This window comes from Amblyomma mixtum, chromosome 6 (assembly GCF_055824585.1).
Source record: "Amblyomma mixtum isolate Tamu chromosome 6, ASM5582458v1, whole genome shotgun sequence".
Lineage (NCBI taxonomy): Eukaryota > Metazoa > Arthropoda > Arachnida > Ixodida > Ixodidae > Amblyomma > Amblyomma mixtum.
In genome coordinates, this window is record NC_143017.1 from 8,889,075 (window position 1) to 9,033,253 (window position 144,179).

Here is a 144,179-nt window from a genome sequence, read left to right on the forward strand (position 1 = left end):
ATACTCGGAAGTGGCCCGTCCGGCCAGGTGGATTCCATATCTTGTTTCAAGGAAACGCCAAGGGCGAAAACCTGCAGCGGCGTCACCCGCGCAGTTGACAAGAGCCAGGCGCGGTTGAATGGGAGACGCTCGTCTCCGCACGTGACAGCAGGCGTTGAGTCATGTCACCCTCACGGCTGTACACACAAGGTCGCAGTTTCAATACTGCTGGGTTGGATGCCGTTTACGGGGAACTCGGCGAAAACACGTCGTGGCAGTTAGGCAGAAGTGGTGGTACGTGGAATCCAGGAGTCGTATCTGTCCCATCGTGTCTGGTTCCACCTTTCAGGAGGTCGCATGGGAGCGCGTGCATGAAGTAAGATCACTTTCGCAGAACCACACACTGCCTCTGGGAATGGCCTATGTGGATACAGGTGTGACGGGGACACACAAAGAGAGTTAGTGGGGGGGGGGAGGGGTAGAGACACAACAGCACGTCCGCCACCCGAATAGGTCTCGCAGTGGTTGCAGCCAACGCTACTGCGCGCAGATACCTGGAGTTGTGTCGTTTTGGTCACAGCTGGGCCCAATGGTTTTTTTCGCTTCATTTACAGCTGTAACCGTCTCAACCAGAAAAGTCCGAAGCCCAACAAGCAGAAAGCGCCAAATGACTTTAAGAACTGCCAAGCTGTTTTCGGTCAACAAAGCCTCTGTCGAGTAAATGAGCTTTCGCGTGAAATTTACCTCCTCCTCCGAAAGTTTCCAAGTTCGACCAAACCAGAATACTGCTACGGACGCTGGGAGGACGACGAAGTGGTTTTGTTACGAAGACGACGCTGAGGTGCGAGCTTGTGTGCTGTGAGACTACTCCAAGCCGACGGTCCCTTGCGTAGCAGATTACCTCTGCTGTTTCTATTGCTGCTTCTAGCCGCCACGTATCATTTGGTGGAGGTTCGGGGTAAGACAGCGGGGTAACAGCGGGCGTCCTCGCCTTGTGCCGTAAAGTGGATAAAGACATGTCCGAGGCAGATCGAGTTGGCCACATACTGAAAGGCATTGCCGATGATGCCTTCAACCTGCTTCTATGCAAAGACTGTTCCACGGTCGCCTCTGCTCTTGAGGTGTGCCGGCGTTTCGAGCAAGCCAAACACCGGCGCATTTCTCACTGTTTTGACCGGCTGCCGAACGCTGCTGCTAGCTCCTCCTGTGAAGATCTGCCAACATTGCGGCAGCCTTCCGACTCGGCTAACTTAACCCGTATCGTGCGCCGCGAACTGGAGGCGATGACGCCCGCTGTTTCATCCTTGCCACTGCCGGACAACACCTTGGCCCTCATCCAAGCCGTCGTTCTACAGGAGGTTGCGAACATGGCCGTTCCTTCTCCTCGCGTCGTGGACAACGCTCATGCCAGCCCCGACCCTCCAGTGATCGCAGCTGCCACTTACAGTCGCAGCTTCTCGCCTCGGTACCGATATCGCAATCCTGCCGAATGGCGGACCTCTGATGACAGGCCGATCTGTTTTACCTGCTCTCGCGTCGGACACATCTCCCGTCACTGCCGCAGCCGTTCGTCCCCGCCACCTCACCCCTACTCCTTCGTCGACCGCCGCAACGACTACGGCCCGCGCCGCTTCACCCCACGTCCCGATCCGCTCCGTGACGAGCCCGCTCCGCACGCTCGTGGGTCCAGCCGCTCACCTTCCCCATTAGGCCGCCGCTCCCGTTCTCCTACCACACGCCGCAGCCCTTCTCCTTCGACCTCTCGCCACTTCTCGGAAAACAAGCCGATGCAGCCCCCGGAGGTGACGCTGCATCATTGACCCGGCCTGAAAATCCTCTCTTGACCCCCGCTGCCCAACGTAATCTCTTGAATGTTCTCGTGGATGGTGTCCCGGTTTTTGCCCTCATTAATACTGGCGCCCAAGTGTCTGTCCTGAGCTCTTCTTTGCGCCGCCGTCTGAAGAAAGTTTTAACGTCTGCCGCCATGTCCACGGTTCGCGTCGCCGATGGCAGCCCCGCTGCCGTGATTGGAATGTGCACTGCGAGAATCAGCATTGCCGGACGTCATATACCCGTTCTGTTCACCGTCCTGACCAGGTGCCCTCAGGACATAATCCTTGGCCTTGACTTTTTAACCGCCCATTCAGCTCTTATTGACTGTTCCTCAGGCCTTCTCCGATTGGCTCTGCCGCTGTTCAATGACGACTCCACCAGCTCACCTCGCCTTCAATCCACCGAGTTTGCTCGTCTCCCGCCACAAGCTGCTGTCTACATCCCTATGTCGCCTTCTCCTCCCGTCCCTGATGGAGACTACGTCGCCTGCCCTATCACCGCTGTGATTCTGAACCGTACCCTCACCAACATGATTTCCATGTACGTCTCCGACCATCACCGCGACTGGGATATTAGCCTCCCATTTGTTACATTCGCCTACAATTCTACGCGTCACGATACAGCCGGTTTCTCCCATTTTTATCTTCTCTTTGGCCGCGATCCTTTGCTGCCCTTCGACAGTGTGCTGCCCGCCACCGCCTCCACGAGTCCTTACGCTCGGAACGCCATCGCTCGCGCCGACGCTGCCCGTCTTGTCGCCCGCCAGCGGCTGTCAGCCTCCCAAGTCAATCAGAAACGACGTCATGACTGTCGCCGTCGTGAAGTCACCTACTCTCCTGGCTCTCTTGTTTTACTCTGGGTCCCTTCCCACCATGTGGGCCTTTGTGAAAAAGTGCTCCCCCGATATACAGGCCCTTATCGGGTCGTACGTCCGGTGACCGCGGTGACTTACGAGATCACCCCGCTACATCCGCCATCCCCGCCCGCTGCACCCCGCACCGACATCGTCCATGTGTCCCGGCTCAAACCTTACAACTCGCCGTCTAGCTGGCCTGCGTAGTGCGCACCGGGACGGTGCTTTTGCCGCGAGGGGGGTCATGCTACGGACGCTGGGAGGACGACGAAGTGGTTTTGTTACGAAGACGACGCTGAGGTGCGAGCTTGTGTGCTGTGAGACTACTCCAAGCCGTCGGTCCCTTGCGTAGCAGATTACCTCTGCTGTTTCTTTTGCTGCTTCTAGCCGCCACGTGTCAATACACAGAGCTTGTTTAGCCAAAAGGGAAAAAAATTCCTAAGATTTTTTTTTTTGGGGGGGGGGTTGCCATAGCACGGTTTATGTCACAGAAAGCCACCTCCCGTGAGAGCATAAAGGGAAGGTGCAGCTGCTCAACACACATACAAAACTGACAAAAAAATAACTCCCGCTAAAGGGAAAAAAATAAAATACAAATTTGCATAGCGGATTAACGTCTTGGGAGTCAGGAAAGGGCATTGCACGGGAAAGCTTCGGCTGAGGCCATCAGCGTTGCCATTACCTCGCAATTTTCTGCAACGCATGTAATCTGAGTCCCGCAATCCCAAGCTCCAAAATTTCGCTCTGAGTTAAATGAATAAAAGACAAAACGCATTAAACTCAAGATGGGATTGTTCCTCGAATCCGCCCACAAACAGCGTTGCGACTCAAGGAATTTACTGGTTCCTATTCTTCAGCCGGCCCCTGCGCGGTCGCGGTCCGATAGCTGCTCTAGCAGATGCAAAATGACACAAGACTAGGAACTTCACCTTGGGACCCTGAACTGTTCCTCGTCCAAATCTCGCGGTTCTGAAGTTTAGCTGACGCTCAGAAAGCTGAAAGCGAGAAGGGAGCGAACGAGTGCTAGGGCAGTGCCAGCGTATCCGCCTCTCTCGGATTGGGTTCGCGCGGTGCCTCCCTTAGCTTGTGTTCCCTTCATGCGGCGCGTGCGAACTCTTGAGCGGTGAGGTGCCAAATTGGGGCGGTTACGGCTTCTCGGTTTTTCGTGCAGTAGTCAACATCAGCCGCATTTTCCCCTTCATTAACATTCCCCGTTTGGCCACCTCTATACGCTGCCGCCCTGAGGAAACCCTCGCTGTTGGTTTGCGTGGCGCGTCACTGGCTAACCTGGAAACGTCACAGGTTAAGTCGCTGGCGTCCGCCTCATTGTCAGTTTGTGATCCAGCCTGCTCTGGCTCACCACTGTGAGAGTTTATCAGGCTTACAGAGCTTACAGGTAGAGTTTGGTCTTTCTCTTGCTCAGCGGTGAACGTTTCTCTGTCCACACGAAGGAGTTCGAGGAAGCCATCCGAGTGGGGCAACACAACGTTGCTATTCAATTCCTCTCCTAGCCACCCCAGGCGGTCGAAATTTCCGGAGCCCTTCACTACGGCGTCCCTCATAGCCTTAGTCGCTTTGGGATGTTAAACCCCATAAACCAACCAACCAACCTCTCCTAGCCCCAGCTCATCACTTGCGCCTGATTCGGAAGACTCACTATAGCCTGCACTACTATCGGTACTCTTTACCCCTGTGCTAGAAGTGAGTAAGTCCTGGGCTGGCGCGTCATTAGGTAACGCGGAGCCGTCACGGGTTAAGTCGCCGACGCTTCCCTCATCGTCAGTTTTTGATGGAGCCTGCTCAAGCTCACCGCCGTGAGAGTTTATCAGGCTTACAGGGCCACGTTTGCCCTCTTCACCAGCGTGCTCTGCTGGCACTGCAAATTCTCGAGCCTTCGAACTGGTGAGGACCTGCGCAGAATTATCTTCAAAACTAACGCCTTTTTTTTGAGCAGCACATCTGAGCGATTAGAGAAAATTGAGGGAGAGTGCTTAGGCAGGTTTTGAGAGACGGCTGCCTCGGTCAGAAGCACCTCGAGCGGGCTCGCGATCGCGACGCGGGCAGTTGGCAAAGACACGCTGGTTTCATTTACTATTTCCCTTATACAGGCATACTTCATCATCATCATCATCATTTATTTACCTTTAAGGGCCCTTGGCTTAGGGCATTACATAAGGAGGGGGGGAAGGTCGTTTCATTAATCAGTGGTCAGTAAAATCAACAAGAAATACAAAGTACAGGAAACATGGTCAACATCAATATTATCAAAATATTAACATGAGAAAGACACAGCAGCTCAAGAACAACTTTAGATAAGAAAAAAAAAACACATGCACACACTCAAAAACACGACAAAATAACTCAGCCCTTGAAATGTGATGAAAATAACTGCCTGAATTTAATCAGTTCTGTTTCATTAACTATGAAATCGCGTAAGTCATTCCACAGTGTAATGGAGCTAGGTAAAAAAGATTTATTAAATGAGTCTGTGGAGCCGTGTATGCGCTGCAGACTTAAAGAGTTGAAAAGTCGTCGTGAGGTGCGAGGCGGCGGGTGCAATACAGAGTTTCTTAGCTGTGGGAAGGTGTAGTACAATTTGTGAAACAAACAGAGCTGTGAAATTTTACGCCGGAGTGCCAGGGGTTGCAGATCAAGGGATGCCTTGATAAGAATTACACTGTGTTGTCTGCCGTACTGCGATGTGATAAAGCGGGCCGCGCGATTTTGGATGGCTTCAAGCTGATCGATTAGATATTTTTGATGGGGATTCCAGATCGCCGAGGCATATTCGAGTTTGGAACGGATGAATGTTACGTAGGCGAGTTGTCGGACAGAATGGGATGAAAAAGCAAGGGATCGTCTGATAAACATTTTGGAAGCGTCTGTGCAAAATTTTGCAATGTGCTCAGACCAGGTTAGTTTGTTGTTTATGATGATTCCAAGATACCTGTATGATTCTGTTTCGGAGAGTGGTGTGGAACTTAATGAATACTGATAGCTGAGGTTATTTCGCTTTCTCGATACATGCATGAACTTGCATTTCGAAATGTTCAGTTGCATGAGCCATGATGTACACCAGGTTTCTATGAGGTTTAAGTCGCTTTGAAGCAGAGTCTGATCATCGGGAGTAGATATCCGGCGGTAGAGGACACAATCGTCTGCGAAGAGACGGATACGAGATGATACGGCATTGGGAAGATCATTTATAAATATGAGAAAAAGGAGTGGTCCTAGCACCGATCCCTGATGGACACCAGAGAGGACTGTGGTATTTGACGATCTATGGTTGCCTATTACTGTATATTGTGAGCGGTCGCGGAGAAAGCAGTCGATCCATGACAGGATTAAAGGGTCGATGTGGCGGCAGGAGAGTTTTGTCATTAAACGCCGGTGTGGAACGCGATCGAAGGCTTTGGAGAAATCCAGGTAAATGACGTCGGTTTGAAAAGAAGAATCTAAGTTTAAGTGAAGGTCTGTAGTGAATTCAAAGAGCTGGGACTCGCAAGAATGGCGTGACCTAAAACCGTGCTGTTTTTCATAAAAGAAAGCGTTATTGTCGAGGTGTGATGCGATCTGCGAATATAATATGTGCTCCAGTAGCTTGCACTTGCCTATTAAATCTTCAGGCTTCATATTTGCACAGTCGACAACGTCGATGGTGGCAGCTGAGTCGCGCAGAACATTGCGCAGTTTACCGGCTACTGTTAATTCCCGGAGGGAAGACTGCAAGATTTGAAAGTTATGGTCTCATTGTCTGGCATTGCAAAGGCAACCCTTGGCTTACGGCAGCCGATCGCAAGGTGTCCGGGCTCTCGGCACCGGGAACAGGCGATCGGCTTTATAGGTTTAAAAGCCTTTTCCTTTGTAGCCTTTTCGTTTGTGCTGCTAGAACCTTCCTTTTTGACTGAGGGAGGGCTTCCTTAATAGCCTCAATCATTCCTTAATAGCCTCAATCAGCTGCGACTTTCTGTGACTTTTCCTGACCTCAATACCCAGCTCTTCACACAGCAAAATCAAATCTGCCTTCTTTAGTTTGCTCAAATCCATGGCAACTCTCGAACGAGGACTTTCAAAAATAAGCTGCTGCGTGAAATGCTTTAGCGAGTACGTGAAGAAGATTAATCTACAGGTACTGATAAAATTTCCAGAGTTATCAGCCTGGCAGATTCTCAAACAAAGTCAAGGGCTCACCACTGCTGAAGCCAGGACCAAGCGTGGACGATCCCGCCGCTGCCAACCAGTTGATATGTTTTGCCGGGCTAGTAGCGTGTTCCACCAGGCATTCGGTCCAGGAGCACCGCCGCAGTGCCGACGGAGGCAGGAACGTGGGCCGGAGACACGGAGTAGGAGAAGAAAAGGAAAAACTGTATTCACAAAATTACATGATTATTTACAAAAAGAGACAAACAGGGTGAAAGCTGGGAAGTCTCAGGGAATTGCTGAAGGAACCGCTCAGGTAATCGCTCTCGATGAACGTGCCGAGCGCTTTAAATAGACCCTCCCGAGATCTTCCCGCCTTTTGCGACCAATCGTAGGGACGTCGTCCGGGTGCTCCAAGGTTGTTCTCCGGTTCGTCGTCTTCATCGGCTGAGGCACTTGGATACTCGGAAGTGGCCCGTCCGCCCAGGTGGATTCTATATCTTGTTTCAAAGAAACGCCAAGAGCGAACACCTGCAGCGATGTCACCCGCGCAGTTGACAAGAGCCAGGCGCGGTTGAATGGCAGACGCTCGTCTCCGCACGTGACAACAGGCGTTGAGTCATGTCACCCTGACGGTTGTACACACAAGGTCACAGGGTCAATACTGCTGTGTTGAGTGACGTTTACGGGGAACTCTTGGAAAACACGTCGTGGCAGTTAGGCAGAAGTGGTGGTACGTGGAATCCAGGAGTCGTATCTGTCCCATCGTGTCTCGTTCCACCTTTCAGGAGGTCGCATGGGAGCGCGTGCATGAAGAAAGACCACTTTCGCAGAAGCACACACTGCCTCTGGGAATGGCCTATGTGACGGGGACACACAAAGAGAGTTAGGGGGGGGATAGAGACACAACACCAGTGAGAAGTACAACTATCCTTCATCTCGCAGTTGACATCAGACATCCAACACATAATAGAGAATTACAACTATCCTTCATCTCGCAGTTCAGAAGACATCCAACACGTCAGTTTGAACTAAAACTATGCTTCATCTCGCAGTTCACAACAGACATCGAACAAATCAATGAGAAGTACAACTGTCCTTCTTCTCGCAGTTTTACAACAGGCATCCAACGCAACACTGAGAAGTACAACTATCCTTCATCTCGCAGTTGAGAACAATAATCCAACACCCCAGTGAGAAGTACAACTATTCTTCATCTCGCAGTTCAGAAGACATCCAAAACATCAGTTTGAAGTACAACTATGCTTCATCTCGCAGTTCACAACAGACATCCCTCACATCACTGAGAAGTACAACTATCCATCTCGCAGTTGAGAACAGACATCCAACACCCCAGTGAGAAGTTCAACTATCCTTCATCTCGCAGTTCAGAAGACATCCAAGACATCAGTTTGAAGTACAACTATCCTTCATCTCGCAGTTCAGAAGACATCCAACACATCAGTTTGAAGTACAACTATGCTTCATCTCGCAGTTCACAACAGACATCGAACAAATCAATGAGAAGTACAACTGTCCTTCATCACGCAGTTCAGAAGACATCGAACACATCAGTTTGAAGTACAACTATCCTTCATCTCGCAGTTCAGAAGACATCCAACACATTAGTTTGAAGTACAACTATCCTTCATCTCGCAGTTGAGAAGACATCCTACACATCAGTTTGAAGTACAACTATGCTTCATCTCGCAGTTCACAACAGACATCGAACAAATCAATGAGAAGTACAACTATGCTCCATCTCGCAGTTGAGAACAGACATCCAACACCCCAGTGAGAAGTACAACTATCCTTCATCTCGCAGTTCAGAAGATATCCAACACATCAGTTTGAAGTACAACTGTCCTTCATCTCGCAGTTCACAACAGGCATCCATCACATCAGTTTGAAGTACAACTATCATTCATCTCGCAGTTCAGAAGACATCCAACACATCAGTTTGAAAGTACAACTATGCTTCATCTCGCAGTTCACAACAGACATCGAACAAATCAATGAGAAGTACAACTGTCCTTCATCTCGCAGTTGACAACAGACATCCAACACATCACTGAGAAGTACAACTATCCTTCATCTCGCAGTTGAGAACAGACATCCAACACACCAGTGAGAAGTACAACTATCCTTCATCTCGCAGTTCAGAAGACATCCAACACATCAGTTTCAAGTAAAACTATGCTTCATCTCGCAGTTCACAACAGACATCGAACCAATCAATGAGAAGTACAACTGTCCTTCATCTCGCAGTTCACAACAGGCATCCAACACAACACTGAGAAGTACAACTATCCTTCATGTCGCAGTTGACAACATACATCCAACACATCAGTGAGAAGTATAACTATCCTTCATCTCGCAGTTGACAACAGACATCCAACACATCACTGAGAAGTACAACTATCCTTCATCTCGCAGTTGAGAACAGATATCCAACACCCCAGTGAGAAGTACAACTATCCTTCATCTCGCACTTCAGAAGACATCCAACACATCAGTTTGAAGTACAACTATGCTTCGTCTCGCAGTTCACAACAGACATCGAGCAAATCAATTAGAAGTAAATCTGTCCTTCATCTCGCAGTTCACAACAGGCATCCATCACATCACTGAGAAGTGCAACTATCCTTCATCTCGCAGTTCATAATAGACATTGTCACAAAGTGCGTGCATGCCTTTTCTTTCTTTTTTCTTTTCCGACCTAGGCGGCCAAGGTACGCCACGGGGCCGGTTGTTTGCGGGAATGTCGCGACGCAGCGGCGATGATTTTGCCTCCCCCCCCCCCCCCCCCGCGTGGGCGGTTGACCCCTCGCGACGCTGGGGGTTCAAGGCTACGCTGCTCCTCCCCGAGATTATGGTCGGGAAGCGAGCGATTCTATGAGTGGGGGACGGGAAGCGGCCGGTGAATGCCCTAGCACCCGTCCCAACCTTGGGAAGTTAACATCGCTCCTCGTTAGGACCATACGTTTCCTTCACGTCCCCTTCAGTTCATGTTTCTTCTCCCCCCTTCTCAACATCTGTAAATCGTTGGCGCACGGGGCCGAGAGGATTCGTTTGCTTTTATTTGTTTTTTTTTGTGGTTTGTCACGGGAACGCGGTGGCGGGAAAATCACGACCGAGTTAGTTGGTTTAGAGATTTCGGTGCGTGCCGACGTGGGTGGGGTCAGCCAGGGCAGGGGTCGGCAAGCGAGCCTAGGCGGTGTCTGACGCGTAGAGCGCGGCGACGGCGGCCACGAAAGACGCGTGGAAGACGCGTAACCCGTGGCCCAAGTTCGCCTGTATCCGCACCCTCCCATCGGCACCGCGCGCTTCCGCAGCCCGACGCTCCCTGCGACCGGACCTTAGCACTACGCAGCTAAGCCACCGTTTCTCACCACTCGCTCCACTCTTTTCTTTGTTCTGTCGCTGTTCTCGTCCTATTCTTTAATCGTGTAACCTTGTTGTATAGTTCTCGCCCTGTTGTTTTCCTTCTTCTTGTTAATAGTTTGTGTTTGTGTTCTGATTTTGTGCTTGTTGTTCGCATCGCGCCTGTGCATTACCGCTATTTTGCTTGGCTTGTTTCGTAACCGTTGTTCTTGTTCTTACCCGAGTAAAAGGGTTGCTATGAAACTTGCCTATACGCCTCATCCCTCCGGTCAACGGCTAATCAGGCGTGGCCCCTATCGCCGGTCAGCAGTCTAACCTCATCTTCCGCACGCGGGGTGAAGTTTGTCGCTCCACCCGCTCCTAACTTACGGAGAGTGCAGTGGTGGGCAGGTTGGCCCGATTAATTATAACTTCGGCGTCAATCAAACATCTAGCCGCCCACCATATCGTGACAACTGGCGTCCGCGGACAGGACATGCTGACCACGATTGGCCTTGACCGCGAGGCATAGCGTTGAAGTGAGGTAGCTCGCGCTGTCCCAGCTAAGAGTATGTGTACGCTGGATGACTTAGCATCATCAATTGAGGAAAGGCTCTGGGCCTCGAGGGACCTAGCCTCCGTGAATTTTTCTTCAAGGAGCAGAAGGCGCAAGATGAGCGTATACGCGAACGTCGTCGCTATGAGGACGAGCGCCGTCGTCAGGAGGATGAGCTAGACAAAGCGCGCTCGCCGCGCAGGATGCTGGAGCTGCGGAGAGAAATTGAGGCTCTCCGAGCAAGGAGCAAGCTTAGCAGAAGCGAAGGCTCTGATTACGCTTCAAACGGAAGCGAAGTTCCAGGTGAGGCAGCACGGAAGATGCTTGAGGCCGGAGAACGAGATTACCGGCAAGGCGACTGCAGGGCGGTTGCAGAAATGGCACCGGCAGCGGTTCAGGTGCATTTACCGACACCTCCCGAGCATGGGGAGCTCACGTTCAAAGGGGTGAACTTTGTATCGTCAAAGGACGAAGTGGTGAGCTCGGCCATGCAATCGGGGTAGAGGGGAGTTCGGAAACGCCTGAAGCGAACACGCTGGAAGAGCGGTTCAGCCGAGTGCCGGCACCACCCTCAGACGTCACATTGGGGGCAACAGTGTCGCCTGACCTGGAGGACGGGACACTGGGGCACACTTTCGGGAAAAGAGATCCCGGCGAAGTCGCGGCTCCCGAGCGGCTGACCGGGCAACAAGCTATCGTGGAATGCCCCGGCCCTCATGATGTTGAGGAAAGTAAGGCCGATCTCGAAGGAGCGGTCAGAGTCGAGGAGCATTGCTCGGACGCGTCGGCTGTAGAGCCGGACCGGGAGACCGGAGCACAGTTGTGCCCCGTAGGGGAATCAGCGCATCATCGTGATGCCGCAGTTCCCGCGCGGCTAGAACCACGACAAAACCGAAACAGGGTCGGTTACTGTGACAGATGACCCGTTTTCGGAGCAGCGGCCAGGTGTGCAGATGGATGTACAGTCATGCGTGGGGGTAGGGCGAGCCGGTCGCTGCGAGACTGCCGTTTCCGCACAGCCAAGCGCACAACCTGCAAATGGCGTACAGTCAGTAACCTCTCGCCAGGGTGGCTATTCCCATGAGCGGTCAGGTTGCAATACTCTGGCCGTGTGCTGCTCGCCGAAGGAGACGAACAAGCCTAGCAGTAAAGGACAGTGCCCGCTTCCTTTCATTGCATGGCAGGGAGGAGGAGAAACCTATGAAGGGTTTCTCAAAGGCGACAGAGAAAAGGCGCGAAACGATCGCATGTGTCTTACAAAGCTATCCCAAAAGCTAGACGACCAGAGACGCGCTCGCGTTAGAGCACTACGGTGGAAGCGTCATATCGCCGACGCTCGAGCGATGTTTCTCGATAACTGCCGCACAGTCGAAGTAGGCGGAGGAAAATTTCTGTGTAGAATGTTCCGCACCAAGAGGTACGGAGAAGTCCCTCTAAATGCCATACTAAAGGAAGGCACGCAACAGTCCGGCGCTGGTTACATTCATCAGAACCTAGGAGATCACGAGTTCCGAAGCTCCTTTCCGCCTAGGTGGTCATTCCTTTTCTTTGTCTTTATATCTTGTGGCTTTTTTTTGTGCTTGGAATGTTTGGCAACGCAAAATGTGCGTATGTGGTGTCAGTGACGAACTGTTTCGATACAATGTGAACCGTTTCCGTTGAAAATACAGTGTGGAACAGCCTACAGTGACTGTGACGTGACTGCGTGAGCTATGCAGTGCGCGATCCGGCGAGCCGTCGGGGAAAACTGACGAGGCGACGAGATGGTGCCCGCTAGTGTCTGTGAAGTGCGCGTCATGCGTCTGTGTTTCCCTGTCCGGCAAGACAGTTCCTGCATGCACGACATTTGTGTATTGGTTTTTGAAATGTTATTGAGAATAACATTCTTTTCGTGGGGGTTATGTCACAAAGTGCGTGCATTACTTTTCTTTCTTTTTTTCTTTTCCGACCAAGGCGGCCACGGCTGGTTACGGGGCCGGTTGTTTGCGGGAATGTCGCGACGCAGCGGCGATGATTTTGCCTCCCCCCGCGTGGGCGGTTGACCCCTCGCGACGCTGGGGGTTCAAGGCTACGCCGCCCCTCCCCGGGATTATGGTCGGGAAGCGAGTGATTGTACGAGTAGGGGACGGGAAGCGGCCGGTGAATGCCCTAGCACCCGTCCCAACCTTGGGAAGTTAACATCGCTCCTCGTTAGGACCATACCTTTCCTTCGCGTCCCCTTCAGTTTCTTCATGTTTCTTCTCCCCCCTTCTCAACATCTGTAAATCGTTGGCGCACGGGGCCGAGAGGATTCGTTTGCTTTTATTTCTTTTTTTGTGGTTTGTCACGGGAACGCGCTGGCGGGAAAATCACGACCGAGTTTGTTGGTTTAGAGATTTCGGTGCGTGCCGACGTGGGGGGGGGGTCAGCCAGGGCAGTGGTCGGCAAGCGAGCCTAGGCGGTGTCTGACGCTAAGAGCGCGGCGACGGCGGCCACGAAAAACGCGTGGAAGACGCGTAACCCGTGGCCCAAGTTCGCCCGTATCCGCACCCTCCCATCAGCACCGCGCGCTTCCGCAGCCCGACGCTCCCTGCGACCGGACCTTGCCACTACGCAGCTAAGCCACCGTTTCTCACCACTCGCTACACTCTTTTCTTTGTTCTGTCGCTGTTCTCGTCCTATTCTTTAATCGTGTAACCTTGTTGTATAGTTCTCGCCCTGTTGTTTTCCTTCTTGTTAATAGTTTGTGTTTGTGTTCTGATTTTGTGCTTGTTGTTCGCATCGCGCCTGTGCATTACCGCTATTTTGCTTGGCTTGTTTCGTAACCGTTGTTCTTGTTCTTACCCGAGTAAAAGGGTTGCTAAGAAACTTGCCTATACGCCTCATCCCTCCGGTCAACGGCTAATAAGGCGTGGCCCCTATCGCCGGTCAGCAGTCTAACTTCATCTTCCGCACGCGGGGTGGAGAAGTTTGTCGCTCCACCCCCTCCTAACTTACGGAGAGTGCAGTGACAACTGGCGTCCGCGACAGGACAAAGAAAAGAGTGGATCGAGTGGTGAGAAACGGTGGCTTAGCTGCGTAGTGGCAAGGTCCGGTCGCAGGGAGCGTCGGGCTGCGGAAGCGCGCGGTGCTGATGGGAGGGTGCGGATACGGGCGAACTTGGGCCACGGGTTACGCGTCTTGCACGCGTCTTTCGTGGCCGCCGTCGCCGCGCTCTACGCGTCAGACACGCCTAGGCTCGCTTGCCGACCACTGCCCTGGCTGACCCCACCCACGTCGGCACGCACCGAAATCTCTAAACCAACTAACTCGGTCGTGATTTTCCCGCCACCGCGTTCCCGTGACAAACCACAAAAAAACAAATAAAAGCAAACGAATCCTCTCGGCCCCATGCGCCAACGATTTACAGATGTTGAGAAGGGGGGAGAAGAAACATGAAGAAACTGAAGGGGACGTGAAGGAAAGGTATGGTCCTAACGAGGAGCGATGTTAACTTCCCAAGGTTGGGACGGGTGCTAGGGCATTCACCGGCCGCTTCCCGTCCCCCACTCGTACAATCGCTCGCTTCCCGACCATAATCCCGGGGAGGGGCGGCGTAGCCTTGAACCCCCAGCGTCGCGAGGAGTCAACCGCCCACGCGGGGGGGGGGGGGGGGGGCAAAATCATCTCCGCTGCGTCGCGACATTCCCGCAAACAACCGGCCCCGTGGCCAGCCGTGGCCGCCTCGGTCGGAAAAGAAAAAAAGAAAGAAAACGCATGCACGCACTTTGTGACAGACATGCAACATGCCAATGACGTTAACACCATCGCTGACGCCCTCAGTCATGCCGATACCGTCAAGCGCAGTTACTCGAAAACATCAGCTTCGTTTTCATTTTCATTACAGATGCTAGAACTGTCAATAGCGCAAGCAAACTACTCGAGGCTCGATCGTGGAGCACGTGCATTCAAATATCTGTGAAGCTCCGGCCAGTCCAGACTAGAGATATTTCGTATTGCCTGAATCAGAAAGGAAAAAAATCGTCATAGCAATTGGCAGCCTTTCAGCTGACAAGGTGGCGGGTCCTGATGCAAGGACTGTTACACTGATAAAAAAAATATAGATATACAAGAATCCATCTACTACATATCTTGAGCGACCTGCGAAGCTACAGACCGTAATCAGTGTTAAATGCTATAAATGCCGTTTTGAAAAGATGCTTTTCAAGCGTATACAGATTTTTAAATAAATATAACATTCTTTGCGACCACAAGCACGGCTTCAGACCCCAAAGGTCAACTGAAACAGCAGTTCTTGTTGTTACACAACTCATAAATACTGCACTGCATAATAACAACTTAGCCATAATAGTATAATTAGACATACTCGGCCGCGGCGGTGGAATTTCTTTGGAGGGGAAGTTCTAGAGGCCCGTGTACTGTGCGATGTCAGTGCACGTTAAAGAACCCCAGGTGGTCGAAATTTCCCGAGCCCTCCAATACGGCGTCTCTCATAGCCTTAGTCGCTTTGTGACGTTAAACCTCATAAACCAAACCGAACCTATATTTAGACATATCAAAAGCTTTCAATACGGTTAATCAACAAATACTGCAACAGAAGATGGAAACCTATGGTCTAAGGGAGAAAATTCATGATCTTTTTAAGAAATATTTTTCTGAGTGAAAAAAATACGTTTTTGTAAACAATTTAAACCCACCACCCCAAATCATTAGTTTGGGTGTTCCGCAGGGTTTCGTGCTTGGGCCAGCTTTTTTCCCCTGTATAATAGGGATTTCCCATCTACGCTGAAATATTCCAAAGCTATAATCTATCCTGCTAACAATAAAATTATTTCTTGCGAAACCAACACTACGCTAGGTGTGAGCGATTTCGCGGAGCCCGGTTAGCCCCCACAGCGCATACGCGAAGAGCGAGTGACGTCAGAGTAGCGCGGAGCCGCCGCCGGCTCGTCGGCTTCGCGGGTGACTCAGAGTTGCCGTCGCCGCTGCGCCAGCAGTGCTTTCTCCAAGAGGAGTGACGTCACACGGCGCACAGCTGCGGCGCTGGGGCCACCATCCATTCCTCGGCTACCACTGTCGACGCGAGGAAGCCACCCCACACTGGTGTACACGACTCCAGACCTAAATACAGTGACATGTTTTCATGCGTTACGTTCCTGTTCGCGGTTCCCTCCAGCCACATTTTCTGCGCTCCTTCTGAATCCTTGAACGCTTCCCTCTACTTCCGCCAACGTCTTCAACGCAACTCGAGACGGAATAGTGCTCGACCGGCTGAAGCCAGCGTACAGCCACGCCCAGGTTCCTTTTGTTTCAGTCTCTCCTGGATCTACACTCGCGGCGCTCACACACCTTGCTGGTCAACGCCAAACACCCCTCCAAGTCGCTGCGTACACTGCTACTCCAGCTGCTCGCAGCACGCTAAAGAACCCCAGGTGTTCGAAATTTTCGATCACTACGGCGTCCCTCATAACCTGAATTGCTGTGGGACGCTAAACCCCCATAAACCATCCAGCTGCTCGCAGAACTAATCGTTCTTCGCCTTGCCTTCTAGTCTCGGGGAGTGTAGTCGCGCAATAGCGCCCGCACAAGAAAAAATATTTTGTGTGTGAGCTGTTTACGCGGGAAAGCCCCGTACATGATCGCGCAGCGTTCCTTACGCTTTCTGAACCTCTCCGCGGCGATGGCAGTTCGAGCGCTGTACCGCAGCAGTCCACTGCCCGAGTAGAGAATAAGCATTCTTAGAGCAGAGACGTCTCGCCCCGGAATACTTCTATTGCATGCGTACCACAGTTGTTATATATATGCATGGCAGAACAAATGTGTCCTAGTACTATCTGTGCTCGCTCTTGTGTACAGCAACACTGCTTTTGCTTCAAGGGCATCACCGCTGATGCTGAAGACCTGCCCTAGGACCGTGCCTGATGGCGTAGAGCAGGGTCGTGTTGAACAAAAAGACCCCAATAGCAATGATACTTGAAGCCGTCGTCCGATTTTAGTTCCGGCGTCGTTCTGGTGGTAGACGCGCGGCTCTTGTGCCGCAGATCCTTCATCATTGCCCGCACGTGGCTTTCCGAAGAGAAAAGAAATCTTCGTCTTGAGCTTCAGCTACTTGCTCCTTTCACTACCGCCGCCGGCACAGTAGCTTGCCCTTTCATTACCTCCTCCATCGCCAAGTGCTTGTTGTCCGCACTTCGCAAATCATAATTCTCTCCTTTTTCTTAGCGGCGGGCATAAAATTTGCTTAAATAAAATCTTTACAAGAAGCTAGCGCACAAACTCGAATTTCGAGGCCACATTTCTAAGCGCTTACGTCCTGTGTTTTAGTATCATTTATTTATTTATTTATTTATTTATTTATTTATTTATTTATTTATTTATTTATTTATTTATTTATTTATTTATTTATTTATTTATTTATTTATTTATTTATTTATTTATTTATTTATTTACAGGATATCGTGCACCATCGAAGCAGTCAACCGCGAAAGGCGGTAAAAATAACGCTGCTTACAATACAAGCACACAGACAATTCATGACACGGTGACTGTATCTATGCATTCGCTAGTTCGTAAAGTTTTATCCAAACAATTTAGCTCACGCAGTGCAAATATAAGCCTAATCGTGGAAAAAATTCATATGTTGTGATAAGCCAGTGCCGTCAGCTGTGTCTGCATCCTCTGGTAACCTTTTCATTCAGCTAGTTTTTATGAAAAAGTAACTTTTATTTTTTCTGATATTTAATTTCTCTGATGGTCTGTGATCTCTCCTACTTGAGATCGGGTGGCGAGTCCAGCTGTATATTAAGTGAATGTTTGTGTATAGGTAGTTATTAGAAATTGCATGCATTAGATTAACAGTTTTTCATGTCTTTTTTGTGTAGATCTCTAATTGAAACGCTGGCCTTCGTTTGTGTGACACTAACTCCTCGAGAATATGGCTTTAATATAAACCTCTACGCAGAGATCGGTGCCTTCAGTTTCATCCATAAGGAGATTTGAAGGGGGTGCCACACGCTGGACGTGTATTTCAAGCACGGCCCTACTAATGACAGATGGGCCACCGATTTCGGTACCTAAGCAGCTGCCCGAAGATATCGGCTGATGAAGCTGCCCGTACCGGCTGTTTTTTTTTTCATTGTAATATTACGAATCCAAATTATTCTAGCAGATACATGCCCAGAAACTTTTCTTCCGGGAATTTTCGCGCTAAATAATCACTCTGCACATCGTGTTCACAATGCACTTCGCTTTGCTGAATTAGTCATGATAACGTTTATCTCTACTGAAGGCCCATTTCTTTCACAAACACCTAATGGTGTTAGCCAAGATGTTTATGGTGTGATTGCATGTCACTATCTGCTCTGAATAGCTCTATATTATGCAATCATCCGCTTATAATCTAAACGTAGAAGAAATAATAGGCGCTTATTTGATGAAAACTAAGACTAATAAGTCGCCAATACGGAGCATTGTGCAAACCCTGAGGTTGCCTCCGTAAGTAAATTCTCTTTTGCCCAAAGATGGCACATTGACTTTTCGTATGAAAGTATTTGTCGTCAATCAAGTCCAAAGTATGTTGTACAATGCATAGAGCAGTCATTTGTTCTGTAGTAATGCATTTGAATCGGAGTCAAACGTTTTTATAAAACCTTTCTTGGTTCATCAGTCTGCATCGTACTGTCAACTGCAGTTGGAAGGTCTTGAAAAATCTTTATAAACAGGGTAGTACAGTCGTGAGAAATATGAGATTGAGCAATGCTTTCGCATTCCTTTATTTATTACCCAACAGTTATGAGCGTCAAGCGCAGTTTTTTCTCCATCTAACCACTCTTCCTATAGGCGTTTAATAACAAATTGCCAGTATGTAGTTTAGCGGAGAAATTACCTGAAAACTCAATTTTTTCCGAAACAGTTGTTCCCGCTCATATTTCTCATGATTATATGAGGCGCCTGTGAGAGAGCAGTGCTGGTCGTGGAAGAAACTTGTCAGGTTCGAGGTGTTCCATCGCGTTACTGTTACAGTATATCTCAAATATCTGATGGCATTTTCTGATGTTTCACAGCTATCTTGAAGGTCGTTATCCTTTCAGTCCCAAAAGCCAAGATATATTCTTCCGCTGCAGTTTTGCAGTTCGTCTATTTACTTTCTTACTATTTCTGCGTTTTCAGACTCCATTAGGACATCGGCTGGACTCGATGAAGTATGTCAACCCGCGCTAGAAATCGTTTGCACCCACTATTCTGCACTAGAAATCGTTTGCACCCACTATTCTAACGATTCTATCTTGCGGTTGTATCCATGACATTGTGGAGACGAATCGTAGACACCAGTCGTCGTCGGGTCTCCACAAATATATTCGGCTGGACGCGCTCAGCCAGGCTGGAACGGAAAAGCGCTCCGCCAGCCTTGCACTCAAGCAGCCACGAAATCCAGTCTGCGCGTGCTTGGCAGGTGTACTGGGACAGTCGTCATCTTCTGCTGCCGAACCACGATGGCACGCTACAGGGCCCCCGCTCTAGCGATGAAGCCATGAGCGAGGAGTGAATGGCGAAAAGCGGGTACTCTTGGTGCAAATCGTACGCGACGAGGACTGGCACGGTCGGGAGGGAATGCAGCGTCACAGTTTGCGACGACGTGGGTGTCAATATGAGCAGGTTTAAGGCAGTCAACTGAGATTGTGTCCTGCCGGCCGTTGATGAGCAGGAGAAAGTGCTTATGAGCACGCCGGAGCACTTGGTACGGACAATCGTATGGTGGCCGTAAGGGCGGGCGTATGGCGTCGTGGCGAACAAAGACGTGAGTGCACCGCTGAAGGTCGGAGGGGACGTGGACACGACGGTAATACTGACGCTGTCGTGCTGGAACGACAGTGCTCATAGCGCTACGTAGGCGGTAGGCGTAATCTGAGACGTCTGCAGGCGTGGGTGGTGAGGGCTCGAAGAATTAGCCAGGGACACGGAGAGTAGTGCCAGACACAGGTAGAAGAGTCACTGCGAAGTGCAGTGCGGAGACCAAGCAGGACGAAGGGTAGGCGCTCAATTCATGGCGAAGGAAAAGTGGACGCCAGAAGTGAAGCTTTCAGCTGCCGGTGAAAGCGCTCAATGACGCCGTTGGAAATCGGGTGGTAAGAGGTCGTCGTGATGTGACTGACGCCAAGGAGCCGAGATAGGTTGGCAAATATTGTGGAGTCGAAATGACGACCACGATCAGTCGTAATGGTGCAAGGCACACTGTAGAGGCTTATCCACAGTGTGATGAACGCTCTTGCGATCGACTCCTCCGTTATGTACAGAAGGGGCATCGCTTCAGGCCATCTCGTGAACCTGTCAATGCAGGTTAACAGGTAGCGGTGGTTTTTGCAGGGAGGAAGGGGACCGACAATGTCGACGTGCAGATGGCTGAAGCGGGCGTCCGGAGACGAGAACGTGCCAAGCGGCGTCGCAGTGCGTCGATGCACTTTGCTGACAGCTCAGGCACGCGCGCGACCAGCGGCGAACGTCGACGTTGATGCGAGGCCAGACATAGCGAGGCGTGACAAGGCGCTGTGTTGCGCGAATGCCAGGATGGGCCAAAGAATGGAGGACATCAGAGACGTTTGGTCGGTAAGGTGGAGGCACGTAGGGGCCAGGGCGACCGGTTGATGTATCACAAACAAGGGGAACGGTGCAGTTAGGGAGCAAGACGTCCTCCAACACCAGAGAGGTGTCGCGCGTGCGAGGCCGTTGCAACTCGGCATCGGCTCGTTGAGTAGCAGCCATAGCCGTGAAGTCGATGATTGACCGTCCTTTGTCCGTCGCATTGACTTCAGCACGAGAAAGAGCGTCGGCAACTATGTTGGACTTGCCGCTTACGTGACGAATATCGCAGGTAAATTCGGAAATGTAGGCGAGCTGCCTGCTTTCGTGAGGAGCGTTGGAGGTACTGCTTGATGTCAGCGCGGACGTCAGAGGTTTGTGGTCAGTGAGGATATGAAAGCTGCGTCCCTCCAGAAAATGTCGGAAGTGCTTCACGGCTGAATATACTGCTAGCATCTCTAGGCCGAAGGTGCTGTACTGGCGTTCAGGGGGCGCAAGCTTCTTGGAAAAGAAGGCAATTGGCTGCCAAACACCAGCGACGAACTGTTGCAAGCAAGACCGCGCCGACAGCAGTGTCCGATGCGTCAACAAAGACGGACGTGGGCGCGTCATATTTGGGATGAACCAGGAGCGTCGCTCCTGGCAATGGCTGCTTTGATGCCGCTGAATGCACAGTCAGCGGCATCGGTCCAAGCAACAAGAGCGGTCGATTCCTGTGGCCCGATAGAAGGTTGTGGAGAGGCTGCAGTATTGCAGCGCAGCGAGGAATGAAGCGCTGATAATGGTTGGTGAGACCAAGAAATTCGCGCAGTTGTCGGGTGGTGGTGGCGCGGGGAACTTACTGATGGCGGTTACACGGGCCGGTAAGGGGCGAATGCCATGGGCATTGACGCGATGGCCGAGGAAGTCCAACTCAGCAACGCCGAACTCGCGTTTCGGTCCGTTGACCACAAGACCAAAGCGGCTGAGTCTTTTGAGCACTTGACGAAGGTGGAGCTTGTGGGCCTCTGCCGTAGGGCTGAAAACGAGAATGTCGTCAAGATAGGCAAAGCAGCACGTCAAGCCGCGTAGGACTTGGTCAACGAAACGCTGAAAAGTCTGGGCCGCGTTGCGAAGACCGAAAGGCATCCTCAGATACTCAAACATGCCAGAAGGCGTAATAATGGCGGTCTTCGAGATATCCGACGGTTCCACAGGAATCTCATGATATGCCTTCACAAGATCGACTTTGCTGAAGATTGTGCAGCCATGTAGAGCCGATGTAAAATCGTGGATGTGGGGAATCGGGTAGCGGTCAGGGACTGTGGCCTTGTTCAGGGCCCGGTGATCGTCGCACGGCCGCCAGTCGCCGGTCTTTTTGGGCACCATGTGGACGGGCGACGCCCAAGGACTGGAGGAGGGGCGGATGAAGCCAATCTCTAGCATGTGCTCAAATTCCTGTTTGGCGACAGCGAGGCGATTCGGTGCGAGGTGACGAGCGCGAGCAAACAAGGGAGGGCCAGTCGTCACAATATGATGAGTCACGTTGTGAGCGACTGGCGCCTGGAGAGACGGGGGTCGGAAGACATCTGGATACTCAGCAAGGGTTCTGGACCAAGGGTCGGAAACGGTGCTGTTCGCCTGGAGGAGCCGGAGTGGTGGAGCGTGGCAAGAGACGCCTTGGACGACTAAGCTTGTTTCTGAATCCAGTATTCGGTTTTGCCGCATGTCAACTAGGAGCCTGTAGTGCCACAGAAAGTCGGCGCCGATGATTTGCGAGCGCAAGTCCGCGATAACAAATACCCAGCGAAAGGTACGGCGGAGTCCGAGATCAAGCTTTGACGACTTCTGGCCGTATGTCCGTATGGTGGATCCGTTGACTGCGGACAGAGGAGGAGAGTCTGAAGGACGGCGCCGCTCAGCCAACGTAGGCGGAAGAACACAGATCTCGGCACCAGTGTCGATGAGGTAGCGCACTTTGGTTACACGGTCAGTGACGTGGAAAAGGCGACTGGATCGCGGGCCGAGAACACCGGTCACCTTTAGTGTTCGGCCGGACCGCTTCCCACGAAGGAGCAGGGCTGGCGGCAGTGGCATGCGCGAGAGCCGTATCGGCGGTGGAACCAGCAAAGGGCAGTCAAGGGCGGAGAACGATTGCCAGAAATACTGGTCTTGCTACGGCGGTGTGGAGACGACGAATGCTGCCGGCGAGCACGAAAGGCTGCAACTTCAGCTGTAAGCCGCACCACCTGCCGGGCTAGCCCCTCATGAGTAGCAGTGAGAAGGGTATAGCAATCTTCAGGAGCTGGGCTCGATGCGGAGGGGCAGTAGGGCGATGAAGTGTTGCAACGCACGGAAAGCCGACGTCCATGATCTTATCCGCTAGCGTAGCCAGGGATTCCAGGGTCTGAGACGAAGACACGCTCAAGATCATGCGCACCTGCGGAGGCAGGCGATGCAGGAAGAGTTCCCGCAGGAGCGCGCTGTCGTGGGAAGTAGCCAAGTCTCCAACCAGGGCGGTCATGCGACGCAACAGCTCGGTAGGTATGCGATGCGCGCTGTCGTGGGAAGTAGCCAAGTCTCCAACCAGGGCGGTCATGCGACGCAACAGCTCGGTAGGTATGCGATCTCCGAGCTGTTCTGAGGTAAGGAGCTGCTGGAGGCGACGTGGCTCCGTTTCAGTCATTCTCTGGATGATCATCGCTTTAAGATGATCGTAAGGGGATCGGCAGGCGGAGAGCGCAGGACGTCGCGAACAACCGCAGCAGTAGCAGGAGTAAGCGCACCAATGACATGGTCGAACATGGTCACCTGTGACGTGATGCGGTGCTGGCGGAACAAGGCCTCGATGGTGAGGAACCAAAGTTCCGAGTCCGAGGGCCAGAAGTCGGGGAGCCTGAGGGCGGAGACCGTGGACTCTTGAAGTGGCAGCGTGAGAGGCGATGGAGACGGCACAGGTTTGGAGGGATCCATGGCCAGGGCTTACACGATGGAAGGTAGGCGGGGTCTCGAGCTCCGGGCAGTGGTAGGCCTAGCGAAGCGGCTGATTTAAAGCGCAGGCCAGGAGCAGAGAACGAAAACGCGAAGTCCGGAGTCATCAAATTTCTGGAGACGAATCGTAGACACCAGTCGTCGTCGGGTCTCCACAAATAAATATAACTTGGCAGCGTACTGGGACAGTCGTCGTCTTCTGCTGCCAGACCGCAATGACATGCTACATCTTCATTCAACTCTGTTCATTTCGTGTCCATTGAGTCCTCTCTAAGTGGTCACCCAGCTATACCAACGTTTTTCCAACGTCTGCGGTAAGCGACCCGGTGAACGGATAGTTGGGTGACAGTGGCAGCCAGTGGCCAGGTCCGGTCGCCTGCTGCTGAAAGTGCGCTGTGATCCACGTCACGACTGGCTGCGTATTGCATCCAGTTTTTGACAGTGGTAAGGTCGGGTCACCAACCACTCAATGACCAGGTAACCTGCCACAGATGCTTCAAAGCTGCAGGTATATCTGAGTCACTACTGACAGAGGACCGAGCAGCCGGGAAATAGAGATTGTGAAATAGATATCTTCGATAATAGGGACCGTTGTCCCAAAATACTTCACGGGTGTTTCAATTTTTGCTTGTCGTTTTTTTCTTGGCTAATTTAGTAAAGCTTGCGTTTCGACCATTCTACAGTTTCACTAAAATCTCACCAAATTCACTCATGGGTCCCGCAGTTTCTTCAATATCGCCAGCTTGCTAGCAGTAGACTATCAAGGAACGCCTTCTAAGCTATGATCAACTCATGCACAAGGAAAGGCAGCTAATATAAAGCGATCAGCACTACGCTATCGATTCAAATTTGCCCTTGCCATAAAAACGCAGAAAGGTCTCTATAAGAGCCTGTTCCCAGGATTACTGCCGCCTTTCCACTCAGTAACAGACGATAGTGCGGGCTGCCCTTCGAGAGCTTTTCAAACAGTTTTCAAACATCGATTCGAATACAGATTATAATGTTTTCAGATAAAAGACAGACGAAAGCACTAAATATGCGGCTTTCTTCAAGGAAGCTCGAGTAACTCTTACTGACGAGAAGTTCGACTCATTCAAAGACATCGCTTAAACTTCTTGCTCAAATTAGTCATAAAGGCACATACTGCGCAGTGCACAAGAAGTTATCGCGCAACGACTGAAGGTGCGGCCCTGCATGTGACCGAAGTGCTTGAGAACGAAGCTGGGCTCATAGAGAATGCAAACAAATGTACATAAATCTTTATGCTGCCACACAACATAACTGAATAGCTGTAAGTTGCCAGTGCACACCAGTGCTCTGCAAAATATTACTTCACTTATAGCTAATACATTTATTGGCGAAACGACAGACAGCGTGAATCGGAACGCTATCTTCGACAGAAAGCAGCCAGCTGCTGCCAAGGTCTTTTTATTACTTGTTAGTATTTGGCTCAAGGAACAAAACCGCCACTTTGTCGTTCAAAAAGTACTTAATAACATCTGCATTGAGTGGGCTTTATTAAACAAAGCGCGTACCTGTCAAAGGTATTTAAAACGTTTAAAGGTGCAGCACACTACCTTTGCGCAGTTTGCCTTTAACTTCAAAAAGTCAGGCTTCTGGCCTTTCTCTACATGGGCTTATCATTTTGCCTTTGCGTGGAGCCTCGACTGCAGGTGTTGTCACACGGCATCCGCTGGAGAGGCGGACCAGAGATGTGAGGCATAATAACGGGCTTCTGCAGACAAGAGTGAGGTCAGATCACCGATGTTCCCAGAATAATCCGTAGTCCGTAGCTAATCTACCTTATCTTTGGCGGCGGGAACTTAATGTGCAAGAAAAGGGGCAATACTGCATGCGGAAAAGTGGCACTTCTCTATTTATGCCTTCGCTCAAATGGCCTGGGCCTGTGGCAGGTGTAGCTGCACTAATTGATTGGGAAGTCACTGACAAGGCCAAGATCTGGAATCGCCAGATATGTTCGTCTGCCAATGTAGCCTCACTCCAAGCGCAGGCATTTCGCCTATGGCGGCCCCGGTAGACAAGGCACTTATTGCACGCCGAATAAACGTTGCTTTGTTCACGTAGTCTTGTCCTCAGCCTGTTCATCACCATAGCCAGAAGCCAATGTGCGGCTCATCATGTCTTGATCACACCTTTTATGCTGTCTCTGTCATCCAACATGGGGAACGCGTTCTTCAGCCTAACTCTGCGCCTTCGGCGCCTTTCCGTGCGCAGGAAGGTCCAGGCTCAGACACTGCTCGCTCCAGAGGCAGTGGCCTGCCAGCTGGCATCTTCAGCGACCGAGGGGTGGACTTTCCCCGAAAAGGTGGAAGCTCCGCTTTCACTGCGCCTTGCAGCTGCCATATGCCTACCCGGCGCAGAGTTGCACAGCATGACAGGGTGAGAAAGAGTGCTGTGAAAGTGCGCTGGAAGTGAAAGAGGTCAACATTGGCCACCACACAGTTCAAAAGCGCAGTGAGAAAAGAACTCGACTGCCAGGACTGACTTGGCGAGGCATTTTATATCCTCCATTGCCCCAAAGAGCTCCTCCGGTATATTGCCGAAGGGTTAAGTGGAGATAGAACGCAATAACGTGATTGCATATGACCTGAGTTATCACTTTCGAAATGTCTCCAATGGGCAATGAGAGTGTCCTTACAAGTAACACATGTTTAGTCTATTCTGAAGACAAACAGCTGCATATTGCGCATGTGTTTGCGCGAGAGTTGTCAGCGCCCGTAATACAATATATAAGGAGGTCTCAATTGACGGCAGTATTATCACGTTATAACTGTTGATAACACAGAATGTATAAAATAGAGTAGACGGTTTTGAGGAAACAAGCGCGTATTGTGTGCGGCTAAGACTTTGTTTGGGCAGGCAGAAACAGCAGATCATTCGCAAATCACGGTTCGGGACAGATTCATGTGGGTTATCCCGACTACTTTTGCTGGATTATAGCCTCAGAAGATCTTTCGAAGTCTTTGAATAACAATTTGAAACCATAGAAATCATTCACAGAGGAATTGTTCTTATTTTCCTGTGCAACTAAGTTCTAGTTGTTCTAAAAGTAAAACAAAAAATGGACAGCTTGAAGGTTCCTGGCTAGTGTCTTAAAAGGCCTCTGAAAAAGGGTCTCCGTATTGTTCTAGACCATTTCAGATATTTAAGTGCTATCATGATTATCTCTCCTGGAAAATCTCTCCTGGATTATCTCTCCTGAAAAGCTCAGTTATCCCTAGTAAAAAAATTGAATTTCATCGTCTTCGCACCTTACCCCCTTCCCCCCTTTATGCACTCCAAAATATCGGCGCTCCACCGTCTGCCCCAATCACTCGGTCACGCCGCTAGCAACCGACGCACGTGGCTAGAACCACAGGGGGTGGACCTTCCTGACACGCCGGATGGGCCGCGGCCATGCACTGGTGCGCATCTGAAACTTTTGGCGCAGGGGACCTTTAAGGGATCGTTAGTGCACGCGGGGCCATCGGAACGCGGCTGGGAGCGCTCAAAGCGAAGCGTCTCCTTCCTTGGAACGCGGCCGCTCGCGAACGCGCCGGGAACTACGGGTGTCCCCCGCCCCGCGGTACCGTTTCGCGCACGTGCTGGCGCGAAAGTGTATTTGTCTTTGTTTTTCACTTTTATTGTGCAATGGAAAGGACGTTTTGCCCTACGGAAGCTGGAGGGCTGGCCATGCTATCGCTAAACCAATCATGTGAGCAGTGTAACATGATTGGTTGCTACGAAATGTCGGCCGGGCCTTTAGGTCTTTAAAACCGGGCCCCGGAGCCGGAAGCGGGGTTCTGCGCTAAGGTGAGATGCTATGCATCTTCGGCTACGCCGAGTAGGGGCCTCCCCTAGTATTAGCCAGTTCCGCCTGTTGGTTGTTTGTCTCTTTGCAGTTGTATCTAATTTGTATCTATTGTAAATATATGTACATAAACTTGAAGTATTTGCCTTTATCCCTGCATCTCGACTCTTCGAGAGACCGTCTCCGACGGGACACCCCTGGTGCGAAGAAAGAAGCTTCAGTCTTCCAGTTGGAACAAACCGTCTCTGACGGGGCACCTCTGGTGCGAGGAAGAAAGATAATGAAACTGTGAAATTTACTGGCGCAGTTGACGAGGATCCTGCGGTCATCGGAAGGCGGCGCAGGAAGAAGACTGAAGGCAGGGAGAAAGGCGACGATCAGGCAAGAGCAGCGTTCGAGAAAGGACCTGCGAAGAGACGGCGGCAAGGACGCAAGGACCACGGCAGGAGTCCAGCGACGCGGGACTGCATCCGGTCAAGGAAAGCAGCGCGTCGAGAACTCGACGGTCACCGGCGGGTCGCAGCAAGCGACGACAACGTGTAGAGGACCAGCGGCGTGCGACAGCTCATCGCAGCGTCCGGTGAAAGTGGCGGTGGACTGCGACGCCAAGGAGCTGGCAATGTGGATCGACGCATCGAAACTGTGAGTTTCCTTCGTCGCATTGTTAGCGTCCCTGTGCATGTGTTCGAGCCGGTAGGACAGTTGAGGGATACAGACGGCGATATGGAGAGTTATCCATGCCGGCCCTCATTCGATGTGAGGTACCGAGTGGAATTGGCGAAGGCGCGCTTAGCTTATTTTCAGGCTGAGCTTGCGAAAGTGAATGGAGGAAAGGAGCCGCAGTGCGAGGAAAAACCTCAGGATGTTAAGTGCGTCTTGAAGGTATTAGAAGCAAAGCGCCAGCAGCTAGCGCTGGAGCTCGCTGAGCTCAAGGAGTCTAGGAGAGCTAGTGAACTAGCCAGGGAGAACTGCTCTGAGTACCGAGAGGTGAGGCCGCCTGTGCTGGAAGATAAAGGCTTATGCTTCTCAAGCACAGGTGGAGGAAAGAGCAGTCAGGTGGCAGTAGGCAATCAGCCGATATGCGCGGACGCCTCTTTGTTAGGTAAGGCCGCAGAGAGTGCAAACGAGAATCCTGAAGGGAGCGAAAATGTCACAGCTCCTCCGCCACCGCGAGTGGCTAGCAACGAAAAGGAACAACCAAATTCCGATGTTCCGGGGGCAATCGAGACCAAGTTGTCCGATAGCAATCAGGGCAGCGATATAATTACTGCAGGCTCTATGAATGAGAGTGTGACCTCCGACACGGAGCTAGTGTCAGGAGGAAGCCTAACGTTGCCGCAACGACAGACGGTGTCGGGCAGGTGGCAGGAAGTGCCTCGTAGCGTTAGTGATAGCAGGAGCGTTCCATCCGGGGCAGAGTACGGAGGTGGGCGTGTAGCACCTGCCGAGCGGAGCGCCGCGCAATTGTCGAACGCACCCGATGAGCGTCCGACCAGGTCCTTCGAAGAGAAGGAAAAGCGTGACGGCCTGCCAGAAGGCAAGCTCGTGTCAAGCGACGGCGAGTCAGCTCGTGCAGGAGATGATGCCACGAGGCCGGCCAGCGCCGATCAAGCACGGAGCGGCAATTTCAAGGTTTGCCCGTGCAGTAAGGGTGCAAATGGCCCCAAACGAAGTAGAATAGCTGGAGGCAGGTGCGTGGCCTTGACGTTTAGTCAGCGCGTGGAGCAGTACGTTCCGTGCTGCAGTACGCCAAATACCGTGGGGCAAAAGCGGCCGCACTGATATGATTAGACTGGACAGGGGCTATGCTCCTTACGCAGCACGCGTCTCGTTTTCGCGCGCCTAAGAGAGCGTGCCCTCAAGGGCGTCGCGTGGTCATGGATTTGGACCCATCGAGTACCACAACGTTTTCGATCCTGGGGGGCAGCAATTTTTGAATTCTTGCCCCGCTGTGGCACCGGCCTAATGAGCATAGTAGCCATTGGGCGTTGATCGTGTCGGTTGAGACGCGTGGTGGCTCGAACTCACACTGGGACGCTCGGTGCGACCAAGGAGGCTCACGTGGCCGCTTTCGGACCCCGTATCAGTGCTACTGAACGCCCTAGTTGCGAGTGTGGGTGTGTGTGTGTCGAGCAATACGCGGGTGTGCATGCTGGTGAACTGCGTACAGCCCATCAACTTGGACTTCGTGTTACGGCGCACGGCAGGCATGCCACTGTGCGTATTTGAGTGTGCATTTTGCGTAATGTTGTGTTCGTGCCCGTGTGCATCTATTGTTTTTGGTTTTGTTGGTGCCAGTGCTGGTGTAGCTGCGGCATGACACCCACAGGGTGGTTTTGTGACCCGTACCGATCCCTTTGTTATAATTCTAAAAGTGGCATTTGAGCCCTTTGTAGAATCTTGGGAAGGGCGTGTAAGGGATCGTGAGTGTACGCGGGGCCATCGGAACGCGGTTGGGAGCGCTCAAAGCGAAGCGTCTCCTTCCTTTGAACGCGGCCGCTCGCGAACGCGCCGGGAACTACGGGTGTCCCCCGCCCCGCAGTACCGTTTCGCGCACGTGCTGGCGCGAAAGTGTATTTGTCTTTGTTTTTCACTTTTATTGTGCTATGGAAAGGGCGTTTTGCCCTACGGAAGCTGGAGGGCTGGCCATGCTCTCGGTAAAGCAATCATGTGAGGAGTGTAACGTGATTGGTTGCTACGAAATGTGGGCCGGGCCTTTAGGTCTTTAAAACCGGACCCCGGAGCCGGAAGCGGGGTTCTGCGCTAAGGTTAGATGCTATGCATCATCGGCTACGCCGAGTAGGGGCCTCCCCTTGTATTAGCTAGTTCCGCCTTTTGGTTGTTTGTGTCTTTGCCGTTGTATCTAATTTGTATCTATTGTAAATATATGTACATAAACTTGAAGTATTTGCCTTTATCCCTGCATCTCGACTCTTCGAGAGACCGTCTCTGACGGGGCACCCCTGGTGCGAAGAAAGAAGCTTCAGTCTTCCAGTTGGAACTAACCGTCTCTGACGGGGCACCTCTGGTGCGAGGAAGAAAGATAAAGAACCTGTAAAATTTACTGGACCAATCAAATTCCTCCGCTACAGACCTAACGAGCGCTACATCAAGCGCAGCGCGCTGATGCAGTCGAACGCCCCGACACCGTTGGTCATCGCAAAGCGCGAAACAGGGAAAATTTAAACATGTATTGCAAATTATCCGCCGCCTTGCGCGATCTAGTATCCAGCATGAACTCTTGGTGGCGCGTACTCTCCATAATGCAAGCATTTTGCAGCCAATCAGAAATGCCCTTTTCAGGAACATGCAAGCTTCAAGGCTGCCGTGAAGGCGCACTGGCCTACCTATCAGAATATCTGCCTATCCCGCCACCTAGAATAGAGTAAGCATGAAATGTTTACGGGCATAACACACTGGTTGCAGATGGTACTAGTGAAAATCTTGCAATGGGTATAGTGTTCAACATACCGCACCACACCACACATACTGTGCACTGGTCCATGTGGACGCAATCGTTTCCTGTGAGTGTCTGGGGAATCTCTGCTGCTCTGCCTCGTCAGCTGTATCTGTTTCGGTTTTCCTTTCATCTTTGTAATCGTTTTCATTCCTCGGTTATTTGTACCACTTTGCCTATGTAACACTGGTGACGTCACCACTGGATTACCTTACACATAAATGATGACTAAATAATAACAATTTACTAATTAGTGACGAATTACTGATTAGTGACTAAATACTAATTAACTGTTAATTAATGATGCTTAAGCTTCGCATTTAGGAGTGGAACGCGACCGCGTGTTGTAGCGCTGCCAGGCGGTCCACGGAGCACCACCACCTGTTCGTCGCGATGCCTTGCCCTTTGAACGCGACGCTTTTTGAGGAAATGAAGTTACACAGTAATTCTCTGTCATCTTGGTGGACACCCGAACCGCACCTACAGGAAGGGAGGAACGCCACCACCCGTTCGGCGCGATGCCTTGCCCTTTGAACGCAAGGCTTTTCGAGGAAAGGAAATGGCGCAGTAATTCTCTGTCATCTCGGTGGACACCCGAACCGCACCGTAAAGGAAGGGAGGAATGCCACCACCCGTTCGGCGCGATGTCTTGCCCTTTGAACGCGACGCTTTTTGAGGAAATGACGCAGTAATTCTCTGTAATCTCGGTGGACACACGAACCGCACCGTACAGGAAGGGAGGAACGCCACCACCAGTTCGGCGCGATGCCTTGCCCCTTGAACGCAAGACGTTTTGAGGAAAGGAAATGGCGCAGTAATTCTCTGTCATCTCGGTGGACACCCGAACCACACCTTAAAGGACGGGAAGAATGCCACCACCCGTTCGGCGCGAAGCTACCGGCGCTTGCATGCCGTTCCTGTAAGATCACAAAATGAACAAGGGAGGGGAAAACCTCAGGTTGCTAGAGCCAACGTTTCGACAAGGGGACTTGTCTTCGTCTGGGCTTAGAGAGTCTCGTTAAATCTCGTACGGTGCCCGGATGCTGTCGTTTCAGTGCACGGATGAGTGGAATTCAGCGCCAGGATGTTGGCTGTCGGTGTCGGCGTGACGTCACCACTCTGCCGACATCGGGAGCTAAAAGCATTTCATGCTTAAAAACCTTGACAATTTAAAGGACAACATAGCTTTTATTTAGTCATTTACAGTAGCACGGCGCTTCTGCAGCTGTTTTATATTTGATTTTTCTATTTAATAGTCGTAATGTAAAAAAATGAACAATATTTTCATATGAACAGTAGATTTTTTAAGGGGTCACAGCGGCCAACGCACGCAGCTGTCGGGTCGTAGCAGGACCGCAGAACCAGCCGAAGGAAGCAGCTCCAGCACGAGACTCGTGCCCGAACCACCAGCGATGACGACGAAGTGCGGCACTGCGGAGACGTCCTCTTGTTCTTACAATGGCCCCGGCGAGAAGGAATATCCATCCTGGCGACATAAGAAGAAACGAGAGGCGGGTTGCGACCCGCCGCGGTGGCTCAGTGGTAAGGCGCCCGTCTACCGAGCCGGAGTACCCGGGTTCGAACCCGACCGCGGCGGCCGCGTTTCGATGGAGGCGAAACGCAAGAGGCGCCCGTGTGCTGTGCGATGTCAGTGCACGTTAAAGATCCCCAGGTGGTCGAAATTATTCCGGAGACCTCCACTGCGGCACCTCTTTCTCTCTTTCTTCTTTCACTCCCACCTTCCTCCCTTCCCTTACGGCGCGGTTCAGGTGTCCGCGTAGATATGTGAGACAGTTATTGCGCCATTTCCTTTCCTCAAAAACCAATTTGCATATATATAGGCGGGTTGCAGTACGGTTTGAGGCGGCTAACCTGGACGACCTCGCGGCCGCGACGGCGGTGGTCCGAGGAAGGTGTAACTGGCTCAATGAGGTAGTTGACTGGAGACGCGCGTTGAATGACGGGATAAGGGCCATGGAACTTGATGGAGAATTTGCTGTCGGAAGGAACCCAAAGCCAAACGAGAGTCAGTGGAGAACGTCGGAGCAGGCCTGGCATGGTCGTGCACGTCTTTGCGGTAGCATTGTGTGTCGGATGTAAAGGTGCGGGCCAGCTGACGGCACTCTTCAGCCTTGTGGACAATGTCGGAGATAGTTGTGTATTCATAAGGATCGGGCCGGTAGGGTAAAACGGTGTCGATGGTACAGGATGGTTCACGGCCGTATAAGAGGAAGAAAGGGGAGAAACCTGTCGTCGCTTGATGGGCGGTATTATACGCAAAATTCACAAACGGAAGTACCTGATTCCAGTTGGAATGGTCAGACGCAACGTACATTGCGAGCATGTCGCGCAAAGAGCGATTGAATCGCTCCGTGAGGCCGTTTGTTCGCTGGTGGTAGGCAGTAGTCGCACGGTGTACGGTTTGACATGCGGAGAGGAGCTCTCGAAGTACATCTCACAAAAATACACGCCCCCTGTCACTGAGGAGCTCCCGAGGTGCGCCGTGACGGAGGACGAAGTAGTGTAGAACAAAATAAGCGACATCACGACGCGTCGTCGTGGCAAGCGCGGCTGTCTCGGCATAACGGGTCAGGTGATCGACAGCGACGATGACCCATCAGTTACCGGCCGGAGTGCAGGGAAGTGGGCCACATAGGTCTATGCCGATGTGGTCAAAGGGGCGAGCGGGGCATATATAGGTTGCAGGGAACCGGCAGAGCAACAAGGTGAATCCTTTCGTTGCTGGCAGGCATCGCACGATCGAATGTAGCAGCGGACAAAATTGTACATTCCACGCCAGTAGTAGCGCTTGCGAAGCCGGTGATATGTTTTGAGGACACCAGCGTGAACACTTTACGGGTCAGTGTGATGGTGGGCACACACGTCGGAGCGTAGATGGCGTGGGATAAAAAGTAACCATTTTCTGCCGTTAGGGTTGTAGTTTCAGCGGTAAAGGGGACCATCCCAGACGGAAAAATGGGAAGCTTGGCGGCGGAGAGCTCGCTGGCTATGCAGCCATGGTAGGGGCATTGATGACATTGAACAAGGCGGAAATCCAAGGATCTCGGCGCTGCTCGGAAGGCATATCTGAGATAGTGAAAGCGGTCAGGGGAGGGTCTGGTTGGGAACGGCACGCAAAGACACCGGCGACCGAGAGAGAGCGTCGCCGTCAGAATGCTTGCGGCTCGAGCGGTACACAACACGGGTATCATATTCCTGAAGGCGCAAGGCCTACCGGCCGAGACGGCTCGACGGATCTTTGAGCGTAGCGAGCCAACAGAGGGCGTGGTGGTCTGTAACAGCGTCGAACGTGCGTCCGTACAGGTAAGGATGGAACTTGGTGATCGCCCAGATGATCACCAAACACTCTTTTTCCGTAACAGAGTAGTTTGACTCTGCTGTCGTGAGGGCGCGGCTGGCATGGGCGACGATGTAATCAGAAAAACCATGCTTGCGCTGAACGAGTACCGTACCGAGACCGACACCACTGGCATCAGTGTGGAGTTCCGTTGGAGCATTGGGATCGTAATGACGAAGTATGGGCGGTGATGTCCAAACTTTGCGGAGCTTCGCAAAGGCCTCGTCGCAGGCCGGTGCCCAAGAGGACAAGTTAGCGGGTCCATTCATGAGCTTTGTTAGTGGGGCTATGATTGTAGCAAAATTACGTACAAAACGACGAAAATAGGAACATAGGCCCACGATGCTGCGCAGCTCTTTGACAGAGGCCGGTTTCGGGAAGTCAGCAACGGCGCGCAGCTTCTCAGGATAGGGGAGAACGCCATCTTTACACACGACGTGGCCGAGGATAGTGAGCTGACGGGCGCCGAAGTGACATTTAAGGTTCAGTTGAAGGCGAGCACGAGCAAGGCAGGTCAGCACCTGGCGGAGACGATGCAGATGGGTGCGAAAATCAGGGGAGAAGACCACGATGACGACCAGATAACAGAGAGATCTTCCATTTGAGGCCACGCAGCAGGTTGTCCATCATTTGTTCAGATGTTGCTGGGGCGTTACAAAGGCCGAATGGCATAACGTTGAATTCGTATAGCCCATCCGGAGTGATCAAGTGGAGCCATGGGAACTTGTCAATATCTGGAGCTTAGGTCAAGCGAAGAAAAGAATTCTGCGCCTTGCAAGCAGTCCAATGCATCGTCAATGCGCGGGAGCAGATACACATCCCGACGTGTAATTTTGTTGAGACGTCGCTAATCCACGCAGAAGCGTATAGACCCACCCTTTTTCTTGACGAGGATAACGAGAGACGACCAGGGACTACTTTATTCGTGAAGAACACCGCGGTGGAGCATGTCGTCGACTTGTTCGGCTATGACACGACGCTCAGTAGGTGACACACGGTATGGGCGCTGGTGCAGAGGCGGTTGAGTCCCTGTGTCGATGTGGTGGGAGACAGCCGTCGTCCGTCCCAAAGAGGCTTGCGGCGTGTGGAATGAAGTCCGCAAATGGTGCAACAGCTCAAGAAGGTGCGCGCGGCGGAGTGGCTCGAGGGCAGGCTCGTCAGAACAGGCGAGAAGATCACGCTGATGCGGTTCGGAAGCAACGTTAGTAGGGGTCAACGCATCAACTTCGCAAGTAGATGAACGCTCGGTAGCGTCGAGGTTAAATAGTAAGTCAACAGGCTCAAAACGGCCAACGCACTCTCCACGAAGCAATGTGACGGGGTAAGAAAGGGTATTGGCGACCAGAAGTGTGCTCGCACCATTACGCAAGTCAAGCACGGCGAAGGGCAGTGAGATACGGTGGCGGCAGAAAGAAACGTGGAAGGTAAGAAGAGAACGGTGGCGTCGGTGGTAGAAGCAGCAGACAGAGGAATGAGGACAGCGCTAATGGGTGGGATAGTAGTGTCCTGAGCGACATGGAGCTTCGTAACAGCACGAGGACCCACGTCATCAAACACAGCTTTGGATAGCAGAGCGCATGGCACGGAAAGTTCGACTTGAGGGCGGGCGCAGACAATCAAGCCATGATGATGGGATAGAAATCCCAGCCGAGAATGACATCATGAGAACAAGAGGTGAGGACGATGAATTCAAAAAATACACGGTGTTCGCAATTATTACTCGAGCGGTGCAGAGAGCTGTGGGCTGGAGGTGCTGTGTGGTGGCGGTACGTAGCGACAAACCGCAAAGAGGCGTCTTCACCTTGCGCAGATAGCGGCAGCATTTTTGGCTGATAACACCTTCCGCAATGACGTCAATAACGTTCGCACGGAAAAGAGGACTTTGCGGTCGGCGGAGTACGCAGTTCGTGCCTCGGGAACTGCGGCGGTTAGTTTCCCTGCTCGGCTGAGGGAAATCGGCGGCTCATGCGCGAAATGGAGCGGTGACGGAGTGAAGGTGAGCGACGAGACGAGGAAGCCTGGTGGTGAGAAGGTTCAGGTGGCGGCCCTGGCGGAACTCGGAAGTAGGGCGCCGAATAGGACAAAACAGTATATTCTGGCACCGGCAGTGACATGCGACGTCGGCATTTGCGGGCGACGTGTCTGGGAATGCCGCAAGCAAAGCATATCGGGCGGTTGTCCGATGTGAGCCACGGAGAGGTAAGCGGCGCAACTCTACCAATAGTACGTGGCGAGCGCATCATGGCCGAAGGATACGCATGTCGTGGCAGGGGCTGGGCGAGCCGCTGCCACAACTGGGTGCGGCGCGAAGGTGTCAGGATAACTCAGCGGCGCAGCACTGGGGGCAGGTGGAGTTGGGGCAGCCTCAGAAAGCGCCATCGGGGCAGCGACAGGAGCTGGAAGATGGCCGGAAGAGCTTCCGAGACCTGTCGCTGTATTTCATTTCTGAGCTGCGGCGCCAAACAAGATGATGGTTCAGGTAAAGAGGGTAGGAGAGAGCTGGCGGGCAACCTCCTCGCGGATAAATTTCTTGATTTCGGAGTGCAGACATGACGAGTCGGGGTGCGCGGCCAGTCCAGCGAGCGACGCGTCAGAAGGGTGGCGAACCAGAACGCGTTGCTTCCGTAGCTCGTCGAAGCTTTGGCAAAGTTCGTATACCGTTGCGATGGTTGTCGGACTCTTAGCCATGAGCATGTTGAAGGCGCCATGATCATTGCCCTTCATGACGAGGCGAAGTTTTGCTTCCTCCGTCATAGATGCGTTGGCTCGTTTGCACAAATCGACGATGTCCTCGATGTAGCTGGTGAAGCTTTCGCCTGTCTTCTGCGCTCGCGAACGGAGACGCTGTTCAGAGCGAAGTTTGCGAACGGCAGGGCAGCCGAATACCTCGGCAAACGTAGTTTTGAACACGGACCAGGTGGTGATGTCAGACTCGTGGTTTCGATACCAAAGGCTGGCGACGTCAATAAGGTAAAATACGACGTTGTTAAGTTTCAGAGCGTCGTCCCACTTGTTATGCCGGCTCACCCGTTCGTAGGCGGAGAACTAATCCTCCACCTCTTGGTCGCAGCTGCCACTAAAGACAGCAGCGTGGCGTTGACGTAAGGGGCCAGAACAGGTGACAGATGGAAGCAGGGCGCAGGAAGCAGGAAGCAGGGTCGGGGGCTGCTAGCTTGGATCCTCCATGGGAACGGACAGCGTACGACTGGTGAGTTACAGGGCGATTTCGGGGGTTAGGATTGTTGCACCCTCCACCAAGTGAACAGTGGATTTATTAAGGGGCCACGGCGGCCAACGCACGCAGTGGTCGGGTCGTAGCAGGATGGCGTAACCAGCCGAAGGAAGCAGCTCCAGCACGAGACTAGTGCCTGAACCACCAGCGATGACGACGAAGTGCGGCACTGCGGAGACGTCCTCTTCTTCTTCTTACACATAATAATTATACAGATTAGAATATATTATAATTATAATAAAATTACCACAATATTTCATTATTTATCATGTTAGAGTAGCACAGTGCGATTGAATCTACCGTCATTCTTTATACCTCTATCATACCGTTGTTCCTACATAGGCCACACTGGGCGTTGTTTTAATGAGCGCGCTTTGGAACACAGGCGATCCCTGTTCAAGCAATCTACCGTTGCATTCTAAGAGCCTGGACCACAGAAACTGTTATCCTCACCTGGATAAAAACAACTTCCTTTCTAAGGCTAAACCAAAACCGAAAAAAAAGTTATCGAGGCTTATTTCATCTACAAAAGAGGACGATAAGTGTGTTAGTGCACCTTCTTTATCTCTTTCAAGGCAAGAGATCAATTTCTTAGATGGGCTCATCCAAGCATTCCACAGGTCAGTAACCACACGTGGTCTTGTTGACACTGTCATTGCCTTGCGCACGTTGCTTTTGCTTATGCTTGTCTCCTTGTTTGTCTGTGATAGCCTTTATAAGCACCCTGCTTGCGCAAAATAAAGTCAGTTGGAAGTCGACGCTTTGTGTGTGTGTATTCATGCCTTCTTTTTCCCGTCGTCTTCGCACAGTTCTGTTTTGCTCACGGGTAGCCTCAGCAACATCGATATGGGACCCATGTAGAATTGCGGAATCAAAAAAGCTTAGCCCGATTCGGGCTGGCCCACTCATTCCAAAGAAGTGGCCGACGTAAGTACTCGAGAGCTTTCCCCAGCCATACTTGCCAGTTTTCATCGTAATGCTATCGGGCTGAATGAGATACGTTTACGGTCCCCATCCACGGGAATGTTTATGCAAGCCCCGTAGTCTTATCTTGCGCCCGTCATTAACCAAGCCCATTTGACGTTTTGTAGAAATCTGTGTTGAAACGCGTCTGATTTAATGACCTTTATCCTTACTCTTGATGGAATTGCCCTCCATCTCTCTTAGTCTCAACGTGCAAATTGCGTGAATTACTGTTTTCTCACTCACTGTCTTTAGGTGGCATTCGTTCATTAGAGCATGTTCATTTATCTCGTGTATATATTTCCGTAGGTAGATTGTGCTAATTTTATTGATTAGCTTTCACAGCCTACCTAGCTTTCGTAGTTTATAATGGTTATAGTTTGTAGTTGCTTAATAAGCGAGCAGTGGGAACTACGATGTTAAGTGTAAGGCTGCGAGAGAAGAAGAATGTAAAATGGCTGCGAGAAAAAACTCGTGTTCATGTTATCGCAGTCGAAATTAGTGAATTAAGTATGGGCAGGGCATGTGAAGCGAAAGCAAAATAGCCTATTACCTTTTAATGTAATTCGGTGGATTCATGTAAGGAGCAGGTGTAACAGGGGGCGCCATCTGTCTGAGGGGCTGATGAGATTAGTAAGGTTTCGAATTTTGGGGAGAACGCATATGGTATTGAAACAGAATTTTGGTTAAGGGATCTGGCTGAGGGCTTTGTCCTGAAATTGTCTTAGGGAAGCTGGTGGTGATGAATGAGATCTGCAATCTTCCTAGAGAGCCCAGCATCATTCAGTCTTCTGCGCTAAGCGCACTGCTTTTTTGCATTCCATGATGGTTTTATTTTAGATTCTTCTTCGTAGCTGGTATTATAACGGTGTTGTCCTCGGCTAAGGTTGAACATCATGTCGCGATCGACATCCTGAACGCTTCATTTTCGCTCATTCAATGTTACCTAACGTGAGACCTCATCATTTAATGGTAGCTGCAGAACACATCCACGTTTCCCACGCTCCCATGACTGGTGTCGTACAGATCCTAAGCGCAGAACGCGCATCACTTGCCTCATTATTACTACGCATCATTTAACAACCTGTTATTTCTGCAGTTAGCGTTCCCACAGGTATGAAAATTGTACTTTCTAGGGTTTATCGTCGAGAAGTGACGTACAGACTGTAAGGGACGCCATAGTCGAGGACGCCTGGGGTTAATTTAGACCAACTGCATTTTTTCTTCCGGCGTTGACTTCGCGCCAGCACGAATGCGAATTTCTTATATCGCTTCCATCGAGATACAGTTGGAACATTAACAATTGACTTCTCAGAATGGGTTGCAGCGATACGCAGAAAGTGAATTTTTAGACGCTATTTATCGTCCACCTTTTGAATTGATTCCCAACTTACCACCCACCGTAGGAGGACTGCCAGTGATGTACATACGTGCATTACGGGGCAGTTCATCGAAGACAGAGAGGCCTCTGCCTCGATGCTGTACCTGAAAGCTACATTCTAATTGCTTCGTATGTCGTCTATGCCTAGCACCGCTACGCGGTGGACAACGCTGTTGCCGCCCTTCGCAGTCTTGTACAGAAGCAAAGCTACGGTAAACCTCGACGCTCGGTTCCCGGATGTTACCAACGAATGATTACTCGAAGCTTCCTCAAACCTGCAGCATGCCGAAGGGGCATGACAGCTGGGCAGGTTTCGCACAAAATGCCAAGAGGAGCCCGACGCCGGTAGTAAAGCCTTCGCATTCATTGTGTCAGGTTTCTTTAATCACCGGTATCATGTATAGTTGCACACAACGATTCGCTGTCATGCAGTAGTTACATAACTCGGCGGCGGTGATTTGTTTAGTACAATAAGGCGAAATTTTCTGCAAAATCTTTTCAGATAAAGCGACAGCATCGCGGCGGCACAGCACACACCCGGCAGTTGTGCACGTCACGAGTTTGAAGCCCTGTTGCATGCAGTAAAGCGCGTGCCACACTGAGCAAACACAACAATGGCATCAACCAAACACGTTCGCAAGCGAGCCGCCAAGAAGTCGACTAAGCAACACGTCCGACAACTTCTTGTCACACTGCACGAACGGCGGAGAGAGAAAGTAGACAGGTTTATACGATGCTGCCTCGGTATGACAGCTTTGGGGAACCAGAACAATAAGCAAACACCGTTGTAGGACCCGATTGGCCCTGCTCTCCAGCCGGGCGAATTTCCTGGAGACACCTCACCAATCAAAGCATGCACTTTGCGGTGATTCACCGCATTTGTACCTTTCTAGCTTGGAAACGACTTTTGCAAAGTGCAAAAAAGAGCGGTTCCTATCGTCGCCATGCTGCCTGCTGTGGTACCCCCTTGCAGGAGGGAATGCTGCGTGGCCAGCGTCGGCTAGTAGATGAGACCGTCCTGGAGAAGCATGTTTCTTACGATCGCCGTCGCGTTCTTGTGAGCGAGCGTACGCTTCTGACGAACGCGGCTCGGTAGGGGTCATAAGGAATTCCTTGTGTGAGGGACTGCCTCTGCCGCGAGGTCCAGCAGCTGCTTGGCGGGGTTGTGCGCGAGAAATGCCTGTGCCGGATCTGGCACACCAGTGAGAGTGCCAGTTTTTCGTGGGAACATGCCGTCATCTTTCTCGTGCCGGAAAATAATCTGATCGCGATGATTGGAGAGGCGCTTTCTACGGGATATAAGAGACCTAAAAAATCAACGGCGTGATCTGAAGGATCTTTGGGCCATTAGAACACTAGTTGGGACGGTATTTCATAGGTGAGCGCGAGTTAGCTGTCATGCAATTTTTGAACTTGAGATGAAGAAAGCAGCGCTGCATTTTTTCTTGGAGATAACAATCGGAATAACTTTACTTGGTTCCCATTTCATTGCTAGAAAGATGGGTATACTTATGCATATGTTTATTTATTTATTTATTTCGGAATACTGTCAATCCCATCTTGGGATTTTTACAGGAGAGGGCAAAACATTCAAATACAGGTTCAGTGCAAATTTTTTAAGAGTAGAAAATAAAGGCAAAACATGCAATACAAATGGCAATAATAAATAAAGCAATCATGTCATCAAACTAATGATGTCACTTGATTACAATAATACACTGAGAAGAGTACTGTAATACAAGAATACGAGCAATGATATGATGAGAGGAATGAAAGTACAGAACTCTCAGCGAGGGTAATAAATTTGTCTACGGTGCGCTGGGCTGTGACTGATGGATGCAAAAATGTATATGTGCTCTGAGAGTGTGGGAGAAACTTGATAAATCTGCCGAGACTGTGGAGTGACTTGTAGTGACTGGCCGGGTTGATAATTCATTGTTACGCAAAATACGAAATGCCTAGAAGTAGACGCAGGGCTCAGAAAGCAGAGTCGTGTAAAGCGTGTTTAATTCTCTCGTGTCATGTTTTCGAAAACGCCATGCTCAAGCGCCATTCGAAGCCAGTCGATCATCTAGCGCAATTTCTCTTCAGTGGCGGCTCGTCGTCCAAGTCAGAATCGACGGCGCAGCATAGCAAGCGGCAAGGCTGCTCCTCAGTAGTCTCGCGCGATCATAGTTCGTCCGATACTCTGGAAAGCTGCCAGTAGCTACGGCTACGCAATTTGCCTGCAGTTACCGCGGCTGTGCGGCGCAGCAATTGCGCATCGAAGAACAGAGCTTGCTAACAAGAGCAGAGAAGCGCCAGTGAACGCGACTGAAGTGGTTTTTCTTGTGTGACGGAGTTTCTGAACAAATGGCGAACATGTGGCTAACATAACCTGGCAGGCGACAGGGACACATTTCCCTATTGTTCGTGTTCACGCGGTGTTGTAGATCGCCCACCCGACGAAACCACTGTTTTATCGGAGCGGTTGGCCGACTGTTTACGCAGTGTGACTGCCTGCAGTAGCTGGGTCTTTGCATACCTTTTTGCATTAGCGTATCTTTCTTTCGTACTGGTTATCGAATTGATGAGTATTAAAGCTAGGAGGAGGCGACTGTGTGAACCCTTGTTTTTCTACGCTTTACACACAGCCAACACCATGATGGTTTTGGAGTTTGCTCGCCAAGCAAGAGCTGAACGGTTTATCTGGAATCGAAGTGAGCATGTGCAGCAGCTTCTATTATATCCATTGATATCTAGGGCGTTTTAAGCACATGATTTAAATTTGATGCCGCTTTTAAGCTGTGTGCCCCCCTACAACAGTGGGTATCTTGACCATCAACGTCCGCAGAGGATACTGTTGCTACCAACAACCAGGGACGTTTCTTGTGGGCGCAAAATTACCAATTAAGAATTCGCTTAGTGCCACGGAAGCCTGCCCAGTTTTGTCTTGCATTTCCCTGTTATAGCAGTACAGACGCAATTCGCTTCCTGAGCGCTATGCATTACACACAAGACTCAAGGTTTGGATGAGCGTTGTTTTTTTTTTGTAACGAAAGCTCTACATCGCGCCCAAAGCTGCGAAAGTTGGGTCATCGCTGAAGGCGTAATCTTGGCATTGAATAAATCAATCAAGTATTGCCGCGACTGCGATTCGAATCCGCGGTGGCGCGAACAGATCTACTTCGCCTGCCACTGCACGAGAACACTGTCATCGCCGCAGCCGGCCAGGTCTCGTGCTAAACTACAACGCACTCGCGCTCTGCATTGAGCAACATCGTCTTCATAAACTTTCATCTCAACCTTGATTATATAGGAATTTGAGCCTGATATCGTTGCCCGATGTAGCCCCCCAAACATGAGTCATCGTTCGTGATATTGTTACGGGGCGGCCAGCCGAAGAATGAGGCGGGGTGAACCATGCACAACAGATGATTTTAATTGCCGCTGGCCTAGTGGGAGCGCGCCGTTCCGCGCCACTGCCAGCTTCGTCTTCTTCGTAACATTACCCGGGGCGACGGAGCGATCGTCCCTATCGTACACAGAAGAAGACATCGACGAATGGATGCGTGTTACGATGATGAGCTTCCAGGGCAGAGAAGTGGCAAGGTGGTGAAGTGCTGGCCGCCACGGTGGATGAGATGATACGCGAATGATTCCCACGAAGCATCCGGGCCGTAGGGTGCCAGGAGCTGACGGCCGAGGTCCTTGAACGCACCGAACGGCAGGGGCAGGGGGCGGTGTCCTCATGTGTGGGCAGGGTCCTGGGTCGCTCGGGTCATTCTGGTCGCGGCAACGTCGTCAGTTCGTCGTGTCTTGAGGTTCAGCCGGTGGACGGGGCTGGGGTGAGTGGCGAGGTCGGTTGAGGTCGGGGGGCTGGGGCACGGCCAGGCGGGGCGTACCAAGTACTCACGGCCGACGTCCACGGGAGCCGCCGAAGCTCCGAGACCAGGCCGAAGGTATCCCGCACCTCACACGAAATGTTACATGGCGGCCAGCCGAAGAATGAGGCGAGGTGAAAGGTGCACAAGAGATTTTAATGGCCGCTGGCCTAGCGCGAGCACTCCGTCCCGCGCCACTGCCAGCTTCGTCTTCTTCGTAACAAAATATGCACCAGATATCGTCGCGAAACCATTAGCTAATCAGGCTAAAGACATGCTTTGGCATGTACTTTCATTTAGGTAAAAACCTGGCATCTTTTTCATGTATCAAAATGCAGTGTGAAGTGCAAATAAATGGAGAGGTAAATGGATATTTTATATCTCACTCAGTCTTTGTCATGACCACGCATTTCTTGTGTTCTTAGGAGTTCTCAGACATAAATATTGGCGAAAACGTAGCAAGCACCTACTGTTGGTCCCAGTAGCAGAGGCGTTCCGAGCCCACTGAGAGAGAGGGGGGGGGGCTTTTCCTTAGTGAAAGAAGGTAAGTGAACATGTGATATGTACGATTGATGCATTGATTCAAAACGTAATGATATGGTCGTTCAACATATTGGATAATGTATTCGAAAAGGTAATACTCGATATTAATATTTCACTTCCGAGGTTTCAGTTCCCTTGAAGCATTGTTTACTGCGGAGTGGGGAACTTGAATTCAGACCGCGAAGGTCCTGCGACCAACTGCGATTACCATGTTGAAGTTCTTTATTGAAATCATGAACAGACAGCGTCCACGGCGTCATCTACGATGCCGTCTCTGATAACCTGCTCAGACACTGCACGAACAGTGCTCGCACTTCTACTCGTGATTGTCGCTTGGCGTTTAGCCACCATGACTGCTAATGACATTCGGGCAGATTCGTCAAAAGAGCTCATGGACTTCGGTGCAGCAAAGGCCTAGTTCCTCCTCTACATCCTAATGCGCGGCGACGGCCCGAATTTTGACGAACCCTCTTCCGGTCGACATAACTCCATGTGACGCGCTACTACAAAGAACTTCTACACATTTCACGCGCTGCTACGAGCCTATCTGAGCACACGAAGCCCTTAACGGAATTCGAAACTTCCTGCACATTACAGGTCGATTTGATGTTTTCCGCAGTCCTTTTCCCCGAGCTCGACGTTTTCCCATGTAGCTTACAAAAATCCATCGTGACAAAAACTTGATTCAATACGCTACCAGTAGGAATGAATCGTTCAGAAGGTATTCAGCGCACCGAGAGAATCTCCGCAACAAAGATGAGGAATGCTACCGCCAGGCACCTGTCCACTGTACGGGCTGAGCACAGCTGTTGTCCCTGTCTGAAATGAAATAAAACGAATGGACGGCATTTTTTCACGCATCGCTTGCGTGTTCAAAGTGTCGGTCCAGGGAAATCGCAAGTACCGCACCGTTGCTGAGCGTTGTTGGGGCGAGACAACGGTGCCATTTGAGACGCCATGTTTGACGTGATCACTTCGAATTCAGAGGTTGCGCGGGAAATTCTCCTTGATAGGGCAGGCGGAAAGCCCTAAGCATAAAGTGAAGCGCAGTTTCTTTTAGCAGGCAAGAGCAACTACATAATTTCGCTAAATGAAATAAATTACTTTGTTCTATACTGCAAAAAGCAATCTCACAAGTATCACTGTCCACTGAATATCTGAAATTCGCTTAAAAAGTATACCTTTTTAGAATAGTCGCCTTCCTTCACTTAGCGACATCCTAAAATATGCTCATGGCTCAATCGCAAAGACTAACTCATCGCTCGAATAAATTGCTGCTTGCTACAAAAGTACTTATTACACAACAGTATTACACAACAGAGGTCCACTCACAATTGGAAAAAGTGGCCAGGATGCTGGTGTTTTGTCCTATGTTTTGCGAAGACTCTGTGGGAAGCAAGGAATAAAACCGTCATATAACAACTATAATCCTCGAATCTACTAATAAATCTGCTGACAAAGAGTGCACCTGAGCCTTGGCTATCACTTACCAATGCCGTCACAACTTACTTGCTTCTTCGCAGGCTTGCCTACGAGGTGCTGGCAACGACTACGGAAACCGAGCAAAGTGTGCGCATCTCATCAACGCTGCGCGCGGAGATGCTCTCTACGTTGGCGGAGGAAGGCGTATTTCACACATCACCGTGAGTTGCTCCTATTAGGCAGTGCATGTTTGTGCAAACACCTTTTTACCGTTCACAGCAGTCATTTTCGCTGATTAGTCAGGCGGCGTTTCACACTGCCTAATTAAGGCTCAACTGTAACACTACCATTAAAGGAAGTAAATATGTGGCTAAATATTTTTTCCTGGCATAAGCTTTGAAATCGGAAGAAATTCAGGACAGCTTACGAGTGCTAAGAAGAAACATGAAAGCGGTGCGCATTTGTACGAGTGAACCATAGTAACCTCCGTGGAAAATTGGCATAAGGTCTTATTTCTTAGGCGAGGGTTCCCAGCAGAGAACCAGTAAAGCCCAATTAGTGTGAACTAAAAAATAGATATAAAAAATTAGGCAGTGGCTTAGCTATAGTTAAGCCTTGATATACAGGTGAAAAGCTTTAGTTACGCTTGTTTTGACATCATGGCTGTCCCAGCACAACGCACTGGGAGTACCACGATAACGGTGGAGGCGTTCGGCTGTCCATACACTGCCTGTGCGGAGGAGACGAAAATTGGGAGCCGTTAAAACTGAGGGGGCGCTTTAGCTCTCTAAACTGCTGCAGGGCGGAAGCGTTTTCCTGGTGCACTGTTTGTTTGTGTGTTTTTATTTTTAATATTTAATTTCTGATTTTAATTTTTAATTCCGCTTTCTTTTCATCTATTTATTTATTTCTTATTCATTAGTGTTTTTTGTGTTTTCCTTAATTTATTTGTTTCATTTCATTTTTTATTTCTGTTCGTTCCCGTGCTTTTGTTTACTTTTTTTGTTTATTTTCCCGTTCCTTTCTTTTTATTGTTTTTCTTATTTTTATTGTTTTATTCCTTTAATTTCATTTATGAGACGTATGCATTCACTAGATGCGCCTTTATTCATGCTCGATTCTTGAGCCTTCGTGGTGGAGTGGTAGCGTCTCCGCTTCAAATGCCAACGGCCCTGTTCCGATTCCCAGCCTCGACACAGTTTCTTTTTGAGCAGCGCGCGGCTGCATCGAAAGGAAAAACGGTGGAGAAGAGGAGTAGCGCGCAGCGATAGCGGCTGCGCGCATGCACAGCGCCTGCAGCGAAAGGTCAGGCGACGGAGTCCGCAGCCGGCGCCGCGTGTGACTTCACACGGTTCGCGCATGCGCAGAACTGGCAAATCTGTGCACCGGCTTACAGCTCACGCGAAGCTCGGCTCCTACGCTCGTAGTGAAGCTTTTCGCTTCAAAAAAAAAAAAGCATCCAGCTAGGAATCGTCGTTCATCTCTCTTTCGCAAAGGCAGCGTAAAAAAACTGAAGTGCGAATAAAATCTGGAATGACCCACGTTTAGGAGTTCAAAAGATACGTATTGAAGAGCACTTTTTATTTCCTATTTCGAAGTTAGCTTTTCATCACAAGATTTGCGGTCATCCGGCAAAGAATAGAGTACAGCATGAGTAAAATGACAGTACAGCATCAGTAAAACGACGAAGATAGGCATCCTGCCTGAAGAATATATGAAGGCCTATAATTTCTCTCTTAGAATGGTAGGAATTACATACGTAAAATGTCTCGCAAGACAGTCTTGTGGGCTACTTTGTGAAGTGTTATAAATCAAGTTGTTGCGGTACTGGTTTTTGGAAAAGTTTAAAAACGGTATAACTGCTGTGGCGGCGTTTCGTTGCATATACGAGGCACACGAACTAAGCTATAAGACACTGTTGAGCAGGAAAGCGCGGTGGATACAATCGGCATGCCTCTGATAAAACAATTCTCGTCTTACCAATAGCGCCCTAGTTTTAACGCGCACTTACGTGCACCACTTATGTCCGCCATGTCGTGGGATGACCAAGAATCAGTAAATAAATGGCCAGCAGAAGAAACTGAGGAGGTGAGGCGACGCCCGACGCTATTGCTTTTAAAAAGGCAACCTCGCATTTGGGGCGGGCTTCCCTCTGGTGGTCTTTGCTGCTGTAGTAGTAGCCTTTGGCACCCTCGGTTGCGGTTTGGCTTGCAAAACATTCCACTGAATAGGTGTAGTTTTTCCCCGCCCGCTTTTCCCAGAGCTTTTCTCTTTAGAACCGTGGCTGCCGAGCCGCGGATTCGGCAATGGCGTCTAACGATGGTGGTATTCTGAAGCCTGACCGTGTCAAGGAAATAATAGAGGTATCCTGAGCACTGATCCGTGTTAAGAAATAGGTTGAGTGTTAATGTTATGAGCATTCTCTACATACGTGATGACTGGCTAGTTGTTTTTGTACAGTGGTTGTGTATCTGTAATTGCTCCTCCTTACTTCACTGTCCTAAAGCATGACACGTTCCCTCAATCCCTTTTCTGAGAAAGAGGGGCCAATATTGTCGTACAAATCCCTACAGCGACCGCGAGACGCAGATTCGTTAAATGACACCCTTATGGCTCGACGGGAAGTAATTTACGTAACCCAAGCAGCACGCCAATAATGCCCGGAACTCCTCGAATACCGCAGAAAATTGGCTCCAATAACGGCCTATAACGGAGACTGACTGGGGCGCTACCTAATCCAGTATTCGTGACAACGCACTCGATAGGCTTTCAATTCAGCAGGCAGTGATGGCATGCAAGCTTATTGTTTGGCTTAATTGGCATTCCTTGGCTCTTCAGTATTAGGTCCTCAAGGATTCCTAATTTGTTTATCTTTTGTTTATATATTGTTTATATATTGTTAGATATTGTTCATGTATTGTTTATAATTTGTTTAGATTGCTTTCTTGTTATTGATGGTTTTAGGTTACTTATCTCATTTTGTTTCCCTTCATGTACTGGGCTGTATTCATTGCTGTATTGCCCGGTATTGCGCGTGCTTATAGCTAATTCTGTTATAGCCTTGTGTAATCATTCAAAAATATATATCTATTGTATAGATACACAGGTTCCAAATTATTTTATTTCTCGCTACATTTTTTCCTTTTCTATGTTTCTATGGTTATCTTAAAAGTGCGTTTTTACTTGTGTGCATATATAACCAGTTTTAAATTGTATTCCCCCCTATGTAATGCCCGAACGGGCCCTTAGGGCAAATAAATGAAATGAAATGACTCTCTTCATTATATTTATCCAGCCCCACTCACTGCCTTCACAGTATTGCCCGTAAAAGCTAATCCACTGGTGATTCGCCACTGGGGTCCAGCCACACTCACTGGATACTGAATATTTTGCAAACTAAGCTTAACCGCTGGTTGTTCACCGCATGCATCCGGGCACACTGGATTCATGCGGTGATCGTGGCAGTCCAGCACACTTAGCAGTCGTATTATTCTTTCCCCAACAGTCTGTGTTCACTATGCATTCAGTGCACTGTACGGCCAAATCCATCTGTGAAAAATGCTTCATTTTCGCAATCATTTTCCATGTAACGAGTTTGTAAATGCAACATTCTACAGTCAGATGCACTGCAAAGGAGTAAACAAGGAAGTGTATTATTGGAACATTTCTTGGCGTGTGGAGGCTGCGCAGAGGCGATTAATTAGTCCTGTAGGGTCTAATCAGGGCTCGACCGCTTCGCCGAATAGTCCGCTGCTGGAGGGAGGTCCTTGGTTCGAGGCAGCGGCTGCATGGAGGGCAGGCCGTGTGCTGTCCCACCCAGCACCTCAGCCATGCGCCTTTGCCGGCTCTCTCTCCCCACGGTCACAAGCTGCAAGCAACCGCTTGCAGATTCATGCCTGAAAAATTTGCACCGTTGTCTTCTCCTTTCCTGTGAAGGTGTCTGCACATAAAAACAGCAAAAGGATACGCAATGTAGCAAAATGCATTTTGGACGATCGCAGCTAGGATAGCCAGTACACGCACTAAATATTAGAAATAAAACAATCGTCTGCAGCTCCTCTGCTGAGTCTTCTAAAAGCATAGGCTCCTTGATGAGCTTGAGCTGGAATGGAAGGCCCATAATAGCATTCATAACACTGGCCGCAACCTCTGGCAGCTTGCGGCCCCCTAGCTGGACGAGCTGCCACAACTAAAAGCAAGAAGAAAGCAATGTTGGATGGCAGTTTAAAAAAACAAAACAAAACAAAATAGAATGTCTTCTGCGACAAAACAAGCTTCTTGGCTAGCTGGTGCTGCATGTTGTCTTACAGTAAAAAAAGGAAAACGAACAAGCTTGATGAAGCACGGCGATCTCTGCCCTTTCTTGGGAAAGCATGATATCTGCACATCTCAAAAACCAGTTTGGACGAGCACCCACCATCTACCATAACCCAAAGACCACGTCCACACAGAGAGACACCCGGATGGAATTTAAAAGAAAATGTCCTGCTCCATTTGCTAGGCCTCATTCATAGGAGGCCAAGACTCGATTACAGAATCAGGCAATACAAGACTGACGTGCGGTTAATAAATTTGAAGATAATACCCTTACCGAGCACAGTGGGCGCTGTTGAGGACAAGGTTCGGGCTCTCGGCTCGACGGATCCACGGTCAGCATGGCGCCCGTTCCCACCTCCAGGCCAGGGACAGTAGGGCCGCTCAGCGACGGAGTCAGAAGGTGGAGAAAGAAGACTGAGTTTATTTACATATTTACATGAGTCGGGAACAGAAAATGTGACTGTGTCTGCTTCGACCGCATTCGTCGTCGAGTGTTATAGCGTCCGTCTTCCCTAGTTTCCCTAGGTTGATGACGTCATCGCCAGGGTAGGAGTGGCTGGCAACTTTCCCTCGTGGGCGTAAACTCACACCGCCGCACTTGTGGACGCACTCCCGTCACGTGTTGAGCCTGGGAGAGGAGGACGCTGTTCGAGGAAAGTCGACAGCGGAATGCGACGTTCTCGGTCTTGTCAATGGCTCCCCCGAGCTGCCGACACATGCCCGTCAAATACATCTGTCACGAAGGGTCGGAATGCGAGGCCGAGTAAAGGACAGAAGTGGTCCTCTGTCCATAGGAACATTCGCGAAGGTTGGGAAAGTCCCCCGCCAGCCCGCCTTGATGCTCGGTACGCAGAACCACAGTGACGAGGGCCCTTGACATCCGCTACGTTTACTGCTAAATGGGACGGGCAAGGACCACCTGCTGATGTCTACGCACGTGGTCCGACTCCGAACAATTGGGCGCTTTTAGTGTGCAGAATTCTTGTGGGATCCCGCCCTGAGACACGTTGCCCTTGTCTCTAAGGTCCATTCGGCACGCCTTGAGGCAAACATCGTTCCGTCGACCGGGGTTTCTCGGAACCATCCATGCGAAACGTGGGTGCTGACTTCTTCCTGCGAACGCCGATCTTAACAGCGCATTAACCACAAAATTGCCTTCGGAGATCAGCATGTTGTAATATCCGGCTCACAAAGACGACTTTGAACAGAACTCAGGGAAAGCTCCCCTGCATGTACGCTAATGCAATTTGCCACGTGTTAACAGAATGAAAGCGAAGGCCCATCCGTGCTACCATGGGTCGCATTTCAGCCACCGCTCAAGAAGGGACCGAGTTGGTCTCGAAATGTTCGGTTGAAAAAAAAATTATTGGGGGTGTCAGTCCATTCCAATTTTTTTCGTTTCAAAATTCTACTGCGAGTATACGACCATTTAAGAAAATGTCTTGCTCAAGGCATGCTCTGCTCCAACTTCGAGAGAATGGCGCGAAGGGCGCACAACGTCCGCCGGTGCTCAATGAATCATCGGTTTGCTGCATTAAACAGAATCCCGTGCAAAGTCAGGTATGAAATAGAGGGATGAAAAATTCATCTATACAGGATGTTTCACTAGACTTTCTGCAAGGGGTTTTTTCGGCATAGCATTGACTGTGGAGAGTACAGTTAAGGCGGGCCAATTGGCTGGCTGGTTAACTAATATCGAGTACTTAAACTTTTAGCTATTACTGCTGGCTTTGTAATTACTAATAGGCATGTAGCACACTGTAATTGAACTCAATACCACTTTTTAAAACTTCGGATACTTTGTCACCCTCTGCTCTCTCGCCCGGAACATTACGCTTTCGAGAAACTTGTACGTAAACCAACATGTCCAGTCAAAATAGCAAAGATAACGAAAATTTTTCAGGCCACAGCAGTGAGGGGAACCGCGTTTTTGAAACTCTTAAAACTTTTGGATTATACTTGGAGATGGTTACGCGCCTCTCAATAATTTAAGAGCCTAACAGTAAGAGGTAAAAGTAAATTATTCGATATTAGTAAACCAGCCTGCTATTTAGCACATCTTAGCTATGCTCTGATGAGCTATATCAATAATAATGCCATGCCGGATGAAGCGCTCTTCTAACCCAAAAAGCCTTTTTTAAAGAATCCCTGAAAGTGAGACGTGAAACCCTCTTTGTAACACATTCATTAACTACCTTTGAGCGTTTCACTTCATTCGTATCTATGTACACAATCTGGTAAACCTTGTCACACGGAAATTAAGTACAGACAAAGGCTAACTTATAACGGCGTTTATTCCGCAGACTTCGCGTCGCTAGTTATATGCACGTGCGAATCGATACCTACAACAATTGTAATAAATCTACGAGAAATGTGCTCATGTATCTAGCAGATGGCCCCAAATTCTTGGCGGTAGCTATCAAAATATACCAACTGCAGACAGGAAAAACCAGGTTCTAAGGGCTGCGCAAAAGTTAATTGAAGATTGCTCTGACTGTGTGCTCCTTCAGTCATCCGAAGTCGAGATTGCTACGGGGGCTCAGCAAGCCTTGAGAACACACGCGGAGGGTGCACAGGAGGCGGAATCCTGAAAAATCTTGCAAGGTCAAGAGATTTGAATGACGTTGTAGCGCCCGGCGACGCTATAAAGCGCAGGCGCTGAGATCGGCGTTCCCGCGATAGAAAAAAATAAAGAACGACAGCGCGTGCTCGGAGCGCAGGCCCGGCACGAGCAGTTCGGAACGAGAAGCCTGCCACGCTGGTCGTCTCTCTCTGGTCCTCCCGCCGCGACCTCCGCAAAATCCCTCAACAGTGGTGACCCGGCGAACCGTGCCTTCTTTCTCAGTGGCGTTCCAGCATGGCGTACTGGCAGCACCCAAGTTTCGACCCGCCGCTCCCGGCGTTCCGGCCTGCAGGCGTCGGCGGGTGGTTCGCCCAACTGGAAGCTGCGATGTACCCGAACAACATCTCCATCCAGCCGTTCAAACACGCAGTCCTTTGCGACATCCTCCCGCCCGACCTCCTGCGTCGGCTCACGTACTCTGCCTTCGGCGGCCGGCCATACGATGAGCTGCGTGCGGCCGTCTTGGCGGACTTCGGCGCCTACTATGTTCCGCCGCCGCTCTACGACGCAGCGGACCCGTTTTCGCCACCGCCAGCCTCTGGCCTTGCACCGGCCTCGCTCGCGCCCACGCAGCCTTCATCAGAACCCGGCCCGCGTCAGCAGCCCCTCGCCGCCTCGCCGCCACTCCAGTCCAGCGTCTCCGGCCCGGCTTCTTTAGCACCGACCGCACCAGACGCTGCCGCATCGCATCCGACAGCACATCCTGCTACTCCGGACACGCTAGCAGCACTGTGCAACGACTCCACGGCCCCAAGTCCGCAGCCATCTCCTCAGCAGTTCGGTGAGGTGCCTGGCCCACCGCGGTTTGCCACGTCAACGAACGCAGCGACAGATGCGCCTCGCGCCACCCTGTTCAACGCCTCCGGCCATACCGCCTCCCATACGGACGATACAGCATCTACGGCACAGCCCGGTGAGCAACTTCTCTCATCTCCAATAGTGCTGCCGTCAGTCGCGCTCTTCCTCGACGAGTGTCCCATCCCGCCAACTACTGTAACCTACTGCGTAGCATCGCTGCCAACCGAAAGCTCACTTGCCGCCTCATCGCTCATTCCGCCACAGCCGTCAGTCACTGACCTGGGCGATCGTGCTAAGGGCGAAGTGAGATTGCCGGCACCGCAGCATCTCTCAGATACCAGCCCCAGTACCCAGGCGGCCACACCGCCTGCCCAAGACGCCCCACCCCAAGCCCTGAGTACTGTCAATCACTTCTCAGAGTCTGACCCTGGCAGCTCGACATTGTCGCAGCAAGCGTCTGCTTTGGTGCCTGACTTGAGCCACCTTCAGCAACCAATAGTGGAGCTACCCACACCGAGTAGTGCGGCAGTTGTCCATCCACCAGCTGTGTCTCTTGGTGTCAGCCAGCCGTCTGATGCAGCAATCTCCGCTCCACGGCCTGCCACTGCCACAACCTTCTTGCAGCCACCCACAGTCGACCATGCCCACACGCGCATCAGCACTGGCCAGTCGCTCCGGACTGTCACTCCCGCTTCACTCAGGTACCTGGTATTGAGCCCAGCAACTTCCGGCATCGTCACAGCTGTCGCCGTTGTGTCGACGGTCACACCGCAGCTACTGTCAGTCCACGGAGCCGTTTCGCCCACTCCAGTGCTTGTGGCGACGTACTCGGTGCGTCAGATTTCCACCGACACCAGCTCCAACGTCCCAACACCGACGACACTTGTGTCCGAGGGCAGCACTACAGTCGGTGACGGCCCGACCATGGCCTTCCCTGCTCCCATGTCCGTTGTCAGCTTGGCACCCTGCATCATTCGCCCGTTGCGCAGCAGCCAGGCTCGTCCACCTGAGCCGGCGCACTCCACCCGACGGTTTTTCCCGGCCCCTGACCTGAACTTACCGGACCTTGTAGCGAGCCCGTGCGGACACTGTTACTCTAGCTGCCTGCTTGCCTGCCGTGGCTACTCCATCTCTGCCCCGTCGGCGCGTACATTTCGACGTTCTGTCTAGGCGGGGGGCCCTGTAGCGCCCGGCGACGCTATAAAGCGCAGGCGCTGAGATCGGCGTTCCCGCGATAGAAAAAAAATAAAGAACGACAGCGCGTGCTCGGAGCGCAGGCCCGGCACGAGCAGTTCGGAACGAGAAGCCTGCCACGCTGGTCGTCTCTCTCTGGTGCTCCGCTGCGACCCCGCATATCCTCAACAACGTTCTTGGTGACGATGCTGGAAAAGGTTGGATGCGGCGCGGGCAATACCCTCTCCCAGATGAAGTGAAGGCCGCTACGCTGCTCTGGGTTGGGGGGAGGGGGGTGATTGAAAGGATAGTAACGGGAAGAGCCCCTCCTGTGATTCAAGGAGGAAAAAAAGGGGAAGAGGTGAAGACACGCGAGTTTCCTCGCGGGCTGCCCAGGTGTTAGAGAAATGAGGTTGAATTGCAGGCGGCTAGGGAAGTCATGGAACAAAAAGCGCTGCATTACGCGGCAGCTACGGCGAGCAAATTCAAAGAGTTCGTCGAAAAACGGGGGCCCTTGGCACTGTGCGCGCGGCACACTGCAGCGCACGGCGCCGCTGTCAGTACTAGCTGTAACTTAGTTCTATAGAATATTTCTGAAATTTAAAACTTAATATGCACATGAAAAAATGTTTTGGTGCCTGCCAGCATTGCAGGCTACTTCTTTTCATAAAGGGAGTAGTGAGATGGAATTAATCGACAATACAGATTAAATGCACACTGCAAAAAGACACAGTAAATGAATAAGAATGTCTGGGAATGAGTGCAGATAATCACATTAAAGAATAATTATGCAAAAAAGACAATACATAAATGACCAGGAAGGAAAGAGCATATTTGCAGTTATATATATATATATATATATATACGTTACTGCAAATATAGTCTTGCTATATATATATATATATATATATAAACGGATATACACGCCTACGAGATTACGCAAGGCACCACTGACTCGGTCGTCTGAGGTCATACCCCTTCGTAATGCAATGCCACATTTCTGTCCCCTTCTACCCCGCCCCCCCCCCCCCCCCCCCCCGGCTCACCTTGTGGTGCCGCGAACACCACATAATTTCTCTTGTTTCCTTTTTAATTTCACTGAACTGTAAGCTTACATTTTTAACTTTCCCTCCGATACTTCCCCCCTTTCGCTTCCCATCCCCCTTTTTCTCTCCTACTCCAGAGGCAGCAGCTAAATCGGGAGTGGGTACATTATTTCCGAGTGCAGAGAAAAAGCACTCCTTTAAAGTTTTTCCTTTTTTCTTCTTGTTTCCTCAGGTTCCTTCCTTCTCTTTTCGCTGTCTCTTTTTTCCTCTCCCTCTCTATTTTCTCTTCCCTGTTCTCTGTGCTATGAAGTCAGGATATCTTTTTCTTCTCTGTCTTTTTTTTTCTTTTTTTCCTGCCCTCACGGCCACGAGGAGGGACAAGTTCCCGCATTTTTCCACGAAAGTTGCTGCGCGGTAACGCACCCTGTCGGCCATCTCAGAGCTGGACACGCCCGTCAATAAGCACGCCTGCAGTACTTAAGAAAGCAGAGGCCCCATCCGGACATTGTATTTTCCTACTGAGTACCTGTTCTGCGCACTCTTATGTGTATATTTCTTGTATCTGCTTTGTGTTTCTCGCTCACCTGTCCAGTGCCCACCCCTATAAAAGGAAAAATCATCTGCAAAGACGAATCACTCTTGAAGATGATCGGTCTTCCGATCGAAACGTCCAGCCATATAAATATGTCTCTTTCAACGAAGCGTATACTTCATCATATATATATATATATATATATATATATATATATATATATATATGACAGAGAAACCAACAGCCACAGAAACCAAGGACACAGGAGATTTTTTTCTAATTAATTTCTTTATTTTGTGCTGTGATCAATTTATAATATTACTGAATATGTTATCGCTTAAAGCTAATTGATTAGAAAAGCAGAAGAAAAAACAACCACATGCTGCCGGTGGGATCCGAACCCACGACCTTCGAATTACGCGTCCGGTGCTCCACCGCTGAGCTACGGCGACGGCTGTCAAATCTTCTGCTTTCGTGGGTATATATATATATATATATATATATATATATATACCCACGAAAGCAGAAGATTTGACAGCCGTCGCCGTAGCTCAGCGGTGGAGCACCGGACGCGTAATTCGAAGGTCGTGGGTTCGGATCCCACCGGCAGCATGTGGTTGTTTTTTCTACTGCTTTTATATATATATAAATATATATATATATATATATATATATATATTTCGGACATGAATACACGATGTGAAATATGTCCACGAGGTAAGGCAAAAGGAGACTGTTGTGTCTCCTGACGATGCCTTCACCTCAGACGTACACATCTGACAGCTGGCACAGAATCACTAAAAGTATGTTGGACACAATGAAAATTACAAAGCTAACTACAGAGTTATGCGCAGAGGAATGAAAATATGGGAAAACATTGGACCGGAATTATTTGTGGAGAAGGTTATGCAGTTAATAACAGTGTTCGTAACAATCTCTGCTTAAGTATTTCAGCCGCCACGGTGGCTCAGTGGTTATGGTGCTCGGCTGCTGACCCGAAAGACGCGGGTTCGATCCCGGCCGCGGCGGTTGAATTTCTTTGGAGCAGAAATATAGAGGCCCGTGTACTGTGCGATGTCAGTGCACGTTAAAAAACCCCAGGTGGTCGAAATTTCCGGAGCCCTCCACTACGACGTCTCTCATAGCCTTAGTCGCTTTGGGACATTAAACCCCGTAAAACCAAACCAATCAAGTATTTCACAAAGCAATAATACGTCAATTTCAATCACGGCATTTAAACCACAGGGGAAATTAGCGTAAACCTCAAGGAGACATCAGGAGGAAGCTACTATAAAATTGAAGGAGGGAGAAGTAGCTTTACTTGTTTTTTAAAACAAGGCATCGTTAAGTTTTTTTTTGGCAGGTGTAGTTAAGTATGAATATGCATTACACAACGCAATTATTTGATTCTGTATAGTTCTAGTACCATAGTTTGTTCTTGGTATTAACCCCCTGTGAAAGAAGTAGTGCGTAGGTTTTATGTTACGTACCTGTTTAAGTATGTGTTTGAAAAGGCGGCATAGTCAAGTTTAACTTCGCGGAAAATATAATGCAGCTAAGCAAAAATTATAGAGTCGTGGAAATGGTAATATGTTCAACTCATCGCTCAGGGAGTTTGCTGATGAGGATTGATGAGATGATATCTATTTTAAGGCTCGTTCTTGTAAAGAAGAAAGACGCTCAGAGCCTACGTTGTTGCACGTTGCCCAGACTAGATGGCAGTATGTCATGTGAGTGTAGATAAATGAAAAATGCGTTTGTTTTCTAACACGTCGCGGCCAAAAATATTTTAGTCTGTATATCATGCCGATATATCTAGATAACTTCATTCGGATATGATTTATGTGCTCATACCAACCAAGGTCAGACCTGAAGAAGACTCCTAGAAATTTACATGAGTTTGCAGGCATTATTTTACAATTATAATTGATCAACTTTATGTCATAGAGTAGTGGTTTGTTTTTTGGACGAAATATTATGAACTGTATCTTCTTTACGTATAAGTTAATTTCATTCACAGTAAGAAAAATGTGAAGCTCGTGAAGCCAGATGTTAGCACGCTGCTCTAGGAAATGAAGGTCTGCACCTGTAAGGATGACGTTAGTGTCATCGGCGTACATTGCAATGGCAGGGGTAATAGGAATATTAGCAATATCATGGATGTATAAAAGAAAAAGCAAGGGACCAAAATTGATCCTTGTGGGACTCCAAACTTTATATCCCGCAAACTAGCCCTGAATTCGTGAAGCTGTGTATGTTGCACTCTGCCTGCAAGGTAGCTGTCAATGAATGAAAGTGCCGGGCCACGGATACGTATGCGGTCAACGTTTAAAGCCAAATTTGGTGTTTAACAGGATGAAACCCCTCTCGGAAGTCAAGAAAAATTCCCACAGTAAAAAGTCGGTGTTCAAAGTTGTCAAGGATGTTTTCTTTAATTTGCAGTAGCGCAAATTCAGTCGATTTTCCGAACTGAAATCCAAATTGATGTTTAGGGATTATGTCTTTCGCTTGTACAAACTCATACAATCTTTTATATATAACACGCTCTGCTATTTTAGAAAAAACCAGGAGTGCCGATATTGGTCTATAATTATTGAGGTCGTTTTTGCGGCCACCTTTAAATACAGCTGTAACTCCTGCTGCTTTCATTTTATCAGCGAACACACTAGTCACTAGTATTCTGTTTCAAATGTAGGTAAGTGGGCCGGAAATATAAGAAATAGCTGCTGTGATAGGAAAAACGCTGATTTTATCATTGCCAGGCGAACAGGTGTCTTTCAAGGCGTTTACATTTCTTTGTCTGAAGTATCTGAGGAAGTGCAGCGATGGCGTAGAGGTAGAGCATCCGCCTCGCGTGTAAGAGGACCGGGGTTCGAATCCCGGTGCCACGCAATTCTCCACCGGATTAAAAAAAAAAAAAACTCCGCGTGTCGATGGAATTGCATACCCAGGCTTGGAGTGCGGCCTGATTTCGGTGAACCTAACCGACAACGCACTTCCTCACCAGAACAGGATTTGGCCACCCTGGTGTAGTACATGGCCATAACCTTCTATGAACAAACCAATCAACCCTCGGCCCTCAGTCCCCAGCAGCTGCGGAGCAACTGACCAAGGCGGCGGTCAGATCTGTGACGCAGCGGAGGGTGCTAAGAATCTCTGGCTCCGGACAGGCCGCCATTGGAAACTGAACCTCGCAACGTTTAACGCAAGAACCTTATCAAGTGAGGCTAGCTTAGCAGTGCTATTGGAGGAATTAGCCGGAATTAAATCGGATGTCATAGGGCTTAGTGAGATTAGGAGGACAGATGAGGCGTATACAGTACTAAAGGGCGGGCATGTACTGTGCTATCGTGGATTAGCAGATAGGCGAGAACTAGGTGTGGGATTCCTCATTAATCAATATATAGCTGGCAACATCGAGGAGTTTTACAGTATTAACGAGAGAGTGGCAGCTATCGTAATTAGGCTTAATAAGAGGTACAAGCTAAAGGTGGTGCAGGCCTACGCGTCTACATCAAGCCATGATGACCAGATAGTTGAAAGCTTCTATGAGGATGTGGAATCGGCAATGACCAAAGTAAAATCACAGTACACTGTACTGATGGGCGACTTTAATGCAAAGGTAGGTAAAAAGCAGGCTGGAGACAAGGCGGTAGGTGACTATGGCATAGGTTCTAGGAACTGTAGGGGAGAGTTATTAGTAGAGTTCGCAGATAGAAATAATTTACGGATTATGAATACCTTCTTCCGCAAACGAGCAAACAGGAAGTGGACGTGGAAGAGCCCCAATGGTGAGACTAAAAATGAAATAGACTTCATACTGTGTGCACACCCTGGCATCGTAGAGGATGTGGAGGTCCTCGGTAAGGTCCGTTGTAGCGACCACAGAATGGTAAGGTCTCGTGTTAGCTTAGATTTGAAGAGGGAACGGAGGAAACTGGTGAAGAGAAAGGCTATTAACGAGTTAGCATTAAGAGGGAAGGTAGAGGAATTCAGAATGTCGCTGCAAAACAGATTTTCCGCTTTAACTGAAGAAGACGACCGTAGTGTTGAAACAATGAATGATAATCTTACAGCTATCGTTACAGTGTGCGCCGCAGAAGTAGGTGAAAGGATTGTTTGACAGGATACGAGCAAGCTATCTCAGGAGACTAAAGATCTGATTCAGAAACGTCGAAACATGAGGACGTCTAACTCCACGGACAGGATAGAACTAGCAGAGCTATCGAAGTTAATAAATAAGCGCAAGGTAGCGGACATAAGAAATTTTAACATGGAGAAAATCGAGCATGCTCTAAGGAACGGAGGTAGCCTAAAATCAGTGAGGAGAAAACTGGGCATAGGTAAAAACCAGATGTATGCGCTAAGAGACAAACAGGGCAATGTCATCAGCAATATGGATAAGATAGTTGAATTAGCCGAAGAGTTCTACAAAACTCTATACAGTAGCGAATCTAATCATCAAGTTACTGAGGGAGGCAGTCGAGCACAGCAATGGGACATCCTGCCAGTAACAAAGGAGGAAGTAAAGAAAGCCTTAGGAGCAATGCAAAGAGGGAAAGCAGCTGGTGAGGATCAAGTAACAGCAGATTTGTTGAAGGACGGAGGAGAGATTGTGCTACAAAAACTAGCCACCCTGTATACGCAATGCCTTGTGACCTCGAGAGTACCAGAAGCTTGGAAGAACGCTAACATTATCTTAATTCATAAGAAAGGAGACGTCAAGGACTTGAAGAATTACAGACCAATCAGCTTATTGTCCGTTGCCTACAAGGTATTTACTAAGGTAATCGCTAATAGAGTCAGGACAACCTTGGACTTTAGTCAACCAAATGATCAGGCAGGCTTTCGTAAAGGATACTCGACAATAGATCACATTGACACTATCAATCAGGTGATAGAGAAATGCGCAGAATATAACCAACCCCTATATATAGCCTTCATTGATTACGAGAAAGCATTTGACTCAGTGGAAACCTCAGTGGTCATGCAGGCATTGCAGAATCAGGGTGTAGAAGAGTGCTATGTGAGAATATTGGAAGATATTTATAACGATTGCACAGCTACTATAGTTCTCCATAAAGTCAGCAATAAAATTCCAATACGGAAAGGTGTCAGGCAGGGAGACACGTTCTCGCCAATGCTCTTCACTGCCTGCTTACAGGAGGCATTCCGGGGACTGGAATGGGAACAGTTGGGGATAAGAGTTAATGGAGAATACCTGAGTAATTTACGATTCGCTGATGATATTGCCTTGCTAAGCCACTCAGGACAAGAACTGCAAAGCATGATCAATCAGTTAGACAGGCAGAGCAGAACGGTGGGGCTAAGAATTAACATGCAGAAAACCAAAGTAATGTTCAACAGCCTAGCAAGGGAACAGCAGTTCGCCATTGGTAGCGAGGTACTGGAAGTAGTAAGAGAATATGTCTACTTAGGGCAGGTAATGACCGCAGATCCGGATCATGAGAGGGAAATAACTAGAAGAACAAGAATGGGGTGGAGCGCATATGACAGGTTCTCTCAGATCATGAATGGTAGCTTACCAATATCCCTGAAGAGAAAAGTATACAACAGCTGTATCCTACCGGTACTCACCTATGGGGCAGAAACGTGGAGGCTAACAAGGAGGGTTCAGCTTAAGTTAAGAACAACGCAGCGAGCAATGGAAAGGAAAATGATAGGTGTAACGTTAAGAGATCGAAATCGGGCGGAGTGGGTGAGGGAACAAACGCGGGTTAATGACATCTTAGTTGAAATCAAGAGGAAAAAATGGGCTTGGGCAGGGCATGTAATCCGAAGGCAAGATAACCGCTGGTCCTTAAGGGTAACGGAGTGGATTCCAAGAGAAAGCAAACGTAGCAGGGGACGGCAGAAAGTTAGGTGTGCGGATGAGATTAAGAAGTTTGCGGGGATGCAGTGGTGGCAACTGACAAAGGACAGGGTTAATTGGAGAGACATGGGAGAGTGTTTTGCCCTGCAGTGGGTGTAGTCAGGCTGATGATGATGATACGCCACGAACAAAGAATCGCTGTAAGCCGACGGAATGTATATAGTGGCAGATTTTGAGGCATGTGCCGTTTTGGACCCATTAAAGATACCCGAAGGTAAAAAATGAGTGTTAAACTGATTTGCAAGCATCACGCCGGAGTGAACTGCTCCATTTAGGTCCAGCTCAGCAGGTATACGCGGCCGTTCATTTCCTATAATTTTGTTAACAGCTCCCCAAAGAAGTTTCAAGTTATTAATTATAGGGGTGATTTTATTTTCATAATATCCGCTGTTTGCCTTTTGAGGTCCAAGCTTAACTTGTTTCTACATTTCTTAGACTCTATTAGATGGGCCTGATCCTTTGTTTCTAGGAAGCGAGAGAATAGGCAGTTTTTTCTTTAATGCGTTTTCACAGTGACGGTGTGATCCATTCTTTTCTCGGCTTTCTTGTGCTTCTTAACGGTAACATAAGGGAATTCCCAATTGTAGCTCAGAATTATTTTTTTTAAGAAAATGTCATAAGCTTTTGAAGGATCAGTCTCGTGATACACCTCTTCCCAATAAGTTTGTGGCCAGTGGCCAGTTCTCTTTGGATTTACTGCCCTACGAGTGTAGGCATTCTTTGAGACTTATTTTTTTAACAGGAATAGAGCACTAAAGGGCATGTGGTCACTCATTTCAAATAAAAACACTCCCAAAATAATATTTTGACAATGAAAACTTGTGAAGCATATATCAATTAATGTTGCAGAGTGTTCAGTTACCCTTCTGGGCTGGCCAATGATGTTTTCGCACCCATAAGAGGACATTGGCTCAATAAGATTTGTCTTTGCGTTGCTGTTTGCTAGGAGGTCTATATATAGATCCTCAAATACTGTTACATGTCATTTCTTGACAGCGGCAAATTCGACGAAAGACTCGACAGATACAAAAAACTGATTTCTCGTGCTGTGGGGTGGACGATATAGCAAAAGAATTGCAACTTTTTTGGTGACAATACAGATAGATTCAAATGCTTCATTTAGAACTGTGTACTCCCGAATAATTTGACCAGCTAGGTTCTTCTTTGTATACAGAGCAACACCGCCTTCGCATTTGTTCTCACGGTACATAGAAATGTTGTTGAATTCAGGAAAGTGCCTGATATCCGTATCTGATCTCTACCATGCCTCTGTGAAACCCATAATGTCAAAGCGACGTTGTAATTTAGCCAGATTCGCCTCGATTTCATCGGTTTTCTTTTGGAGGCTACGTGCATTCAGGTGCTACAAACAAAGTGTTTTATGAAGGAGATAACTGTTCGTACTTGTAAGGTTATTGAAGAGGTCTGCATCAAAATAAGATGCCATGACTGTTCTAGATTTCAGAAAAGCCTTTCAACGCTCTTCACAGCAGTTCACTCGATTTTAGCCACATCATCTTCTGAGGCAATCCTTATCGCTCGGGAATTCGGTTCCTTTCTAGCAAAAACCCTGCCGTCGGCGCACCACACGAAACGATAGTTCACTTCCTTTGCTTTTGCTTTGGCGAGCCATAACAGTTCATTGTTCAGAGCTGTCAGGTTATGAAAAAATGGAATATCATTTTCAACGTCTTTCAGATTGTCGCGCTTTGCAAGCCAGGCCTTGGTAGACAGTTTATGAAATCGTATAAGGTTTACTGCCGGTTTGTCTTTGTCTTTGCCAGGTGGGAGATGATGGAAAGTTTCCATGTCATTCTCGGACAAATCGGGCAGGTCGATCCTTCCAGCAAGGTCATTGAGTGTCTCAAGAAGGTTTTCATTTTCAGTGTGGGGCAGGCCGTGAATATCCAAAGTCTGGCGTCTACTATAGTGTTGTAGATCGTTTAGTTCTTGTTTTAGCCTTGCAATTTCTTGTTTGTCTTGGCTGCTTTCGATGTCATCGAATTTTTTTCGAAGGCGGCCCTCAATGTCCCTCTCGTGCCTTGCAGATGCTTCAAGTAACTGATCATGTGCATCTGGCAGATATATATATATATATATATATATATATATATATATATTGTTACGTGCTTAGCACGCAGGGGGGTTTATTCACAGAGGGGATTGGTCGGAGCAGGATGGAAGCAGGAAGCCTACCAGCGTCCTTCAGCTCTTTCTCTTCCTTTCTCCCTGCTGGTCAGTCCATCTTCTGCTTCTTCCGTCGAGGTTCTGTGGAAGCACGTGACATTTCCCTCCTCGCAGACGGAGCCCGTCGGGCGAGTTCAGTAGACCGTCTGGGATGGAATCGCTTGAGGCGGGCTACATGCACCACCTGAGACTGGCGTGACCGTCGACCACTAGCAGTTAGTAGTGATATAACGTAATTAACGTCACTTATGCACTCCAACACAACAAACGGTCCAGTCTAGTGGGATAGCAGTTTCTGACACAGACCACGCTTGCGTAGAGGGGTCCACAACCACACAATGTCACCAGGAACATAAGAAACTTCTTGGTGTTGGACGTCGTAGCGGTTCTTGGAACGCTCTTGCGAAGACAAAATTCGAACGCGGGCAAGCCGGCGAGCTTCTTCAGCTCTGCAGAGTGTGGTCGCAAGAGAAGGTTCGTCATCGATGAAAAATGGTAGAATGGTGTCAAGGCCGCAGCGAGGTGAGCGAGCATAGAGCAGGTAAAAGGGGCTGTAGCCAGTTGTCTCATGTTGCGCAGTGTTGTATGCATGAGTAATGAACGGGAGGACGCCATTCCAGTCCTTATGATCTGCAGCGACATACATAGCGAGCATGGTGGTGAGCGTCCGATTAGTGCGTTCTACCACACCGTTCGTTTGGGGATGATATGGCGTGGAGTGGCGAAAACTGCAGCTGCTGAGGCGGAGAAGTTCTTCAACAACGTCCGCTGTAAATTGGCGTCCACGGTCGCTAATGAGAACTGCAGGAGGGCCGTGCCGAAGAATGACGAATCGAAGTAAGAAGTTAGATACTTCAGACGCAGTAGCAGCTGGTATCGCGGCTGTCTCACAATAACGGGTTAAGTGGTCTACGCACACAAGAATCCATCGATTTCCTTTCGAGGACCGTGGGAAAGGTCCAAGGAGGTCAATGCCAACTTGCTCAAACGGGGCTGTTGGAGGTGTGATTGGCCGCAGTTTGCCCGGTGGACTTGAAGTCGGCAGCTTAAAGCGCTGGCATTGCACACAGCTGGCTACATAGTGCTGGATGGTTGAACGCATGTTAGGCCAGTAAAATCGTTGTTGTGTGCGGTGGAGTGTGCGTGTCACTCCCAAGTGCCCAGACGTGGCGTCATCGTGCATCATTTCAAGAACTGTGATGCGTAGGTTTTCGGGTACGACAAGAAGCATGCGTGCTCCTCCAGAAGCGAAATTTTTCTTATAAAGCAAACCGTCGCGAATGCAAAAAGTATTCTTTACAGAATCTTGAGCGGCATCAAACAAAGAGGTTAATGTTTGGTCTTTGCGTTGCTCAGTTCGGAAAACTTCAAGATCGGGGAAGGCTTGTGAAAGTGACGCCAAGTATTCGTCAAAGTTGTCTGCGTCGTCATCAGTCGTTTGAAGCGGCAAACGGGAAAGACAATCGGCATCTGAGTGTTTACGGCCGCTTTTATGCACCACAGTGAAACTAAATTCTTGTAGGCGCAAAGCCCATCGAGCAAGCCGGCCACAGGGGTCACGAAGACTCACTAGTGTTGTGAACGTGAATTTCTAACACCGGAACGCTCCCAGTGTTGCGCGTTCGGCCGGTGAGCTACAGAGACGCTCCCCAAGGACGGCGTCCAAGCCGGCGTCTCTCCGAGCCTGCGCGTCGTCATCGTGGAGCGCGTTGTGCGTTCGGGCCGGACAGCTGCGGGAACGCTACCCGGGTTGGCGTTGAAGCCTTGCCGACCAATCAGCCAACAGGACGCTCCTGATTGGACGAAAAGGGGCGGGAGTCTGTGCCGACTATATTTAAGGGCTCCCGTCTCCTGTGTCTGTGTCTTTTTCCTGTTGAGATACATCGTGCCATGTAACGTGCTTCTCGCTACTTGTAAATATGTAAATACATATACCTTTTTTTTTTTCACGCTGCTCCTTAATCCCCCGTCTCTTCATTGCTCCGGCTGGTCGGCGACAGCGGACCCGCGTCCCGACGGCAACTGAGAGCCCGCGTCTCAACAACTGTTGTGAACGTGAATTTCTAACACCGGAACGCTCCCAGTGTTGCGCGTTCGGCCGGTGAGCTACAGAGACGCTCCCCAAGGACGGCGTCCAAGCCGGCGTCTCTCTGAGCCTGCGCGTCGTCACCGTGGAGCGCGTTGTGCGTTCGGGCCGGACAGCTACGGGAACGCTACCCGGGTTGGCGTTCAAGCCTTGCCGGCCAATCAGCCAACAGGACGCTCCTGATTGGACGAAAAGGGGCGGGAGTCTGTGCCGACTCTATTTAAGGGCTCCCGTCTCCTGTGTCTGTGTCTTTTTCCTGATGAGATGCATCGTGCCATGTATCGTGCTTCTCGCTACTTGTAAATATGTAAATACATATACCTTTTTTTTCACGCTGCTCCTTAACCCCCCGTCTCTTCATTGCTCCGGCTGGTCGGCGACAGCGGACCCGCGTCCCGACGGCAACTGAGAGCCCGCGTCTCAACAACTCGATGGCAGCGCTGGGATCGAAGTCAGCTCTTCGCATCGCCTAGCAGCGTTCGCAGTTGCAAGAGCTCCCACGTTGGTGGACCCCATGATCGTGGCTCTGTGAGTGTCCGACCTTTCTTCCCTGAGGTATTTTGCCAGGCTCTTGAATTTAGCGTCAATGCTGGCAGGCTTTCTTTGGCAGTGCTGTGAGTACTGATTGTTGTACGCATTGCTAAGAAGAGATAGGGGACCGGTCGAGTGTCTGAGCGCATCATGGACCTGAAATCTTTGCAAAAGCCGGATCTAATTTTGATCAGCAAAGAATTAGGGGTTGAACTTGGGAAGGCCGTGCGGAAACCGCAAATCATAGAGGCAATAATATCTTGCGGTGCGGACGATGAAGAGCTTATCGAGACATGGGAATTGATTAAGGAAAGGAAAGCAGCTGAAGAGAAACGGGAAGCGGCTGAGAAGGAAAGGGAAGCGGCTGAGAAGGAAAGGGAAGCAGCTGAGAAGGAACAGTGCGAGCTGGAACAGAAGCAACGCGATCGCGAGCTTCAGCTTCGAGAGAAGGAGCTCGAGTTAGCACGCCGACAGCAGGAAATTGACCTAAAGAAACTGGACGCGGAGTCGAAAAGAGCCGAAGCCGGCGTCGCTCAGCCACCATCCCCCAGCCCAGGAGGAAGGGAAACACTCAAAATTAAAGATTTCATGCAACCCTTCCAGCTAGGCGAGGACATTGGTATTTTTTTATTGAACTTTGAAAGGACATGCCAAAAAAACAATCTTGGGAAAGATGGGTGGCCACAGCAACTATTGAGCCTGTTGCCGTGTAAGGTAGCGGACGCGATCGGGAGGCTGAGTGCGGAAGAATCGGAGGAATATGAGACCGTGAAGGCAAGCCTCCTAAAGAAGTACCGCCTTTCTGCCGAGGCTTTTCGCCAGCGTTTCAGAAACGCCACTAAGTGTAAAGAAGAGTCTTACCTCGAGTTTGGTTATAACTTGAAAACAAACTTAGTGGAGTGGTTAAAGAGCGCAGGCGTTCACGCGGACGCAGGGAAGATCGTGGAATGCATGTGTCTAGAGCAGTTTTATGACACAATTGCGGATCGAATGCGTTGGTGGATTCTCGACAGGGCCGAGGTAAACACTGTTGAGAAGGCTGCTGAACTCGCGGAAGAGTATGCGTCACGCCGCGTGTTGCTTGAAAGTCGTGGTACAAGCAACAGGTACAAGCAACGGTACCCCGCTAGGCATAGAGCAGACGAAACAGGCGCGAAGCCAGTTTTTAAGAATGCCGGAGCAGAAAAAGGGGACGACCGTCCAAACGGAGAGGCGGACGCTAAAGTCCGAAGTGATAAAAGGGGGCAGCGCTCCCATGTGTGTGTGTGTCAGCGACCAGCCTAGGAACCCCGCTTGGTCAGCTGAGGACACAACCGTTGCTCAGGGAAGTAACGGCAGGGAAGGTGTAAACCCAGAAGCAGATGCTGCTTTTAACAGTGAGTCAGTTGTTATCTCTCAGGAAGAGAGTAGTCAGCTCACAGGCCAGCGCAGTGAAGGATTCAAAGGAGACGCTCCTTCGATGCGGCTGGTGAGCAACAGTAGCCAATTATTGGAGGCGCTTTGCTATAATCAGAGTGACCGTCAGTCACCTGAGTGCGTCGCTGAAACGCCAGGCCAGAACGCAACATTAGCCAAAGAGTGTGGTTCAGATACAGTTGCGGGCTAGGAGGTTAGTTTCATGCGGTCGGATAGCAATCCCCAGGAGAGCAGGTTGCTGGACTCAGCGGAAAGCAAAGTGCAGTCGGGACAATTTGTGGCTACGGCGTGCAGTGACTTTTCGAAAGCGCGAGCCGATAGTTCAAATTCAGATGGGAAAGGCGACTCGGCGCTGAGTCAAAAAGCAGATGTGAAGGGTGAAGGCACCACGATAAAGGGAGGTGTGCAAAAAAGAACAGCTAGGGCAGTTTCCGGAAAGCGGCTGCGCGCATGGAGAGCCAAGCGAAGGGGTAGTCCACAGAGAAAGTACAAAGGACGGGTCAAAAACGTCATAAGGGTGAAGGCACGTCAACAATGTAATCATGCAAGACTTTCACCACGGCACTCCAGATGCTATAGGTACCGCACGCAGGCCAAACTGACTAGACGGGTTCAAAGAAAGCGAAAGCCACCTGCCCCATTGCGGCGAAGCTGCAGAAGTTTTTGCACGAGGAGTGGAACGCGCAGTGGGCCACAAACAAGCGCGCACTGCCACCGCGTGAAAGAACGCAGCAGAACGCGCGCCTGGGAAAAAAGGAAAGAAAGGGTGTTCAGCTGAGAAAGGAAGGCACCCAGGCATTTTTTTCGTATTAGATCTTTCCCCCTTCGCATTCAACTTTTAAAGTACTGCTCAGGTGTCGGAGACGCGCGGCCGAGGGCGGTACGAATCATTGTTGCGCGGCGTCTGGAGCTCGCAGGGGTCAACGCGCACTTAAGACCTTCGTTTTTGCTAAAGCTACTGTCGGTCTGCGACCACGCAGGGCGCGGCTGAAGAGTGTCACGCTGCTAAAAAGAAAGGGGCTGTTGTTTTGTCGCTATCAGAACAAGCATAGGTATCGCGATAGAAAGCCCCGAGCTAAGATAGCTCCATTTAATAGACGCAAAATCAAAAGACCGGATAGGTGCGAACCTCACACCGAGCGAAAAGGAAGGGTGCGCAAGAAATTAAACACTTCTGAAAGGTGTCACTTGCCACCACGAACAAAGAAAAAGAAAGGACGGTTCCACCGGAAGCTTTACGCACGCGAAATGGAAAGTCGCGTCTGGCGCGCAAGGCGTAAGGAAAGGGACAAGACAGCAAGAGAAAGCAAATCGTTCTCGTCTTGTTCCTCTCGTAGAAAATGGAGAGACAATCGCAGGGAGACAGACATGCGTAGCTCTGAGGTAAAGCTGCTCGCCATTTCAACGTGCCCTCCACCGAAAACAAAGGAAGATGAGAGAGCCTTTCTCAGTCTTGTAGGGTACTACCCGCAATACATCCCGCGGTACTCGGACATCTCTAGCGCCCTCACCGATGCTTTGCGCAAAAGTGAACCAGAGCGCGTCGCCTGGAACCCCGCGAAAGAAAAGTCCTTTCTAACTCTAAAGGAATCCCTGATGAAGGATCCCGTGTTAAAGTCCCCGGATTATACAAAACAGTTCATAATCCAGTGTGACGCGAGCAACAGGGGAATGGGTGCTGTGCTTTGCCAGACCGATGATCAAGGGAACGAACACCCAATCCTTTATGTAAGCAGGAAACTCACTGCCAGGGAAGAAGCATACAGCGCTTCTGAAAAGGAATGCGCGTGCCTGGTGTGGGCGATACAAAAACTTGCCTGCTACGTGTCTGGTACGAAGTTCATCGTACAAACGGACCACTGTCCTCTAACCTGGCTAGAACGCATGTCGGGCAAAAATGGTCGCCTCCTGCGTTGGAGCCTTGCTCTGCAGCAATTCAGCTTCGAGGTTCAGTACAAAAAAGGAAAGGCAAACGCCAATGCAGATGGCTTAAGCCGATGCTTCTGAAAAGGGAAAGGAATAGAAGGGATTTGGACGGGCTGTTACTTTTTTTTGCTGTTTTGTGATCTTCTGTTTCTTTTTTTTTCTACTCGCGAATAAAATAGTCTGTGATGTGACGGTGCACTCGCGATTGAACCTGTCGCCTGTCAGCGAAAGTATTGGTAGTATAGAAGCCTGGCAGATCCCTGGGGAGATGGAAGGGCATTTTCTGGCTGCTGTTGTGTCTGGTCCAGACCACCTCCCTTCCAGACCTGAAGAGACCGGTTGGCGAGCAGATGACGGCCGGCGGACAAAGACTAAGCCCCGACCTCGGCACTTCGCGAAGTGGCTGCGGACCTCTTCCCTTCGTGCGCGATTTTCCGGGCGGGGGCGAGCTGTTGTGAACGTGAATTTCTAACACCGGAACGCTCCCAGTGTTGCGCGTTCGGCCGGTGAGCTACAGAGACGCTCCCCAAGGACGGCGTCCAAGCCGGCGTCTCTCCGAGCCTGCGCGTCGTCATCGTGGAGCGCGTTGTGCGTTCGGGCCGGACAGCTGCGGGAACGCTACCCGGGTTGGCGTTCAAGCCTTGCCGACCAATGAGCCAACAGGACGCTCCTGATTGGACGAAAAGGGGCGGGAGTCTGTGCCGACTCTATTTAAGGGCTCCCGTCTCCTGTGTCTGGGTCTTTTTCCTGTTGAGATACATCGTGCCATGTAACGTGCTTCTCGCTACTTGTAAATATGTAAATACATATACCTTTTTTTTTTCACGCTGCTCCTTAACCCCCCGTCTCTTCATTGCTCCGGCTGGTCGTCGACAGCGGACCCGCGTCCCGACGGCAACTGAGAGCCCGCGTCTCAACACTAGCTAGCAAAGCGAGTGGTGGTCGGTCACTACGGTGAAAGCATTCCCGTACAGATAGGAGCGGAAGCGCTGTACAGCGAATACAACGGCGAGACATTCTTGCTCAGTAACCGTGTAATTTCTTTCGCTCTTACTCAATGAACGGCTGGCATATCCTACCACGTGCTGATCGTGACCATGGCGTTGTATAAGTACAGCGCCGATACCGATACCACTTGCATCAGTGTGCACTTCAATTGGTGCAGATGGGCAGAAGTGGCGTAGGATGGGGCCCGAGGTCAAAAGAAATTTCAGATGTCGGACAGCTGCGTCACATTCGCTGGTCCAATTGAACGGTGCATCTTTATGCAGCAAACACGTGAGTGGGTAAGCGATGTCTGCAAACCTAGCTATAAAGCGTCGAAAGTACGAGCAGAGCCCTAAAAAACTCTGAAGCTCTTTCACTGATTGAGGCACCGTAAAACTTTTGACAGCTTCAATTTTCTTTGGATCTGGTCGAACACCTTCTTTATCAACTAAATGACCAAGAACAATTGTTTCACGGTTCCCAAAATGACATTTCTTGGAATTGAGGATAAGGCCAGCTCGTTCCATGCAATCAAGCACAATATTCAGGCGGCTGTTGTGCTCACTAAACGTTTTGCCAAAAATTACAACGTCGTCCAAATAACATAAACAAATTTGCCACTTAAGGCCACGCAGGATTGTATCCATGAACCGCTCGAATGTTGCAGGTGCAGTACATAATCCGAAAGGCATAACGTTAAACTCGTAAAGTCCGTCTGGTGTTATGAATGCCGTTTTTTCCCTATCTGCAGCGTGCATGGGGATTTGCCAGTAGCCGGATCTCAAATCAATAGAAGAAAAGTACGAAGCGGAGTGCAGACAATCAATTGCGTCATCTATACGTGGAAGCGGGTAGACGTCCTTCTCCGTAGCCGTATTTAAGCGACGGTAGTCAACACAGAACCTCCATGCGCCATCTATTTTCTTAACAAGGATAACTGGAGCTGCCCAAGGACTGGAAGACTCTCGAATTATGCCTCGCTTTAGCATCTCTTGAACTTGGTCATCTATTAACTTACGTTCAGTGGCTGAGACTCGATAGGGCTTCTGGCGTATAGGAGGTGCGGAGCCGGTGTTGATCGTGTGATGAATACGACTGGTAGGCGGTGGTGTAGAATCGTCTTTGGCAAAGTCGAACACGAACACGTGCTTCAGAAGGAGTTCCACTAGAGTGCGACGCTCGGTTGTGGGAAGAGCCTGATTAATCATAGCCTTAACTTGGGTCTCCATATCTCTTTTCACGTGCTGCTCACTGACAGAGTTGGTTAACGTCGCGACGGAACCTGACACACCTTCCTCGAAACGGGCGAGTTTGAGGCCCCGGGGCAACAGAGCTGGCTCTTCAGAGTGGTTCACTGTCCACAGCTCGGTACGGCCTCTCACCACGGGAACGACGCAACGAGGCACGACGATACTCTTCTTAGAGCAGGCGAGTGTCGTAGGCTCTGCCACAGCTTCAAAAGATTCGCACTGATTGTGAATAGAGGAAACCCGCACGAATGCTGCGGAGAAAGCTGGTACAATAGTGTCTTCTTCCACCGCAAATGCTCCAAAATCCGGTGTCGAGTTATCCACAAGAGCTGAAAGTAGTGAAGAATTCAAAGAAATTTCTCCCGTACGACAGTCTAAAGTTGCACCACACTCTTGCAGAAAATCAATCCCAAGAATCACATCATGCGTTGACCGTGGTAGCACTGCGGATTCTGTTCTAAACGTTAGACCACCAATAACAACATCCGAAGCACACACACCAAGTGGAACCAAAGGTTCACCACCGACACCACGGAATAACGCTGCACGCTCACCACTAAACATCACTTTCCTACCTAAACGGTTCTTAAACCTCAAACTCATAGCGGATACGGTAGCACCAGTGTCCACAAGAGCCATTGTTTTCACACCATCAATAAACACTTCCAGTTTGTTCTTCAACATAAACACGGGCAGAGGTATATTGGACGTCATCGACTCGCCGGCGGCCTCACCTCCATCGGCCGCGCCTCCTAGTTTCCCGGAGGCGGAGGGGATGCACGACGTCGAGGAGAAGGTGACCGCCGTTGGCGCTGAGGTGGCGGCGTCACACTGCGGTCTGATGCAGGTGATGAACTCCGCAAAGTGCTCGGACGGTACGGGTCCCAAGCGGACGTTGGGGGTCGCTGCTGCGCGGTGTGCAGTTGTCCGTAAGTAGGCGCCGGGGGTTGGCAGTCTTGAGAAGTCGGGAAACGACGGCGGCAATATCTAGCGATATGCCCTGCAATGCCACACCGGTAGCACAAAGGTTGAGAGCGCCAGCGACCGCCATAAAAGTCCTGGCGAACAAAGTCGCGACGTTGGCTGGAGCTAGGATCTCGCTGCTGACGAACCACGTCTTCTGGGTAGGTGGGCTTCCTTTCCGTCGGCTGGTGGCCATAACGTTGGGCAATGTTCCGGTCGTCCATGGGCAATGTGCCGTTAGGTTGAGCCCACGGAGTCGACAGGGCGGCAACATCTTCCTCCGGTGCAGAACTGTGCCGCGGATATTCTGTGCGGCAGAAGGTGTCCCGGGATCTGGACAATTCCTCGCGCACAATCTCTCGAATCATATCAGCCATATAATTTGGAGGACAGGCTTCAACACTGGCTATAGAGGTGACATTGGCCAATCTTCCGAATTTAGGGGTGACTCGACGCAGCTTAAGAGCTTCAAATGTTCTGCAATGTTTTATAACGTCTGCGGTGGTGCTCAGGCTCTCTTTACTAATCAGGAAATTGTAAACATCTTCCGCAATTCCTTTTAGAAGGTGGCCGATTTTGTCTTCTTCAAGCATACAGGAGTTAACTAGCTTGCATAACATTAAGATGGCTTCGATGTATGCCGTGCAAGTTTCTCCGGGTACTTGCGCGCGGTGAAGCAATGTCTGTTCCGCACGCTTCTTCTTTGCCGATTCATCCCCAAAATTTTTCTTGATTTCGGTCGTAAAGATAGCCCATGAACTCAGTGTATCCTCATGATTGTCGAACCAGTCAAGGGCAGTGGCGGCAAGGAAAAACACTACGTTAGCCAGTTTAGTAGCAGCGTTCCAGCGATTGTATTTGCTCACCCGCTCGTAGTGTTTCAGCCACTCGTCAACGTCCTCTTCACATTTTCCAAAAAATGTGCGGGGCTCTCGATAATGTGGCCAGTTGTTCGCAGTGGATATCCCGGGTTGCTCGGCATTGTGTCTCCAGGCATGTCCGATGGCAGTGGTGGGAAGCCTGCGAGTCTATGGCTCCTTCGGTAGATGGAATGCTCCGTGGTCGACACCCCGCACCTCTCACCAAACTGTTACGTGCTTAGCACGCAGGGGGGTTTATTCACAGAGGGGATCGGTCGGAGCTGGATGGACGCAGGAAGCCTACCAGCGTCCTTCAGCTCTTTCTCTTCCTTTCTCCCTGCTGGTCAGTCCATCTTCTGCTTCTTCCGTCGAGGTTCTGTGGAAGCACGTGACAATATATATATATATATATATATATATATATATACATATATATATATATATATACTGTCACGTGCTGCGCATGGGCTCTGAGGAACAAAGAAGACGTGCGGCGGCTGGAAGAAAAAGAGGAAGTCCAGTATCCTGCCGCTGGCGCACCAGGCTCTGATCGACCTGTCTTGTAAATAGCATTTGTAAATAGAACCTGAAACAGTGTGGTGGAGGTGCTGGGTCGATCACCACGGACCCCTCTCGAAACCGCTGCAGCCGAAGAATAGCCGGATTGCCACCGTTGCCCGTGCAAATGCCAAAAGAAGCCGAAGCACGTTCGACCGGCGCAGCAACGCCCGCTTGGCAGCACTACCGTGAGCCGCGGACGTTTTCCGGGAAGGCTGGCGAAGACGTGGATGATTGGCTCACCAATTATAAGCGGGTGAGCAAATAGAACGGCTGGGATGCCAATCTTCAGCTGGCCAATGTCGTTTTCTTTGTCGATGGCACCGCGCTAACTTGGTTCGAAAACCATGAGGCGTCTATAACCAGTTAGGACCGCTTCATGGAAGAGCTCCGCAGCTGCTTCGGAGATACCGTTGCCAAACGAAAGAGCGCCGAGCAGTCTTTGCTTCAGAGAGCGCAAGTGCCTGGAGAGACCTGCACGACTTACATAGAAGAGGTCTTGAAGCTTTGCAAAGTCGTTAATCCCAGTATGTCCGACGAAGATCGCGTTCGTCATCTCCTCAAGGGCATCGCAGAGGACGTGCACAGCTTTCTTATTAGTAAAGAAAATTTAGACTCGCCCACGGATATCATCAAGCACTGCCGCACCTTTGAAGCTCTAAAACTGCGTCCAATTACTCCCAAGTTCGGTCGCCTGCCTAACGTCACCACCGTCGCCAGCGTGGATTTCCACGAGCCTGCGAATGCGGCGACTTTCACTGACGTCATTCGTCAAATCGTGCGTGACGAACTCTCCCGGCATCAAGATCTTGCGCGCCGCAGTGAGGTCCCGTATGAGAGCTGTTCTCTGCAGGCGGCTCCCGCATACCGCTCCTCCCTTTGGAGTTTGTCCGGCCAGGCCCCTACCAGTACTACACGCATTGATTACAGCGACGCTCCCCGGATCTCCGCGTTTCGGCACCTCAAGTTTCTCCTCACCTCGCGGCCAATATTGCGTCATTTCTGCCCGACAGCACCGACTGAACTCCACACTGACGCCAGCGGCATCGGCATGGGTGCTGTGCTTATCCAACACCATGAGGGCAATCAACACGTCGCTTATGCGAGTCGCACCCTCAGCAAGTCGGAACGCAATTACACTGCAAACGAGCAAGAGTGTCTCGCCGTTGTTTTCGGCATACAACGGTTTCGTTCGTACCTTTATGGACGTGCTTTTACAGTCGTCACAGACCATCACTCTCTGTGTTGGCTGGTCAATCTACGCGACCCCTGCGGTCGGTTGGCCCGCTGGGCGTTACGCCTCCAAGAGTTTTACTTCAAAGTGTCTTACAAAAGTGGCCGCCAACACGCCGACGCAGATTGCCTCTCGCGGCTGCCGCTCACGGTTACTACTTCCGATGACGAAAACTTCGACGACTATCTCGCTGCCGTTTCCCAAGAGTTTCCAGATCTTGGCACTTTCCAGACGGGACAACGCCAGGATCAGCACTTGGCGCCGCTTTTTGCCGAAGCCCGTGACCTGGCATCCGCAAGCCCTTTCTGCATTCGCGACGGTTTACTCTATATAACGAATTACTCGCCTGGAGGTGCGCGCTTTCTCCTCGTCGTTCCGGCTACTCTGTACTCCTCTGTTCTGCGGGCAATGCACGATGACGTCACGGCTGGGCACTTGGGGTTTGCCAGGACCCTTAACCGCATCAAAGAACGTTTTTACTGGCCAAAAATGCGTCACGTGGTTCAGCGCTACGTGGCCGCCAGCGTGCAGTGTCAGCGGTTCAAGCTTCCCACGACTTCTTCGCCTGGACGCCTGCATCCTGTGCTACCTCCAAGCACGCCATATGAACAAGTTAGACTCGATCTGCTCGGCCCGTTTCCCCGCTCGTCCAACGGTAACCGCTGGATTATATTGTGCGTTGATAACCTCACCCGTTACTGTGAGACCACCGCCCTACCTTGCGCCACCGCTGCTGAGGTCTCGCTCTTCCTTCTTCTTGCTGTCATCCTCCGGCATGGACCTCCTCGAGTTGTTATCAGTGACCGCGGTCGCAAGTTTAAGGCAGACGTTGTGGATTAGCTTCTGCGTCTTAGTTCATGCCATTTTCGCCACTCGACGCCGTACCACCCCCAGACTAATGGACTGGTTGAACGTACCAGTCGGACACTCACGACCATGCTGGCCATGTATGTCGATTCCCACCATAAGAACTGGGACGACGTGCTTCCCTTCATTACATACGCCTATAACACGTCGGGACATGAAATAACTGGTTACAGCCCATTCTTCCTTCTTTATGCACGTCCGCCTCGAAGCTCCCTCGACAGCATCTTACCTTTCTGTCTCGACACCGAGCCTTCTATTGCCAACACACTATGTCGCGCTGAAGAAGCCCGTCGGATTGCCCGGATACGCACTTTGGCATCGCAGGATCGCTCTAAGCAGCGTTATGACCGCCGGCGCAAGGATGTCTCCTACCTGCCCGGTGACGTTGTATGGTTGTGGACGCCCCTACGCAAGCGTGGTTTATCAGAAAAGCTGTTATCCCACTACACAGGCCCGTTCATCGTTGTTGCTCGCCTTAATGACCTCAACTATGTCATCTATCCCCAGTCAACCCAATGACGCTGGTTAAACAAAAACCCAGGTCGTGCATGTCGCACGGCTGAAGCCATTTCACTCTCGGGACCCCGATTGATTGACTGACCCAGAGGGCTTCGTCTGCGAACGGGGAAATGTCACGTGCTGCGCATGGGCTCTGAGGAACAAAGACGTGCGGCGGCTGTAAGAAAAAGAAAAAGTCCAGTATCCTGCCGCTGGCGCACCAGGCTGTGATCGACCTGTCTTGTGAATAGGATTTGTAAATAGAACCTGTAACAATATATGGATATATATATATATATATATATATATATATATATATATATATATGCGAAATTGAGAAGCGCTTCGTTTATTGGGAGTCGACGTTTCGGACAGAGCCTGTCCTTTTTCAAGACTTGAGGTTACATGGTTCTTGCTTCTCTTCTTAAAGGGTCTTCATCTGTACAGGTGTTCGACACCTGAGCCAAAACAAGCCGACGCTGCAGAAGGAAGAACGGCTCAGGGAAGAGAAAAGAAAAAGAAAAAATTAACAAAAAATACACAAACGGGACAGGGAGTGGGGAGGGTAAATGTCGTCGCCCGCCACCCACGTATGCGGTCGCGGGGAGAAAAGAAAAAAGGAAAAAAGGGGAGGAAAAAAAAGGAAGAGCGGGAGAGGAATATGGACAGAGAACTGAGTCCTAACACAGCGGACAGCTAGCAAAGTGTATAGAGACAAACAGTGGCCGACGCACAGCATAGATTTGAGATGCACTCAGATGTTGTCCACTTAAACGAGTAAACAAGATACAATGGAGCAAAAGGGCGGGGGGGGGGGGGAATGAAAGACTTCCGCCATGTGCAACTTCTTTGGCAGGATGAGTCAAGGCGGGCAGAGTGGAATTTAACGAGACACACGTGGAGTGTACCTGCACACACCCACACAGGCAACAAAAAAAGGAAAAGAAAAGGCCGGAAACGGAGGCGACTTTGGGGAAGAATCGTCGCGTGGGGCCACTATGAATGGCGGGGGTGCTTAAGTTCTTTGACGGCGCCGCTCTCGTCAAGATGGTCGAACGGGGAAAGGTAAGAACGCTGTGGGCGATGAGGCCATCGGTGTAAGCGTATGGGAGAAAGCTTGCGATGCCTGTCAGGCCGGAACTCCAAGGTCAGTACTGGATTTGAGGGGGCGTATTGAAGACAAAGCGCCCAGGTTCTCATTAATGCCTTGGGCAATTGTTCCAAACTTATAAATAAAGTACGACTCGCGTTGCTCCCGTTCCCGGGTGTTGTTGGACCCACCCTGTAACACTGTTAATTTAAGTGCTTCAAATGGGTGTTTTTTGTCATTAATGTGTTTTGACAAGGGGAGGTTAGGTAGAGATAGGGCATGAGCGCGGTGGTTATTAAAGCGAAATCGTAGAGGGTTAACCGTCTGCCCAATGTACTGCATACTGCACACACCACATTCTAGGAGGTAGATAACGTTGGAGGAGTCACAATTAAAGTCGCCATTGATTTTCCATTTAAAGCCTGAGGCTGTGCTTATCGCACAGCTGGTTGTTTGCATATGTTTGCAGACGTGGCATCTACTTTTGGCGCAGGGTCGGCAACCCAACCCAAGGTGGTTATGTGTTTTTGAGTGTACGAGAATGTTTTGAATGTTTTTCGGTCGTCTGTAGACTACGTGAGAGGGAGTAGTGAAAATTTTTGCGAGGCGCTCGATTTGTTCGAGAATGTTGAAATGTTTTTTAAGGATTTTGTTTACGTTGGGGGGATTACCTGTGTAGGTGAGTACCAAGTTTGCCCGGTGATCTGTTTCTTCGCCGCGTCGACGTCCATCTAGTATTTCGTCTCGGTTGAGTTTAGATGCCCTTTCAATTGCATCGTCGACAATGGCGGGGGGATATCTTTGCTTGGTGAGGACTTCTCGCATGCGATTGGAATTTCTCTCGAAGTCTTGATCTTGTGAACAGATTCTTTTAAATCGGTGTGCCTGAGAGTATGGGATACTTGTTTTGGAGTGGCGAGGATGACAACTTTGAAAGTGTAAGTATTGTTGACGGTCCGTCGGTTTTCTATATACGCTGGTGTTAAGTGAGCCTTCCGTTACCGAAATCTCGACATCTAGGAAGTTAATTGAGGTGTGGGAGTACGCGTGAGTGAATGATATGTTGGGGCAGACAAGGTTGAATTGTTCAATAAAATGTAGGAGTTCTTGCTCTGTGTCAGTCCAAATTAGAAAAATGTCATCCAAATAGCGTTTGTATAGGATGGGCTTGATGAGAGAATCTTGCAAGAATTTAGATTCAATACTATGCATGAAGATGTTGGCGTAGGCGGGGGCCATCCTTGTACCCATGGCTGTGCCATTAATTTGTAAGTAGTGTTGATCGTTGAATTCAAAGTTGTTGTATTCGAGTACGATTTTCGCAAGTATTTCTAGAACATGTGTGGCAGGACACTCCTCTTTTCTATCTTGTCTGCACGCTTCGGTCAGAGATCTGATGCTATCGGAATGAGGAATATTAGTGTAGAGTGAGATTGCATCTAATGTTACCAGAAAGGCACGTTCCGGAAGTTTAAGGCCCTCTATTTCGCGAAGGAAATGGTTTGTGTCTCGTATGTAGGATGGGTGTGTTGTTGGAATATGCCTGATTAATGTGTCAATGTAACTGGAAATTGGTTCTGTAATCGTGCCAATGCCAGATACTATAGGGCGGCCAGGATTATCCTTTTTGTGGATTTTCGGTAGTAAGTAAAATCGACCTGGCGACGGGTGTGGTGCGAGGAGGGCTTTAGATAACCTTAGGGTTATGTCCCCTTTTTGCGCAAGCTGATCCAGAGTCCCTGCTATATATTGTTGGTATTGTGGAGTTGGGTCTTTTTCAAGAAGCTGGTAGAAGCAAGTGTTAGAGAGTTGTCTCAAGCCTTCCTCAATGTATGCTTCACTATCCATTACTACTATACCGCCTCCTTTATCTGCTGGCTTTATGGTTACATCTGTCCGTCTGCTGAGAGCCTTCAATGCATCCCGTTCTTTTTTGAACAGGTTCGGTCTCCCTGGAGTGTGGCTTTTGTAAGCGTGAATTATGTCGTTCTGGACCGCATTAATATACATATCCAAGTGTTTGTCTCTTTCCATATTTCTCTCCCGCTCTTCCTTTTTTTTCCCTCCCCTTTTTTCCTTTTTTCTTTTCTCCCCGCGACCGCATACGTGGGTGGCGGGCGACGACATTTACCCTCCCCACTCCCTGTCCCGTTTGTGTATTTGTGTTAATTTTTTCTTTTTCTTTTCTCTTCCCTGAGCCGTTCTTCCTTCTGCAGCGTCGGCTTGTTTTGGCTCAGGTGTCGAGCACCTGTACAGATGAAGACCCTTTAAGAAGAGAAGCAAGAACCATGTAACCTCAGTCTTGAAAAAGGACAGGCTCTGTCCGAAACGTCGACTCCCAATAAACGAAGCGTTTCTCAATTTCGCATGTTATTTTAAACTAGCAACCAAGTACGTTTACCTTACTGTGCTATATATATATATATATATATATATATATATATATATATATATATATATATATATATATATATAAGGAAAGGGGATGAGGGGCTCGTTATAAATATGAGAGAAGCCAACCGCCACAGAAACCAAGGAGCACTGGGGATTTTTTTTAATTTATTTTTATTTATTTGTGGTGTTGATCAAGTAAGAATATTACTGAATATGTTGTCGCTTAAAGCTAATTGATTAGAAAAGCAGAAGAAAAAAAACAACCACATGGCGCCAGTGGGATCCGAACCCACGACCTCCGAATTACGCGTCCGGTGCTCAACCTCTGAGCTACGGCGACGGCTGTTAAACCTTCTGCTTTCGGGGGTATTTATGTTTACAAATAACCTAACTTTGAGAGTGTTTATCAGCGCCACCCACGTTCGTAAGCGGCGGACGTGGAACGTCCTGAGTTACCGCTGGTGTGACGTAGAACGCCATAGAACGGCGAGGGAGGTAGCTGTGTGAGAACCCTCTTATGCTTCCTATGGCGTCAAGGCTGCCAGAACCGAGACCCTCGCTAACCAATTAAGCACACAAGGAAAGGGGAATGAGGGGCTCGTTATAAATATGAGAGAAGCCAACAGCCACAGAAACCAAGGAGCGCTGGGGATTTTTTTTTTAAATTTATTTTTATTTATTTGTGGTGTTGATAAAGTATGAATATTACTGAATATGTTGTCGCTTAAAGCTAATTGATTAGAAAAGCAGAAGAAAAAACAACCACATGCCATCGGTGGGATCCGAACCCACGACCTCCGAATTACACGTCCGGTGCTTTACCTCTCAGCTACGGCGACGGCTGTCAAACCTTCTGCTTTCGGGGGTATTTATGTTTACAAATAACCTAACTTTGAGAGTGTTATCAGCGCCACCCACGTTCGTAAGCGGCGGACGTGGAACGTCCTGAGTTACCGCTGGTGTGACGTAGAACGCCACAGAACGGCGAGGGTGGTAGCTGTGTGAGAACCCTCTTATGCTTCCTATGGCGTCAAGCCTGCCAGAACCGAGACCCTCGCTAAGCAATTAAGCACACAAGGAAAGGGGAATGAGGGGCTCGTTATAAATATGAGAGAAGCCAACAGCCACAGAAAACAAGGAGCACTGGGGATATTTTTTTTTAATTTATTTTTATTTATTTGTGGTGTTGATCAAGTAAGAATATTACTGAATATGTTGTCGCTTAAAGCTAATTGATTAGAAAAGCAGAAGAAAAAACAACCACATGCCGCCGGTGGGATCCGAACCCACGACCTCCGAATTACGCGTCCGGTGCCCTACCTCTGAGCTACGGCGACGGCTGTCAAACCTTCTGCTTTCGGGGGTATTTATGTTTACAAAAAACCTAACTTTGAGAGTGTTTATCACCGCCACCCACGTTCGTAAGCGGCGGACGTGGAACGTCCTGAGTTACCGCTGGTGTGACGTAGAACGCCATAGAACGGCGAGGGTGGTAGCTGTGTGAGAACCCTCTTATGCTTCCTATGGCGTCAAGCCTGCCAGAACCGAGACCCTCGCTAAGCAATTAAGCACACAAGGAAAGGGGAATGAGGGGCTCGTTATAAATATGAGAGAAGCCAACAGCCACAGAAACCAAGGAGCACTGGGGTTTTTTCTTTTTTTAATTTATTTTTATTTATTTGTGGTGTTGATCAAGTAAGAATATTACTGAATATGTTGTTGCTTAAAGCTAATTGATTAGAAAAGCAGAAGAAAAAACAACCACATGCCGCCGGTGGGATCCGAACCCACGACCTCCGAATTACGCGTCCGGTGCTCTACCTCTGAGCTACGGCGACGGCTGTCAAACCTTCTGCTTTCTGGGGTATTTATGTTTACAAATAACCTAACTTTGAGAGTGTTTATCACCGCCACCCACGTTCGTAAGCGGCGGACGTGGAACGTCCTGAGTTACCGCTGGTGTGACGTAGAACGCCATAGAACGGCGAGGGTGGTAGCTGTGTGAGAACCCTCTTATGCTTCCTATGGCGTCAAGCCTGCCAGAACCGAGACCCTCGCTAAGCAATTAAGCACACAAGGAAAGGGGAATGAGGGGCTCGTTATAAATATGAGAGAAGCCAACAGCCACAGAAAACAAGGAGCACTGGGGATATTTTTTTTAATTTATTTTTATTTATTTGTGGTGTTGATCAAGTAAGAATATTACTGAATATGTTGTCGCTTAAAGCTAATTGATTAGAAAAGCAGAAGAAAAAACAACCACATGCCGCCGGTGGGATCCGAACCCACGACCTCCGAATTACGCGTCCGGTGCTCTACCTCTGAGCTACGGCGACGGCTGTCAAACCTTCTGCTTTCTGGGGTATTTATGTTTACAAATAACCTAACTTTGAGAGTGTTTATCAGCGCCACCCACGTTCGTAAGCGGCGGACGTGGAACGTCCTGAGTTACCGCTGGTGTGACGTAGAATGCCATAGAACGCCATGGGTGGCGCTGATAAACACTCTCAAAGTTAAGTTATTTGTAAACATAAATACCCCGAAAGCAGAAGGTTTGACAGCCGTCGCCGTAGCTCAGAGGTAGAGCACCGGACGCGTAATTCGGAGGTCGTGGGTTCGGATCCCACCGGCGGCATGTATTTGTTTTTTCTTCTGCTTTTCTAATCAATTAGCTTTAAGCGACAACATATTCAGTAATATTCTTACATGATCAACACCACAAATAAATAAAAATAAATAAAAAAAATCCCCAGTGCTCCTTGGTTTCTGTGGCTGTTGGCTTCTCTCATATTTATAACGAGCCCCTCATTCCCCTTTCCTTGTGTGCTTAATTGCTTAGCGAGGGTCTCGGTTCTGGCAGCCTTGACGCCATAGGAAGCATAAGAGGGTTCTCACACAGCTACCACCCTCGCCGTTCTATGGCGTTCTACGTCACACCAGCGGTAACTCAGGACGTTCCACGTCCGCCGCTTACGAACGTGGGTGGCGCTGATAAACACTCTCAAAGTTAGGTTATTTGTAAACATAAATACCCCCGAAAGCAGAAGGTTTGACAGCCGTCGCCGTAGCTCAGAGGTAGAGCACCGGACGCGTAATTCGGAGGTCGTGGGTTCGGATCCCACCGACGGCATGTGGTTGTTTTTTCTTCTGCTTTTCTAAACAATTAGCTTTAAGCGACAACATATTCAGTAATATTCTTACTTGAACAACACCACAGATAAATAAAAATAAATTAAAAAAAAATCCCCAGTGCTCCTTGGTTTCTGTGGCTGTTGGCTTCTCTCATATTTATAACGAGCCCCTCATTCCCCTTTCCTTGTGTGCTTAATTGCTTAGCGAGGGTCTCGGTTCTGGCAGCCTTGACGCCATAGGAAGCATAAGAGGGTTCTCACACAGCTACCACCCTCGCCGTTCTGTGGCGTTCTACGTCACACCAGCGGTAACTCAGGACGTTCCACGTCCACCGCTTACGAACGTGGGTGGCGCTGATAAACACTCTCAAAGTTAGGTTATTTGTAAACATAAATACCCCCGAAAGCAGAAGGTTTGACAGCCGTCGCCGTAGCTGAGAGGTAAAGCACCGGACGTGTAATTCGGAGGTCGTGGGTTCGGATCCCACCGACGGCATGTGGTTGTTTTTTCTTCTGCTTTTCTAAACAATTAGCTTTAAGCGACAACATATTCAGTAATATTCTTACTTGAACAACACCACAGATAAATAAAAATAAATTAAAAAAAATCCCCAGTGCTCCTTGGTTTCTGTGGCTGTTGGCTTCTCTCATATATATATATATATATATATATATATATATATATATATATATATATATATATATATAATATGCGACATTACAAGAAACGCGACTGGATTTTTTGTCAACAGTTTCGGGGATGGTATTCCCTTCGTCAGGCGGGCTTACAATGAATCGGTTTTGTCAAAATAAAGACACAGAGCAAGCGAGGAGGTATAATGTCCGCCCTCGAAACAAACATGAGAATGATGACAAGGGACTGTATAGTAGACAGTACGTAGCTCTTACACGGGCCGCGGCTGAACAACAACAACCACCAGAAAAACAAACGGGGAGGTGTAAATGGTAAAACAGTAGCAAAGAACGAGTTTGAACAGCGACAGACGAGGCAAAAGAGCTTGAAGCCCTGCTCTCGGTGCTCACAGAGAACGAGACAGAGACGACCGAGACAGAAAGAATCGAAGATTCTGTTCTGCGGACGGCGGAGAGGCCACCGCCAACGAAGATGACTCAGAACTGAGGGACTCGGGAAAGAAGAGCGCAACCTCTAAAATAGTTACTACTGAAAGACACAAGTACATACGAAAAAGCGACCTGATACCTGCCTAAAAGCTCGGCTGTGCTAGGCGCTGTTTACTGTGTTAGCTCGCACATCGCATGGCTCTCACCGATATATCGGCAAAACTGAAAGGTGCATTTTCAGCTGCTTTTACTCTATCTCTCTCTATAGCAACTACTGCCTAAGCAAAATGTACTGTGCGCGGTATATGAAGGAGAATATTGTGATATCTGGTTCGCGTGGCATCACGCGCAGAGGCCAAGTAGTGCCCTGTTCAATGTTGACGAGCCATCAGAATTGTGGGGACAATACTGACTAAGGTATGCCGTGATGTATGCATCGCAATAGGTATGGGCAATGTTGAGGAATATATGCCAGGATATGCATATTTACTATATGCCATAGTTACTGGTGCAACAATTTAGACCAACGCATCCCAAGATACGTGCTACACTGGCTACACATCGACACCAGAAAAGACAATATTGGGCACTGCAACCCAGTTGGTATACATTGTTGGGAAGTCACCCAACTGCCAGAGCAATATAGCCCAACTAATACCAAGGTATGTCTGATGTTCGCTGGCCACAAAAACTGGCATGACAGTATTGACCAACACATGTCATGATGTATGCCACTCTCGCTAGCCATCGCAACGGCCCGTACTATAGCCGCCAGCCCATGCCAGGTTATATGTAATGTTGTTTTGCATTTTTTCCTGGGTGGCCATCGTTTAACGTTATTAACCGGTGTATGCGATTGTTGGGTAATGATGGACGTGACCAGGCCTCTGGTATACGTGTTCTCCAAGCGATTCGCCCTTGTTGGTTACGCATTGGCAAGAGCGGACCGCCGTAGGACTAATGATCACCAACACGTTTCATATATCGGGCCGTTGAGGTGTGGTGCCTTGAACAAAAAAATTCAATTTGATGCAGCGGAAAGCTTACCATGATCACAGAAACTATAAAAGTGCACATGCAGTGCAGCATGTTCGAACGATAACTTGATATTGCAGCAGAAGTCAGCGCGAAACGCAGGGGAAAGCAATTTCTTTTGCTGCCATGAAATACCGTCTTGGCCACAATGCAACTGGGTTGGATCTTGACGTTATATGTATTTTTAGAAAAAAACCTGCCCTACTACGTAAGCGGAGTGCTTTCTCGACTATCACTCGTGCGTCTATCATCACCTCCACGCAATATAAAAATTTAAACAACCATACGAACCACACAGCTACGCTTTCCTTCCTTTTGCAGTAGTGAGAACTTCTGGTTAATTTGTTACTCTGCTTCAAGATGGTGAAACGCACAAATGTTCCAGCCAATGAGGGTGTTCTTCCAATCTCTGGACACATTAACTTCTGCCAGTTGGAAGTATGAAGGCATTCGATTTCTAGGTACTGCGAAGACGCCTTGATGCGTGTGGGGTATACGCGTGGTGACTAGTCGAGCGCAATTTTTTACAGAAAGCAATCACGCCTTTAAAAAGTCAGTGCACTTCTCGCGGCCTGCGTCAATGAAAGGTCAGGTAGCTTAAAGCTAAGCTTGAGGTTGAGTTGTGACGTTTCATGGAGCTGCAATTCATGCTAGAACAGATAGCTTTCTGGCAGATGATATGCCACGTAGGCGGAATTTGACGACAGAAAAAAAGGTACGCTAGAAGGAAACATATCGCAGAAATTCAAAACAAAGATACTCTGACGGACGATCCGCAGGCGATAAGGGAGGCTTTGAGTCAGTATTACCGTTACGAGGGGGTACCCAAAAGAAACCGGACTTATTTTTGTTTGAACTTATTTGTTCACATTTTAAGCACAGACATTCAAACTCCTTCAAAGTATTCCCCACTTGCAATGATACGCTTGTCGAATCTTTCATTCCATTTCTCAAAACATTGTTTAAATTCATCTTTTGTGATGCTTGACAGTGCCTGCGTCGTTTTTTTTCTTCACCTCAGCAACATCGGCGAAGCGCTTTCCATTCACCTATATTTTCATTCCAGGAAACTAAGAAAGTAGCACGGGGCAAGGTCGGGAGAGTATGAGGATTGAGGAATAGGGGTCATGCCATTTTTGGTCCAGAACTGTCGCGGAGACAGGGCTGTGTGAGCAGCGGCATTGCCATGATGGAAAAACCAGACACCCGACCGCCACAAATCTAGCCGCTTCCACCGCACACTGTTGCCCAATCTCTTCAAAACAACCGAGTAGAAAGCCTGGCTGACTGTCTGACCCTGTGGAACAAATTCTCAATGAACGACTCCTCTCACGTCGAAAAACAAATCAGCATTGTTTTGAGGTTTGGTTTCACATGACGAGCTTTCTTGAGGCGAGGTGAATTTGAAGTTTTCCATTGGCATGATTGTTGCTTTGATTCAGGATTCGATTCAGGAACACTTGAGTTGTCCCCATAGCATCGCCCTTGTACGTCTTTCTTAATATTTCAAGGGTTTCCAATTCAACTTTTTCCAAGCAAAAATCAGAATTTCACCGGCGCACGCTGTTCACGAAAATCAGTCATTTCAAAAACGACATTCACACAAAACAGTCGTCACTCTAAAACTCTGCCTAAACTAGTCTGACCTCCTTCAACGACGACACTCGGCTTACTGACTCTGGAATGTTCGTTCTATGCGCTCCTAGCGGGAAAACGCGGTACCACATAAGCTTTGCCGACCAAAAAATTTAGTCCGGTTTCTTTTGGGTACCCCCTCGTATTTGTTGGCTTCCCAAATCGGCGGATGAACAGGCCTTTCAGGATCAATTTTTAAGTCTATTACCGCGACTGACCAGTGACGACATTGCTTGTCTGCCGACTTGTCAACAGCGGAATTGGAATACGCCATTAATTGGTTCCACTTGGGGAAATCGTCAGGTCCTGTCGGGATAGCAGCGGAATTTAATAAGGCGTTCAAACGCGAAACTGCTCTGATTTTACAATGAGTTTATGAAGAGTCATTTAGAATGGGTATTCTACCACTGTCGTTTACCGGTGCATATACAATACTTATACCGAAAACTGACAACCCTGCTAAGCTTAAGCAAGTTACTGGTTATCGGCCTGTAACGCCGACTAATATGGATTGTAATCTTTTTATGAAGGTATAGGCCTTATGCGAAATGCACTGCCATCTAGCGGTCGCCGGGCGCGATCCGCCATGTTGGAGGATAGCCGCCGGATTCACAGCACGTACTGGTACACGCTCGTCGCGCGCCCTCGAGTTTCACCGTCCTCAAGATGCCCACATACTGCTCAGTGCCTTGCTGTACGCAGAAGGGTCACAAAGACGCCCAGGGAAAAAAGGTAAGGGCGCTTTGTTTGAGCGCATTTCTATTTTTGGACTGCAATCCACGACATCCGTGGCACAAATGTTGCAGAACCGTCGCTACATGTCGAGGCATCGCGCACGACATTTCGTTAACGCCATGTAGTAGTAGCAGTAGTAGAAGACGTTTATTCGGCCAAAATTTACAGGCCGAGCATGTCGACCGCCTGGGCGACCAGAAGTCGCTGTTCTTCCTCCCCTTCAGCGCCAAGCCAGTCGAGCCAGGTGGTGATGGATAAAGAAGGTGGGGGGTAGGAACCCGACTGCAGAGCAGCCGGGCAATAGAAGACGCAATTGGCAAGGTCCGCATAGATACAGGGGCAGTTGGGACAGGAAGGGTCTGATTGATAGCGATAGAGAAAGAGGCGAGACGGGGTGATGATTGCATTCATTTGAACGTGCCGAAGAAGGCGAGCCTCCGGCACTGTGAGTGATGGATGAGGGGGAGGGTAAAGGCGTTTGTCGAGGCGGAGCTCGAGGTAGACCTCTTTTATGGTGCGGCGAAGGGTGAGTCTCCCACCGTCCTCCGAGGGCTTGGGCCAGGGGATCAACGGTGCCCGGAAAAGTGTGTCACTGGCGAGCTGATGAGCCAGCTCATTGCCGTCAATCCCTGAATCCCCAGGGACCCAGCGGAGGAAAACGATGGAAGGCTGCAATGCGGAGACCGCTCGTTCAACCTCCTGTTGAAGAGAACGGGTTAGGGTGCGTTTCTGTATGTGGTGTATAGAGGCTTGTTAGTCTGAATAGACTGTGTACTCTTGAAGAGAGGGAAGGAGGGCAAATGACTGGAGGGCATGCGCAATGGCGAGGACCTCGAGGGACAATGCATCCGGAAGGCGTAGAAACGGCCCGCTGGTGTGAGTTTCAGGAGTGGGGAGGTGGGGGTGGTACAGGGCGTAGCCGCAGGAACCTCGAGGAGCCACGAAGGAGGCATCCGTGTAAGCTACACCCTGGGTATCAAAGAGAGGGGAATGGTGCTGTGCGGCCGCATGACGACGGCCGGCGTGCAGAACGGGGGACATGTTGGACGGAAGGGGGAGGAACCGAAGATTGGGAGCCGGGGTGGGAATAGGAGAGGTGAACGGGGCGCAGGGAATGGGCGAGATACCCGCTTGGCTTGAGTCAGTAACCACTGACCCTGACGGGTAAGGGAAAGCCGGGCAATCTGCGAGTCATGATGGAGAGAGAGCAGAGAACGGAGAGGATGAAAGAGGCCTGTTGCAAAGATCTTTGCAGTAGAGGTAGTAATAGGGAGGTTGAGAGCTGCCTTGTAGAGGCCCACAGGGGCAGTCTCAAGAGCGTTAAGTTGAGTCTGATTGAAGGAAACGTAGGGTGCAAAGTACAAGACCTTGTTGAGGGCCAGCGCGTGGGCAACTCGGCACGCATGAGCCTCGTGGAGACCTGAGCGCCGAGTGACCACGCGCCGCAGGAGGTGAGTTACGGAGTGGCAGGTGGTGACAGCACGGTGGAGGGCTTGCACGTTCTTGGCTGCATGCAAAGGAAAGCCAAGAACTTTGCACTGCGTGACGACAGGAATGGGAGAGCCCGAAAGGTGGAGAGAGACGAATTGGTTGTGTGAGCGCTGGTATGAGGAATGGTTGAGGAGAAGGAGCTCGGATTTTTCAGGAGCAGGAGAGAGGCCAGCAGTGGTGAGAAAGGAGTCGATGAGATCTAGGCCACGTTGCAGGGTGTCCTGTACGTGACCGGGAGAGCCAGACGAACACCAGAGAGTGATGTCATCGGCGTAAAATATATGGTGCAGGTCGGGAATTTCAGCTAGCTGGGAGGCGAGAGGGGCCATAGCAAGATTGAAAAGGGTAGGAGAGAGAACAGCACCTTGAGGAGTGCCTCGGGTGAGGTTGTGGGGGTCGGACAGATAGGTGTCGACTCGAAAGCGAGCGACACGTTTAGAAAGGAATGAGCGGATATAACAGTACATGCGGGAGCCACAGTCTAGGGAGGCGAGTTGGGAAAGGATGTGGTCGTGGCAAACACCGTCGAAGGCCTTGCGAAAATCTACGGTCACAAGTGCGTGAATTTGAGTGGGGGTAGGTGAGAGAAACGTGTGTTGGAAAACCAGAAACATGTCCTGTGCACAGACGTGGCGTCGGAAGCCGATGAGACAATGAGGGAAGAACTCCCTCGTCTCGAGAAAATTAGAGAGGCGAGTCAGGGCCATTCGCTCAAGGGTCTTACCAACACATGATGTCAGGGAGATTGGGCGGAGGTTAGAGAGAGAGGGAGGCTTGCCCGGCATTGGAATCATAGAAATGAGGGAGGAGGTCCAGGAGCTGGGCAGGCAGCCGCTGTCCCATGCATCATCATTGTAGGTTTTAAGGAGGAATTCTTTTCCGCAGTTAGGAAGGTTGCGAAGTGTGGTGTAATGTAATGGCATCCTCACCGGGAGCCGAGCGTGTAGCATTAGCAGCCAGAGCCGATTCGAGCTCCCGGAGAGTGAAGGATTGGTCCAGATCGGGGTTAAGTCCACCGCAGTACACCGGGTAGGAGGGTGCCAGAGGGGGCGGGAGATAGAGAGAGGCGAGCTGATCAAAAACATCGGAGGGAGTTCCTTGAGTGAGGGCTTTAGCTAAAGTGGGAGCAAGGGCAGGCTTAGTGCCAAGGAGGGATCTGAAGAGAGACCATGTGGATCGCGAGTGCAATGTAGAGTCAAGACGGTCACAAAAAGTACTCCAACGAGAGTGCTCGAGTGAGGCGCAGTGGGCGACGATCTCGGCCCGCAGAGCAGTGATCCGGGAAGAAAGTTGGGCATTGTGGGGTTGGCAGCGGAAGGAGCGTTGAAGACGTTTACGGCGACGCCACAAACGGAGTAGGTGAGGATCTGGGTCTGGGACTGGGTGACAAGAGCGAACACGACGGCTACTGGACGTGAGCTCTGCAGTGATGCGCGACGTCCAGTCGTCGTAGGATTGAAAGGAGTCAGAGGCGAGATTAGCGCGGAAGGCGTGCCAGTCAGTATGAGTGACCGGATGACATCGAGGGATGTGGGAAAGAGAGGTGGAAATGTGGACAAGATAGTGGTCATTGAGAAGACTTTCGGCTGTCACTTGCCAGTGAAATGAAAGTGAACCCCGAGAGAAAGTGAGATCGGGTGTCGTGGGGCGCTGTAAGGCAGTGCCCGCTCGAGTAGGGGAGCCAGGAGTATTGAGAAGGGTGAGGTGGCGTTCCTGGGCCAGACAGTGGATGAGGCGGCCGGGTTTGAGGGTTTGAGGGTAGCCCCAGAGTGTGTGAGGGGCATTAAAGGGAGACTGAAGCACTTTTTTTGAAAATCCGGCTGGCAGCGGCGTCCTATAGTTTTTCATGCTCTATGCTCGAATATCGCATCTAAATAAGGCAAAAACAAGCGCGAGTTGCCCTTTTTAGCAGAAATATGCGGCCTGCGCCGCGGGGCACGCCGCGCGGCGCGCCGCCGCCCGTGATTGGTCAAGAGAGGTCGTGACGTCACTTTGAGGACTGGAGAAGCTGCCGATGCGGATCCGGCGCTGCGCTGAGTGCAGATCGCAGCTTTCCGTGGCGTTGTAAAAGCGGATATGGCGACTATTTTTTTACTGACCTCCAAAGAAAAGGATACTACAGTTTGTTCATTCCACGTATCACCTGAAAGCAAAAAAGACAAGAGCAAAAAATTCTACGCCTAGCACAAGCATACGCTAGCGTGAAAGACACGTATGCAGACCATGCGTAAAAGGTGCCAGCACAACCTCGGCTGGTATTCTCGGAAAGGAAGGGGTGCGAACAATACTCAAGTCAGTTACCACCACCGGACGCCTCCTGGCTCGCCCGAAAGAGCGTCATCCTAAAGAAAAGGCCCAAAGCGCTGTGTACAAAAAATCCTATTCTCACTACCCGGCGTAGGTTGGGGCAAGAAAGTATTTCAAGGAAACGATGAAGCAGAACAAAGCTGATGTCAAAATTAGCGAAGCGCAGTGGCCAAGCACTGCGAGGCATGTGACCACAGGATATTGAAGGAATCATTGTGCGCTGGAAACCAAGCTAAATACGCGCACAAGGCTGCTGCTTCACTCACGGCGCGTTCAGCAGATGCCAGAAAATATTAATCGCTGCCTCGAAAACGTTCGCCCTTCCTAGATTTGCAATTTAGGTTCAGTGAAGTAGTGGCCAACTATATGTGTGTTTAAAAGCCAAGCTAGCTGCAACTCTTTCGCTGTCACAACTTGATGAAGAAACCGACTAAGGTTGCGAGACATGGTGTTTTTTTGCAAAACCTTGGTTGGCATTCATTTCCCTGTTAAATTTGCATCCGAAATCAGAATGTCGAACGCTTTCATTTAAAATCGCTTAGCTACGATTAAACGATATGCCGCATATGAAGTGCTTCGATGCTTGCTTGATTTGCTTTATTGCGTTTAGCTTTGCTTGCTTGCTTGGACACTTCGAACCTAAAATAAAATCACTAACCGAGCCTTGCTGAGCACGCCTCAGGTGGTCTGGCCGCACCTAAGCTGAGAAGAGCAACACATGCTTGAGCCTCTATTAGGTTTCTGCAGGGGCTTAGTGAGCATGTTTCTACTTTTAGAAGAGGCGCTTATTCGAAATGGTGACACGCCTCACATGCGCGAGGAAATGAAAGGAACTGCGTCATGGTTCATCCGCGACAGAAATCTCCAGAGATCACATTAGGGACAAGCTCTGCATGTAGCCGGTCTCACGAAAGTGCTTCGAGCAGAGTACGCTTGCTTTGGTCGGCTTGAATTATTCGTCACAGCAGCGAGCGCTTGCGCTGCGAGCTTATGATCTTGCGGAAAACAGTGGAAGACGACACAGTCGCGGGCGTAGTTGTTCGTGGACACGAAAGCAGAGTAGTACCTCGTGTTGAATCTGATTCTCAAGGTCGGCTGACACGCTTTGTACGTTACAACGCACGCAGTACGAGGAACAACGCATGCAGCGCGAGAAACAACGCGCGCTGAAAGCTCTCTCGGGTGCGCCGAACTCTCGCCGGCTCCTCAACGTGACGTCATGTTGGCCGACATGGACGAGGCTTCCCTCTCCGCTGTTCTCCTCTCCTGCGGCGGCGCGGGGCGCGGGAGATTGAAACATCGCGTTTTTAATTGGTGATTGCGCCACTGTTTTGGGCAAAATCGAAAAAATAATTTCACAGACGTGATCAGCAATGACACTACTTCAAAACCCCAAAAAATTAGCTGATTCGAAAACCGCCTCAGTATCCCTTTAAAGTCGCCACCAAAGAGGAGATGGGAGTTAGAAGGAAGAGAGTGAAGGAACTTGCCCAGGGCGGAAAATAAAGAGGAGGTAACAGGGGGGTTGTAGAAAGACAAAAGGGCGAGTGAGACGCGGGAAGAAGGGTGGTAATAGACCACACCAACTAAATATTTAAGAAGGACGGAGGGCATATCAAGTGGCTGCACGAGCACGTCGCTACGTACATAAATAGACGCAAGTGGTGTGGCCGTAGCGGCATGGTAGGCGCGGTAGCCTGGGACAGTGCGGGCCGTCCGGGTCTCCTGGAGAAGGAAAAAATGGGGCAGGGAGGGGCGGGCGAGTAGATACTGCTGGAGGGGGGTCTTATTATGGCACAGAATTCGGCAGTTCCACTGCACAATCTCGAGGTCCTCGCCAAAAGCCATTATGATAGTGTAGAGGTAGAACTTCGTGAGGGTACGCGTTCCTTCTTTTTGGCCGGGGGCAGTGACTCATGCAGGGATTGGAGTGTAGAAGTGAAGGATTCTAATTGTTTGGATTGTGCTTGGAGGGTGGTAAGAATCTGCAGAACAGATGTCTCTAGCTGAACCAAGCGAGCGTGGTGTGCCTGTGTGGTGGTTTCGAGAAGATCAGCCAAAGGGGCGACCTGGGCGGTGGAGGAGGGAATGGTGAGTGTGGCAAGGTGCTCATTTAGCTTGGTAAGCTGGGAGGTAAGAGTCTGGAGGAGCTGGTTGTCTGGAGGGTTTGGGTCAAGGCGTGGATCTGTTGTTGTAGGTCGTGGGAAATGCGCTGTTGCTCTCGCTGCTGGCGTTCCAGCATAGCGAGCCGGAGGTCGAAGGAGCGGCTCTCGTCAGTCAGGGATGGAGAGGGTGGTGCTGTGGAAGAGACGCTGGAAAGGGACGCTGAAACCGAGGAGCCTTTAACTTTGGCGGCGTAGGAGCCTGGTGGTGACGTGACCGGAGCTGACGGAGGTTCATGATTAGAGGAGGAGGAGGGGGTGGGTTGCGTGGCCCGGCGCAAAGCTAGGCGTCGTAGGTACGCAGCTTTGGCACACTCGCGTTGTTTACCGAGGAGAAAGGGGCAAGTGTGGTCGAGGGAGGGGTGGGTGTTTACCTGGCAATGAACGCACCAGCGCTGGGCACATACATGAGTGGAATGGTCGACGGGTAGAGGAGCAGCACAGCGACGGCACTTTGCCGGAACGCTTTGCTGTGGACACTGGTGGGCGCGGTGTCCAAGAGCAAGACAACGGGTGCAGGTGGGAGGCTTAGGCTTATGGGGACGGCACCGGAAGGCAACGCGTTTGAAATACACAAAGTGGGGGAACGGTTCCAGCGAAAGTTATGAGCACCGACTGAGTGGTGCCCATCATACGAGCAGCAAGAATATCGGTTTTGAATGATTCGATATCATGCATGAGGTCATCAGGAGTGAAGTGGCCACCGACGTTATGGATGACGCCGAGGCATGAGATGGGAGGATTAGGGGCATATGTTTTAATGGTGATAGGCTTACCGTAAAGCTGAAGATGCGTGATAGAAAGCAGGAGGTTGGCGGTGAGAGGGGAATGAGTTTTTAAAAAGACGAGGCTTTGGGCTGGCTTGGCCTGAAGGGTAATCTCCGCACTGCTCTCGGGGGACAGTTATGCAGCGGAGACGACTGCGGCGAGGACGTCGTAGAGCGGTATCTTGGGGTTGAGGGTGCCAGGGGGAAGCTGGATGCCAACTGTGATGAGCTCGGTGCGGGGCCGGGTGGAGGAGGCAGGCTTACGGCAGGCACCAATGGTTGTCCAGCCGAGCTCAGGGGCCGGAATGAGATGGCCGTCGACCGGGGACGCCGTAAAGTCCATGTCTGCTGTGTCCTCAGCCTGAGCCGCAATCTGCGACGCAGGTACCAAGGTGCTGGACTTGCTGTCAGCGGGAAATGTGGTCCGAGTAGGTGCGGCGGCACTGGCGGCGGCGACGAACGCAGTCGATTGCGATGCGTCTGTGGGCCCGAAGCTCTTGGCTTCCCTTAATGCGTGGAGTTGGCCAGCAGTGGACGCCGCGGCGGTGACGAACGCTGCCGGCTGCGTTGCGGCTGTCGATTCGGAGCTTCCAGCGTCGGTGAACGCGACGGGAATTGGCGCGGTGGTGTGGCCGGTGTTGAACGCACCCGGTTGAGACATGGCTGTAAGCGTGGTTGGAGTAGGCCCCGCGGCGGCTGCGTCGGAAGAAGTTGACACCGGCGAGGTATGAGTGGGTCTCGGCTTCAGGGGCTTGTTGAGACGCTGCATGCCAGAGGTGCAGGCGCGGCGCGTTAGGGTTAGTGAGGCGCCGCGCCGCAGCAGATTTTTGGAGGCGCTTGGAGCGCCAGCTCGACAGCGGGCCGTGATGCGAATGGTGTCCTCGTGGTGCGGATGTCTTCCTGACGCGATGGAGTGTATATCCAGGGGCGGGCAAGGCCCTGGACCTGGCCAGGGGCAGGTGAAAAACGGAGCACGATAGTCAGCCAGCTAACCAGGGCGGCGCCACCTAGCGGATCCCGCCATGTAGCAAATGAAATTAGAAATAAGCTTTGTTCTTCCTGCGATTGCCCGTGAAGTGCTCCGATTATCGGCCTCGCAAGAGAGTAATCGTGCTCAGCTGTTCATTGGTATGGGTCGCGTTTTGTGTGAACCGTCGCTCCTAGCGTTATCCGCCGCAGCGATTACACGCATTGGTTCTTTGTGCGAATATTTGTTTCGACGGAATAGCAAGGGTCAAGTGCTCGTCGCGCAGAACGTTCGCGCTCTGTAAGTCAGTCAATCTTTTCTGTTCGACCAGGGAAAGATGCCTATTTTGTGGAGCGACGGCTTGTATGCATGTAGCGATTTCATCTTGCAGCCACGCCTTCTGACTGGCCGGTTTCAACGAAGCCGTGTGTTGTGTAAAAAAAAATATGGCTGAGGCTTAGCTAAGGTTAAGCCTAGTCAGATGCGAAGCATATTGGTGGCTAGGCTTGGTAATACATGGCTTTCCTTGGTTGCACACTTGGTCATTTTAATACAACCACTAGAAGCCTTCGTCGTGGGGGAAGACAACGGCATGGCTACAGCTGAACGCCGACTAACCCCGAGACGCGCGTTGGGTGAGCGCCTGGATTGCCACGGAAGCCGCGTCTGCCTGCCCGGTGGAGCGAGCGTTTCACCTACACGGAGTGTGAACGCGCGTTCGAAATGCGCGGGAATGCCGCTCGAGGACATTCCGGCGTCTGTGCGATGGCATCGTCACGACGACGTCACGGTGTCACGTGGCGTGACGGCTAGGGGTCCCACGGCGACGGCGGGAGGTGGAGGCCGCCTCTCTCATCCGATGTCACGTGGTGCGACATCACGGTGTCACGTGGTGTGACGTCACGGTGTCACGTGGTGTGACGTCTAGGGGTCCCACGCCGACGGCGTGACTGGTAGCTCTAGCAATATGCTTCGCATAAAAAAGTGGACCGTGAGGGTAGCCACTCAAGCGGTACCATACTTCCAACTAGTAGCGGGAATGTATAACGCGCATAGAATCCTCCAAAAATTTCAGTGCACAATTGCTTGCTCGTCGTGGTAAAAACATAGACATTGCTGCTTTCACGGGCTACCTGTTTTTAACGGCCATAGTCCAAGAATGGTAAACACTTGTGTAGTGGGGTCGTGCGGGGGCCTAGGGGTCTAGTGCCTGGCAAATAATGATAAATTGTTTTCTCTCCCTGTCTCTGAGATAGGTGAGCTTAATGCAACACCTAAAGAATTTATTGGAGATGGCCATAGTTGCATGAAGTGAAATAAAAAGGAAAGAAGCAGTTCTACGTTTTTATTGGAATGAACAAACAGGTACTGTAATGACTTCAGAGGACTTACAGTTAATGTTATTCAGGAGGGGTGTACAAAAAGCATGCAAAACAGTGCATGTATGCAACACTCGGTCAGGGTCTAGTTAGTGCATGTTTTGAAACTAAAGATGAACCACAACAAACACAGCACAAGTGAAGATACGACGAATTCACTTCTAGCAAATGCGTGTTGCACAAGCATAGTTGCAAGTAGCACATTCTTTTCTACCTCTTCAAAAATGCTCTATATATTATGCTCCAGTTTTTGTTTGCATGTATATGTCTAAACAAAAGCCATGGACCAGAAATAAATACCTGAAAATATTTTTATCCAAGCTGCACTTCTTACTTTGCATTTTCTCTTTGCAGGTGTCTTTCCACAGCCTCCCACATGACCCAACAATGCGCAAGGCTTGGCTAATTGCCATAAAAAGGGACCCACTATTCAATATTCAGACAGCCCGTATTTGCTCACAGCACTTTGTGGACGATGACTTCCTGAAAAACATAGTCAGTGGCCGCAACATTCTGAAAGATTCAGCAGTGCCTTCAGTATTCTCCTTCAAAAAAGCAAAAAAAAAGACTAGAAAGCCTCCGAAGAATCGGCAAAGCATTGTTCAGATGCCACTTTCCACTGTTCCTGCTCAGGAAGTTACGTCATCGCTGCCACTGCCAGAAACGGAAGGCAATCAGCAGGGTTTTTATGATCATACATGCACCGAAGAGGAATGTGTCGAGAATTTTGCAGAAGCCGAGAAGGACAAGGAAATTGCTCGACTTGGCCAAGAGCTGTGCAAATAGCAGGAGATAAATGCTCGACTAGAAGCGAGGGTCTCTGCATTGTTGAAGAGATGCGCCTACCTTGAAAACGCCTCGGCAGAGTTTTCAGTTTAGAAGTTCAGGAACAATGATGAGGACACGCAGTTTTACACTGGTCTACTGTGCTATGCGGATTTGAAAAAACTGCTTCATTATTTGAAGCCTGGCACTTACTCCACAGCAGATGAGAACAGTGCAAGTTCTAGAAAAGAGCCTAGTCGGAGTCCGACTCTAAACGATGAGAATCAGCTGTTCCTGGTTCTGGTGAACTTGAGGCTGGGACTTTTTCAGCAAGACCTTGGTCACCGGTTCAACATCCATCAAAGCACAGTGAGCCGAATCTTTAACGAGTGGATAAACTTGATGTATCACCGGTTTGGAGACGTGTCACTGTGGGCTTCCCGTGAGTTGGCGGACAAGTACATGCCTCAAGAGTTCAAAGAGAAGTACCCCAACACCAGGGTTAATATTGATGCAACTGAGATTAGGGGTGAGGTGCCTAGTTCATATGTGCTACAGTCGGAAACCTACTCCAACTACAAATCAGCCAACAAATTTAGGGGCCTCATTGGAGTGGCTCCAGATGGAACACTGACTTTTGTGTCGGCACTTTTCACCGGGTGCATCTCAGACAAGGAACTTGTGAGAGCAAGTGGATTTCTTTCCCTTCATTTCGACGCAGGAGATGTAGTCATGGCGGACAAGGGCTTCACCATCAGGGACCTCTTGGAACCAATCGGTGTGCATCTCAACATGCCACCATTTCTGAGGAATGGCCAGCTTTCAGAGGAGGAAATTGCTCAGACAGAAGCTGTTGCAAGCCTGCGTATTCACGTGGAGCGCCGGATACAACGCATAAAATCCTTCCACATATTTGATCACAGGATCCCAATCACAATGGCACACACTGTGGACCAAATATGGACTGTGTGCGCCATACTAACAAACTTTCAGACCCCACTAATGAGGACATGGTAATTTGCACAGTGCTCTGGAAATTATTCCTTCTGGGAGGCAGCGACATAACGTCCCAAAGCAACTCAAAGCTATGAGGTGAGCAGGGCTCTGGAAATTTAGACCCTCTGGCCAACGCGGTGGGACGCTCATGAGAAAATGGCATTACTATAATGCTGCACTGGTCAGTTATTTATTTACTACAATCACTGATATAACTTGGAAGCCACCTCTGTCGCTCAGAGATGTCAATTTGAAAATAAAATGTGCTCGGATGAAAGTGCTTGTCAGAGGTATCTTTATAACAGTGCTAAGAAGCTTCATGCCATTGACAAGCACAAGCTGCCTGCGCTGTCAAAATATGTGCAGTGTGACTGCAATAAACTACCAATTTTATTTTTTTGATGATAAACTGGAAATCTGTCGGTAATAAATATAGGTCACACTACATCAAACTGGTGTACAGCAAATGAAATGCAAAGAAAATGATACATAATTTAAAAGTAACTGTATCACAACAAAAGGCAGAACAGATTGCAGGGGCTGAAGAACTCGTGAAGATGGAAAGCAAATGAACAGTAACACCATGGCTAGCAAACAGGATCTTTTTTTATTGTATATTAATGGGACAAATTAATTGACCCCAGATGTTTGAGCGTTAATTTATTACAACTGCAAATTAAAAACCTCCCCTTTCCTATTAATGGTATCAGACTGTTCATCACTTTCCTTTTATTATATCACAACGAAGACTAGCAAGCAGACACGGTCAAGCACATGTCTGTATATGGATGGTTTTGTTGTCCTCAAGTATTAAAGCCAACATGCCCACACTTATTCTCTTCTAAAATTAAACAGCAGTGCTAAGGTTAAAGCTTTAGCAAGGTGACATTGCACGGTTTAAGCAAAAGTATTGTGGTACTTGACTGCTGAGTTGGAGTTTCTGAGTTTGAACCCGGCCTCGTTTTAATAAAGGCGAAACAATGATGCGCCTCTGTGACATCAGCACAAGTTAAAGATGCCCAGGTGGTCGCAATTACCCCAGAGTTCTCCACTCCAGCTCTTCTCTCTCCTTTCTTTCATTCCCTTCTCTATTTCAATTCCCCTACAGTGCAGCTCAAGCCTTCTTTCAGAGAGAATGACAGTTGCTGCACCTTTCTTATGTCTATAACAAAAACATGCGACATTAACCCGTACAGAAAATAAACGCACAAATATCGGCATTCATGCATCTGAACTATGCCAGTCCATGGCCTTTGTTTCATTCTTACAGCAGTGTTTACGGAAAGCGTTCTACACAGCCACGTCCTGCGCACATTTCAGTGCAGACAGGAACGGTACAGCATGTGTAAAATAAAAATTGTCCAGCTTTTTCCTCATGACTCTCCAAGTGGACTCACAGTATTTTAACTTGCAAATTATTAACCACTTTTCAAAGTACACAACTAAGTGTGTCCACTTGAGGCCAGCACAGAACATCTGGCCCATAACTTGTGCGTAATGCTGGCTAGTCACTTTTAACTCTGGAATACCTACAGAAACTTCAACAAAAAGTCCGGTGAAGTCAGTGCTTCTTCCAGGATCGCTGACTTCATGCTCCATGGGCACTTCACTTCTGTTAAACCAAACGGTGGTTCTTCTGCGGCATCATATACAACACGGTCAGGTGTTGCACCCAACCACGGGCAACTGGGGCGCACCATAAGGCCACAGGTGTGGACAACAACAGGCCGGCCGAGATGCTCCATGACTTGAATGTACCGTTGAACAGCTCGTGGTTCATTTGTGCTCCCATATCTGCACATATTTGAAGGGCAAGGAATGTTATCTAATGTAATCAGCGCTAGCAAGCAAACCTAGAAAATAACCAAAATAGTGAAAATTTGTGTGTACCCGATTAATCTATGTGTTCCTATTCTTACTAAAGAGTAAACCTGCTGATTTAACAATATCAAACTGTCTCCGGTCAGTGGTCCTGATGATGTACTTACACTTGTTTAGAAATGATACATTAATATCATTTTTTTAGTTACCTTTCTGAGTTTGCCTTGACTCTGCAAGTCTGCCAAAAGGCTGCAAAAAATAAAAATGCTGTCTCTATGCATAAGAATGGTCCAAAAAGCTCTGCTGAAATTACCAACTGATTTCTTCAAACAATAATGCAGTAAGATTTGTTTGTAACAAATCTTTTTATTTAGTGTCACATTTCCTAAAGGCCATCTCGATAGGACATCATAAGCTAAGCGGCATAAACATTTCAGGCTTCAAATTATGTACAGGACCTATTTCGGTAAGTTAAACATAAGTCTGAGCTCATACACAGTAAGGTGTGTTGAAGCAATTAGCGCTTTTTTTAGCATTGCACATCTTCAGTTATTTTGAGGGATGATAAAAAATTAGGGGAGTGATTCCAGGTAAATAGCATTCTATATGATGATACGTTTGACAGTTCGCCTCACCTTACAATGTTGTTGGTGAGGCACTTTGGCCGCATGATGTTGCTAATGCCACGCTCTGTCCAGGCTTGTTTCCGGCACAGCACAGTGTTGAACTTCGATGCTGTCAGCCGGTCAGCCCGTGCAGGATTCCATGTTGGGCTCCTTGCCTGCTGACGTGTGCTGAGCTCGAGTGTGCAGGCATCCTCTGGTGACAGCCTCAGACAGTGGATGAATATTTACGAAAAAATATTTCACAAGTCCCTTTATTCTGTTAATCACAGCTAAAGTAAGCTTCACAGATGCATTATGGCAACAGCTGTATACCTGCAGCCAGTCGCAGCTTGCAAACTCTGAGGGAGGACACCAGTTTAGTTCTTCTGGAAGAAATTTGTAGGATGGTGCGGGCTCCAGCTTCTCTCTTGCTTGCAACCGTTCATGCCAGGGCACAAGACACTCAAACCCAGATGGCAGCAGAGGCATCTGAACAGCTTTTGCTGGTCCTTCACAGGAGCGCCCACACTGAGTTTCCACACAGCATGCGGAAGCAGCTTCAGCTAAGATGGCTGCCCAAGAGCCGTTTGCTTCATTATGGCTAGCTGAAAGCCTCATTACTGCTTCTCTTTGTTGCTGCTCAGAAATGGAAGGTGGTGCTGACTCTTTGATTGCGCACAGTAGTGGCTCCAATAGGCGCCCTTCCCCCACTTGACGCCAGTTGACATTCATTATGCCTTCTGGGGCCATTACTCGCCTGGGCCGCCTCCACTGCTGAGGCAGTTCAGTGGGCGACAACTCTTCAGGTGGCTCCTTGTAGCCAAGACGCTGCAGAGCTAAAATGCAGGAAAGTACTGCCATCAAATGATTGCAGTAGCCAGATGCACCTGCCGGACAGCTGCATCGGGCCTGTTCAACATGGCAATCCATTCTGAAGTCAAAGTGCACAGTGTACGGGTCTGCTGTCTTCTTACGGCTTCGGTAGCACAAACAGCGCACAGCAACAGCGGACTCGGTGCCACTGGAACGAAGCAAGCGGTGCACATAGTTAAGTTCAGGATGATCTGCATGTAATTATCACTACTTCCTTTTTGCTAATATTCTCTGTGGCATGGTTAGAGTAAATTCTTGGAGGTTGCAAGCGGGGCCCCGCAATTTCTGCCACGCGTTTCGCAAGCTACTGCGGGCCAGTTTACCAGTTGCGATAAAAGATTTTTCAAAATTCGCGGAAAACTGCACGATTTGCATAGAATAAAAGCGTGTGCTTTGGTTTTCACAAACTAAGTGGGAAAGCGAACACAGAACATGATGCAGGAGGTTGGCGAAAAACGGCATACGCAACGTTATCCATCATGAACGTTATCCAACTTGCCCAACTTTCCGCTTTGCTAGATGCAAACAGGTACAGCGGTGAGAAGCCTTGTCTAGAACGCGCGAGCTGTGGAGTGCCGAACGAAACAAAACGAAATGTACACCGGGACGAGGTTTTCATAGGCAATGCTCGCGCCCAAATGCGGTCGCATAGCTGCACGAATGATAAAAGAACGAACGAACGAACAAGCTGCGATAAGGATTCACTTCATTTATCATGCAGTACACCACTCCGAGGCTCTTCGCAAGGCTGCTCACCACTATGAATTGGCCGCTCGCCGCACGAAGCAACTTTAAGCGGGCAAATAAATTTGAGCAACTAGGGCAAATAAAGAAATGCTTCATGAACTTTTCAAGGAAAATGAAAAGCGTCACATGTTGAGAGGCCAATTTTTTCGGCGCTACCAGCATGAGCGCGAGGTTTACTATCGTTTGCTTTCGGCGCCGATGCAACATACAGAAAACGCTACCACAACAGCCATCCAAGCAGCACGCCCGTTCGCAAAAAATAATGAAAACTGAATCAAACTAGACCTAAATGAGCACATTTTTAGCCGTAAACGAAAACTGTACTTGCCTCGTACATTGCTTTGTCTTCAGCGTCGGCAGACTGACGTAAGACTCCGTGAAAAACTTGTAGCTCCGTACCCGGTGGCGTTCGGAAAGTGTTTTGGACGCGTAATAAGTGTCAGCGAAGTCACTTGGAAACTTAGGCAGCAGAGACAGGTCGACTGACCATTCAGACACGTTTAAAGGCTCAAATGAGAGGAAATGAGACTTTCGAGCCAGCACTGCCGTAAGGAATCTACCGCAGGTCACGCCTAAATCCGGACAGCAGAGGCGAAACGAGCTTCAGTCATCCTCCAACATGGCGGCTTTTCACTGGTTCTTCTTTTCTCCGATAGATGGCAGCAATTTTGCATAAGGCCTATTAGCCCAACGTTTAGAGTCAGTTAAGAACATCTTCGTTGCCCCTCGCCAGATGTGTGAAAATCCAGGGCGGCCCATCTTCATGTCACTTGAAGTATACTGGAATGCTGTGATGCTGACTTTAGGCGAGTCGCAGTGTTGAAAATTGATTTATAGAGGCCATTTGACAGTGTATGTCATGACAATCTTTTTAGAATCCTCGAACATGTCTGTGGTGGAGAAATTATTTTAAAAGGTGTTTGAACGGCCTGTAGTAATTGTACCATGAACCTGATTCTTAACCGAGAGCTCACAGATAGAATTGGAGTTAGACCATCCGCGCAGCAAGGCTGCCCATTGTCACTGCTAATTTTCGCTCTGTAACTAGAGCCACTTTGCTGAAATGTAATAAATAAGACCTGTATTGGCGGCTTTGTACTGGAAGCTTGTGAAATTAAAGTATTCGTATATGGTGATGATGTGGCAATTTTTTGTAGCGACCACAGCAGCACAGAACAAGCGAGGTCCTTTCTTCGCAGGTTTTGTGATGTAACCCATTGTGTAATATGGTCGCATGTTCAACAAAAATACCTCGGTGCTCCTATTGACAAGTATCCAGATAACGATAACTTTTGGAAGGATAAAATTCAAGAACTCTCCATGCGTACACAGAAATTTTCGGGGAAGGAACTGTCTCTATTCGCGCCCGCAAACACATGTAATGCATAACTGGTTTCAATAGTGTGCTAATTGTTGCAGGTCCTTTCGTGCTCTTGACTTAGAATTCAAAAGTTTCTTCGTCTCTTCGCCGTTTTTGTTTGGCAGTCGTCATGTGAGAGGACTAAACGTGATAACTTATTTCTGCGTTTGAGAAAAGGGGGTATTTCCTTGCCACACTTGTACCTGAGGCAGGTGGTGTCATTATCTATATTTCTTCTAGATCAACGCGACCTGCTCCTCCGGACTTTTATTCCAGTGAGGCTTTCTTCGGCTTTGCCAAACTGTGTTATTTCCCCTGAAAACGGGATTCGATACAGGGCAAGTAGATTTTTGAAAGAAGTGGTCTTTGCTTTCCGGTTTGAAATGCTAACTTTAGTTTGGATTACCTTTCAAAGGTCACGCGTAAGAAATTGCAAAAAGATTTGCTTGACACTGTCTGCCCCGAACGAATTAATCGATCTCTGTATAGTGGAGGCCAAGGAGGAAATGTTTTAAAAAGAGTACAGAAAATGGTAGTGCCAGCGGCTGGAAAGAAGTTTTTCTTCCAGTTGCACACTGATACGTTGCCGGTTAAAACATGGATGGAGGAGAAGGGATTGTTTTTACCAAGAGGTGCGGACTGCTTGTTGTGTCACAAATCAGAGTCAGTAGAGCACGTCTTTATTGACTGTTGGGTACGCTTCTCTTTTGAGACGTGCTCCAGCGTACAATAACGAAAAACTTACACTTGACGCCGTATGGGACACGATTACTGGACGTTGAGGTTGATCGTTAGAAATGCGATGTAAGTTTCCTTCTTCGCCTACATAGTATTAGGAGAAGCATGATGGCTGTACGACATTGCGATGAAGATGCGCGGTCTGTCCGAGATTACTTCAAAGAAAGCATATTTAACGTGCGTGAAGTGTACAAGGAGCTATGTTTTGGAGATAACGTTGTCGAGTTGATGGGAGAGTTCTGTTCCTTGAAACAGTTTTGATTTTATCACGCGCGTGAAGCAGCGGTCCGCTCTTGATGTTCCAGAGTGCAGCGCAGAACATATGTTCGCGGCCTGCTGTAACCTGTCAAAGGAAGCAACACAGACAAAAAAAAGCAAAAATTGTCGTTGCATAGTGGCAGCGTCCCCGTCTCGCACGCCGGCGGCCCGGGTTCGATTTCCGCCCAGACTTCTGTTTTCTATTCATTTATGACTGAAAGTTCCAGCGTCCCAATGGTTGGTATGGTAGCAGTGGCCTTGCCAGGCACCGCGAAATGCGCTTCTGCTAGCCTAGTGTAGCTTTGGCTACAACAGTTTCCTTGAAATGTATCCAGCGCCTAAAGTCGCTAATTGCTCAAATACCGTGTTCGCGAATTTGTATGGTGCGAAGAAATTTGTTGCAGCGGAAGCATAGACCACACAGCTCGCGTGCACGAGCACTGTGCTTTAAATCCTAGTACTGGCGCAATTGTCCACGTCATAAAAAATTCCACTCGATAAAATTGTCCACTTGATAAAATAGTGTCACGACCAGAAGAGCCGCGAAGGTAGGCGTCGGCAAGAACCCAAGACTGGAAGCCTTCTTTTAATTATAGAGCCAGCTTCCACGACACCAAAACAGAACAAGCGCGCCGCGAGAGTCCACCGCCGCTTCGTCGTCGTCTTCGATTCAGCGCGGAGGCCGCGCGGCGCGTGGCATTATTCCCCCCCGCGAAAGCAAACATCGTCTCGATGTGGAATGGGGTATGTACAGTGAGAGGAGGAGGAGCAAAAAACAAGAAGAATAGGGGTGAGGTGAACTATACAACGTGCGCTAAATGAAATGCGGCGAGAGTCAAGGTCACACGTGGGGTAAGGGGAAAAAAGGTAAGAAACACAGCGTGAACGCAGCGCTCAGTCACGCGAAAAGTACGGCTTTAAGCGCACTACATGCACAATTTCAGGCCGTTGACGCTGAGGGCCGACGATCACAGTTCCATGGGGTACAACTTCGTAGTTGATGCTGTTCAGGCGGCGCAGGACTCTGTACGGGCCAAAGTACCTATTTATAAACTTTTCGCACAATCCCTTGCGGCGCACGGGTGTCCACACCCACACGTGGTCGCCGAGCTCGTAGTGCACGTCCCTGTGCCGAAGGTTATAGTGTCGGGCATCGGCGGATTGCTGGTCCTTGATGTGCAAGCGGGCCAGCTGACGGGCCTGCTCTGCTTGTTCCACGAAGTGGCCTGCTTCAGGGGGGAGCTCTGCGCCGCCATACGGCAGCATGGCGTCTAGCATCATGCGGACCTCTCTGCCATACACGAGACGGAACGGGGTGAACTGGGTGGTTTCCTGCGTCGCGGTATTATATGCGAAGGTGACGTACGGCAAGACCTCATCCCAGGTTTTGTGTTCAACGTCGACGTACATCGAGATCATGTCCGCCAATGTTTTGTTGAGCCGTTCCGTTAGACCATTGGTTTGGGGATGATACGCTGTTGTTGGTCGATGCGCAGTATGGCTAAGCGTTAAGACGTCTCGTAGAAGTCGGGCTGTAAACGCCTTGCCTCGGTCAGTAATGACGGCCGATGGGGCGCCGTGTCTAAGCACGATGTCGTGCATAAAGAAGTGGGCAACTTCGGCGGTAGTACCTCGAGCAAGGGCCTTTGTTTCAGCGTAGCGGGTCAAGTAGTCTGTGGCGACTACGATCCACTTGTGGCCGGACGACGAGAGAGGAAATGGCCCCAGAAGGTCCATGCCGACTTTGTCGAATGGTATTTGTGGTGGCTCGATGCACTGAAGCAGTCCAGGAGGCTTGAGCGCGGGTTTTTTCCGCCGCTGGCATTGCCGGCATGTCCGGACATAATGCTTGACACTTGAAGTTAGGTTGGGCCAGTAATATTTCTTCCGGATTCGGGATAAGGTCCGTGTAACTCCAAGGTGGCCGGAAGTCGGTTCATCATGGCAGGCAAGGAGGACTTCATCCCGGAGATCGGACGGTATGACGAGCAGGAATGTTGTCGGACTTGAAGTAGAGTTCTTTTTATAAAGCACCCCTCTCCGCAGGCAGATCGATGATAGTCCACGAGCTAGGTATCGTGGTATTTCAGGTCGCCCGCCTTCGAGATGTTCGATGAGCAGACCCAGCTCGGCGTCGGCACGCTGTCTGGAAACGAGCTCAGACGTGCTGACCGCTCCAAGAAAGCTATCATCATCGGTGGTGCCTTCTGGAGGAGGTTCGACGGGAGCGCGTGACAAGCTGTCAGCGTCGGTGTGCTTCCTGCCTGACTTGTAGGTGACGGTGAAATCGAATTCCTGCAGGCGTAATGCCCAACGTGCTAGGCGGCCGCAAGGGTCCTTTAAATTTTTCAACCAACACAGCGAGTGGTGGTCGGTGACGATACGAAACGGTCTACCATACAGGTATGGGCGGAACTTAGCGGCGGCCCAGACTACCGCCAAACATTCTTTTTCCGTAGTAGAGTAGTTCAACTAAGCGCGCGACAGTGCGCGGCTGGCGTAGGCAATTACTTTGTCGACGCCATTTTGCCGCTGTACTAGAACAGCGCCAAGACCGACGTTTCTCGCATCCGTGTGCACCTCCGTGTCAGCATCTTCGTCGAAATGTGCCAGGATGGGCGGCGATTGGAGTCGGCGTCGTAACTCGTCGAAGGCAGTCTGCTGTTCGTTGCCCCAGGAAAATGACGTGTCATCACGGGTGAGGAGTGTCAGGGGGCTGGCGAGCTGGGCGAAGTTTCTAATGAAGCGGCGATAGTGGGAGCACAGGCCCAGGAAGCGTCGGACTGCTTTTTTGTGGGCGGGAACCGGAAAGGCAGCAACGGCAGCAACCTTCTCTGGGTCAGCGCGGACTCCGTCAGCACTAATGACGTGCCCGAGGAACTTCAATTCGGTGAACCCAACGTGGCATTTTTCTGGTTTGAGGGAGAGGTTGGCGGATCGAACGGCTTCGAGGACAGTCCTGAGGCGGTGCAGATGTTCCGTGAACGTTGCGGAAAAAATGATGACATCATCAAGATAAACAAGACAGGTCTGCCACTTCAAACCGGTGAGAACGGTGTCCATCATTCTTTGGAACGTGGCAGGAGCACAGCAGAGCCCGAATGGGAGGACACGAAATTCATACAGCCCGTCCGGTGTGATGAAGGCGGTTTTCTCACGGCCCCTCTCATCAACTTCTATCTGCCAATAACCACTTCTGAGGTCGACCGAAGAGAAGTACTTGGCTTGACGAAGTCGGTCGAGGGAATCGTCGATACGCGGGAGCGGGTACACATCTTTCTTGGTCACACTGTTCAGCTTCCTGTAGTCTACGCAGAACAGTAGTGTCCCGTCTTTCTTTTTCACGAGGACGACAGGAGACGACCACGGACTGCTTGACGGTTGGATGACGCCGTCTGTGAGCATCTCTTCGACCTGTGTTTGAATAGCATCTCGCTCACGAGGGGACACACGATAGGGCTGCTGATGGATGGGTCGGGCTCCTTCATGCGTGATAATGCGGTGATTAACTATCGACGTTTGGCGCACTTTAGACGACGACGTGAAACACGCACCAAACTCCCGCAAGAGGTCCTGGAGTTGCCTCTTTTCAGTCGGTGGAAGGCCTGGATTTATGTCTACGTTGGTGACCGCTTCGGCGTCAGCTCCAGGTGTGTCCTCCGCACAAGCAAAGCATTCGGCCACTTCCTGAACATGGTCGACGTACGCGATGCCTGTGCCACGGAACAGATGTCGATGCTCATTGCAGAAGTTGGTGACAAGGACCTCTGTACAACCGTCATGAAGGGATCCAAGGCCCCGTGCCACCGCAACCCCCTTAGTGAGTACGAGGGAGACATTAGGCTCGACAACCCGGAGTCCCCTATGTGGCTCGTCGCAGGTAACTCTAGCGAGAATGCTGGCACGTGGTGGCACCGTAACGTTATCGTCGGCGACTCGCAGGGCGGACCGAGAACCCTGGTGCGCAGGTTCTTCTGTGGCCATTGCGGTAGAAAACGTAACCAAGCGGTTCGGCAGGTCTATGATAGCACCGTGCTCGCGAAGAAAGTCGATGCCAAGGATGACATCGTGAGAACATTCGCGGAGAACGAGAAAAGTGGCAACGAATGTGCAGCCTCGAACCGTAACCCGGGCCGCACACATGCCGAGTGGTGCGACAAGATGTCCGCCTGCCGTGCGTATGTCGGGGCCGTCCCAGGGTGTCGTCACTTTTTTCAGGGCCGTCGCAGGACGTCCGCTAAGGATAGAGTAATCTGCGCCCGTATCGACCAACGCACTGACCTCCTTTGTGTCGACGAGAACAGGGATATCCAAGGAGACCCTGCCTTCAGCACGGCCCGTCGATGGCTGTTGTGGAGGACTCAGTCGGTGCGGCGGCGGAACCTGGTCGGTGACTGGGGTTGCGCTGTCGGAGCGATTCAAGCGGTGCGTTGGGGGAAACTCTTCAGAGATGCGGCGTTCGGCGTCGGGGCGATTGTGTCGGTGCGGCGGCGGAAGCGGGTCGGCGATCGGGGTTTCGGCATCGCGGCGATACGCAAGACGCGTCGGGGAAACCTCTGCAGCGATGCGCCGTGCGACGTCGAGGCGATTGAGTTGCTGCGACGGTGGAAGCTTTGCGTCGGAACGGCGTTCGGCGGCCTCGCCTCCAAAGGCCGCCGGAGCTAGTTTTCCCGAATAGGGCTCGAGGAACCACGTTGTCCTGGGGCGAAACGGGACCCAGAGGGCGAAGACCGGCGTGGAGAGGGCGATCGCGACTCGTGGCGCGGAGGAGACGGTGAACTACGCTGGCGGGTGACATACTCAGCGATGTCTTGAGGGCGCTCTCCAGGGCGTGGACGGGGGCTGTCGATGGAAAAACCGCGTAGTCCCATTTCGCGATAGGGGCACCGCCGGTAGAGATGGCCGGCCTCACCACAGTGGTAGCAGAGCGGGCGTTGATCCGGAGTCCGCCAGAGGTCAGTCTTCCGCGGTGCCTGGCGCCGATCCGCCCAGTAAGGTGTCGGCTGGGCAGAGTGCACCGCGACCAATGGTGCGGTGTAAGGCGAAGGCCCAGGAGGTGGGGCCGCGCGGCGCACGACGTCCGCGTACGTGACTGGCTGGACAGCAGTCGGGTACGACGCGGGATCGTATGGGGTCAGTTGCGGCGCCGGCAGAGCTGCAGCGTCTTGTGCCCTGAGTGCCTGCCGGACTTCCTCGCGGATGACGCTGGTGACGGAATCGACGCGAGGGGCAAAGGTGGCTTGAAGGTGCTGCAGCTCCTCGCGGACCACGGAACGGATGAGTTCGCGAAGGGAGTCCGGATTCGGCCTGGGTTCATGGTCGAACCGGTCCAACGTTGATAGAGTCGAAGTTTGACGCAGTTGCCGGTCGTACTGATGGGATCTCTGCTGCAGCAATTTCTCCATGTGCACGGCGTCGGCCAGAAACTCCGCGACGGTGTTGGGCGGGTTCCGCACGAGGCCGGAAAAGAGCTGTTCTTTTACGCCGCGCATCAGGTGCCGCAGCTTTTTTTCTTCAGGCATGGCCGGATCGGCGCGATGGCAAAGACGCGTCACATCCTCGACGTACATGGCAACACCCTCATTGGGAAGCTGAATTCGAGAGGACAGTGTACGCTCTGCGCTCTCCCGGCGGTCGCTGTTGGCGTACGTACTCAGGAGCTGACGTCGAAAGTCCGGCCACGTAGAAAAAGTAGTCTCATGGTTTTCGAGCCACGTTCGTGCGGAGTCTTCAAGGCTGAAGTACACGTTACGCAGCTTTGTAGCATCGTCCCAGCAGTTAAAGGTCGCGACCCGTTCGTAGTGAGCCAACCAGTCTTCGGCATCTTCAAACAGGTCACCGTGGAAGGACTTAGGCGTGCGTGGAGTCTGAAGGGTGAGATAGGTGGGGCTGGCTGCAGGGACGGTCGTAGGCAGGGCGGGCAGTGGCGTCGCCATGAGTGGAATGGTAGTTGAAGGCGCGCTGACAACAGGGAGGGCCTCGGGGGACAGGCCTCGGATCCTCCGGCTGGCACGATGGACGGGGGTGGTCACAAGAGGCGGGCGCGTCGAGTCGTCCTCAGGAGTAGGGAGCATCGGTCGCACCTCCACCAGTGTCACGACCAGAAGAGCCGCGAAGGTAGGCGTCGGCAAGAACCCAAGACTGGGAGCCTTCTTTTAATTATAGAGCCAGCTTCTACGACACCAAAACAGAACAAGCGCGCCGCGAGAGGCCACCGCCGCTTCGTCGTCGTCTTCGATTCAGCGCGGAGGCCGCGCGGCGCGTGGCAATACAAACTTAGAACCACCGATGTGTGACAATAGCAAATAGTTTATCTCTGTGGCCGCATCTGTAAATGTATTTTAAATGTAATCATGTTTTCGGGGAAATGAAATGTACGCATACTTTTGGTGCTCCCGACCGCCGAGTATGGGGAATTCTTGTGCATAGTGACGGGAGTTGCAAAGTGCGCATGGCCTAGTAGGGAGACGCAGTCGGTTCTGTTTGGCGTTTCGTGTGTTCTTGATTCAAGCAATGCATACGCCAACGCTGAGGCGCGGATGGTTGCCAACGATGTCTTTGTGGTATGCGACAATGTCTTCATCACTTAGGTAGTAGTCGGGGAAAAGTGGCCTCTAGAGAGTGCACAAGTGGCAGGCGGAAGAAGGGAAGGGATCGAGAGAATTTATCATCGCTTTGTGATATGTTAAGTAGGTAGACACATACTTGACGTGTTTTAAGGGGTCGTTGTTATGTAAAGCCAAATCTGTGCACGTACCGCGGGATGTCGCGAAGCCGGTGAATGAGCTTGAAAGGGGGCAGCTGATACTTTTTTGCAATGTGCCCAGGAAAGTAGTTTGATGGCAAGCGTCTTGGTTGCATTCGCCTATAAGAATGAATGGACGTTGGCGCTGTTCTGAAGGAAATTTCCCAAGAACAAATTATTCCCCCTTAAACTCTGCTACGCTGGGGGCGATTTTTCAGCACACCACAATAACACAAAGCACGCATTTTTCTGTGATTGCACCATTTGAAGAGCTGTAACTCGGCAATAGTAACTCCCTCGGATCAAGTGTTGTTAAATAATGCTCTTCAGAAAGTTGTTGCTTGGTGTGACGAGTGACAGATGTCGGTAAATTTTGAGAAAACTGTCTATATATGTATTACTCGCAAAAAGAATAAGCTCCATTTCAATTACTCAGCTAACAATATATTTCTTTCTGAAGTAATAGAATACAAATACCTTGGTCTCTGAAAGCCGCCGCGGAGGCTCAGCGCTTATGGTGCTCCGCTGCTAACCCAAAAGACGCGGGTTCGATCCCGGTCGCGGCGGCTAGAATTTCTTTGGAGGAGAAATTCTAGAGGCCCGTGTACTGTGCGATGTCAGTGCACGTTAAAGAACCCCAAGTGGTCGAAATTTCCGGAGCCCTCCACTACGGCGTCTCTCATAGCCTTAGTCGCTTTGGGACGTTAAACCCCATAAACCAAACCAAACCAAACCTTGGTCTCTGGATAACTAACAACCTCAAATAGAATCTGCACATTGATTAAGTAACCGCTAATGCTTGTCTTAAATTGTTTTTTCGCAGAAGAGCTTTAAAACTGTCTACAATCAATTTCCTTTTACTTGCATATAACACAGTTATACTTCCAGTACTCGATTACACCGCAGTTATCTGCGGCCCTTTCAAACAAACATTAAAAAGCTTGAACGAGTGTAGAAAAAGGCGGTTCGCTTTATCTATGATAATTTCTCCCGTACGTCAGTCACACAATTTTTAAGACAAGCCAACTTGCCTCAGCTAACCCAGCGTAATCGAGTTTCGAGTATCAGATTGTAATTAAGCATTGCAACGTTAACAACTCTGATATAATTACATTTTCTTCCGGATATCCCATCAGGCAGGGGCATCAACTAACTATGACACCATTCTGTGTAAGGAATAATATTTTTAAACATGCTTTTATTCCCAGGACTGTAACTGACTGGAATAACTGAAATAATACTGCGGTAACTCAACCCCACCTTTCTTTGTTTTCGGCCAGTCTCTGCTGACGGCCCAAAAAAATTAATTGTTCACAATTTGCTGGTTAGTGCATTTTGTTAAAAAATGGTGATTGTTATCGCGTTTGTTGTTGCACCTAGCAGTGTACTTTGCCTTCCCTTTGTTGTGTTGCCTTTGATTGCGTTTGCGTCATATTCCCACCATGCTAAAATCCCTTGTGGATTGGAGTATCTGCATATAAATGAATAAATGATGGTTTTACTTGGTAATAAATCTAGCTTACATTGCTACACAAGCAGCCTCATTCTTTGGTCAGCGAGCACCACACACAAAAGTGTTACTGCTGATTTCTAGACTGTAAGAAGGACCCATCCAAGTTTCCGTGAGCCAAAGCGGTGAGGCCTGGTTCATGTTCACGAAGACTTCTGGCGGAATGACATTAATCCTCGTCTAGAAAGCACGTTCAGCAGACTCGCAAAAGTTTGTCTCATCGATGCTTTGACAATTTTTGTACATTTCCTGAACGTCTGTATTGTGGCTGTACTTGTCGTGCGAAGTTGCCGCGTAGTTTTCTTTAAAGGTCTGCACGAACTGTGTTCGCGTTCGAAGTTCAATTCATCATCTTCTGGGAAAAAGCGACATCGAAGTATGGTTGTTCGCCTTCGCAGGGTCTCTTTCAGCGGCCTGTGTATTGCCAGGTATTCAGCAGACGTGTTGTGCCGAAGGCTCTCGTCCCTCTCTTCACAGCGCTCGAAGGCACACTGCTTGCAGGAGTCGGTGCTGGTCTCGTGAATCATAGACTCGACCTTGTATACGCTGCTCAGGTTGCTGAGTGTTAGAAATGACATTAAGGCCCGTGTTGGACATTCAAAGCTCAAGCCGGAACCACGCAGCTTCCTGCGCCGACGTCTACACGGCGTTCATCATTTCCAAGACTATCTGGCGAAGAGCTTCGTTGTATATTCCTTCAGACTGTTGGGATACCTGAATGAACTTTTAAATTTCTTTTTGAAAGTTTCTCATGCCTCTGTTGGCTTCGTTCACATATTCGAGTACATAATAGGCACAAGCGTACAAGTCGAATACAACTTGAAGATTCCTGCTTGAGTTCAAAACGGATTCAATCCATGGATTCAAGTACTTCACTTTCTTGTGCATTGTGTGTCGTTTCAGCATAACGGACTCCCGCGATATTACTGGTCGAACTAGGGAGACGTATTCACCCTGATTAAGGATGATTTCAAGAGCCGAGAATTCGTCAGTGCCTTCGTACACCGCTTCATCAAGCGCCTTGGGAAGGATGTCGAGCGTGCTTTCAACTCTTTGTTACGCTGAATGTCTGCCTCGGATGTGGATATCGCCTGCAGAGCAATTATAATTTCTTTCATCGGCCAGAAGGACTCATTGAAGCGGCATTTCGTGCTGCCATTTTTGAAGTATATGGGGATATGAGTGTGCAGCTGGCATCGCGTTCGTTGCAGCAGCCTGATATCGACAGAGGCAACGCGTTCGTCCATCTTTGGCGCCTGGGGCACGTGTTCGCCTAAGGGATCGCCGGGCCCCCGCTTAGCCAGAGCAGAGTGTGAACGTGCGGGCTTCCGTGATGTCAAAAGTCCTTTCCCTTGAAACACTGCACCACGTGGTAGGGCGGAAACTGCGAGAGTCTTATTGGCCAGAATGAACATGATGTTTTCAATGGGATCGAAGCACAGCACACATGTGATTGGGTCTTCACTGACAAGTTTGGCGCAGTCACACAATACCAACTGCTCAAACGTGTTAATATTTGGGCGGTCGGTATCGATGTATAGTCTCTACGGCAACGTCATGAGTACTTCGTAGTGCAATCGCAGAGGAAGGGATTCATAAATAGCGGACGCTCCGAAGGGGCCCCGCGGCCCAATTGACTGTAGCGCACCAAGCGGCTGGGTGAGAGACTTCATGTTTCGGTTTCAGGCACGCGCTGTTTGAATGCTTGCATGCGCTCCAGCCTACCGCGCCCTCGTAGTGCTTTATTACGCGACAGTGTATACAGCTGCTTCGGTCGAAAAACCGTCGGTTTTGTAGTTGACGGCACCGCGCGAGGGGAGAAAATTGTATCATGCCAACCGTATGTGCAGAATTTTCCAGATGGTGTCATATGATTTAGCGTTTCGTGCAGCATAGACCTGCTAGGTAGCTCATTTACCTCACGGTACTGATTCCAACCGGCGACATTTAAGGGGGGAACAGGCGATCTATAATCGGGGGCTGAGTTTCATGTCCGATTCGTTTGTCCGCCAAGACAAGTGAGAATGTTACTGCGCCATTTCCTTTCCTAAAAGAAAATTGCCAGGTTTAACTCTTCTAACCGTAGTTTTGGTTACCCTTGGTGTTGCCATTTGTTAGGCTCTTGTGCGTAGCATATTTTCACTGACTGTCGTTACGTATTTGGCATGTCGCGGTCGTTCACATACCGAACACACGTTAACAAACTGGTCGTCAGTAAATCCCTAGAAAATCGGCTAGTCGCCGATTCACACGGTGCTAACCTAATGGCGTGGTCGGTCAACCATTTATTTGACGGCTGCTCCACTTCAACATGTAACGTGGTTGACATTACAGCGGCTTCAGCCAGTCTCCTTCTGTCGCCGTTCCTGTTTGTTGCGTCGTCGTTTTGCCAGCCGTCCGGCCAGCTCGCCTTCGGTCCCAGACGCAAGCCTGTCGCGATCAGCATTCCGCTTCCTCTCCAAGTACGCGGCGCGCCAGGTGATGTCCACGGGTTGTTCTGATGTCGCTTCCCGACGATGTTGCAATGACCTCTGCGTGAGGTTGTGAAACGGCTTAGTATCGCTTTGATCCATGCCGAAGCGCGCACTGCCTACGCGAGTAACTTTCGATGAAAGCGCACGCCATCTTGCAGCGCCACCCACACGGCCAACTATGTCGGTGAGGGGCGCGCAGCGGCGGTCGAACTTAAAGCCCCTCGATAATTTGAAAGTAGCGTCTTTCTGTGAACTATGCTGCCGCGCCGCACACCCTCGCCAATCCTCCTCTCTCACCTCTGCCATCGGCGCTTTTCTCAACGGTGATTGGCTCCGCGGGCGGCCTCCGGGAACAGCGCGCGGAAAGTTCGCTCTTTTTGTGTTTTCATTTTTCGTCGGCGCCATTTTTTGGCCAGCCGCCGCTGCTACGACCGAGCTCCCTGGCATTGCGGGCTTGCACTTCGCGTTATTCGCGCTCTTTTTGTGTAGCACTATGCCGAGTTGCTGCGCATTTCAGTGCACAAGCCGGCGTGAAAAAGCCTTTGTTCTTTTCACGATTCCGAGCTGCAAGAAAGACAGCATGAGAAGAAAAAAGCGGTTGCACAACATCGGCTGCAAGAACTTTACCCGACGAACTGCCAACCTCTGCGAGCAACTGTGCATTTCTTCCAAGCGACTGTGTATACTGAAACTGCATGCGCACACAAAGCCAACAACCTCACTTGATTCACTGATCATTTTGCGTCGTTACGCGTGTTATTGTTGTCACTTCATGGTTCCGCTCAACGTGCTATAATAGCGACGGCTGATGCATACAATGTGTTTGCATGTGTTTGCAAGTGTGGAAGCAAAAGTGTTGGTATGCGTGCAGCGGTATCCGCGGTGCGGTAAATATTTCGAACCTCTGGCAATGGTGCACATCGCAGTAATGCGGCGCATGTCCCGAGCGAGGTTTTATCTAGATTTTTTTTATGAATGCAACTTGTCTAACGATGTACGCTTATTTGTTGTTTTGCTGAACCGGTACGCTTCTACCAGGTGAGATTATCAATGCCACATTCTCGAAAAGACCTCATATTGCTTTTACATAAATAATTTATTTTTTAATAACTTCAGTGCTTTCCATTGTTGCCTGAATGTACTCAGGTATTGTAAATATCCAATGCATGCCATTTTTGTATATTCATTGCTACAGTTTGTGACCATTTGCTTGGTCGCGTAGCCTTTTGTTGAATACATCATCCGCTCAAAAGCTATAGGCCTACATCTGAGCTGTTTCATTTCCCTAAGTATGTTTTTGTTTTCTGTCTTTTGTTTTGAGGACTGCACCCAACGGGAGACAGATGTCCACAGCTGGTTTATTCTTGGTTTTTATGTGTATTTTCGGCGTAAAACTACACGGCTCATCTGTATTAAACATTGCATCTGAAAAACTGTGTGTCATATTGTGACTGTATTTATACTCAAGACTTATATTATTCAGGCACTTGCTTTAGGATAGCCTTGACTGTGGCTGACCAAATTGCTAAGACCCTACTTTCTCTTGGGTTTTGTCACAGTCATTGCTATCAGTTTTTTTCTTTCCTAACGTAACATCTCTTTAAGCGGATTTAAAAAGGAATAGAATGTGGGTGGAAAATGCCCACGTGTGCCAAACTTTGGGGGTGGTCTACCTAAATTTGGAAGCCAACACTCAGTTTCCCATAGTCAAATTAGGTTGGACCCAATGTTGGTCAGATGTGGACGACGTCAAATTTATGGGTTCCAGAGAGACAAATTTTGGAGATAGCCCACCTAATTGAGGAGCTCACCATTGAATTGGTCATATTAAAATTAGGCTTGACACGAATTTTGATGAAATTCGGACAAGGTCAAATTTCGGTGGTTGAGAGGGCCAAATTTTGGGGTGCGGACACTTTCCTTGGATGACGGAAAATGGGAGCGCGGATCTTTGGCTCTCGGCTTCAGCTCGACATCAGCTCAAGGTCGCCGACAGCGGGAGCTGAAGTCGTTTCATGCTTAATAGAAAAAAGTTCATATTCGTTTTCAAGCCGCCGCGAAAATTGTCAACTACAAAAACGATTAAGCCGTTGCATGTGCACTGCGCGGTGCCAACTCAGACTGAACCTTAATGAAAAATTTCAGGACGGCCATCGAAGCAAATGCCCCAGCTTGTTCCCAGCAACCATCCCACTTCTGAAACTGCACTCGTGAACAACTTCATAAACTGTACTTCCGCGATAATTAGTTCGAAGTGAATCTACATTTATTAGTATGCAGAAAATATTCAGGAATGTTCAAATATATTGTAAATATTATGCTTCATATAGTATGCCGTGTTGAGACAGACGGTATTGAAAAGTCAAAAAGAATGGAAGATGTATGCAGCAAGTGGTTTTGTTCGTGCCGCAAGCGCTCGTAATTGGCACTTTCATAGCGCGTACGAGACGCTATGTGGCTCGTGGTAGTCACGCGTGTCGCATGTCTTTCTCGTGTTTTTATTCAATTACAGAACGCGGAAAAAGCGCGAACTTAAGAGCGCGCATGTGTCAGCCAACTGCCCGGACGGCGAGCGTGCGATGGCCAAAAAAGCGTGCCGTGTGCAGCGCGCGCAGCCGGCGGGCGAGGATATTCGAGGAGGAAAACGCCGGAGTGGAGGAGAGTGTCGCTACTTTCAAATTATCGAGGGGCTTTAGTCGAACTACCGCGGCGAAGCGACGTCGTTAGTCGCGGGGTAGAGGGCAGGGTAGAGCTGCGGAGCGGCTCAAGGCCGTTGCCGCTCAGTCGGCTCTAAACTCGCGGTGACCTGCCGTAGTAAACCTCTTCCTCTAAAGCCAATATTCGAATTTTACAGCGGGCAAGGCGTCGCGCCGAAGGGCGATGGCGTTCCGTAGACCCCCTGACAGCCCTGCCAGACGCTGTCACGTTCAATTCTGAAAGGCGAAGCTTAAACGTTCTGCAATTTTTTTTCTCTTCAGTATTGTGTACTGTTATCTATTAGTATTAGGTCCTGAAAGACCCAAAATTACATTCCAGCCGCTCAACACCGACCATCACCGCGGCGGCGCCACGGCCTTCATCGAACAGTGCCAGACCAGAAAAGACACCAGGTTCCTTGTGAAATTAACATTTATTTTGCAGCACAGCTGATTCCGCGCTTATTTTGCGCCCTTTGTTACTGCGGCACAGCTCACAGCCGTGGTTTTCTATACAACTGGCACCGTAAGCTGAAAAATGTAAATTACGAGCGTATGTAGTTCTGATGAACATTACACAAAAAACTGTGCCAACAAGCGAAGAGCGTGAAAGCGGCGAAATTACGAACAAGGAAAACATGTTTTTAAGAACCTCGCAGCATGCGGAACATTGATGCACCACACAATACTACAAGATACCTCCCAGAATTTGCAAGCATCCCACCGTTCCGTGGCGTTATTCTCTGCCACCCAAACTTCAAGACTCATTTCACCTCCAACTGTGCATTTTGTTTGGGGAATGTCTGGCACTGGGACAGCTACAACATGGGCTCCCAACAAGTCGCTCAGTGTTTTGGAGCGCTGAGCAGAAATGCGCGGGTGAAATTTGCATGTCTTATAGGCGAAGAAGGCAATTTTCAGCGCACCAGCTTTAGGTCTTCGAGCTTTTAGAAAAGCATACCAGTTTACTTTATTCTCCAGTTGTTTTAAAAAGCGCATTCGCTTGTTGTCACTGCGCTGGTGCAATCCAAGTTTCCACTAGAGCAGACGACGGAGTCAGTGAGTTTATAGGCTTTGAGCTTTTCATGTGCTACCTTTTTTACCAGAGGTGTTGAATACTACGCATCACAACTAAGGACGCGAAAATACTCGTTTTTGAAACGTTTCCAGATGTTTCTCCTTGACCACATATTTTACCCGAACGTCCAGAAATATCAATCGGTAGAAGTTGTTCATTGATATAACCTAGCGTCCCAGTAAAACTCAATGCGCAAGCATGCGAAACTAACCTCAAGGCAAAGCGCACAAGGCATGAGCACTCCTTCCGTGAACTGCGCACCAGCCGGCGCCATGGTTCACGCCATGCCGCGAGCAGGTAGGCGTGCCTTTAACAACTCCACCATATTTTTCCGGCTTGCGTGCTCAGCGAAACCGCTCGTAATGGAGCATAGTTTCGCAGAAACTAAACGTTTCTCACCTGGCCACTCTCACAGAGAGCAAGAGTGACACGAACCGCGCCAGAATAGCCGGCCGGCCACGAACCGTGCGCGGCTCTTCACGTACTACGCAATTCAAGGCACCGGCCGGCGCCTTCAGCGTAAGCTGCACATGTAGAGCAGTAGTTGGGCAAAAAAAACGCTTATAACTATCCCGTAATCAGAAGCCGCGCGTCTTACTCGTAAAGGACCAAGAAAGACGCAAAAACACGGAGTCTGCGCACTAACAAAGACGCCGCGCGCCCGCAAGCGCAGTAGCGCTGAGGACAGTAGCGTGGTTCCGCGCTACCTTGCCGCCCGTACGGGCGCTAACGCCGCTGCTGCCACTAAGCAGCAGGAGTTGTCGATGGAAATGTCACGCTTTTCAATTAGGCGAAACGGTCGTGACGTCACAGTGCGCGAATTTCAAACGGGGGCAATTGTACTTTGCCTGTAACCATGCAACCAATTAAAAGGATCGTATAGTGATGCTCCAAGTAAGTGCGCATGAGTTTAGTTAATTGCTTAATCACCCAGTTAGCCTAATCAACCTTTCTAATCAAGCCAGATAAATAAATAAATCCGAGTAGGAAATTGGTCGAGTTCGGGATCGAACCCCGGTCTCCGGATTGCGAGACGAGCATGCTAACCACTCCGCCATGCCAGCTCGGTGGTTTGTAATCAACAAAGGCGCGTCTAGTGAATACGGTGTCTTCGTTCAGTCTCATCTTCCTCCTTTCCCGTTACGGTGAACAGTACCTTTTGCTGGTCTAGTTGGTGTGGCATTGTGTTCAGGAAAGTAAAAACAGCGCTAAATTCTAAACGAAACACACAGAAAGACGGACAGGACGGGCGCTGACTCCAACTAAGTTTATTGAAATCGACATGTAGCATATATACGTATAGCCCGAAGAAGGTGAACGCATGCGCATTCCTGTGTTTCGTGTAGAATTTAGCGCTTTTTTTACTTTCCTGAACACAACGTTACGGTGGGCTTCAGGTATTCACCAAGGTATGCGAGACAGATACATTTCCTTTCCTGAAAAACCATTTTACGGCCGAGCAAGGCGTTGAACCGAACGGCCGATGGCGTTGCAAGACGCTGTCGTGTTCCACTCTTAGAGGCAGAGCTTAACATCTTAATCACACATCACTGACACAGGCAGAAACACCGCGCTTAAAGCCTCACCGCACTTTAGGCCAACAAAGTGCCCCCCTGAATTTTTTTCCTGGGGCCAGATTTCACCCAGTGTCAGGTCTTTAGAAAAATTCGCTGCTTTATGGTAAAATTCTGCATCTGAGAGGGTTGGGAGCACAGAAGGTTTGCCAAGTTGTAACATTGTAAAAACATCTTGTTTGGGTGCATGTTAGAACGTGACCGTGTTCTGAATTCCAGCCATGTACGCATTGACCAGCTCTTTCGACGAAGACCTAAATCTTCCAGCTCACCCGAGTCACGTTTCCAGCCATGCGGTTATTGCGGAACACCGCCGCCATAGATCTCGCGAGCCGATGTGCGCATGGCCTCCATTGCAATGTAGAGTGCAGGCGCCCACACATCTAACACGAATCATGGATTGTGTAGCTCACAGTGCCGCCAGCACCGCAAGCCGAGTCATTGCGTGCGAGATAATGCTGTCGGTAAGATTACGACGGCTGACAATGTTCGGCACTTTGATTGCTTTTTCACGTGTCCCTGATCGCCGTGTGTGACCACGCTGGTTAGGTGAGCGTTTTTTACGCTTCTTGGTCTCGGATGGGGCCTCGCATGCACGGGCAGCCCCTTGCGGTGTTTTTATCGCGGGAGCTCAAAATTGCGTGTTAAGCTGAAAAAGCTCTCGCGCCTGGTGAGTTTCTCTTTGAAGGCTGCCGATCTGAAAAAAAAAAAAAAAATATCAGCAGCGCAGAGCGCTGCCTCAAGTTTCGCCTTATATGGATGAGCCGCGCCATTTTCGAGTTCCCGTGGTAACAAAGCTACAACGCGTTTCCCGGGCGTACGATGCCGCATCGGAGCGCAAATCTCTGAGAAATGCCACTCGGGCGAAAAAGCCGTCAAAGTGAGCTGCTCCACCAGCTATCGTCAGCCGCCGTACACGCACCGAGACCATTATCTTGTTCCGATGACTGTCGTATCGTAGCAGCTGGTGGCAGTCCCAACTGTGCTTTTTGTCATTCCTATTAAGTCTGTGGCCGCCTGTACCTAACGAGGTGTAGCACACATCGCGTCTCTCTGCCTCTGCACTTGCTCAGAGCACTGATCAATGGCGATGGCCTGACTTTACAGGCTTGTCCTACGTATTTTTGCGGAAACGATCACGTCTTTGTTTATCAAAGATTGTCGTGACAATTGATGAGTCTCCTACCTGGAGCTGAGCTTCTGATTTTTATGAATAACAACCATCTAGTGCCCCAGAGGCATGGCATTGGAAACCTTCAGGGGATCGTGAATGTCGTCGAGGTCCTCGGAGAGGTGTTATCTGTGGTAGGGTGAGTGAGGTTATTGCAGATAGTAGGGATTGCCTCCGTGTATATCCTGAATCAGTAGAAATTTTGCAGCACGCCTTGGACAAGAATCTAAAGCCGCGTGTTAAGGGCTCCTTTAACAACTATAACTTGGACGTGGGTTGCATTGCAAGTTAGTCAGCGTTCGAAGTCCACGAGGATTGCCTGGTCGTTCTCGAAGTTGTTTTGAAGCATCGCCCCTGTCTCGGCGACATCGACGGGCACGTTCACCACACGACCACTCATTGGCAACTGGCCGCAAGGATGGTTTAGCAGTCTGTGAATCTGCGTCAGTAGGGCGCGTTCAGAAATAAACTTTTCGCTAATGAGGTTTAAACCAGGCGCATGAGCCGGCCTCTCGCATAGATGTATCCGTTCACAGTTGCAATGTTCGGAAGCATGCTGTTACGATGGGATGCTAGGCATGCAAGACTAGACTTTGATTGAGGCCACATTCTGGTCGGGTAATGCTAAAGGAGCAGCAGGTGCGATACCTCAGTAACCAATGTCTTATTACCTGCAAACCACACTCTGTCGTGCACACTGTATACACTGCCCAGCGGATCCTGAGCGAACGCCTCGAGGAAACGATTTGTAGCTGCGATGAAGGGCTGACAACTTAACTCACGTCTAACTTCGATCTCTTGCTTCTGCTCTCGTCTTTTAGCTTGAACGTCGGCAGGAGCTTTGCGTTGCCGGTATTTCTCGCCCCGGGCTCGCTCTTGGCGTTTGGCCTCCTCCTCCCTTTGCCGGTATTCTTCGTAGAGTGAATCTTCAGACAAGTTGGTGCTCCATGCTATGGCAGGAGTGGCGCGGCAAAGACGTTGACGAAATAAATAAATCACGCACACAATCTCGAACTGGAGGTGAAATCTGGGAGTTGTTGGGACTGGGAGTCCGAGCCAGGAAACGGTCGAGCGACAGTGAGTCAAATGACTTTTATGTACAGTATGTACAAGGGCTTTTACATGATACAATGGCCAAGAGCACCACGGGCTAGCACAAAGAAGGGTGGTGGTGGTGGTGATGGTGAAAAACTTTAATATGCAAAGAGAGTTTGAGGGTCAAAAAACCCTGCTACATGGTCGGTATCCTTAGTCCGGGACACCGCACGACGAGGCCCCGTCTCGCGCCCGCTTTACTAGAGCCCTTTGAGACTCCAGTGTGGAGCAGTTGAGGACGGCAGTCTCCCATGCCTCTCGGGTGGGGGTGGGGGAAGGGAAAAGGTGAGGATTCTGAATACATGCCCACACCATGTGAAAGATATCGCAGATCTCTCCACAGTGCGGGCAGCGCCCATCAGTGTTCGGATCAAAGTGTTTTGCTATGGCAGGACAGAGAAGAGTTCCTTTCTGCAGACGCCGCAGAGTTCGCTCCTCCGCCTTACTCAGCCCCTTGGCAGGTACTGGGTAGAGACGGTGGCTGTGGTAATAATGAATTGGGATTTCGCGGAACCGCAGAAGCGGCTTATGTGCTTCTGAGCCAGGAGAGCTAGGAGGAGGAGCCCGGTGTGTGAGCGCTCGGGCGGCCGCATCAGCGGCCTCATTGCCTCGTAGACCCTGGTGGCCAGGAGCCCAGATCACTTTGAGAGAGTTGGATCGGCGGGAGCGCGTCTTAGAATTTGGGAGGCAAGATGGGATATTTCGCCTGCAAGATAATGTTCACAGGCCCGGCGAGAGTCTGTGATAACTGTTCTCGATTTTGGATCGGCGGCAGCGAGAGCTATAGCGACTTCCTCCCTTCGTGTTAAATTTGGGGCCCGAAAAGATAGCCCATCGACATTCATTCCCCGGTGGACTACGGCAGCCGTGAAGAATCCCGTGGGCGACGGCCCTGTGATGTCCACGTAGTAGACGCCCTCTTTATACCAATACTGCCTCTCAAGCTTGCGAACCCGCGCTTGTAGTCTGCCTTCATGTGAAGCCCTGTCCATGTTACGAGGGAGCGGAGCGATCAAGAGCATGTGGCGCCACAGCACCGGGATGTTCTCCGTCCCCTCTGGTATGCATGTGTGTTGGATGTGCAAGCGGTTTAGCAGGCGGCGCCCAGGAACCGTCTGCGATAGCCGCATATATTGGTTCACGAGGTGGGCCTCCCGCAACTCCTGATAGGAGTTTACCACTCCCAGCGCCTTCAGTTTGGCGTTGGAGGTAGCCACCGGGAGGTCCAATGCTCGCTTTGTTGCCTTCCTGATGATGGCGTCAATGCGCTCGTCTTGTTGTTTGGTGGTGTGTAGGTACGGCACGGCGTAGAGGATCCGGCTGGTGACGAAGGCATGGGCGAGCCGTAGCGCGTCCCTGCCCCGCAGACCACTCCGCTTGTTGGAAACACGGTGGAGCATGCGCCCTACCTGTTCACCTATGCTCTTGAGTTTCGCTATAGTAGACTCCGGCATAAGTTTGTTATTAATGAACAGACCCAGGATCCGGAGCTCTGCCACTTCTCTGATGGGACCGCCCGACAGAGGTATAGGGCGGCCCTGGCGGCGAGCGTAGCTCCGGCGTGATGGCTCTTCTGCTGCCCGTCTGCGGCGCGGGCTCAGCGCGGCTGCGTTTTTAAAGCCGCCGGTGTCGGTTGCGGCAGCCAGCAGTTCAAATCCTCCTACCAGGTCACGGCAATGGCCACCGTTAAAATTAGACCAATGGTCGAGAGGCAACGGCCGGCGAAGCGTCGTAGGAGTTCGCACCGACGGTGAGGAGGGGAGGAGGAAGGGTCCGCGTCGGCGCCGGCGAGGCGGATGATTCACGCTGCAAGCCGCGACATGTCCGAGAGAGTCTGGGCCTGCTTTGAACGACAGAGGGCGCGCGGCTCTGGTTTAGATAGGCCAGCCATTGAAATGTGGGCGCCAGCACAACAGCACCACCGCCGCCAGACAATGCGCCACGAAGACGAGCTACTTCTGCGTGGCTCGGATGCGGGGCGCGCTCGTACACCAGGCTCCTCCAAGTTCTCGTCCGGTGTTCAGCCGCCCGTAGCTCCAGGCTCCCATCCGAGAACAGGTCCCGCTCGTCAGGACAGGATCACTGCTCCGCCGCCTTGCTTCTCAGCATCGGTCGTTGATCGTTCTGCATGCTGCCAAGACCCGACGACAACAGGCAACACCCAACACGAGCAACTGCCCTCTGTCACCCGTCAATACACCAGACTCAAAGTCACAAATCTCTGCTGGCTATATTTCTGTCGCTTTTTTGTTCCCTCTTCTACAAGAGACACATGTGGGATAGAAGAACTCGAAAGTAATTAACTGAAACAAAGTGTCAAACAAAGGAAACACTCAGAATGAAATGAATGCAAAATAAATTTGCTCTCTTGAGATCACTCGGCCAGGAAAACAGTCAGCTGAGGCCACAAATAAGGATATCAATTTGTCCTAATTTACGAGCGAACTTGAGAACTGTTCGCAAAGTGAGAAAATGTAAGTCACGAGGCGGTCAAAGGCAGCCTTGCATAGAACGCACGGCTTAGTACGTCTACGTCAGCGTTTAACTCACTTCTAACGAACGTTAAACGACACCCGCTACAGCGGAAGCTAATGACTCTGCCTCTTTCACTTTGGCTGCGCTTTCTCTCTCTCTCTCTCTCTCTGTACTTCTCCTTCCAGTTTCTAGGGAAGGTACAGTACGAGAGCGATTCGCTTTCATTGACTTGCAACTTGTCCCTTTCTTTGCGGTTCGCGCGCCAGTTCCGGCGTTCAATTGCGAGTGTGCAACGATTCCGATGGGACCGTTCTTTCTTTCTCTTTGTTCGTGGGGGCAAATGAGACCTCCCACGAGTCGTCCATTTCTCGCGCACCCCTCGTTTTCGCTGATTCGGGGTCCGCATCTACCTTGCCATTTGATTTTGCACCTACTAAATGGCGTTATTTCCACTCGCGGGTTTCCATCGCGATACCTAAGCTTGGCCGAGCGCTTAGGCGGTTTCTTTTTGCCTCTGCCACTACGGCCCTGTAAAATCTTGCACTTTTTGAGCCGTACACGCGTTTTCCCTGCGCGCGCGTGGGAGCGCGGTTTCTCCCCTGACTGCAGCGGAAAGCGAGAGCCCGCATGAGAGCACTTGCCTTTGCGCGTCTTGCTCTCTCTGTGCTCGTGGCAAGATTCGCCCCTCCCTCGCTCCTTTATTTTGAGCTTCTTGAGCAGCGCTCTCTTGTATCTCGTTTTCACCCCTTGATACTCTTTCTCGCGTTAATGCTTGTATGCTTTTTTTGCAGTTTATCCTACTGCCCAGATCCATGAGCCTCGGCACACTTATGCGCTTCGTTTTGCGCGATAATGATGCCTCGCACATTTCTTTAGCTCCGGTTCTGACGCTAGTTACAGGGCTGACAACGTGACTGACTTTACTGAAGTCATTTTGCCGGCGACGCTGGCGCTTCCGATGGTGGCAACTCGTTTTTGCGTGTTTACCCTTTCTCTCTTTTCGGCAGCGCCCGTATTTCTTATTCCTGCCTTTCATCTCTCGGTGGCAACTCTCTTTCTTGTGCTTGCCTTGCATCGTCTTTCGGTGACAGCTCTCTCTCTCTTGAGCTTGCCTTTACTCTCCTTTCGGCGGCAGCACTGCTTGTCTATCACCTTGTGGTGATAGCTCACTTTTCGGAACTGGGTGTTACTTTCCTTCCGGTTGCAGCTTTCTTTCTTATGCTTGCCTTTCATTTTTCGATGGCAATACTGTTTCGCTAGCTGGTTCTTCGAAAGCACATGCTGCTACCGTAGCCTAGGTTCCTGCTGTCTGACAATATCATTGTGACTGTCAGCCAATTCACGTGCGCTACCTAGATCACGTCTGTCTTTGGCGTTTTCTAAGTTCCTCAAAGCTGTGCTCTTCCTGCTCAGCGTCTCTGAGTGCGCATTCGTCCTCATCTTTGTCGGACGGTTTGATGTCTACCGCCCCTATGTCGTCTGGAACGTTCTGTTCTCCACTGCCGTCCCGCTCCTCAGTTTCTTCAGGCGCAGAAGAACCAGTGTTTTCTACTGACATTAGTGCTGACACGCAGCTCTCGTCGTGCTCCTGACGCGTTTCAGCCGATTGCGGATGAGAGTCGGCTGTGTACTCAGTCGCGATGTCCCCGCTACTGCAGCTGCTTTCTGGAATGCCGCAAAGCTCAGAGCAGTGCGAAAGCACCAGACTCGTTTTGCATCGCTCGCCAGAAACACTAACGCACAACTCAGCGTCCGCAAGCTCTATACGCGTCCGCATCCGTTGATCGTACGTGTCGGGTTTCTGCATTTCTGCCGAACGCGATGCACAACACGGTGTGCCGTCCTCGTTTACTTCGCTTACGTCGGCGCAGGCGTTTTCATTTCCATCCAGACGGACGTCCTCTCTGCCCTTCTCTGCAACTTCTCCTGCTTCTGACACGCTAGGAGGTCCGCTTTCCGGTAACTCCGCCACAATCTCAATGGGCGAGACCTCTGTAAGTGCATCGTCCGATGCTGTGACTACGTTATCCGATGGTATAGAGGTTTTCTAGGTTGGCGCGTGCGGGACAATTCCCACTATTATAGCAGCAGTTACATCTGCCGCGTACGGCTACCTTCCTCTGTGCCGCACTGGCAGGTCTGCTCTACCGCGACGCACTCTACCTCTGTGTCAAGATCTTCCGACCCTTCAGCATTTTCGAGCCACTCTAAAATGTCGGCTTTAAACTGGTAGGGAAAATCGTAAAACGATGGGGTGCTATTCTCTCGCAGGTACCTTTGGCGAAGGTCCAGCGGTGACACGTTATATCTCGCCAGTAAGAAGCTTTTCAGCTCATCGTAGTCCGCCAAGCCGGCATCCAACAGGCGTTTTACAACGTGTAACAAGTGAAGGCGGGCTAGTTGGTGGTTGACAGTGGAGTGTATATTGCAACCGCGCAAAACGACGTAGGACGAGGAGAGGATCCGCGTCTTGTCCTGTGCTTGCAATATGCACTCCATTGTTTTACAACGTCATACGCTTCGCTAGAAAGCAGGGCTACCAACTTCTGTGCCCAACGATTCCGCTCAACGCGCTTTCTCACGCAGACGCGCTCGAACTCCGCCAAATATTTCGCCATATCTTCGGCGATCACGAAGCACTGCGGCCTGTCTCTCAGCTGCTGACCGTTGGTCTCATGCAGAGCGGATAATGTTCTATATCTCTCGAATCCGATCTCATGCGCTTCAAGCTCCAGGTCCATCAGCTTCTTAGCGCGAGCACGCCGTTTTATCTCAGGCTGCCTCCGTTTTCTGCCTCTTCGCGCTCAAGCTGCTTCCTTTTTCTACCTCTTCGCGCTCAAGCTGCTTCTGTTTTTCAGCCTCTTCGTGCTCACGGCGTTCTGTGATCTCTTCCCAGGCCTCATTGGCTTCCTCAGCCGTTACATTCTCCTTTCGCATGATCTCAAGGATCGCATGCTTTCGTTTTGCGGGGCCCAAATCAATGCCCAACTCTTCACAAATTTCGATGAGTTCCTTCCCTTTGAAGTTCTCCATCGCGCACAATAGCCTCTTGTAGTTTGCCCTTTTCTTAGAATTCCCTTGCCGTTCACTTCTATAGCGCTACTAGCATGACACGCGCAAGTAATTATTTCCAAAAACGCCTCGTTTACTCCCACGGCACCAGCTTTCGTTTCAAAGCGCGCCGACTTGTCTCGAAACAGTAAAGCTCTCTCCAGTGCAACACACAGCCCTACTCTAAACTACAATCACGTGTGCTACAGCAGTCTGGTGAATTGAGGGGAAAACATCAGACACTCACCGCGCCGAAGTAGCTGACGCCGGTCAATCCCGCAGCTGCCATCCACTGTTGGGTCTTTGGCATCCCACCGCTGCCACCACTGTTGGGACTGGAAGTCCGAGCCAGGAAACGGTCGAGGCGACGGTGAGTCAAATGACTTCTATGTACAGTATGTACAAGGGCTTTTACATGATACAAGGGCCAAGTGCACCACTGGCTAGCACAAAGAAAAAGGGCGGCCCCTTGCGGCGAGCGTAGCTCCGGTGTGATGGATCTTCTGCTGCGCGTCTGCTGCGCGGCCTCAGCGCGGCTCCGTTTTTAAAGCCGCCGGTGTCGGTTGCGGCAGCCAGCAGTTCAAATCCTCCAATCAGGTCACGGCACTGGCCATCGTTCAAATTAGACCAACGGTCGAGAGGCGACGGCCGGCGAAGCGTCGTAGGAGTTCGCGCCGACGGTGAGGAGGGGAGCAGGAAGGGTCCGCGTCGGCGCCGGTGAGGCGGATGATTCACGCTTCAAGCCGCGACATGTACGAGAGAGTCTGGGCCTGCTTTGATCGACGGCGCGCGTGCAGCGCTGGTTTAGACAGGCCAGCCAGCGAAATGTGGGCGCCAGCACAACAGAGTGTAAGCAAAATTAAGGTGCACGTGCTCGGCATTCGGCATACGGCAGCCAAGGAAGAGAGGACACAGGGATCTAAACTTTCAAGAGAAAAATATCCCGATGTACTGAGCATCGGGTAGAGCGGCGCAAAAGTTTGGGCAAGTTAATGCGACATGGCGACACACAAGCGCAAACCGGAGGTAAAATCTTGGAGCACGAGTAGAATTTTCTTTGTCTTCAGCAGGCATTTTGCGTTTAGCCTCCGTTTCCCAATGACGGTACTCCTCGACGTCGTCTCGCTTTTGCCGGATTGCCTCGGCTAACTGTTCAGCACGTTGATTACGTAATTCGATCGGAGACAACAAGGTAGCTTTTTAGAAGCGAGCGCTGCTCTTTTCGCACGTCTGCCTGCATTCAAGCGTTTGTACGCTTCTCTACGCCGTCGCTTTGACCCTGTGCAGCCCTGTGCAGCTTTCTGCACACTACTAGCGTTGCAGATGGATTGTGCATTCTCTTGTAGAAAGTGCGAGCCACTTCCGCACAGGATAACTGCTGACTCCATACACCGTCGGTTGTGAACATAACAAAAGGAGGAATTGACGCTTACATCTGCAGAAAACAACAACATCTAGCCGCAAGTTTGTTCTGAGCGGAGAAAAGGTTTCTCGCTGTTCTCCCACTCTGTAGTCTTTTTGAATTTTTGACCCGAGCGTCCATTGCAACCGCCACGCATCCCTTGCGTGTTTCGCGAACACCATCGGTAGCGTTATCTAGGGTGCTGTCGCCTCCTTTGATGTGCCGGTCGGAGAGACTTTGGCATCGTAATCTTGTATGTTTTAGGGACGGCGGTGCTGTACAACTACGGTGGTGTTTGGTCTTGCGCTCGTGATCTTCGGAACTGAGAAGAGTGCAGGGGGACCGCACAGATACAATGCACATCGACAAAAGCATTTGTTGGGCGAGTTGGTGTTTTCGATGATCCATAACTACAGCGCAAACGACAGGACAGAGATGAAGAAGGCACACCACACAGCGCTGACCCACAACTGAGTCAGCGCTGTGTGGTGTCCCTTCTTCATCTCTGTCCTGTCGTTTGCGCTGTAGTTATGGATCAACGATGGACATCGCTCCCTGCGCTCGCTTTCTCGGGAGCCACAGCTCATTTCGGCGCCGTAGATTGTGAACAATGATATAGTCACTACCGCTGGCGAGGCAGTCATCGGGTTTGGTCTCCACTTAATCTTTATGCAATTAGCCGCGATTGCCCCGCCGCGGTGGCTCTGTGGTTGCGGCGCTCGGCTGCTGGCCCGAGAGATGCGGCTTCAACCCGGCCGCGGGTCCCGAATGTCAATGGAGGCAAAATTGTAGAGACCCGTGTACTGTGCGATGTCAGTGCACATTAAAGAACCCCAAGTGGTCAAAATTTCCGGAGCCCTTCACTACGGAGTCCCTCATAGCCTGAGTCGCTTTCGGACGTTATGCCCCAATAAACCAATTACCTGCGAATGTAACGATCACCGTGTCTGTATTAAATTGCTGCCGTCACTGTGCAATGACTGATCCTTCTTTATTACATGCAGGAATGATCGCACATGAATGACGCACGAAATGATAGACTGATAATGTCAGCTGCACTGTTTTACATAAACGTAACACCTGTAGTCCTTCGGCACATTACCTGTATTGTAGATAATGCTGTAACGCAAACATATATTGTAGTTAGAGAAATATTTCTTCTTGACTAAATGTAACGGTCATGATATATGTGTCAATAAAACTATTAAACGTATTCTCTGTTCTCCATACGTCGGGCCAGATCTGCGGTTACCATTGTTGTCCAGCAGCGCAACCAATTTTAACTTCCCACAACAAAAAAGGCGTACGAAAACCGAAGTAATTAAAGTACAGCGCGCGACAGCGCGCAGCAGGTGGAGAATGATACATCCGCCAAGATCCCCACGCGGGGCACGATTTTGGACCAGTCCACACATGTGGCGGATGACATGGAAACGTCCTCCGTGCCCGCGTGCTTCCGTCATGTGTGGAGAAAACTCGTGCACTATTTGCTATGAACAACTTTGGGAGAAATTGGCACGGCACTACCATCTGAATATCATGGCTGCTGGGGGAAGTATAAAAAGGTCCCCCCTCCCCCTCTAGAAACCTCGCCGACAACTTCATCTCTGCGGCGCTAACAAAACCACCGTATCCACTGATGATACCTCGCTTGCGTGACTGCAACAAAATGCCCCCCCCCCCCCCCCCCCTCCGAACGGCTTTTCTGCTTCAGCGCGCCCAAACCTGTCATCAGCAATCACTACTGCGCCCCCAACCAGCTCTCCTATAATACGAAATCCATGTGGCCACCTGCGTCCAGTGGTGCCTCAGCTAGGGGAGCCGGTTACCCTGGCTGTTCCGCTCTACCGCGCCGAGGCCTGTCATCAGCAATCACTGCTCTGCTGGGCTGGCGCTCCCCGTGGTGTGCCGGCGATATCCGCATCTTTAGACCGAGTGTTGACATTGCCGGCACCGAGAGAGTGTTTTAGCAAATGGTGCTATTAATACTGGCATGCTAAAATTGTTCGTGGAATTCAGAAACCAGTCATGGGCTGCCGCCTGATTCTGGTGACAGCCGACTTTGCCCCTCCTCCCCTGGACAGTATTTAGGAGCCTTCGTGTTGTAATTCACCATGACCTCCTCTATTGACGCGTGGTGGTGGGGCAACCCGTTCGTGCGTCCGTCAAGACTGTGGTGCGACTGGCGCCAACAAAAAAAAACAACACCAGGGCGATAACCACTTGCGTGCTGGGCGGTATCCCAGGAGCAGGATCATCGCCGCTGTCGGTTGCTGTCGACTTATAGTTGTCTAAGAGCTTTTGATATCAGGCCCGAAATTGCAGCTACAGAACTTTTGAACAATGTGGCTAACCTACAAGTACGTCTCTCTTGCAGTGCGCCTTCCCAACGGGATATAAAGTGGCCTCTCGCGATGCAACTTTCTAACCTGTTCCAAGTCTTCTTCACATTTTTAGGCTATCTGTAAACTGTCTACTGAGGACCAATCGCCCAGCATATATCCCCCACAGCAGTAACGGTATAGTGCTGCAGAACCTCTTCAAGGGTGGTGCGCGTGTGCCTTATTAGTAGTTTGAACTTGGGGTCTTTTGCTGGCTTTGTCGGACAGTTGTATTCACGGCCTACCGGTTTCAGTATCTGCCTCCTATGCAAAGGTGGGTTTTGATCTCCAGTGAGCGTGGTCACTAGTAGTGATAAATTGGGTCCAAACAATCACTGGCCAGTCATCGGCTTTCTATGATGGAGTCTCATTTCATCTAAACTAGGCTACGATAGGGTCTTGTCGGTGTCCCTGCCGTGAGCTCGCATTGTCAAGTACGTGATCGTTTAAGATGCCGTGACGTCATTGCCCTCCTTCATTAGAGAATCTTCATCCATTCACCGGAAGACAACTGACTTTGACATGTTTCGTTTTTCAGTTGCATTAAGCGTTGCATATTATCTTTGTACAGCTGCTGCAAAAGTGTATCCCGGCGATAAAAAGAGCATGGAGAGGACGGTGTTGAGGAGCAGGTCAGGTAGCTCAATATGAAAACTCCTGGCAGCGCATGTATTGGTCTACCGTTCGGGATACCTGCCTAGGGCTCGGTGTGGTCGCAGTGCCTCAGAAGAGATGCCACGTAGTGCCATCTCCCTGTATGCGCGAATTCGAAGGACGTGTCCGGCCCCACAGTAGTGAAGGTACCGTAGACGGTTGCTGCAAGCTCCCCAAGCCTCGCATCTCATTTGTCTTTATTGTTGGTACGATGGTGCGACCATCTGGCATCTGGCGATCTCCCGTTGATTGCTCAACTGGTGGGAGGGCCTTGGGTTTGGAATCGCGGCGGCGTATCTGCCATGGCTTGGGGCTCATGGTAGGGATTCATTGCATGGGCAACCTCCAATGCCTCTGTGGACTTCGTCACGAATGAGGTCCATTTGCGCTGCCACCTGTAGCTGCGCTGTCAGTAAAAAAACTCGCGTAAGTTCTACGCCATCAGCAACTTCTCTACGCTCGCAGAAGCCGAGTCCGGATGGGTCATGAAGATTTAGGCTGGATGTTGCATTGGCTGGTTCGGGCATCAAAATTCGTCTCTGTTGAAACTCATTCTCAAATCAGTTCGATAACTGCTTTTCGCGCGTGTATACGCGGCCGGCGAAAAGTTATTCAGTATCTGCTCTGTCAAGAACGATATTTTCGTCTACCTCTGTCATCCCGAGCTTGCTGCTCCGGAAGAAACTTTTCAATTAGCAGGCATACATTTTAATTGTTTCATTCGGCTACTGTATGCATGAAACTACCAGTGTTTTTCTATGGGCTACTCTAGGCGAGAAACCAAGCAGCAGGTAACAGAGTCACAAAGCACAACAGGATTCCAACAGAAAATTTCTGTTGTGTTGTCTGTCTCTGTTCGGTCATGTTTTTGGCATGTTGTCTTTCTTGTTGTCCTGTAGTCTGTCTTGTCTGTAGTCTGTCTTGTAGTCCTGTAGTCTGTCTTGTCCATCTTGTGCCTTGTTTGCTGTACCCCATTATTGTTCTTGAAGCAATTTTGCTGCATACACACGGGTAGCTGCAGAGCAGTCAGCTCAGTGCATGCATCCCAAAGCAATGCAGTGCCATAAACACTGTACTTGGAGAAAAAGTTTGCTTTAGTGAGTGAATGTAAGCACTGACGATTTGCAATATTCACAGCCTGCTCATGGCTGCTGGCACAAATCACACGTAACTTGGTGGCTTGCTCGACTTCCACGAAACTCGTGGTCGCTTCCAACTGAAAAAAAAAAATTGAGGAATCAGTGAGAGATAACAAACTTGATATGCATTGAAAAGAAAACATTCGACAGAAGTCTGTCTGGTTGGGAAATTTAATGTTAGGAGAAGGTAAGTGACGCCAACCAAGTAAAATACAGGAAAAACACGACGTTTCGGGACCGGCTCGGCCCCTTCTTCACGGTGTGACTACGGGCGAGCGCAGCTTGGCTTTTTAAGCCCCTGTGTGGAGGACCTGCGGGTCAATGGCCGCAGCCCATGGACGTAGGATGAGGGGAGAGTCCCCAGGGAACGATTAACATTCTCTCGTGTTTGCTGTATGTGCCACGACTCGAGTAGAAGCCTCCTGCGTGGGTTAGCTTCCGTTTCCAATACAATGGTGCTGTCGAAGTCAATTGGGTGGTCACACCCTTCACAGTGTTCGGCCACGGCGCTGCGTTGACGATTCATGTGACGGACGACCGCTTTGTGTTGGTTCATCCTTTCCGCGAAGTTCTTCGTTTCCCCTATGTACGACGCCGGGCAGACGGAACACGGAATTTTGTACACGACGCCTTGGGCCTTTTCTCTGGGCTGCCGGTTTTTTGGGCGGGGGAGAAGGCGACCGATAGTGCTGGTCGGTTTGTGCGTTGTCAGCACCCCTTCTTTTCCGAGAATGCGACCGAGCGTCTCGCTCACGCCTCTCACGTAGGGGATGCAAACACGTTTCCGCTTCTGGCATGCGTCTGAGGAAATAATAGACCGGATTTTGTTTTGCCTTTCTTGTTTCCTGATAATGCGCCGGATGAATGAGCTTGGGTAGCCGTTCTTTTGGAGGTCAGAAATGACTCGGTTCTTCTCCTTCCTTTTATCTTCACTTGAGGAACATATGGAGTCGGCTCTCTTCAGTAATGACGTCACGACAGATGCTTTGTGCGGGATGGGATGGTTCGAATCGAAATGTAGGTACCGTCCTGTGTGGGTTGGCTTCCTGTGCACCGAGGACTGCAGGCCTTTGTCGTGCCTTGTAAGTAGGACATCCAGAAAAGGCAGGCTGCCCTGCTGTTCATGTTCAACAGTAAATTGTATGGCCGGTGATATGCATTGCATTCTTTAAATGACTAAGAAAAAACAGAATATTAAGTAAGCACAGTTAGTGGTATTTCATACTAGATTTCTACAGTAAACATTATTTACGAAGACCTCGTTAACGATGATTTGCTCACGGCCCCAGAACAACTGTGTGTAGTTCTACGGCGTCAAATGCTTGTTACCACCGCGCCGCTGGCCTTGGACTGTTTAACACAGACAGCCGCGGAGGGCAAGCACAGCTCCGACCATTGAGCCACAGATACTCAGATGCTTGCTGGTCCTGTGAAAGAAGTAATGGCTGGTTGACACAGTAACAGTCACTCCAGTTGCCTTCGTTCCATTCAAGAAAACTCACAGAAGAGTCAGCCAGCACTCTGAGTTCAAAGCACCCATATAAAATGCACACCTCCCTTCAAACAAGGCTGAATAATTATGGGTGTAATTATTGCAATGGACTACCAGTCAGTACCGGTACTTCCAAATTTAATCTAAAATTATAAGAACTCCTCGAGCAACAACCATTACACTGGAATTAAAACAACCAGAATTTGTTAAAATATACCTCAGAAGAAACACGAGACATCCACTACTCTTCAATGGTTCGTGACCTTTGTAACCAGCAAATTGCACTTTCTTTCAGGCACATCTGCACGCAGCAGTCCAGTTGATTTTTAAGAATCTTTTCGGTGGTGGGGGGGGGGGGGGGGCAACAATAGGGAAAAACAAGGTTTTATCGAAAGCCACAGCCCTATACATTGCATACCAAGCCCAGAACAGTGCACTTAAAAAAAAGACTACAGCCAATTCTATAAGCAAGGCTGAGTGGTGGGCATGATTGTATGGGATGCTAATATATTTTTTACCTACCAAAGAAGCATACACAATACCGAACCCCACAGGACAAGGGCTGGTAAAAGCGTTAGTCTTTTGTTGTACTCTCTTGGCTGGTAAAAAAATCATCCCATAAGTCTCCAGTTTGCCTGTGTCCTCCACAAACTGCAGGCTCCCTGTCCGTTACTGGTCAAATTTCACTAAAGCGAAAATAACACAACCAACAGATGGTGATCTGCTAGGACAACACGATTCCAAGAGTGAGAAAGGCTGTAGGAGTCCAAGCCAGGTGGAGTAGTGAAATTGGACTAGTAGCGGACACGGATCCTGCAGTCTGTGGAGGACACAGGCAAATTGGAAACTTGTGGAAGAATTTTTGTTGCCAGCCAAAGAAGACGCATACACAAGAGATAATCATTGAGGACTAGAGCTTTTACCAGCCCTTGTCCTGTGTGGTTCTCTCTTGTGTATGCGTCTTCTTTGGCTGGTGAAAAAAATTCTTCCATGCATCTCCAATTTGCCTGTGTCCTTGACAAACTGCAGGATCCCTGTCTGCTACTAGTCAAATTTCACTACTCCACCTAGCTTGGAGTCCCACTGGCCGTCTCAAACTCTAGGAATCCTGTTGCGCTAGCAGATCATCAGCTGTTGCTTTTATTAATTTCACTTTAGTACTACACCTTCCAGGGCGACACGGCTGAATTCTGTACTTTCAAGAGGTTTGTGTGGCATGCAAGAGGCTTGTAGCATGACGAAGGGGTGTAAATATTGCCAAGTGAATTTTCGATGCCACAATGACAGCTGCAGCCAGCTATCAGTTCGTGGAGCAGCAAAATGGCCTTCATTTTTAAAGTGATTTTATCTCGAACATGAATGCGACGGGAAGACTCTTTATGTTGCATGAAAAGAAAAAAATTGCATGCACAGTGAACTGCAAGGATGCTCCACGGACATTACAAAACTCCTCCATCCTTGCTTTATTTTTGCCAGCTAAGAAAATCCTGAAATCTGCAAATACTTTGGTTGATAAAGATAAGCTGCCAAGCACTCATTTGAGCACAGTAGATTTTCGCTTAAACCAAACTTAATCATATCATGATCTCAATATATTATGCAAAAGTGATTGCAGTGAAGATTTGCAGATTATTGCAGTAAATCAGTGCCTCTTACAGAAGGTTATGGAAACAAATGCAAGCTTATGCGCTTCGTAGGTACATGAGCTTGCCCAATCCATGCAGATAAGAGAGAATTTTGCCTTGAAAAGATATTTACCACTGCAGGTTACAGCACTTCTGCGCCAGGTAGTGGATTACAAGAGGAGTCCGCATAGATAGGGTAATAAGTAATGTCAGAGTAGTTGAAAACAGAACTTACTAGCCATGCCGTAGTTCTCAGAGCTTCAAATATTTCTGCATAATACTATGTGGCACATATCACTAGCAAAGCGATAGAGAGAGTTCTGTAATGAAATTAAAAAACAATATTTTCCTAGAATTGAAAACATCCTCCTCCTACTCAGCAGGGCAAGGACAAAAGAGGGAAAGATGAAAGGAAAGAGGCACAAAAAATAATCAAGCATTAGAAAGTAATTATAAATTTACACATGTTTTCTGAAGTGATGTAGCCATTAATAATTCCTTCTTTAATGGGGTTTAACATTACAAAGGAGCACAGCCCTTAGTGAAAAAGAGGATGGGCTAAAAGTGCATTTCAACCATATTGTATTAATTTTATATCTATTTCGCATTTTTTGTTTCTATGCTTAAACTGTAATACGAATGCTTTCTAAGTATACTAGGAATAATATTTTTAACATTCTTAAAAATACGTCAAAAGTACATTTTTGCACACTCAGTCTATTTAATCCGCATAAAAATACACTAAAAATATACATTAAGTCCATTAGAAATATATTCACTACGGCTTAAAACAAGGTTTTCGGGTCTGCTTCACAGAATGAGACAGGTTAATGCTTCAACTGCAGAACAAATTGTACACGCGTAATTACATCAGTCAAGAGATGTATGAGATTATAGGGCCACGTGACGTAAAGGAAACGGCAAAGACACCTACACACAGGAAATCATGACGAAAGTGACCCAGCAAACAAGTGCTCCAACAATTAAAATACTTGGATTGCCTTATATATACCCACCGAGAACGACACACTATCTGGCCCGGTGAGGCCTTTGTTGCGCAAAGACTGCGGGCCCCCAAATTATTGCAGAAGTGCCCGTTTAGTCGCGCTCGAGTCTGGGGGCGATCTAGAACCGAACAGGTACTTGAAACTACCGTCAGGCGCAAGTCAGGAGTCGAACTGTCGACCAACATATACGCGGGCGTCTGAAGGAGCCGATCGGCCTTGCCAGGCAGGGTCCTTTTCGCTGGCATGTTCGGGCCCGGAAGTACCCAAGGTGCCCTTGCCGTTATAATGCTATCACGTTTTTCACGCGTAGTGTAAATAAATGGTGATTGCCTTCCTGCTAGAAGTTACCATGACCGAAAAGGCGAGAAGAAAAGGAGAGTTTTCACAATTCCCTGAAAAGTCATTTGTAGCCCTAGATTGTTCTACGCCACCTTGAAGTGTAATGCAAACATGTTTACGCGTACTGCACAAATGGGCATGCCCACCTCTTAGAATTTGCGTATACTTTGGACGGATTAGTTGCGTTGTAACAAAGAGAGTTGGGGTTTGCTGCTTCAGCGACTAGCGCTGCCGAAGGAGAGGAAGATGACAGAAGAAGACAGAAGACGAAGCTGACGAAGCTCGGGTGCGCGCTTTCGAACGCCGGCCTGCTGAGCAGCACTGCTGGGACAAGGTCTGTGCCCGACCACACTAACTGTGCGAGTTTTCACATTACACTTGGTGGAGGTGCTCCTTGTTCTCCCCGTGAATCTAGGCCACGATGCCCAGGGTACCGGGCTCTACCACGACGTCCGACACCTCGGTCCAACCTGCCCAGGCTGTCATCTGTTCCGGTGCCGTCCGTCAGCGCGACCCGACAATCTTCAGCGTCACTGACGACACTGACGTAGAAGATTGGCTGGCCTCTTACGAACGCGTGAGCGCCTACAACAAATGGGATGACGTCGTTAAGCTCACGAACGTCATCTTCTACTTGACTGACGTCGCCAACTTGTGGTTTCGAAACCACGAGGCGGATTTTTCTACCTGGGCGGCTCTCAAAACCAGCCTGACTGACGTCTTCGGCCGCCCCGCTGTCCGAAAACTTCGCGCCGAACAACGTCTGCGCAGTCGTGCCCAGCACAATGGCGAGAATTTCACCAGCTACATCGAGGACGTTGTTGACTTGTGTAAACGGCTCAATCCATCTATGAGCGAGGGTGACAAAATCAAGCACATTCTGAAATGGATTGAGGACGACGCATTTCAAATGCTGGTGTCTAAAGATCCTCAAACCGTCTCAGACGTCATCTCTTTGTGTCAGAGCTACGACGAGCACCGAAAACAGCGTCATGCCACCCGGCGTGTCATTTGCACGGACGACAACCTTTCTAGCTTGGCGGTAGGCGGTCCTGCTAACGATCATCCGACCCTTCTTAAGCACATCAAGCAGTTTGTGCGAGAGGAGGTCGCCCGTCAGTTATCGCTGGTTACCTCCCAACCCGCCACAACGCCATCACTATCGCCTTCGATTCAGCGTGTAATACAGGAGCAGGTAGCTGAGGTCCTGCCGCCCACTAATTCACCTACTCTAGTCACTGCACCGTTGACATACGCTGAAGCAGTCGTGCGGCCACGACCTCAGCCGGTTCTTCCAACTTATGCGCCGCCTGTCAACGTCTACCCTCAGCAGCAGCTCGCCCCTGCACTGCCACGCACTCACCATCCTTTGCATCGCACCGGTCCCCGCCCTGTGAATCCGTGGCGCACCCCTGATAACCGCCCCATATGCTATGCCTGCGGTCTCGCTGGTCATGTGGCCCGCTGGTGCCGCACGCGCGGATCCGGTCCTTACGACTACGGGCGCTCGCCAAGGTACGACGCTTCATTTCCCTCCGTCCCTGTCTCTTCTCCTCTGCAGCCTCCGAATCCCTCTCCGCCTCGCTCCGACTCTTACAACCGAAGCCATCGGTCACCGTCTCCTCGACGCCGTTCGCCCTCTCCTATGCGCCGCCGGCCCCCACCTCTTCAAGCGGAAAACTAGGCGCCGCAGTTCCGGAGGCAAGAACTGCGCCGTCAACGACACTGGGGCTGCCGTGTCCATCATTAGTCGCAACTTGTGCCGCAAATTAAAAAAAAGTGATGACGCCGCTTTCTGACCTTTCGCTTCGCACCGCCAGCGCTGACCCTATTCGCCCTATCGCAGCGTGCACTGCCCGCCTCGTCATCCAAGGCCTCCCATACACCATTGAGTTCTTCGTTCTCGCCCGCTCGTCTCATGACATCATCCTCGGGTGGGACTTTCTGTCCGCGCATCACGCCATCATTGACTGTGCACGTGCGGAAATTGATTTGTTGCCGCTGTGTGATGCTCTTGTGGACGCCTCCCCTGTTACCGCCGCGCCTATTCTCGCCTCTGACGACGTCGACGTGCCAGCTTTCTCTGCTGTTCTCGTGCCGCTGACTTGTGCTGCCCTCTCTGACGCTACTGTCCTTTATTCACCCTCACCTCTTTGTGCGCACCGCAAGTCTGTCTTGCTCCCTCATGCCGTGCTCACACTTGCTGGTGGTTGTGGCGCTCTGTACGTCGCGAACCCGTTGCCTTTCCCCACCACTTTACTTCGGGGAGAATCGCTTGGAACGGTTGATGTCATCGATCTCAACGACGCTTCTCCTGTCCTTGATGACCCTGACGCCCATGACATCAACGCCCTCACTCCTCCCGCCGACGTCGCCGACCCGTCTTCCCCGGATATGTTTTCCCGTTCTGTCGATGCCGCTCTACCACCTCACCAACGCACCCAGCTCATCGCTTTGCTGCAGCGCTTCCGCGCATCCTTCGACTCTTCTCAAGCACCGTTGGGTCATGCCGCAGCGGTTCGCCACCATATCGACACTGGAACCCATGGGCCCTTGCGCCAACGCCCTTACCGCGTCTCCTCCGCCGAGCGCCGCATCATTGATGAACAGGTGAACGACATGCTACATCGCGGCGTGATCCAGCCCTCTCACAGCCCGTGGGCTTCTCCGGTCGTGCTCGTCAAGAAAAAGGACGGATCCATTAGATTCTGCGTCGACTACCGCCGGCTAAACAAAATTACTCGGAAGGACGTCTACCCCCTGCCTCGTATAGACGACGCGCTGGATTGCCTGCAGGGAGCGGAGTACTTTTCTTCGTTGGATCTGCGCTCTGGGTACTGGCAGGTGCCGATGGCCGACGTCGATCGCCCGAAAACAGCTTTCATCACGCCTAATGGACTGTATGAATTTAATGTGATGCCCTTCGGTCTCTGCAACGCGCCTGCCACATTTGAGCGTATGATGGACAACATCCTCCGTGGCCTTAAATGGCAGACATGCCTCTGCTACTTGGACGACGTTGTCATCTTCTCCCAGAATTTTGCGTCGCATCTTCTTCGCCTCGAGAGTGTTCTTCGCTGTCTCAGTGACGCTGGCCTGCAGCTAAACTTGAAAAAGTGTCGCTTCGGCGCTCGACAGCTGACTATCCTAGGCCACGTCGTGTCCAAGGATGGTCTACTCCTGGACCCTGCCAAGCTCCGCGCAGTTGCTGATTTCCCGAAGCCCACATCCCTGAAAGAACTCAGAAGCTTTCTTGGCCTTTGCTCCTACTTTCGCCGTTTCATCAAGAATTTTGCTGCCGTTATCGTCCCGCTGACGCAACTTCTCGCTGGTAGCCACGACTTGTCGGCTTGGTCCCCTGCATACGACGAAGCTTTTGCAACGCTGCGCCAGCTCCTCAGCTCTCCTCCGATCTTGCGCCATTTCGACCCTTCCGCGCCAACAGAACTGCACACAGACGCCAGCGGCATTGGTCTCGGTGCCGTTCTAGCTCAGTGGTTTCAATGAGTACGTCGTTGCTTACGCCAGCCTGGCGCTCACAAAAGCGGAGACTAATTATTCCGTCACAGAAAAAGAATGTTTGGCGATTATTTGGGCGATCACAAAATTTCGTCCTTACTTGTACGGGCGCCCGTTCGATGTCATTACCGATCACCATGCCCTTTGTTGGCTGTCGTCACTCAAAGATCCATCTGGCTGCCTCGCTCGTTGGGCTCTGCGTTTACAAGATTACGACATTCGGGTCATTTATCGTTCCGGTCGTAAACACTCCGACGCCGACGCTCTCTCGCGCTCCCCTGTGACCTCTGAGCCTGACCCACCATCTATTTCCGGCCTCACACCTTCTCTCGACACTACTGATATGGCTTCTGAGCAGCGCAAGGATCCTTGGATTACTTCTCTTCTGGATTTCCTAGCCAACCGCTCAGTGCGCCTCCCTTCTCGAGCGCTCCGACGTCAAGCCCATCACTTTGCCGTGCGCGACCAGCTGCTGTACCGTCAGAACTACCTACCCGATGGTCGCAAATGGCTGCTCGTGATTCCAAGGCATCTCCGCTCCGCCATTTGTGCCAGTTATGATGACCCGCAATGCGCTCATGTCGGTCTCCTGAAAACTTTTACCCGCCTACGCCTTCGGTATTATTGGCGGGGCATGTACCGTTTCGTCCGCCAGTACGTACGCTCTTGTATGGAATGTCAGCGTCGCAAGAACCCACCACCACACTCACCTGCTCCTCTGCAACCTTTACCGTGTCCCGCCCGGCCATTCGACCGTGTTGGAATAGACGTTTATGGCCCTCTTCCCATCACTGCCGCAGGGCACCGCTGGATCATCGTCGCCATTCATCATCTCACGCGCTATGCCGAAACTGCCTCGTTGCCAGCTGCGACGGCCTCTGACGTAGCCGGTTTCATACTTCAGAACCACCATTCTTCGTCACGGTGCGCCTCAGGAATTGCTCAGCGACCGGAGTCGCGTCTTCTTGTCCGGCGTCGTGGAAGCCCTCCTTCGGGAGTGTCATATCGTTCACCGCACGACGTCTTCGTACCATCCGCAGACCAACGGCATGACCGAGCGCTTTAACCGGACCCTCGGCGACATGATGGCCAAGTACATTTCTGCCGATCACTCAGACTGGGACCACGTTCTACCTTTCGTTACATACGCCTACAACTCTGCAACGCAAGCCACTGCTGGTTTTTCCCCGTATTTTCTTCTCTACGGATGCGAGCCTTCCTCCATCATGGACACCATACTCCCTTACCGCCCCGATTCGTCCGACTTTACAACCGTCTCTCAGGCCGCTGCGCATGCCGAAGAATGCCGTCAACTCGCCCGTTCTTTTACTTCACACGACCAGCACCGTCAGAACAGCTCCCGCACCTCTTCTCCCGGTCTGCCACCGC

General features: G+C 50.1%; 1 protein-coding gene across 1 annotated transcript; it reads left to right on the forward strand.

The window, feature by feature from the left end:
- The first annotated feature begins 34,977 nt into the window (after window positions 1–34,977).
- On the forward strand, window positions 34,978–98,982 carry LOC149338184 (uncharacterized). Its single transcript, XM_089550118.1, has 3 exons — window positions 34,978–35,076; window positions 97,555–97,695; window positions 98,296–98,982. The coding sequence occupies exons 1-3, from the start codon at window positions 34,978–34,980 to the stop codon at window positions 98,980–98,982; spliced, it is 927 nt and encodes a 308-aa protein (XP_089406244.1).
- The last annotated feature ends 45,197 nt before the right edge of the window (window positions 98,983–144,179 follow it).

Bases quoted from the DNA above. Each gene is read 5' to 3' on its own strand.
- LOC149338184 (XM_089550118.1), top strand. From the start codon at position 34,978: ATGGTGCAACAGCTCAAGAAGGTGCGCGCGGCGGAGTGGCTCGAGGGC. The intron at 35,077-97,554 runs GTTAGTAGGGGT...TTCTCTTTGCAG, and splicing joins TGATGCGGTTCGGAAGCAAC to GTGTCTTTCCACAGCCTCCC. The intron at 97,696-98,295 runs GTCAGTGGCCGC...GGACTTTTTCAG, and splicing joins ATGACTTCCTGAAAAACATA to CAAGACCTTGGTCACCGGTT.